At 38.3% G+C, this 117,430-nt stretch overlaps 7 protein-coding genes across 9 annotated transcripts; 4 read left to right on the top strand and 3 right to left on the bottom strand.

Annotated features, from left to right (window-relative positions):
* Nucleotides 1-7,554: 7,554 nt before the first annotated feature.
* Nucleotides 7,555-35,054, top strand: LOC139125658 (uncharacterized). Its single transcript, XM_070691756.1, has 5 exons — nt 7,555-7,694; nt 10,656-10,783; nt 14,102-14,199; nt 17,729-23,456; nt 32,162-35,054. The coding sequence occupies exon 4, from the start codon at nt 17,815-17,817 to the stop codon at nt 22,906-22,908; it is 5,094 nt and encodes a 1,697-aa protein (XP_070547857.1). The 5' UTR covers nt 7,555-7,694; nt 10,656-10,783; nt 14,102-14,199; nt 17,729-17,814; the 3' UTR covers nt 22,909-23,456; nt 32,162-35,054.
* Nucleotides 35,055-37,964: 2,910 nt separating this feature from the next.
* LOC139125292 (trehalase-like) lies at nt 37,965-54,587 on the top strand. 2 transcript variants are annotated; one of them, XM_070691391.1, is made up of 12 exons: nt 37,965-38,318; nt 42,784-42,896; nt 43,487-43,616; nt 47,933-48,121; nt 49,220-49,312; nt 49,866-50,093; nt 50,923-50,975; nt 51,363-51,545; nt 52,129-52,352; nt 52,618-52,848; nt 53,217-53,267; nt 53,768-54,407. In XM_070691391.1, the coding sequence occupies exons 1-12, from the start codon at nt 38,215-38,217 to the stop codon at nt 53,927-53,929; spliced, it is 1,761 nt and encodes a 586-aa protein (XP_070547492.1). In that variant the 5' UTR covers nt 37,965-38,214; the 3' UTR covers nt 53,930-54,407. The 2 variants fall into 2 exon arrangements, with proteins under 2 accessions (XP_070547492.1, XP_070547491.1); XM_070691390.1 differs by lacking the exon at nt 37,965-38,318 and adding an exon at nt 41,181-41,971 and having other exon boundaries at nt 53,768-54,587.
* A 296-nt stretch (nt 54,588-54,883) lies between these two features.
* On the bottom strand, nt 54,884-63,614 carry LOC139125291 (uncharacterized). Its single transcript, XM_070691389.1, has 2 exons — nt 63,508-63,614; nt 54,884-59,644 (listed from the first exon to the last, which is right to left on the bottom strand). The coding sequence occupies exons 1-2, from the start codon at nt 63,572-63,574 to the stop codon at nt 56,358-56,360; spliced, it is 3,354 nt and encodes a 1,117-aa protein (XP_070547490.1). The 5' UTR covers nt 63,575-63,614; the 3' UTR covers nt 54,884-56,357.
* A 4,379-nt stretch (nt 63,615-67,993) lies between these two features.
* LOC139125410 (low-density lipoprotein receptor-related protein 1B-like) lies at nt 67,994-70,789 on the top strand. The gene is made up of 5 exons (XM_070691496.1): nt 67,994-68,161; nt 68,975-69,053; nt 69,289-69,483; nt 69,962-69,979; nt 70,503-70,789. Exons 1-5 carry the CDS (start codon nt 68,066-68,068, stop codon nt 70,787-70,789), a joined length of 675 nt encoding a protein of 224 aa, XP_070547597.1. The 5' UTR covers nt 67,994-68,065.
* An 873-nt stretch (nt 70,790-71,662) lies between these two features.
* LOC139125330 (uncharacterized) lies at nt 71,663-74,077 on the top strand. Its single transcript, XM_070691425.1, has 3 exons — nt 71,663-71,957; nt 72,376-72,453; nt 72,952-74,077. Exons 1-3 carry the CDS (start codon nt 71,750-71,752, stop codon nt 73,110-73,112), a joined length of 447 nt encoding a protein of 148 aa, XP_070547526.1. The 5' UTR covers nt 71,663-71,749; the 3' UTR covers nt 73,113-74,077.
* A 5,381-nt stretch (nt 74,078-79,458) lies between these two features.
* LOC139125338 (alpha-2,8-sialyltransferase 8E-like) lies at nt 79,459-96,586 on the bottom strand. Of its 2 annotated transcripts, none has more exons than XM_070691432.1 (8): nt 96,269-96,586; nt 90,050-90,144; nt 87,303-87,760; nt 84,805-84,949; nt 84,026-84,138; nt 83,676-83,765; nt 82,220-82,461; nt 79,459-81,942 (listed from the first exon to the last, which is right to left on the bottom strand). In XM_070691432.1, exons 2-8 carry the CDS (start codon nt 90,056-90,058, stop codon nt 81,701-81,703), a joined length of 1,299 nt encoding a protein of 432 aa, XP_070547533.1. In that variant the 5' UTR covers nt 90,059-90,144; nt 96,269-96,586; the 3' UTR covers nt 79,459-81,700. The 2 variants fall into 2 exon arrangements, with proteins under 2 accessions (XP_070547533.1, XP_070547534.1); XM_070691433.1 differs by lacking the exon at nt 96,269-96,586 and adding an exon at nt 93,545-93,686 and having other exon boundaries at nt 80,074-81,942.
* A 103-nt stretch (nt 96,587-96,689) lies between these two features.
* LOC139125339 (CMP-N-acetylneuraminate-poly-alpha-2,8-sialyltransferase-like) lies at nt 96,690-110,875 on the bottom strand. Its single transcript, XM_070691434.1, has 7 exons — nt 110,606-110,875; nt 105,485-105,832; nt 102,845-102,989; nt 102,142-102,254; nt 101,428-101,517; nt 100,325-100,566; nt 96,690-97,993 (listed from the first exon to the last, which is right to left on the bottom strand). Exons 2-7 carry the CDS (start codon nt 105,808-105,810, stop codon nt 97,755-97,757), a joined length of 1,155 nt encoding a protein of 384 aa, XP_070547535.1. The 5' UTR covers nt 105,811-105,832; nt 110,606-110,875; the 3' UTR covers nt 96,690-97,754.
* Between the last annotated feature and the right edge of the window lie 6,555 nt (nt 110,876-117,430).

The following is a 117,430-nucleotide window of genomic DNA, read 5'->3' as shown; positions in this document are numbered from 1 at the left end:
TATTTGAGCACAATTTTAAAGAAATCAACTAGGGTTAAATTCACTGCTCTGGATGTTTTTCTGGCATAAAAAATGTTTCAGAAGGTTTAAAAAATTTTGAGACACACTTTGGAAGATCCTTCAGACAGCTTTCACTCACACAAATTTCAGCCACATATCTCAGAGCATTGAAACAAAACATAGGCAAAACCGATTTTTGAAAGGTTATGCAAATTAGCTGCTATGTAAAACATGGTGACACTGGGGTAACCAAAATGTTCCTCTATATCTAGGCTTTCCAAAAATATATAATTTACGGGGTTTTGAGCATATTAAACACTAGGGAATTGTTAGCTTAAAAAGGTTGATTTCCTGTCTTGGAACCTTAAAAAACACTATAAAATGATCATTATGTAGAAAAACACAAAAATTCTTTATCACACACACACCAAACCAACTTCTTATCTGTACATGGAAATGACCGCACATTGCTTCTGCTGTCAGGCTGGCGCAACACAGTCGACAATATACCATAGAAAATGCCAGTGAATAAGAGCTACAATTGCAGCCAACACCACACAACCTGCACAACAGAGAAATCTAGTGCACGACTACCGTACTTTACCACAGCAACGAACAAACAAAAAAGAGACAGGTAACATTGGCACTGGATTGAAGAGTTCAGTGATACATGCAAGACTGACAACGCCATAGTGTCCCGCACATACGAGCCATTAAATGAACCTATCCAAACACTTTGCCTGTGCTTCCATTGTTCGGGAAAATAATTGGCAAGAAGTATGGCGTCAGAGGAAATAGCTATGACTTGTAGCATAATAGGGTACTTTGGCTACATACCTTAAGAAGGCCAAATAATAGATCTTGGATCTACATATATCAATTCAGATCATGTGATTGAATCTACCGATGCATGAGTATATGTTTTCATGAGATCTCCCTTCTACACGTCACATTTAATGGACGGTGATGGAAGTAGTTCAGCAATGCCGCCATATTAACCTTCTTATGCAGGGCAAACTATCCTGAAACACGCCTGTTGAATAGAAGTCATTCCAAGGAGAATTAAAAATAATATAGCAGATGACTTGACAAGCTCCACATTATAATGATTTTTTCAAGGTGACATATATTCAGTCACTGTCTTATGAGAATAATATCTTTTAACAAATATTTTGAACAATGTTCTAATAGCACTAAAATTACTTTCGGCAAACTTCACGAACGAGGTTGATTTGTCCTCAAGTGACCCCAAAATATTTGCATAACAGTACCGCTGTACTATTAAACCCTTCACTGACTTTTTTATGCAAGTCCGATGACAATTTGCCAATATTCCTACTGCAACCAGTTATTACATTGGATTGCATAACTTGCATATGACGTACTTCAATAGTTCACATTTGTAATTTTCTGCCTTTAGCATATATACCCACATAGTGTAGTTTGTCTGGTTTTCCTCCTATCAGTAAGTTGTTTGTGACAGCTTTGATTTAGAGATCTGTATTGTTTTCTATAGACGTTTGCACATTTTGGCCCAAGGCCATAAGCATTCATAAAGACCATTGGTGTTTCTTACCATGGTCTGTCTCTTTGTCCACAGGTTTTGAATGGGGCAGGACTCATAGCTGCGCAGTGATGTAGCCTATGCATAGAAATTTTTTTCAGTAAGTTTTTCAGTGTGGCAGACTTGATAATGCAGGGGAGGGCGGGTTGGGTATAAGACAGAGCCTGAGGTTGGTTATTTTCAGGGACCGGTTGAGGTACTACCCATTTGTATACATTATTTTTTTGACCCTACCTTTTTCGCTATACGTGGCATCGACACCTTTGATCCATTAATTTGTTGAAATGTAGACTTTTAGTTTTATGATCAGTATTGGCCATAAATATTTGATCCCTCTCTTTACAGATTTTGCGATTTGTGCTCTGTAGTTTGTGCACCTGTAGTGCTCCCGCCATTGATCTGAATATTGAAGAAAGAATTTTAATTTGCCTTTTTAGTTGAAATATCCATGGTAACCTTGTATGAAAATCAGAGCAGAGTGTTCCTATCAACCTGACAGGTCTCATCCATCAAGTTATATTGTGCAAGTGGTAAAATATTCTCAATGGTAGGAATTGTTTGATTTCACATTTCACAATAGAAGAGGCTAACGTCACCATAAAGTATAATTTGTGACACATTGCCATGTCAAAATGTTATCTGGATTCAGAGGCTGAATTTCCAAGGACACTTAGAGATTTCCTTGAAAGTAGTAATTTTCTTCACAAATGAGTTTGAAATATCTGCACAACATTAACAGGATGAAGATCACATGTCCATGTTAAGCCGCCTTTACTTTCCGTTGAGTTTACTGTTATGCCATCAACTAGCAGTTGTTGATGTATGGACACAAATTAGAAATGCCATTCAACATCTTTCCAATGTTCGTCCTCAGAGCCTCCTCCCCCCCCCCCCTCTCTCTCTCTCTCTCTCTCTCTCTCTCTCTAAAGGTTGCTGGAGAAATGTTTTTACAATTTCATCCCTGCAACATTGCTTTGTTAGCCTTGTCAGAAGACTAAAATGGTGTGAATATGCTAAGGGGTACATGTATATATAGCTTTTTACGCACATGGTGAAATGTTTGTTGTCAATTGATTGTATTGACCAGTTGAACCACAGACATTGTATGTGTATATATATATATATATATATATATATAATATATATATATATATATATATATATATATACAGACATCGTTTGTGTGTGTATATGTGTGTGTGTATATATACATATGTATATACATACACACACATACACATATACACACACACTGCAGTATGACTATGCAATGCTATATGCAGCCCTCACTGACCTTTTTTTTCATTTTCATGGAGTGTGATTGAGGATGGTTCTCATCTACACATGTAGATATGCCTTCATCTGATCGTGAACTCTGTGGGCCAAGACTTGCAATGCCAACTGGTAAACCTGTATGGGTACGTGTGTTAAAGAGACAGAATTGGTGTGTGTTTAAGATAAAAACAAAAAATTTGGTCACATATCAGAAAAAAGGTGATTATAGGTGTATATATTGTAATATAAAGGTTACATCAACAGTAGGTGCCAATGAAAATCCTCTAAGCTTTATTTAAAGCGCCACCAGTGTTTGATAATGTGGTAGTATTGTAAGTTTGTCTAGTTCCCTGCTCTATTTCTACCACAGACTGAACTGAGCAGTCTGGCATAAGAAAGCCATTGTGTCAAAATCCTGGTTACCTTACATCAAACTGTCTGTCGAATCATAGGACAAAATTGCACATGCATTCGGAGGATCCTATCATGAGATTAATACAGCTTGTTGCTGGTAGTTTGGTTCTCTGCTCAATTTCTCAATATTTAACTTTGATTCTTTACACATTCAAAACAGAACAAAAATTAGCATCATCATTGAACACTCAACTCTAGTAAATAATCAGCAATCAGACTGCTCAACAACGCTGGGCAATGGCATCCATGGATGTGGACAAAACATCACCTACTGGATCAATGTAATGGACAGAGCAAGCCAGTAGCAGATATGGTGCAAAGAAGCAGACTACAGCACAAGCTTTAGAGCGCCCCCAGTGTTCAAGTGATCGCTGACCATTCCTTACATTACTGGCAATATACCGGTATACAGAAGACTGTGTGTACATTTATCTCCACCAATGCCATTTGTTTTAAGGGAACATTTAGTTTTTAAGGCTGCAGATGTGCCATCAAATTCTTTCCTTGCCCCTGCAAATATTAGAGCAAACCCCAGACTCTAAAAATTTGATGATCCCACTTGAAAATTTATAAAAAAAATTTTAATACCCCTAGTCTTTTAGCTTTTTTTCCCAAGACCCTACTCTTCTGACTAGAGACAACCCTAGTGAATGAATTCAGAAAGAAAAAGATGTATGAAGAATCACCTCTATTGCCTGGGAAATATTTATACACTGAAACAAGGCTTTTTGACTGGGTAAATATTTTGGAAAATCAAATGACTTCAATACATTGTGCCCTGGAAGAAACATAACATACGGTACCCATGTGGTTTTTCAATCAACAAGATGTTCCCCTCCTCTATATTTGGCAATTCTACTACAAGCACTTACACATTAAAGTGAACGCGGGTTGAGATTGGTTTTGTTAAATGACAAAACAATATCCACAGTAGAATGCCCTTCACAGACAGATACTTGTTGTCCTACATGTACCACCTATGAAGACTCATTTTGAAGTGCATGGAGTAAAAAGTTTTATTTTGCAAAAATCAAACCTTTTAATTTTTCCCATTGCGATCACACAGGGATTTTGGTCTTTGGCAATTTAAATGTCAGTAAATAATTTTGCACAGTGGCCTCTGATTTTTATTTTCATTAGGGAAGACTGCATTAACTTGTATGGTACCTGAAACCGAGTCCTTGCCCGAGCAACTCGGGTGACAAACAGAAGACTTTTAATCCTCAAGGTGTGAATGTTCCATTGTTATGTTTATCTAATCCAGCTGGTGCCATTGTAGTGCCATTGTAGGAAAGGCAGGTCTGTGAAATTGATCGTCTAGGGAAGTGAGTATTCCTAAGTTAATGGAGCCTTCCCGTAATGTTAATTTCTGAAGGGAATTTAAAGTTTCTTCACAGAAAGTTTGAGTCTTCCAATTGCAACTTGCATTCTGTTTTATTGAGGAATGACAACCTTTTGTTAAATAATGGCTGTTGGATTTAGCTTTAATCATATCTAGTACAGTTGTTGCTGGCTTACCAGTCCTACCTCTCCGATGAGATCTTCTGTCAGTGATCTGATTGAAACTCTTTGCCCGAAGTATGCACCGTTATTACTCTATGACAGTACTTCATGAGATGACCTGTGAAAGGAAACCAAAATTATAGTGTAAAGTGCAAACGTTGTTGCCATAGTAACAAGTGAGGAGTTGAGGGAGAAATACCCTAACAAAAGTGTGATCTCAAGAAGTCATGAGGAGTTTAGTTCACAATACATGACATCACAGGATACAATAGATTCCAATCCCTGCATTCCATATGACTCATCAGTTGGTATTATACAGAGATAACTTTGAAGTAACTCAGAACATAACTCATCTTGGCAGCCATAGGAAGGGTGTATGATTGGTGTGACAAGTTGGCATCCTGTTGAGTTCTAATTACATCACAATTCAATGGAGGCTCTTTAGCATGTGCCAACTTGACAAGTTTTCTTTCATGTCATAGAAAAACGAAACAACACCCCCAACAGCAGAGGAAACAGTTTGTTGAAATCACAATCAATTTTATATCCTACCATTGTAGTTATTATTTGTTTCTTGGCTATTGTCTCTCTCCAAACATCAATGTCAAGGTCAAAATAGCCTTTGTCTGCTCTTGGAAGATAAAGTTTATGATCAATGTTATGTCCTCTGTAACAGTGTGAGTATTCATCATACACCAACATAGAACACTACTGGTACTATCCCTTTAAGGTAGTGTGCACCTCGAAAGTGATAGACTATTGCTCAAACTTTCCTAAATGAAAATTTAACAGAACTCTTACCAAATCAAAAATAAAAATCGGGGGTCACCATGCAAAGTTTGGCACTAGCGAAACAAATTTCCCAACAATTTGTAATATTTAAAATACAAAATGGCCACCATCTCTGTGTTAAATCTATGGAGAAAATTAAAATTTTCGATTTTCGAAAAACTAAGCTGGTAAAAGTTTTTCTCACACCAAGAGCTTTAAAGTGAACCCCACACGTGGTATATCAGAAAAGAATTGTAAAAGTTTGAGAGTCCTACTATCTGTCCCTCAGGCACGTCTGAAATTATCCATGAATACAATATGTTGACTTGGTGTTGAGTATGGACCTCATCAACTGTGTTTTGTTTATCTCCTGATTATTTCTGGTTGTACATGGGTACAAGTGACAATCTCTATACTGCTAGAAGTCCAGCTGTCAGCTGAGAATCATGGGAAATATGTAAACTCTTACAAGTAATCTCCTAATCCCAATTGACCCTTTAGAGGTCATAATCAAGTTATTCCAACTGTGTGAGACAAAAGTATGATAATGAGAAAATCACAGTCCATATCAAGTAACTGTCAATGGTTGTCACATTACCAGCACAAAATGTGCGACATGCATTTCAAAGTAAAGTTTGTGAATGAACATGAAATGCCTTTCTCAATTTAAAAATTGTAGTGTTCAGCTGTGTTAATGTTAGTGTTAATGTTGTCACTAATCTAGGTATGCCCATGAAAACAACTTCAGTTAATTTCTCGCCATGGGTAACAGGGTAAGCCTGATCACTGAAATTGGATAAATTTCTCTGTGCTTTTCTTCCAAGATTTAACATAAGGGGCTGTGTTTTCCTTTAATTACACCACCTTGTGACTCTGGTGTTCCATTTATACCGGTATATTGATGTGCAATTTTTCCAAAGTCTGCACATACGTGTTTCACATTTTCATGATGTATTATGATCAAGATAGACTCTAAGACATGTTGAGACATTTTTATTTTTTTTTCATTATCACCAATCAGGGATTGAGTGAATATAATTCGCTATTCATATGATGATAAAGCTGTCACTTGCAGATGAATGATGCGAATTTCCCCTTTCCTTCGTATCCGTAGGACTGTGGAAGAAGAGCATAGTGCATTCCTTCGTATCCCTAGGACCGTGGAAGAGCAGAGTGCGGTATATTACTTCTCTACTGCAGGGAAGTGAAAGCTCGCGCGAAGCGATGCTGTCAGTTCTTGACATCCATGATGCATGGAGGTACAAAAACAGACCTGCAGGTAGGTCTCCAAGACTCCATGCATGATGGAAGCAGAACCCACAGGCGCTCCTGAGCTGGGTAGTCTGCTAAGTAGATCGATTTTCCGATCGATCTATTGATCCCGTAGTCGATATGCCCGCCACTGTAACCTAAGTTGCAGTGGCGGGCATATCGACTACGGGATCAATAGATCGATCCGAAAATCGATCTACTTAGCAGACTACCCAGCTCAGGAGCGCCTGTGGCAGAACCGTACTGGTGGAGGGTTACGTTTTCCACGGGTCCGTGGAGTTGCCGTGTGGGTACATTCTCTCTATGCATCATGCATGTGATGTACACCGGCAACTCGTTTTCCAGCATCGCTCCGTTCAACGGCAAAAACTTACCTTTAATAGTTCACAGCGTCAGCAATAGAAAGCGAGGGTCGTGCAACATCACAAAATACGAGATGTAAGTGACTGGCTCACTGCTCAGCTAAGCTTCGTGCCGGTCACCCAGCTGGCTCGCCTTAGCGATGATAGTGTAGAGCGCCCCCTAGACCTATACAGAAGAGAGCAATCTTGCTGCACAGGTTGTTTGTCAACTTACACTTGTCATTTCATTGTTGCTCTTCCATTTAAATCACTTTTGTTCTCTGTGCACATTTATCACAGCATAGCCTTCCAAACGAGTAGAATGTAAGACATGGGACCGTCGCGATGCACGTGTCGGCGACAAACGCTGTCTGTGATAGAAACCCTGCAGTCTTAGGTAGTGATTGGCGTATTTAGACCAAGCTAAAAGGCCCTGTGTAACATGATTTGCATATCACTTGGTGAAGCGGAACTGCACAACATATGACAAGACTCAGGAAATAATTTCCTGCCACCCGGTGTACAGCTTCAAACAGCGCAAAATGCGTGGAAAGGTAAATTGTAAATTCCTGCTTTTAGCTGTGTAATGCAATGCTTCATGCACAACCAGCAATTCTGAAAATATATCGCATTTTACAACATAGATATCAGCGATCAGACCAAGGTTCTGAACGAGGCAGCTGGTTCATCGCCTACGATGTAGACTCTCACTACAACTTTACCAGTTCTGGGAGTTCGGCGGAAATTTCAAATGTTGAAAGACAGTCAAGCAGAAAAAAATTATACAGGGCAAGGTGATCCTACCGTCTGCGTCGAGGACAAATTGTAACGATTTCTACAGTTGTGAAGGATCTTTTCAGAATTTTGCTCGGCACAGCCCGCCAGTGCAATATCAGGGCGATTCCAATTATGTTAGTTGTGGGGAGGTACCCATGTTAGTTTTGTTGCTGTGGTAAATTGGGTATTTTTGCTGTATATTATGTAGAAAGTTGATCTAAATGGGTTAACGAAAGGCCATGAAGTTTTCACCATTTGTGTTTAGCAGAAACTTTCGAAAAAATTCGTAATTGTGAGAACGGTGAATGTTCCGTGAGGGGAGCATGGTGCAACATCCCCCGCGCAAGTACTGGTATAACCCAACATTTTCTTTTATCCAAGATGGCGGATATCCCCGCTTTCGTATTTCGACAAGTCCACTCTTTTTGACGCAACGTTTCAAATTGCTTGTAACTTACTACGTGTTTAGAAGTTTTGATAGGTTGTCAGCAATTGCATTTGAGAGTTAGGGTCTGGGGTCGGTCCGAGTACCCAATGTGCTCCCTGCAAGCCATGGTTGGCCTCGTCAGTACCATGGCATGTTCCAATATTGAAGAGGGATGGTCGGCCTGATCGAATGAGGGACCATTGCTACAGTAGTTACAGAAGTGACGCCTTCAGCACAGGCTCACAAAGGCTTGTTTACATTAATAATATTAAAAATTTAATATTTCAGACATGAAGCTGAACACTCAATTTTAATTTTTGGTCATATCCCTTCAAAGTTATGTGTACTTTCAATGTAATAGCCATAAAAATTAAATACAAATCCCATATTCAAAAAGAATATCAGGTTTTCTTAAAAGTGGCAACTTTTTTCCTGATGGTTGCACACCCTTCATTTTACTAGTATAGACCTAACAGACATCCTAGAATGACACTGTTCTTGTCCTGGTCTATAAGTTAATGTGGCTAAAAATGTTTTGACAGCTAGTGAAAGTGTGTTGCCAAGTCAATAGAACCCTCAGTTTTTGATATCTTTCATATCCTCATGAAGTTGTACCACTGTCAGTAATAGATTTGATGAGTCTTTTTGTTTCCATGGAAATAGCATCAAATATCCCTGAAATAACCTTCATTTTCAGGTAAGAGTGCCTAAAAGGCCCCACCCCAATTTCTTTTCCTACAACACTTTTAAGTATGCTAACCCTAAAAAGATCCCTAATCCTAATGGTCTAAACCCCTCCAATAATTGTATTTGATGTGCTTCTTCCAAGGAAAGTCAGTGATTAAAGTGATTTCCAGGAATATGAGTGCGTCTACAGGAACTCTTGCCCATTTTCCCAGTGGACACACAAATGCTTGGTAAAATTTACATTTAAGTAAGTTCATAGTGAAGAACTTCATTTCAAAATTTATTTCTGGTGTCCTATTTGCATTCTTGTGTCATTCGTCTTAACCTGTTCTCCCCCATTCCCTGTGGACAGGGCCACATTAATGGTTGGTATCAATGGGTTTGGGCCAAACCATAGTGGTGAAAGGGTTAACAACTAAAAATTACACACAGTATTGGTATATTTAATTGTCTTTCAATGTGAATTCATGATATGCGTCAAGGTGTGTTTTGCAGAAAGTAGGCACTCTAACAAGTAAAGCAGAAGTGGACACAGACTTTGACCTTCTTCATTCAAAATTGAATTTTATGAAGGTCTTCTGTCTCCAACACTGCGGTTTTAACCAATCCCAGTGTTTTCTATAGTAGAGTTGATCATCTAGAAAGGGAAATGGAGGTGAAAGTGTTAAACTGGACTGTAGATATCCATCACTTTTCGTTTATGGTTTCACTATTGTTTTGAAATTTTTGGAGATGAAGAAATGGTATTGTGTGGTGACTTTCTACATACAAAGAATGAAATGTTGTAAGATGACAAAGTTGTTTCTGTTTTACATAATTTTTATTATTTTAAAAATGTAAGTTTTTGCAGTAAAACTTTTCAGTTGTGACTTTCAGAGTTCTTGTATTTTTTGAAAACTCAAAAAATATATTTGATTTGCATATTTATGCTACCAATTTTGACACTCTATACATACATGTAGTATGATGTACATGTGTTATAAACTAAAAACAAAGTACTAGTATACATACAGCATGTCAAAAATTCACCTTGTAATACATGTAGTCTCTACTAAGATTTGAACTGTGCCAAGGTTGTGTTTTTAGATTAATTAATACATTTCCAGACAAAAGATACCAAAATTAAGTCAATACAATTTATTTCAGTTCTCTCTGTATACTAGGCTTCTTACTAATCAAATGTAAGTTTAAAACTTTCCACCAACACATTTTGGTCAAAACTCATTGTACAAATGAATTTGTAAACCTGTTGATGGGGAAAAGGGGAAGATTGGGCTGAGAAAATATGATTTTCTGTCATGGTACATGTGTATGGAAAGCATCAAAGGCAGTGACTTTTTAGTTTGAAATCATTCCATAGTAATCATTTGTGATCTTTTGTGAAGAGCTGTACGTATGTAAACTTATCCAGGGTTTTCCAGTCATGTTTCAAGGGTTTGTCACTGGTATGTTGGTGCAATCACATTACCAGATCACAGAAATATGACCAAAAAATGTTCCCAAGTTGTATTTCCCATTATTTCCAAATATTTGCAAAAAAACCTGATATTGGTTCAGCTCATGACATCAAAATCCTTGTAAGTTGCAGTGTTTAAATGATATTAATTTGTTTTCCTATATATAGGTCTAGTGGCTCATAAGCAGTACACTGTATTTAATGGACTGCAAACAACTCTGAGATGATACTTGAGCACAAGGGATTTTTGTCAGTGTGAAGCTATGCACTAACAGTTTTTATCAACACTGTATCAGGTGAGTTATTTGTCAAAGAGAAATACTCATTCCTATCAATGCACCCTACATGGAGATTTTGGCTCAATGCTATTTAGTCCCCACGGACACCGTCCGGGGGACTTATAGGTTTGGTCATGTCCGTGTGTGTGTGCGTCCGTCCGTTCACGCAGATATCTCAGAGATGCCTGGAGTGATTTCATCCAAACTTGGTACAAGGATCACTTCATATGTCATACATATTTTTGGGGGAGGGGGATGTGGTTCCAAGAAAACTAGCAACTTTTATATCTTTTTTCCCTATTTTGGTGCCATATTTTTCGATTCATCAAGGCATGTTGAGATACACAGTATTCAGCTTGTCAACACAGCCTGTACATGTGTAGACTACATTGTTATTGTTGACAAATGACTACTGCATTTTACACGAATAGATACATTGCTGACAAGCTAAATACTGGTTCTTTGGGCAGTGAAACATTGAAGAACTAGCAATCACCATACAGAATGTAAATAATGAAATATCATCAAAGTTACTGCTACTAGCCCTGTCAGTAATGGTTGACCTTTAGGTGAATTTCATTTTGATCCTTTTGAGGCCAACTTTGAAAAACAACATAAAGTTTAATCCATAGAACAATTTGCAATAGATGGCATCGGGTGAAGTCAGTAAAAATCAATGTTTAGGTGTATCCTCTGCAAGACTAATCAAATAATGTGACTTTGTATACTGCAAAAAATGAAGGAGAAACGAAAATAGTACAACTTAAGGGACTATACATGTAACTTTGACAAGATATTCGTTATTTTTATTTGAAAAAAAAATATATTTCGTATCCCCGTCTCCCCAGAGCATGCAGCCTACAAACCATGTTGTGTACAGTATAATATGTAGTGCTGCTGTTGACCAGTTTAGTTTTTGTCCACACCTCAAATTTCAGTCTTCAACAATGATGCTAGACAATCACACACACCAACAAGGTTCACAGAGGCAAATTTGGCCAGTGCCAAATAGATCTGACGTAGCATTTGACTAAGGATTAAATTTAGTTTTCATTCAGACATGATTTAAATGAAAAAAATATGCAACCATAACTTCAATTACTTTTGACCTCTGACCTTTCAAAGTTCAAAATGGTGAGACAACATCACAACATTTGTATTGTTCATACTTTTTGTACACATTTGCTGAAGTAGGGCTTAATATGACTGCCACTGACTATTTTAACCATTGAGACAACCTCAGTATATCTTTCCTGACTGTACTGGCCAGAATTGGGTCACATGTGTGCCTCTCAGTTGTAACTTGTACAAGCACTGTGAAACGAGGGACATTGACTTGTTTGTGAAGTGGAGGTTGATGAGAAAATGTTGTTCTGACTTTGTTGGGATGATAAGGACTGGATTTAAAATCTGTAGTAAATATAAACTTGACATCCACACTTAGTAATTATCTCGGATCAAGTGTCCACACACACAAATCTGGGCTGACTCATATTTTGACTCTCTTCTTGATTGGGACCAAATTGGTCTGCTGCTGGGCCAATGTGTTCAATATTGCTCTAAGCAACGCAATGTTGTCTTTGTGAATTAGCGGAGAAGAGCACCTGTATTGTACAGAGAGAACAAAAATTCTTGAAATACTGGTAAACATAACAGTATATGTTACATTATGTACAAACACCATGGATGCAAAGCAGAGTCTTACATGAACCCCTTGGCCTCTGGTACATACACATGTAACTATACTACCATACTCCCAAATGTTGTCATCAGGTATTGCTCTAATGGAAATATTAGGTTACAATGAAGCTAACATTACAAAGAAACTCATATCATTGACACATCAAAAAGTTGCCAAATTTATCATTCATACATGTAGTTGATAAAAAACCTGGATATGATGTCTCACCTTTTTAGTCCCCACGGACACCGTCCGGGGGGACTTATAGGTTTGGTCGTGTCCGTGCGTGTGTGCGTGCGTGCGTCTGTGCGTCCGTGCGTGCGTCCGTCCGTTCACGCAGATATCTCAGAGATGCCCGAAGCGATTTCATTCAAACTTGGTACAAGGATTACTTCATATGTCATACAGATGCACGTCGATTTGTTTTGTGATACGATCCAATATGGCTGCCAGGCGGCCATTTTATTACGATTTTTTCATGTACAGAGCCATAATTCAGGCATGTTTCAACTGATTTTATTCAAAGTTGGTACAAGGACATTGACCAATGTCATAGCTATGCACGTCAATTCTTTTTGTGATACGATCCAATATGGCCGCCGTGCGGCCATTTTGTTACGATTTGTTCATGTACAGAGCCATAACTCAGGCATATCTCAACCGATTATATTCAAACTTGGTACAAGGACATTGACCTATGTCATACATATGCACATCAATTTGTTTTGTGATACGATCCAATATGGCCGCCAGGCGGCCATTTTATTACGATTTTTTCATGTACAGAGCCATAACTCAGGCATGTTTCTACAGATTTTATTCAAAGTTGGTACAAGGACATTGACCAATGTCATAGCTATGCACATCAATTTTTTTTGTGATACGATCCAATATGGCCGCCGTGCGGCCATTTTGTTACGATTTTTTCATGTACAGAGCCATAACTCAGGCATATCTCAACCAATTTTATTCAAAGTTGGTACAAGGACATCAACCTATGTCATACACATGCACATTGACTTGTTTTGTGATACGATCCAATATGGCCGCCGTGTGGCCATTTTATTACGTTTTTTCATGTCCAGAACCATAACTCAAACATGTATCAAGCAAATTTATTCAAAGTTGGTACAAGGAGATTGACCAATGTCATACATATGCATGTTAATTTGTTTTGTGATACAATCCAATATGGCTGCTGTGCGGCCATTTTGTTATGATTTTTTCATGTACAAAGCCATAACTCAGGCATATTTCAACCAATTTTAATCAAAGTTGGTACAAGGACATTGACCTACCGCATGTCATACATATGCACATTGATTTGTTTTGTGATTCGATCCATTATGGCCACCATGTGGCCATTTTATTACGATTTTTTCATGTCCTGAACTACAACTCAGACATGTATCAATCGAATTTATTCAAAAGTATTTTTATCACAGACCTAATGAAGAGGACTCTATCCTCTCTGAGGACCTGTAATCAAAGCACCCATTAACAAGTGGGGACTGTGTCATCAACGATGACTTGTTGTCAAATATTAAACATTCCCATCATGCAGTTAGAGATTTACAGCCAACAGGGTTACTGTTTGTCATGGTGTACTTTTCAAAGCAGTGATACATAAGTTTTTTGTTCTCTTTTTTTTTCAGGATCACTAGTGGAGTAAGAAGTCGAATTAACTTCAGACATATCACCAAGATGTTGCGATGAAATTCAGTATTTCTGTATTTACTCCAAGTATCCTCAGGTCAGTCAAATTTTTTGAATTGTTCTCCAGTGTCAGGGTTCGCGCTAACGTTCGCCACAGTCGCAAATTGCGAATAAATGTCCGTTGTGGCGAAAAAAAATTGCTACGCCTTCGCCACGCGTGGCGAAAGCTCGTGAACGGGTGCTGTGTTGGGATCATTGACCCAAGACGTTGTCTTCGAAAGTCGCGTCAGTCCGTGATCCCAGACCGACTGTTTTCCCGAAGGACCAAGAATTTCGACGTGCGGGTGTTTATGGTAATCGATCCAAAATATGTACTGGATTATTTATGTAGCCTACTATACTAACAACTAGTCGTTTTTACAATACGTGTACGTTATTTTCCGCTATCCAAATTTTTTAGCATAAACGCTGCAAGCATCGTACGAAACATTTAACCACGTACATCACGTACGTGTACGTCGCGTCAGGGTGCAAGCGTGAAGGGTAGTATTGAGTTCACACCAGCATAGCAGCACAACGCGTATTCAAAACAGCGTGCATCATCGTTAATCACGCCGGTTCTGTCACTTTTAACGAATCAAAATAACCCTTAGATCAGTCAAATTATCGAAATATTCAGTCATTCAAATATCTAGCCTTTGAACAAAATAATTCGTTGCTCTGTTGTACGTCGACGACCGATGATCGACGGCAGAGTTCTTGAGCATGAGACTGAAGTGATGGCGTTGGACTTTGCCCAGGGCGAAAATGAGCATGCGCAAAAAAGTTTCGAGATCCCCAGTTTGTATACCCTGGGTCCATGTACGGTTTGGGTAGTTTCGAGACACCCAAACAATGCAAATGTGTTACGAATGCACGGTACGATGCGATGCGGCTTGCGGGCAGCTACGGTTGCAAACTACAAAGAGTTTATTGATTGTTCTCAGCTGGGAAAGTAACTAGGTTTAAAATAGCTTCTAATTTACAAAAAATAAGGAAATAAGAAAACCACCATGAAAAGAACAAAGACAGACGAACCACGGTCCTAGACCATGGTCGAACAAATTACAGCAAGGTTTTTGTCTGTGCATGGAAGTATAAATGTGAGACTACAGATGAGTCGGTTGATCATAGATTTGTCGTACTGTCGAACTGCTCTTTTGATTTTTCACTGACTTTGCGAATTTCATTTATTTTCAAAACCTTAAGTCTTAAAACCTAACCAAGTTTTTAATACCAATAGCTTTCTTTGATACTTTTTGGAAAATGCTTTCCATAGTCAGGCAATCACTGTAATTTTGTGAAGATCACCAGATAACGGCATATACAGCAGTTTTTACATCATGTAAGAAATAAAAAAGAGGAACAATTACATGTATGGCCAATGACAATTATGACTTCGATGATTTTTTCATGACATGTTGTGCAACTTTTGTTCCAAGAACTCTAGTAGACCTATTTGTTGTTTGTGTCATAATAAAAGTTAACAAAAGTTTGTTTGTCCCTGTCTATAAAAAGAGGGGTCAATTTATTCACCAGCATTCATAAAATATAGATCTGAAAGGAAGTTACGACCAATTTTTGTTTAATACATATTTTTTTTAATTGAAGGACAGACAACTTTCACAAAGGACCTGGAGTTTTACTGTGCTCCTGGTCACTATTATCTGCAACTATAAAATTGGCAGAAAATGTGCTCAGCAGTTTATCTGTCGAGGAATTAAAGTGTATGTACAACAGCCCTGGCCCAACATTTCAATAATAAAGTACAAACGTTATTGTAAATAGGGTTTGTGCAATTTGTATGTGAAATTGATTTGTTGGGTGTGGCTAATAAAAATTGCTTGTGGCTAAAAAAATTTGATCATTTTAGCCACACTAACAGACTGTGGCTACAATGAAAAAATTCCTAGCGCCAACACTGTGTGTTCCTTCTAAACTACAACAGTTTACTGTCATACTCCTTGCAATCACTACTACAACAGTTTACTGTCATACTCCTTGCAATCACTACTACAACAGTTTACTGTCATACTCCTTGCAATCACTACTACAACAGTTTACTGTCATACTCCTTGCAATCACTACTACAACAGTTTACTGTCATACTCCTTGCAATCACTACTACAACAGTTTACTGTCTTACTCCTTGCAATCACTACTACAACAGTTTACTGTCATACTCCTTGCAATCACTACTACAACAGTTTACTGTCATACTCCTTGCAATCACTACTACAACAGTTTACTGTCTTACTCCTTGCAATCACTACTACAACAGTTTACTGTCATACTCCTTGCAATCACTACTACAACAGTTTACTGTCATACTCCTTGCAATCACTACTACAACAGTTTACTGTCATACTCCTTGCAATCACTACTACAACAGTTACTGTCATACTCCTTGCAATCACTACTACAACAGTTTACTGTCATACTCCTTGCAATCACTACTACAACAGTTTACTGTCATATTCCTTGCAATCACTACTACAACAGTTTACTGTCATATTCCTTGCAATCACTACTACAACAGTTTACTGTCATACTCCTTGCAATCACTACTACAACAGTTTACTGTCATATTCCTTGCAATCACTACTACAACAGTTTACTGTCATATTCCTTGCAATCACTACTACAACAGTTTACTGTCTTACTCCTTGCAATCACTACTACAACAGTTACTGTCATACTCCTTGCAATCACTACTACAACAGTTTACTGTCATACACCTTGCAATCACTACTACAACAGTTTACTGTCATACTCCTTGCAATCACTACTACAACAGTTTACTGTCATACTCCTTGCAATCACTACTACAACAGTTTACTGTCATACTCCTTGCAATCACTACTACAACAGTTTACTGTCATATTCCTTGCAATCACTACTACAACAGTTTACTGTCATACTCCTTGCAATCACTACTACAACAGTTTACTGTCATACTCCATGCAATCACTACTACAACAGTTTACTGTCATACTCCTTGCAATCACTACTACAACAGTTTACTGTCATATTCCTTGCAATGTCAACACTTTCAAGCATTGCAATCTAGTCTTTTTTCTTCAGGTAAAATTTTAATTTTGAGATCAAGTTGGTTAAAACTGGTTTAGCAAATGATTATTAATTTGTTGCATTTTATCAAAGCATTGAATGTTTGTTCGCCCCTGAAAACAGAGACACTTGAGCATTACTTTATTGTTGTAAACTGATGTAACACACTAAACCATGTTGGTGAAATACAAATGGATTTTGCTGTAAAACTGCTTTTTACTGACTTTGCAGTTTGCAGATGGGGATGTGTGGCACTGTCTGAGAGGAAAAGGGTTAATCGCCAAATTCACATTGACTCTTACAAATATAGGATATACAAGTTCTGCCACTGCAAATCTTTTTCCTGTAAACGGCTTGAATTCAACATTTATTTCCCAAAGTCTATTACATGCTGACTTTGACATCGCCATTCCCTTGTATTGAGATCCAATGTCATCATAGGAAACAATATGACAGGACCACACCATTGCCACAAAATAGCTGAGTAAAAACATCTTTGATTTCATTGCTGTCTGTAGGTGGAATTTGTACAATCACTTCAGATGTAGAGGGACTGCAACTGTCTTGAAGACAACGTGCACTGAAATCTCTGCAGTACCAGAGCATGTCTGAGGGAAAGAAAACTCCTGAAGATTGCCAAGACAAGGAAAAACAGGAACAAGGAACTAAGTCTGGAAATTCTCAGAAGGGTGGGTCTGGAATCAGTGGAAAGTCTACAAGGGATGAAAGAAGAATCACTGTGCGATTGGAAAAGAATGCGGTAAGAAGCAAGAAGATTCTCAGTAGACTTGGTGTTAGGAAGATTGGAAAGCCAAGAAAATCAAAACAGAAAGCTCTACTTGGAACAAGCAAAAAGAAGGGTCACTTCAATTTTAAACCATTTGTGTGTGCACTGTGCAATGCTGGATTCAAATACGAACAGGTTCTTGTGTATCATGTCCGTGGCCATACTGGAGAGAAACCCTATGAGTGTGACCAGTGTGATTTTGCATCTATCCAACCAGCTGGACTCGAAGTGCACAGACGCATCGTACACAATCTGAACAGCTGCAAGTGCTCCCAGTGTGGTGAAGCTTTCAGAAACGAGGCAACTTTGAAGTTACACAGCAGGATGCACTCTTCAAAAGCAGGAAGCAGCGCAAAACCAGTCTCAGAGACTGAGAGTGAGCAGAAAGGAAAAGAAAAATCTGCAAAGGAGGAGAGGAATTCACGTTCAGAAGACACTGACACTAAAAAAGAAAGCAAAGAGAAAGTCACAGATGGTGACTTGTTGGACGATAAAGCTAACAATAAGGCTATGAATGATACAGAGGATGAAAATAGAGACACTATGTATCTGTGTGAATCGTGTTCATTTACATGCAGCAAGGAAGATGTGTACAAGAATCACATGATTCAAGAACATAATGTAGATGTGGATAATCAGGAAGACGTCTCCAAACAGGAAGGGATATCAAACAGTTTGAAAGAAACTCCTCCTACACAGAAAAAAGCAACTGAACCAGTTTCATCAATTTCAAAAGTAGATCAGGCAGCAGCGGAGAGAGAAAGTCAGTTTGCGGATTATTTAAAACCACGAACTGATGAACACGGCAACAAGTTCTGGACTTGTCTTAAGTGTACGTTTGTCAGATTTACTCAGAAGTCTGCTTTTATGCATCATATTGTGAGTTGTCAGCGCCGTTTGGTCTACGACTGTGACAGCTGTGATTTTCTAGCTGTCAAAGTAGCAGAGCTGCAGGAACACAAGGTAAAGATGCACCAGCCTGCCTCTCTGCCAGCACCACAGCATTCACAGTTACAGTTTGTGTGTGGCTGTGAGGTGTGTGGATATGCCACTACTTCAATCAACGCGCTGGCGGAACATCGATTCCAGAAGCACGGCTTACCAAAATCCACTTGCACAGAGTTTGGCTTTCAGGAGAAAGCAGTGTACATCTGTGAGCTCTGCAAATACATCACTACATCAAGCCATGACTATTTGTCACACAAACAGACTGCTCATGCCAGCATGCTTGGCCGATTCATCGGACCAAAGTTGACCCAGCAGGCTCGTCAGCAAACTTATTTCAACCCAGTGGTGGAGGTAAGGAGATTGCAGATACCTGAGAAAACAGTTGAAAACAAGAAACAGAAAAAGGCTCCGGCGAAAAGCACTGTGGTTTCTGAGAAGACTAAGACAAGTACAAGCATGGAGAAGGAAGTAAATAAAGTACAGAGTGCATCATCAGCAAAAAGTGCCAATGAAGTCCAGTATGTGGAAACGGTACACTATTGGAAAATGAAATGTGAGAATTGCCAAATGCAGTTGAATTCTGCCTTTGAAATAGCACATCACCGGAAAGAGGTGAAAGACAATTGGTATAACTGCAGGTGCCATGTGTGCAAATATGCTGCGACATCACTCTGCGATCTTGAGTGTCACAAACAACAATACCACCGCCATATCTGTAAGATGTGTGATGCTACCTGTACGTCTGAGGCAGATTTAATCAACCACACCAGGCTGGTACATCCTTTGATATACAAGCACAGGTACGGAGATTTCGCCGCTGGGCCGGGACGCATTGAACAAACCAGCCATACATCAAGTTTGCAGTCAGCCAGTATCAATGTAAAGCAGACACGACGCAAGGTTCTGACAGTCAGCAGGGTCTGCAGAGCGTGTAAACTAGTTTGCAGTTCAGAGACTGAGCTGGTAACTCACATACGTGAGAAACATCCAGTGATGTACAGGAGGAAGTATGGCATACAAAGCAACAATCCTACTATCATCAACCAGCGACCATACCAACCTCCGGTACAATTAACTGTCAAGGCAAAGAAACCCACTAATCAGCCTGATCACGGCACTGTTGCTCCAAAGTTGCCAAAGGACACCAATAATACTCCTCGCTCCGTGGAGAAAACCACAGACCCTATCAACAGAGTGTGTGAGAAAACTCACGAAAAGTTAATTGACCTGAGAAATCCCCTGAAGGCAGTGCCTAAAATGAAACCAGTGTACAGTAAACAAAAAAGCAAAGAGGACAAATTACTGGACAGAGAATCAGAGACAGACATATCGGATGATGATACTGATGAGGAGGAGGAAGAGAAACTCATTGAAATGTTGGAAGAAAACGATGAAAGCACTTCATCAGATGATGACGACGATGATGATGATGATGAGGAAGATGAGGAAGATGGTGAAAATGAAAGAGATTCTTTTAAAGAAACAAATAAGATTTTTAGCCAACCACAGATGAATTCCAAATTGTCATTAAGCACACCTGTGACTCCGGCTCCGTTACCTAGGACCCCACAGTTACATCCAAACACTGAACCGCCAAAACTGAGGCTTGCCTTTATTCACGGAATGCACCTCTACAGCTCCCTGGGTTTGTATCTTTTCCCTGAAGACGGCAAGTCATTTCAAGAAAGACAGAAGGAACCATTCGCGCTGATGCCTGTCGAAGACATACAGAGCCTGAACAAAGATTTCATTACAAGAACGCACGCTGCAACACTTTCCTTTTTCATCGATAGAGCAATGTTATTGCACACTAGATCTGTTTTGAAAAGGCGAAAGCGATGGACATACTACAGTCTACCAGACATACGGAAGGATACTAGCAGTACTCAAGTGTCCACAAGCAACCAGGCTGACAACAGGAAGAGAGGACGGCCATCAATGAAGAAACAAGCGCAGGTAAAGCCAAGTGAAGCGACTGAGGTCAGTGACATCTTAGAGTTGAAAAGTCAAGCTGAGAAGCAGTTGGCCATGCTTACAAACACATCACAGCCATCATCATCTTCCAGCGCCAAGCCACAGAAGGCTAATATCCCAACTGACAAAAACATGCTGGATCGTTCCATCGGCGTAACCCTCGATATGATCCGGAAAATACAGCAGCTTGTCCGTGAGGGTACGCTCACTCAGCAACTCAGCCGAGAGATAGCACCACACTGTCAGGTTATATGTAATCCATATGCAAGCCTGCAAGACAAGTTACGTCATGTTGAAATCATCAACTTTGTGATCACAAAGAGAACAGGAATAGGCCTTAATGAACTCGCCAGTGCACAGCAAACATTGCCACTATCCCGCCCTGGTAATAAGACACATGGAGAGACTTTACATCAAAGTGGTGTAATCCAGCAGAAAAATTCATCATCTATTCCTACTGGGCAGGTCAGAGCTAGTGACAACCAGACTGGTGACTCTAAGCAAGCTAATATGCAGGCTAAAGCTAGCAATTCTCAAACTACACAACCTTCCCGAAGGTTAACACAACAGACTCCAAAAACTGGAACAGGTGTGTCCGTTGATTCCTCAGCGTCAAAGGGCAGTGATAAAACTAAAAAACAACAGAATGTGGAAACCGGAAAGGTAGTGAGAGGTCATGCAGCAAACTCAGATAAACACAGTAGTTCTCAATGCAAAGTGACAGCAGTAGCTAGTAAGCAAAGACAGAAACATCTTCAGACTAAAAGCAATGAGATGAAGAATGGTGAAGGCAGCAGTAAAAAGGCGGAAGATAACAATGCTGCTAAGTCTGAAGAGGACAGGAGGAATTTATCTTTGTATGTTTACCAGGAAAGAAAATCCAAGAGAGCTGCGGAGGAGAAAATGAAAGCTGGAGTCAAGGCGCAGAAAGCAACCAGTCAAAAGAGTGAATCCAGTGCCAAGCTAAGAAGACTTCATGAAAGGAAATTACAGGCTAGAAAGAGAGACAGGAATTTGAAAAAGAAGGAATACAGATCACGGAGAAGAAATGTTAGAAATCAAGCAAATGAGAGTAGCAGCAGTGATGAGGAGGATCATGGGAAGGACTTGGTTTCCAGGAGAAGAGTGAGAAGTCAGAGTAGCAAAGTAAAGAAGACCAGTGATGTACACAAAGAAAGCACAAGAAGTTTGCACACAGCTAGAAGCCACAGAAGTGTGAGGAGGGCAAGCAGGGTGGATGAAAAGACAGACAGTGATGACAGTGATGGCTGGGCAGAGGTCAGGATTACAAGGAGTGGCATGAAAGTCATCCATAAAAGTGAACAAAGTCGGAGATCATGGGAAGCAAACAGAAAGAGAGAACCAGACAGCAGCAGTGGTGATGAAAGTGAGTCTGAGGAAATGCAGCCTAGACTCAGAAAGACAAGACAGAGGGCGCTGTCAGGGACAAAGAGAGATAGAGACACTGAGAATGATGGGAAGAAATATGAAAAGAAGACAGAGAAGGACAAGAAAGCCGTTGATACAACTTCTAGAATGAGAAAGACAAGCAGGCATGGAAAGAATGGTGAAAGTTCATCCAGTGATGAAGAAATACGTAGCAGAGTTACTCCAGAAAGCAGAAAGTTGTTTCTTAAATCCAATGTGAATGAAGAAGATTCATCTGATGGCAGTAGTGACAACACACCAGTGAGCAGATCAACACGCAGTGGTGTACATGTAGTCCAGAAAGTGAAGACAGATACAGGAAAGGAAATGAAAGGAAAAAGAAAATCTGAAATGACAGCAGAAGACAATCCAGAGAGTGACGACAGTGATGGTAATTCTAAGAGGAGAACAACCAGGCATGGTACTGTACATACTGAGAATAGGGCAAGACGGAAAAGCCCCAGAATTTGTGACCATACTCCTCAGACTAGGTTAGAGAAGGGTATGCCACAGAGGGAAAGACCCAGTGATTCTGATGTCACAAAGAGCAAAACCGACTAGAGGAAAGTTGGATGAGGAAAACACAAAAGGGAAAAGTACGTCAAATATTGCAGAAAGTGGAAGAAGACATAAAGATGGGGATATTGAGCATACGCTGGATGCTGCATTTGTGAAAAAACGCAATGTAATCGAAAATCAAGTCCAACCCAGGGAGCTTCGAAGAAGATCAAATAGTACGGACACAGCTACTAGACAACCAATCAAAAAGAGCACAGCTGCCAAACAACCAATCAGGGAGAGCACAGCTTCCAGACAACCAATCAGAGAGAGCTCAGACAAGAATGAAATGAACAAATCTAGATTACAGAGAACAAGAAACGATTCCAACTCCCCAGTGACAGAAAGAAAGAAGAAACCACAACAACAGCAAGCAGGAGAGACAGACAGGAAAGAGTGTTCACAAAACGTGAAGTTAGCCAATCAACAGAGAAGAAAGGATCTCCATGGCAACAGAGGAAAAGGAGTTGTGTGAGGGATGACAATCAAGATGATATTTCATCAAAAAGACCAAGATCAAGCAGAAGTAATGTATCCTACAAAATATGAAGGTTAGTTGTTATCTGTAGCATATTGCTTTGTTGTTCTGTCCACTGCATCTTCCAAAGTTTGACAAATTCACTTCAAAACAATGGGCAAATGCTGAGGGTTATAAAAGATTGAAAAGTAGCTATTCATATTCAGGGGTTGGTATTGACTGATAACACTAAATCAAATTATACTTTAACCCTTTCACCACCATGGTTTGTCCCAAATCCATTGTTTTCTATGGTAAAATTGGACCAGTCCTGTATACAGGGAACTGGGGGTGAAAGGGTTAAGAAGATAATTTAAATGCTATGGAGAGAGATGGCTCAACAATGGTTCTACTTCAAAATAAGAAAAGGATATGACATGTTCTACATACTCAAGAGATCTCTGGATTGTGGTACACGTAAACCTACTTGTACAAATGCGTATCGAAATACACTCTATGAGAGTTTGTGCACTGTGTTTGTTTTACAATGCTCAGTTTGAATTCTGAATTCAATCTGTTACAATCTATGTTTGTCATTACATACAGTACAGTCCACGCAGAACCTGTCATTGTGCTCGCATTTTGCGAGCACAATGCCAGCACTCTAAGCGCATTATGCCAGCACAATTGGGTGTGAAGTGCCAGCATTTTACGAGCACTGTGCGAGCACTTTACGGGCACTGTGCCCGCACTGGACAAAATGTGCCCGCACGATGCGGGTATTGAACTCAAAAAATGTGTGCCCAGAGGTAGTTGTCGGTGACAACATTGCTACACTTGCCTAACTGAAATAGCGGCGGCTGGGAGTAACTGAATAATCTTGAGTCCTAAAACCAGCTCCAAACTCTCTTTGTCTGCCTAGGGCAACTCTAAAATCCATAAAAAAAATCTTAGTCGTAGACAGGTCACAGTAAGATATTATCACATGCGTACAGTATGCGTACAGCTCTGAAGAAATCTACCTCAAACTCTGCTGGACCTCGACACTAGACCTCTCACGGATGTGGTCTAAGGTTGGAACACGGACGTGTAGACCGTGGTTGGACGTGCTTTGTGAAAAATTGCAACAAGTGAACATTATTGTGGCCATTTACAATAAATAAAGTTCATGATACGTATTAGTAATATCACAGGCACAGACCACATTGTTATGCAATATGCCAGGGGAATTTTCTGAATGAATTCGTTCGTCATTTGCCGTATAGTAGACATCGTACATGAACTAAAGCATGATTGCGAAACCTGATACATAGAAGAACCAGATTGTAAACCATTTTATATCAGGGAGGGTGAAGAATAACAAGCTTTGAATTGTTGCCCGGTCAATTTGTTGTATTTGAAACAACGCATCCTTTTTACACAGGTAAGGAAACGAGAGCGCCCAGGAAATAACAACCAGCATCGAAATAAAATTTGTTTTGAAATCAACAGCTTGTATTTTTGTCCTGAACTTTTTACGATTACACGAACGACTTTGCTCTGGATCCGACTGTCTATAGTAGACACTGCAGTTAGCAATATAGAGTCACTATCATACTGAAGTAAAGTCAGCGGTGATGGCGTAGGAAAATGCAAGTGTTTTCATTGGCTTACTGATTTTTCGTGCTAATTCTGCCGTGTTTGTCGCAAAAAAATCGAACTGAAGTTTCGAAGTTAGCCGAATCGGCGAACCATTTTGCTGAGATGCCAAGTCCGAGTTTTGTAGAGGGACCGTGGTCCATGGATGTCACGTACAAAACTACATCCGCGGTCTGTCCGGTGCTTTGTCCCTTTTCAAAAATATCTGAGCCATCACGCATGCACTGTGTTGAAAGAGGGTCAGTAGTACACTCTACGACTAAACCAGGCACTGAGATGCCAGAATGTGAAACGAGAAAACCCAGTTCCAAAATGACCAATAAGTCGCGAAAGTATCCAGACTGCAAAGTGCATGCCCTGTCCGATTGGGCATTTCAAAGCAAATATGGCTACCGCTAAGCCCGAATGTAGTCGTCGTGTAAAATACAATTCTAGGCTTCGGTGAATTAAAGCATGCGGCTTTATCCGACCGGGAAACATGACGACAGAAGTTCTAAACATTTATACAGGTCCTGTACTGTATTACGATGTACCGTCCCTCCAGTTTAGTGTAGAAAGTTAAAAGCATAACATTTTTTTTTTAAAGTTATATGCGATACATACTATTAAATCTGAGACTCTTTCTGTCAGTTTTGGGCTGCTGGTCTTCACAGCAACTTGCGTCTATCGGCTTTAAAAAACATTCAAAATTTTCGGGGTAGACTTGAGTCGATAGTGTCCCCTGCGTGAATGTCCTTGGACCAGAACTGCGACCTTTGTTTCGTGACGAGTCAAACATACATTGAAATGTAAATGTACCAAAATTTACAAATTGAAGTGACTTGACTGAAGTACTTTCGTGGTCAACATGTATTTGACGTTCAGAAGTGACAGATAAAAAACGTGAATAATTCCAATTTGTCGAATTGAAAGCCCTCTGTGGGACCGTGGCGTGTCCGATAAAGTCCCATGGGAGCATAATGCTTCGAGGAATTCGCCTGCTATTCTTGGAAACTGCTAGTTTCCATAGCGACCATGCGACGTATAGACCATTGACTGTTGACCGATGCGGTCTCGTTCAATAAAACATTTTACATGCCGAACTTTCACTTTGAACCAAAGATTCGAGTCATATAAAATGATGGAAATAGCAAAATTACCTCAAAAGTTGTCATTGTCTGAGTAAAAACGCACCATACATATCAAGGCTATATACTGTCAACGTAATTCAATTCTGCAAACTCAAAGACGACGAACATGTTCTTCAATAAATCGCATAACCCGTGGAGAATGTGTCATAAACAATACATTTCCAGAAGTTCTCTGAATGGTGAAAATTGGTGTCATACATCTCCGCGTTAGCGCCCCGACCAAAACTTTTCATGGCAGTTTTAATCAGGTGTAATATTCAGACAATCGCCGGTTCAGATTTTTTAATTTTTAGGGGTGGAAATAAAAACATTATCTTTGAAATCCTTGTGTGAGTCTCATTTATTCCAAACTTTTACTCGTAATTCCTTCTTCAAATGTGGTGGCCCTTAAAAGGCCAACATGTTATGTGGCACATTGACTTATTTTTTTTAGTTTTTGAATAGTCAAATGCATTGTCGACATTTAAAACTGCGTCAAACAACGATTTAATCGCAAGTATTTTTAATCGTACCGACTGTAACACGAACCTCGGAAAGTTAGAGAATTTTTTGGTGCTGATGTATCCGTGGATCAAGGCTGATACCAGCATGCATTATCAAAGAACATCCAGTACGTTAGTGTTTCTACAAGTAGTGATACGTCTGCTTTACTTCAACACTAAAATGTCGCGTTCTTTGACACGTTGATGCCAGAAGCGACATCGTTCTTTCGTTACGACTACCCATTGCACTGAAGTTATGACTGAAGTTGGCAGTGGGGAAAATGCCGCCAATGGTAAGAGTACCCATGTTTCAGCGTGATTGAGTTCATCTAAACAATATTCTTGCAGATTCGAAACGTTAAGTTCGTGGATTTATGATTTCTTCAAAAAATTACGAAATTATTTTTGTAAAAAAAAAATATTTATTCCTTTAAAAGTGTTTCCGAACTTGATAGTATACACCAGCAATGTGATCGCAATTATTTAAACAATCATGCCGACGCGAATCTTTACTGTAAATTGTTGCATACTTCGATGACCTTTGTGACCCATCGCCTGATCATGCTGATTAGTGCGAAGACGCTGTTCAGTCTGAAAGGAGGGTACTTCATTTGCATGCATAATTAGGGATTTAGTTCAAATTCGAACAGCGCCCTCTAGCCAGTGAGTGACGGTTATGGTATTTTTCGCCAGAATTTTATCCGCAGATATCTCAGCCTTCGTTTAGCATCCGTCCTGTTTCCAGTTAGCGGCTGAATTGTACTCTTAGTTAGTGTTCGCCGATGATTTTTTATGGGGTTTTATCGATTCGTTTTTTCGTTAGCCTTATTTTCATGGTTTTCGAGCGACCGAAAATGCCGTTCACTAAACACTGCCGCAAAAGCATATCCAAAGTCAAATTTCCATGAGAAGTAGGGAGGGGACGTATCTTGAGTAGGTCCATACGATCTGAAAAAATCTCAGTGGCTTAAGCCTCCGTTTTTGAAATAAGTCTCGTTGAAGTTGACTATGCAGCGACGTTCATGTGTTAAATCTAACATGGCGACCTACAGCGCAGCGTGAGTGTACACGTAAACTCTTTCAGCTCTTTCTCGGTCCTCACCGGCTAACTTGGCAGATTTTTTCGGTTCTGTTTATGTTTTCAATGATTGTGACGAGGAAGCAAGACTGCAAGCTTGTGTTACCTCACTGGCCAACACAATCTGCCTGGCTGGCTTCTCGGTAAAGTCGTGGACAGTGCAAATGGAAAAAAAAACACTACGGTGACAGAAGGGCTACGTTTATCACTGTCTGCGGCCGTACACGTAGTATAGTGGTAGACACCCGTCGTACTGACTAGCAGTGCTGTTTCGTTTATGAGTGATTTTTTCCGTTTTCGCATTCTAGTAGCTAGCAAGCATACAAAAACTGTAGGAAATAACATCGACTGCAAAAAATCTCCGTGGATAAATACGGCTACTCTGTATCCCGCACACGAGTACGTGAATATAGATGCGGCTAGAATGATAGCCGGTAAACAGCTGCGCGTTGCGGCCATCCCTGCTAGCATTACCGTGCGTGCTCGAACTAGACTGGCACATTTTATAACTCATGTAACTAGCAAAAATTTTTTTTAAGTATTGATGGTCATAATGTGACATTAATTAAATACTTTATTTATATATAACATCAGTGACCCGAGATTATAGGAGTAAACTTTGAAAAAAATGAAAGATTAATCGTGTAACACCCGCGCCGTGTGAACTACAAGTGGTTTGGTCGCGGTAAACAGCGTGGAGTGTACGTAGCGTAACGGGTGTTCGTATACTCATAGACCCTCGAGATCTACGTATACAGCGATATGGTAACTGCATGCCAACATTCAACACTGCCGCAAATACATGTCCATGGTCGCACGGTCATGAAAATTTCACCAAATGTTGATAATAGTTAAATGAATATTTTCTGAAATTTTCGGCTTGGCTTAAGACCTCTAAGGTCATTATCGAGCTGTTTTACGAAAAAGGTGAAGTTTACTTCCGCATTTGGCGGGTCGACCTCGCCACCCACTTTGTAGCGATTTAAATAAAATCTTCTCAACTTTTGTGAGTTTACCCAAGGAAAACAGATCATTAGTATGTATGCTACAACTGAAAGCAAAAATTATAGTTCTAGCTATTGTACGTTTTGCTGCACGTCGATATTTAAAGACCACCCTTTCGCCGTATTTTATCCCTCACTGCAGTGGCGGTCAGCGTAACGAAAACGAGGCTCTCTAACACGAACTTTTATGCAAATTTCATAGGCTCCTTTCAGTGATTGAATAGTGCGTAGACAATGTCTGCTCTGGGTGGCGATTGCAACCCACGTCAAGTCTTCAAGGTCATCTGGACGACAGTGTAGCAAAATTTGACGTGTTTCCCGGGCAACTCTTCCGTTTCGGCCCCAAGCTTTTGTTCACAATGTCGTTCTTCTGGTACCTCAATGTATTATTCGATGTGGAGGGAATGTCGTCGCCCGAACGACTGTCTGTCACAAAATAAAACGACACTGAAGACCTGTGGTGACGTAATAGACTTCACTGTGATATACTAATAACGTTCAGAGTCGGAGTACGATTTAGAACACACTGCACCACGCGTATTTTACAGAGTTTGATTTGATCAACGTAACACGACATGAAAAAGACATATTTTTCTGCAGCAAATAGTTGGGGGCGGGAAACATTTGAAATTCGGTTCGTCAGGTGTCGACTCGAACGGAAAATACTATCAGAAACTGGCACAGTGTTTTAGTTTTCGTCACTAAAATGTTTGGGTTGGAACAGTTTTTGAATATCGGACTTTTTTGGCATGGTATTGTCTGACATTATCACAAAAAGACGTGATATTTTTTCAAGATTTTTGGCCCCGATTTCGTTCGGAGTGCATGGGAACAATTTGACAAATGACCTTATCGGGTATTAGCTCATATGTAAAATATAAGCAGAAGCCGTATTTTTTTGTAGTTTTTTTTTTTCAGATGGTCGTAATGACCCGGGAAACAAATTTTAATGTTGGACTTTATCGTGAAGCACCGGTGGCGATGAAAAATTACGCGGCGTCACCGTAGTTTGTATGATTGCGTTGGCAGTATGATGATCATGACTTTCTCTACATCGACTACCATGTTGTCCATTTAATATTTTTCGTACGGAATATCCGAGGAACGTATCAAAACTTCATTGAGATTTCGGCATGATCGGCAAGAAAACAAGTCGAGCGCTGTCGCCCAAAACGAATATTTTGTTTTCATGTCTGTGGAGAAAATTCAAGTTTTACTTACGAACATGGTCAGTTTACTCCACTCACATTAATCATTTTATTTGTGCCACTAATAGTGATAGTTGGCTAGAAAAAATGCTGATAGAGACGTTCGGCTTGTGAAATCATTGAAATTTACGAGGACAGGTTTACGAAGCAGAACCTCAATCGCGATTTTTGTGCTTCTCAGTTCAATCGTTCCGTACATCGAAAGGAAAAACCAAACCATATAAGAGTATGCGTCTTGTAGAATTTTGGTCTTTCCAGGCGTAACACAAAACCACCTCACCTGCATGTACATACCGGTAATATCATTGTGATAGAGGGACCGCGATTACTGTATATCGAGAAAGTATGACGCGCTACAGGGGAGTAAGCAACGAAACGTAATTTCTGACCTCCTTTCATTTAATTGTATGGCATAAACATGATAATGTGAACCGAAAATGAGTGTCACGATTACGATTAGGCATGAAAAAGAGGAAGAAAGCCGTGAAACTGTCACAGAAGTTCAGCATTTTTAGTTCTAAATCGTCTTTTTTGACAATTGAAAAAAAGAATATGAGCTCGTATAGACTAGAGTGATTCAAGTTCACAGGCATTCACTTCTGCCATGATAAATCGTCTTCCTGTTATAAAGTACACATTTTGAAAAATAGAAAACAGATCAGAATTTTTATTGTTGTGTTGACTTGTCTTCTACGATGCGTTACGGTTATGGCAACAACTTACATGTACCTATCGTCACCATCACAGCCTCACTCAGTTTCTTCAACACCACGTCTCACGACCAGTGATGTCATCTTTATTTGAGAAATTCGATAATTTTCGATCGGACTCGATCTTCGTCACAGCGCACCAAGTCAGAGTAACAATTTCACAGTAACAGATCATGCATTGTACGTAAAGAGTTTTCACCTTACCCCCGGCCTAAAATCGTACTAGCATTTGTAAATGACACTAAACGTCGCAACTCCCACCCAATCAGCAATGGGTCAAAGTTCGGCTGAGCCGATGACAAAACCCAGCACTACAGTAGCCACTTGTACGTCCACTTGTTGCAATTTTTGTCCACAGAATGAAACTCTTACAACTCATGCAACAGCGTTCAACTCAGCCATACATTCAAGGTCAAGGTGTGAATGTGCCTCACATTGCAACAATGCCCGCACAGTGACGATGCGCGAATCGTGCCCGCACACTGCGGGCACACTGCACTTTATCTGCCCGCATACTGCTGGCAATGATGCTCGTTTCGTGCGCGCACAATGCACTTTTTATGCGGGCATTGTTCCCACACCAGTGACGGGTTCTACGTGGACTTACTGTAAAAACCTGTGTCTGACCAAGTGATTTTAAAACTCTACTTTAAATTCAAGATAAGCTAGAATACCACAGTTGCATGCACTTAATGACACACGCATCATTACTATCAGGCTGATGTGCAGCGTCTCTGTAGCTGATATCCAATTGGGTGGCTGAATCTTACCGTTATGATTAAATAATACAAAAAGACCCCTAAGTTGCTGTGAATAGTGACCATTGACCAATCAGACACCACCTCCCCAGGACGGTGCATATCAGCCGTGACTATCAGGCCATATCTGTGATCATCACCATCTTTATGTATTTGTAAGATAGAACCCCTAAGAATGTTTGAAACACAGTGTTAAGATTTTCAACTCAGCCTGTACATGTATAGACCATGTTATTGTTGATATGTGAATTCTTGTCTGGACTAGAATTCAAATATGAACAACAATGGTGTCATTTACACATAGACACTGTATTGACATGCAAATGAGTCTGTGTTTCAACGTGTTTTCAGCAGTACAACAAGAACTTGCAATTGACAGAAATCACAAATATATTAGTAAAAAAATTCATCAAACATCACAACTACTGGCCCCTTATGTCTGTTGAAAAAAGAAAGAGCCATTTTCTACTTTAACCCTTTTCCCGCCAGACAGTATCACTTCCCCATCAGCCAAGTCAGTAAAAAGCGGTATTGAGCCAAAACATGAAGTATTTTCACCCACTTGGCTTGGTATGTTATAGCATCTTTAGTAAAAAAAAATCAAGTTTACAGTATTTATTTTTTCAATAGCCTTCAAATGTACAGTATTATGTTAAAATACACCATATGGAATATGTTGTGTTTCATTAATTTTAGCCATCTTGACCTGATGGTGAAATATGGACTTGGCAGGAAAAGGTTAATATTCTTATCTACCACATGTAATCAAGGATATTTTCGTCTTGACACAGACTCAAGGAGCCTATGACATGCACAGCAACGAAGGCCATCTGAGGACAAGCATTGAAGCTGAGGAAGTTGAGACCATGAACAAGCCATGGAAAGGGAAGTCATGTGATGAGAGAGAATGTCTGCATAGAGCCTGAAGAATTATGGATTGAAAACAACTGTCAACAGTGTTTAGTATCGGATGAATTAATGGACTTATGAACATTTTACTGAAACAAAATTTCATTTCTGTTTTTCTGGTTTATAAGTGCATATCTTGACTGTGATATGGGGCCATCCATTATATAATAATCTGTGTGTGTTTCCGTCTGATACCCTATGGTGTATTACGTATAGCCATAGCATAAATAAACAGCATGGTATAGTGAAAGAATTACTCTTGAACAAATTGTTTCAGAAAAAAATTTTCTCTTTCTTAGGCCGCATGTTTTCCAAATGTCTAAGATGTCTGATGTAAACTGTATAAGAAATGAAACTGTCAGTTCACTGTCTAAAGTGATACACAGGCAGTTTAATATTTGCACTGTTAATATCAACATTCTTCTCAAACTAAGTTTTAGATAAAAAATTGGAAAGTAAATAAAATTTAAATTTCGAATTTCTAGTTTGTTGATAAGTTTACTCCAGCTACCCTGGACAAATAGAGGGTATTTTTCTTGGCAGTTTGTTAGTGTTTAATTTTAATATGACAAGTTTTAATATTATTGATACACCAGTAATCTTCAATTCTTGGCCAAAGTCCTTTAATTCAGTAATGTCTTCTGAACAAGTTGAAGGGAAAAATATCAGAAGATTCTCTCATTGATACCGGAGTTGAGGGATCCTTGGAATAGAGGAATGAGCACAAACCAGTCATTCCTGGAGTAAAATGAAAATGAGTGAGTGCTTACAGATTGAACAGAATTCAATGGTTCCTTCATTGAAGAGGTCATAATGGCTGCAGTTTCTTATCTTTTATTGAAACAGTAAATACTACTACTGGTAACTATCTGTACCTTCCAACATCAAGTCTCATCTCAATCCAAGGAATACTGGTGTCATTTATCCACAGCTTAATTAACCATCAGAATGATAATGCCTTGCATCAAAGGCAACACCTCTACTTCAAACTCAGATTATTTTAGAGAAAACTTATATGAGTTAAATACTTTCTAAGCTGAGATACTTTATCATCCACAAGACTAAGGTGATGATGCCAGTAAGTGTGGATTAGCCAAATTGAATATGAATTTTGTAAAGAGATTTTAACAAGACCAGGGGAGTGTTGTGGGTGTCCCCTATTGTCAATCAGCTATCTTCCTGCCAAGTTAGCAGACAGTGCATTGACCTATAGGATGTGGACAATCTGACATTGAGGGGGCATTATTCTGCTGCCAAGTCAGTGAAAATGAGCAATGTCTGTACCTGACAGTCAGTAGAGTTCAGTGAAAATGAGCAATGTCTGTACCTGACAGTCAGTAGAGTTCAGTGAAAATGAGCAATGTCTGTACCTGACAGTCAGTAGAGTTCAGTGAAAATGAGCAATGTCTGTACCTGACAGTCAGTAGAGTTCAGTGAAAATGAGCAATGTCTGTACCTGACAGTCAGTAGAGTTCAGTGAAAATGAGCAATGTCTGTACCTGACAGTCAGTAGAGTTCAGTGAAAATGAGCAATGTCTGTACCTGACAGTCAGTAGAGTTCAGTGAAAATGAGCAATGTCTGTACCTGACAGTCAGTAGAGTTCAGTGACACACACCATGTTTACATGGATAGCAGTCAGCTCAATCTGTCAAGCCGTGTACAGCAACCTTTCATTCTTGAATTTGAGAGAAGTCAAGTTGATGAAAACAGATTCTGGTTATTTTCTACTTTTGACTCTCTTTGCAGGACATCTGGTTGATGGGCTTAGCAGCAATAGCAATATTTAATGTGGACGTGATCAGAAAAAGGGGAAAATGTAAGATTCATGATTTCAGGAAACAAATATTTAATTTCTGTCTAAAGAGAAGACATACTTTGTGTATCTTACGGAGAAAATGAAATTTTAGGTATGTGTGATTTTATTTGCTGAGTATTTCGCTAGAGAAATGAAATATTAGTATATTAGTTTTTCAAATACCATCTTGAGAAAAATGACAGAGTGGCAATGTGCAGCATCTTGGAAGGTTACTTGTGATTGGTGGATTGTAGTTATTTACTCTAACTTAAGGAGACTGAAACTAAGGTGATAGTGCAACTGATTTGTAGATATGAAATGACTACTTATTGTCAATGATATCCAACCAATCAGTAATCTACAGAGATACTGCATATTTTCAGGTGTCATGCTACTCTTTGTCATTAAGATATTATAAAGAAAATCTGTCAGTGTTAATGGTACAAAGTTTTCATGAATTGTACAGATGTTTGGACAATATTGGAATGTATAGTTCAGCGTTCACACACTTTACGGTAGAATACAAGTGTGAATTTGTACATTTCCAGCAAAATGTAAATACTTTTCATTTTCACCCTCTTGAGTAATGTAACCAAAACCAAGTTTTGTCATTCTGTATTTTTAAATTGTTTTCCAATATTTTGGCCAGGGTGGATAAGCTGTGGTATGCAAAATATGTACATGTGAATCCAGACTGAAATTCAGTGGCTAGGCCATCTATGTTCGTTCGCTCATGTCGGAAGTCTGTTTTAGGTTTTTATACAAATTTTTTTGAGGTTGTTACGTAAAAGAAATAATGTGTGTATGTCTGTGTTATGGTTTCATTAAATTTGAGTTAGCTGTATATTTTAGTATTTCTTTGATTGTCAGTGTTTTTGCTTTGTAAAATTTGCAACATGTCAGGTAGTATGTCTTACTATGATTTGCATTGTAATACAATCTAATCCTGAATACAGTGTCTCTAAATCTTTGTGTTCAATCGTCTTGTCACAGTCTGATTATTGTCCTGAAGCAACTGTAACTTTTGATAATTATTTCAGTATATTTTGTTCCATTTATGAATTACAGTTTCTTGGTCTGCTTCCTGCAGCATTTTAAAAATACCCAGTATTTCATTCATCAATGTGTCGGGTCACTGTCTGATATGCATTGTCATTGTTGACAGTTGAATTATGAAGGCTTGACCTCAATTTGATAATCAACACTAACACTGCAGGACACACATGTACAGTCAGTGTTAGGGTAGTATGCGCCTCGAAAGTGAAAGACTTAAATTTTTGTTCAAATTTTCCTCAAGGAATTTTTTAACCTTTCACTTTCAAAATCAAGAATAAAAATTGGGTGTTCACCATTCAAATTTTAGTACAAGAGAAACAAATCAACCTAGATTAACCGATATTTGAAATTCAAAATGACGGCTTTTCCTGTGTTAACTCTACTAGGGAAAATATATTTTCTATTTTCAAACAAAACTAAGACGGGGAAAGTTTCTTATTCAAAGGGTTTCAAAATGAGCCCCACTGGTTGTAGATCAGAAAATAATGGGTAAAGTTTGAGAGTCCAAGTATCTTTGCCCAGGGCGCATTCTAACTTAATAAGCTTTTGTGCATGCACATTATATGCCGAGAAACAGTGGCTGACGACACAATGCAACAGAATTCAGAAGTTACAGTCACTTGGCCTTTAAAGTGGCAGTCCCCAATTCCAAGTTGCAGTATCAGTTTTTGTTCGCATTTAAAATGTACATGGTATTCCATAGTTCTTTGTTTTCATTGGAAAACTCTGTCAGTGAATTGTACAGAGATAAAACTGAAACCCATCCCACATCTTCACTTGTTTCAGTTCCTACTCTGACACATTCACCCATTATATATCAAAGCATAACATGGCCTGTGAAAGCAAATCTGGCATTTACAATATTCAATTGAAAACTCTCCTCTTTTGTTATTTTGTGTCAACTTTGTCTTAAACTTGCCAATGGTATATCATACAATATAACCTAGCAAGGCTACGCTCAATATGTGTTGCTAGGAAACTACCAGTAGAATAGTGATCAGGGTGTTTGATACTTTGATTCAGAAATGTTTCGTCTCATTCTTCTAGTTATCTGTTGAAGATGTGCAAATAACATCAAAATTGCTAGTCACATAACATATCTTGATAGTCAAAATTGCTAGTCACATAACATATCTTGATAGTCAAAATTCCACATGACATAATTATATGTATAGTCAAAATTGCTTTCTTGCCAAAAGTTCGTGTGCAGGAGTGCATAAAGCTATGAAGTAATTTTCTGCTCTCACTCTTTGTGCAGAAGTGCTTCACTATGCCGTAGAGGGCGTATGTCGTTACAGGAGTATGTTATATGGCCAATAGGGGCGCACTTCCATACCGATTTGCAGAGAAGGGCATTAGTCGGTGTTGTTACATTTTCGTAACACATTTCTTGTTGATAGCTTCTCAGAATATTGATGATATTTTAGTTTATTCAGTCAAAGTGCAGTATTCAAGCTTCACAAAAGCGGTGAAAGGATGCGATACCGCTTCCCATAGCGATGGTAGATTTCACCTCCCCAACCCTTCGACTATCTGAATCACCCTCGTTTGTGGCAAGGGGGGCTTCCTCTTCCCTACTGCCATAGCACTCTGGATGAAACGCTGGCCCTCCGATGTCTCCCAGGGATAGCACGCCAACTGTACATATTTGGTACCGGAGCTAGTAACTGAACTTACAAGGTTGACTCCAATTGAAAATATTTTGTTGTCCGTTTCACCGTGTTTACTTGCGTCACGTTTGTTGTGACGTCATTGAAATAACTATCGCGTAGACAATTCAACTTGCGTTTGAAAAGGTAGAAATTAGTAAAGCCATGGAACGTTCAAGTTTGACGTTTTTGAACATTTTCCTCCTAAATCATCATTGCTTTAATAATTTGAAGACATATCTACCATTTGTAAACTAAAATCAAGTGAAAAAGCCATGAACTGTCTTGACAAGCAGAATGTAATGGACTTCGGATTTAAGAGGAAACTGTAACCAATAGAATGAACACAGTGAACCATTATCAATAAATGCATTTGCCGTAACTATCTGTAAGATACTGTCCGACACTCATCAACGTCATCATGTATCGTCAATGAATCTTTCCTTGCTAATGACGATCTATCCAATATTGTCAGCAGAAGACTGCAGACCTACTAAAATAGCTGAATACATTCTCAGTCTGACTTCTTATTTGAAATGTCACCCAGCTGATCGAATTACTGCATGACGTCACAGGATTTTACCTTTAATTTGTCAGTAGTATGCCATGACAGAATTCATTTAGACTGGCAATATACAAATTAACAAGTTTACTCATGCACACTGCTTACGTGCATGTCTTAATCTGCAAACATTTTACACATGTTTTTAGTTCACAGTGACAACGGAACGGTCAGGACGCATCATTTATTTCTAGATTATCTATTGATCGGATTATGCAAAGCTCTTGAACATTAAGAACCACTTCGATGGTTGCCCTCTAGGCTGTGCTGACTTCTTTCTTTGTTCTAATTAATTATTGTCAAAATGTCAAACTAGTAGGATGAAAAGATTATGGTGTTGTATGTTAACTGCCATGCTCGTCGGGGGGGGAGGGGGAGAGAGAGGGAGGGACAGACAGACAGACGGGTTCAAATTAGAGGTTTCAAAGTTATTTTAGTCAGTTTATATATGTTTATGTAGTGTTAGCAGTACAGCAATTATTTACTAGATGGGATTGTGTTTCAACGTCGAACAAGCCAGTGGACTTTGTATTGATAACGTATTATAACTGATAATTCTACTCCACTCGACCTTTTATCTTCTCTAATCTTATATTAACGACTCTTTCACCTCTATCGGCATTTTTCTACTTCGCGAAGGCGTAGCCTGTGGCCTATGTTCTGACGTCAAGTTATTATTGGCGACATTGTAAAAAGTTACCCTACGAACCCAGTATGCAGTAATCTATCACTTACAACGTCGTCGTATAAATGTGTGTAATGGTGCTTTAATGGAGGCTCACCTACATTGTAAGAGGTGTTTGACAGTGTTAAACATTAACCAATGATATACATGATTATGATACAGAATAGGCGATTTCTTAACGTTCACAATGGCGTCATTCAAGTTTGTCTTTCTTCATTTCATTGTTGCACTGGGCTGTAGTATCCAACAGATCGGGTGTCAAGATTTGAAGGATATGCCGCCATGTTACGGGTGAGTTTCTTTCACGTATTTTTAGCACAGCCCTTCCTGACTTGCGATGCTATTCTTCCGCAGTTTAAACGTCTCGGTGAATCTGCAGTGATCGCACTCTGTGACATTTATATATCCTTCTTGTGGTCGAAGTCAGCACACTGCTATGTTGCACTGAAAGAGTGTTTAATAAACTGGCTCTTGTTAATATTTGGATATTTGAAGCCACGTTTTCAAAGGCTGTCTAAGTGTTCTTCGATGCACTTCCTCACTGTCGCAAGCGGTATTTTTCAGATCAAAGGATTTGATGGTGGTGAGTTCTAAGATTAGATGATTCAGATTATGATAAATTCACAGGCGCTCCGTAGCTGGGTAGTCTGCTAAGTAGATGATTTTCGGATCGATTTATTGATCCCGTGGTCGATCTGCCCGCCACTGCAACCTATACGTATTTAGGTTGCAGTGGCGGGCATATTGTCCCCACGTCGGTCGAATAAAAATGTTATCAGCTATGTACTCAGACAGACAGGTTACGTCCTTGAAACAATACAAATATCCAAATTTAATTTCCAAATGTAAAGTATGATATCGCATTCATAACATATGACGTCTTATTATTGTCTACCATGCCTTATGGTAACTTAGAGATAAAAAAATCGATCGACCTAAACGGGTCACAGACTTGCCTCTTTGAGATAAAATATTTTGTACTGCGAGTTTGCAAGTAGCTGCAGGTTGCTAAGTTGGCAAGTGGTTTTGCAGCATAGGTGCTGTTTATCAGCCCTAGCTGTTGAGTTGTTTACAAAACACACAAACTACTGTCGAATAATACAGCTCGGGTCGTCTGTAACTGCCGTCAGTGACCACCACCACGCGACTATTGCGTCTGTGCGTGTAACTTTACCCAGTAGAAGTCAATCACATGTATAGAATATTAGATTTCCAGTAGACTAAAGTCAATCTGTTTTCGATTCATTTCGATTACCAACTGATTGATCCATGACGGCAGACTGATAGAGCTTTGTCGTTAATACCTTGCAAGCTTCATGTTACCACACCTTATGACCTCAAATTTGGTTTTCTGTATTTTGTTATTGTGACCATTCTCGAAATTGCATGTTTTAGTGACAATGTCGCACTTGTATTTTATATAAAGCCCCTTTTCCTGTCAGGTTTATCGTCACAGACTGCAGTTAGGTGTCAACAGATATAAGGCCAGGTCACGTCAACCTTTCAACTGTATTGTACGCAGTCGGTACTAGTGTCCCCAACATGATAGGCCGTACTGTGTGTGGAGGAATGTTGATTGTACTATATATGACGAACGTTGGTTATAGTCAATCAGTGACATCTGTTGTAATGTAACGTCGGGTGGCAGAAAGTCTTGGTTTTTCAAACATATTTACTTCTAATATATATGATCATACAGATATATCTTTTACCCATGGCCATAATTCATATAGTCATAAAGATGGAAAGACTGAACCCACGTAATATATATGCCACTTAAACTCCACATTTTATACTCTTTCATAGCTGTAATTTCTTTGAAAACTCTTTTCTTGCTCTCCGTGTTTCAATAAACATCGTCAAAGGAACTTCAAGGTAAATCGACCGAAACTTGTAACATTTGAAGCATGGCCTGCAAGGTCAAGTGCTTTGTGGAAGTGAAGTACATACAGTGTCAAGAGAGTAGTCAAATTGGACAAGCTCTTTAAAAGACACTGTAGAGTGTATTTATAGGAGTCCATGTGTAAGTCTCTGAGAGAGTCAGAGGAAAAGGAAAGGGGGAGAGGAAGAGAGGAGCCGTGCATCATTGCCGTGTCCATGTAAGGATTGTGGAAGCAGATCATAAATGTGTATGTCACGATGGTGAACCACAGTGGTCTTTCACTTCCCTGTCTATGTGGGAACACATCGGTGTAAAAATGTCAGTTTTATCAATATCTAGTATCGCACCAGTCAGCCATCTCTTATCGCATCTATTGTGTGTTGATTTTAATGACACGGTGGTTTGCACAAGCTTTAGAACCACAACCTCGTTTGTAATCCATTGCCCGTTGACTGAGCTAAGGAGACAGCACTAAGAAAATCACTTGAAATGGTGGACCATATTCAAAACAGGGCTTTACAGCGTCTACAGATTTTCTACCTTTAATTCTGTTCGTGAATTTTCTGAAAATGTACTAAAACGCTAGCATACTTGTAAGATGTTATATTACAGCATAAAGTAAGTTACTGCTATGATTTTTAAATGGGCACTCATATTACATGGAAACAATCAAGTCAATATAAAAATTGCATGTGCTTTATTTGGAATCGCTCGCTTGCTCGCCTGTCATAATTTTTAAGTGGATGCATGGCAAAGTATTTAATTACTATGGCTTAATGTGGTATTCTGCAATGCTGGCGGCCGCGGGTTGACAGTCCCTGTGGCAATGTTTGTTCACGTGTACCTATCTAACTACAAGCACCTGTATCGTTTCTATCAAGAGAGCATCGGAAAGAAGCCTTTTGGAAGAATAACATGGGACTGTAAATATTTGGGCAATTATGTGGATATACTAGTGCCGCATGAGGGGTACTGCTAAGTAAATGTGTTAACGGAACTAGGGTTGCGCTCATACGACCTGTTGCTTTCACTAGCACAATGAGCTTTATTTTGTTGATACACTGTCATGCTAGACCCGTACCCGAATTGTAGTAGCCTGATAACATTGCCCGGTAAAGCATCCATGATAAACCTTATACTTATCCGTTATCAATCGCCCACAGATTAACGATCGTAGAAATTCCTTAATTTGCGAGCAACAGACACAAGTCCCGGGGGTGTTACCCTCCGCTTGGCTGCTGTCACCACAATCACACGGAGCATCTCATTTTAGCCTGACGTCACTTCCGTTCAGGACACACGACAGTGCGCCGAGTTGTTGTCATACCGAGCAAGAAAAATCGATCGTGATTCCGTCGTACGATCCACACAGGTATCTTTACTGTTTTTGAAGTGTTCACGGCAAACTGCTGACCGTGGATATCAAAACCCAATCCATTGATGTGAACTCAAGAATGCGTAACCAGCAAACTCCGCAATGCATGTAGGCTAATTTTGACGCTATCGCAGTCCGGATCCATTAAGCAACTGTAACTTCCACTGACGGCCATTTCCTTGTTGTGTAAATCGTTCAGAAGTAGAAATGCGTCGGCAAGTCATGACTCAGCGATATCAAATTGAAATGCTAACACTGATGTACTAACCTTGCCGAAGAGAATCGTGTGACTATATAGTCCACTGTTACCACAGAGTGCTACAAGGTCGAATCCGATCCATGGAAAGTGCAAGAGGTTTTCACGAACAAAAGACTCCATATTGTCGTATGTCGAACGGCTTTGTCGCAGTTAAACATGTAGGACACAATGTCGTCATTTTATTTTCGTTACTCGCTAATATTTGCAAGTACGGTTTTGCTGACAAGGAGCGTAACTCCTCTCTCATCAAAAGATGATGAGTTCGGTGAACACCAACGCGTAGACGCGTACACTCAGCAAGACTTGTGTAATCAGAAAACTTCTAACAGCGACAGAAAGTGTGCGAGGACCAGTTTCTCCAAACAGAAAGATGGCAGCACTAAGTTGACTCTGTCGAAAGGGATATTTTCATCAGCATGTTTAGGAAGGTAAATGCACAGAATATGCTGTCACTGGGTTCAAGGATTGTATCGCGTGCAATTTGATAAAGTGCTAGGGGACCAAGGCCTGAAGGGCTCCGCTCAGCAGTGTTGTCTAACAGTTGTATTGTTTCCGAGAGGAATTTTCCTCACAGCTGAAAACTGGAATCCTATCATACGCATAGATAGATACATACATAGATACGTAGATACACACAAACAATACATACATACATACATACATACATACATACATACATACATATCTCTCCATTCATCCATCCATCCATCCATCCATCCACCCATCTATCTATCTATCTATCTATCTATCTATCTATCTATCTATCTATCTCTCTATCTATCTACCTATAACACGATTGGAACTAATTGGGATAATTGGATATTCATATTTTTCAAATTTCTCAAAAATGTTAGGTGCCCTATAGCTGAATGTTGCGATATTACAAATTACTCATAAAAACAAGTGTATAAGTTAAAAAGAAGAAAGCAGATGAGCTTACATTTGCAGATTAAACAGACATTACTTCACCATCCAATTATCCGAAATTAGTTCCAATCGTGTTCTATCTATCTATCTATCTATCTATCTATCTATCTATCTATCTATCTATCTATCTATCTATCTATCTATCTATCTATCTATCTATCTATCTATCTATCTATCGATCTATCTATCTATCTATCTATCTATCTATCTATCTATCTATCTATCTATCTATCTATCTATCTATCTATATATCTATCTATCTATCTATCTGTGTATATGTATCTATGTATTAGCCTAAATTCCTGTCTTTCAGATGGCCACAAGACAAGATTTATTGCTATGGAGATCTCCTACATGACGCTCAGATGGCTAACATCCACACTGATTCCAAATCGTACGTCGATATGAATTTGAAAGATGACCCAGGTATTGTATACCTATAATCATCACACCCAGTGTCTTCTGCGCATTTGCCACTCCTGGTTTTGCTAATGTTCGATAAATTTATCAGATTTTGACATCACTGTAGGGATAAGTTGATAGGCGCAATTCACGTTATCGGGATTTACAAAAGAGTATCACATTTCCTGTAAAACATATCGTGAACTCGCAAATAGTGTAGAACACATAAACAGGTGGTTATATCATCTTTATTCAGCGTATTGTAAAGAGTCCAAAAGAAACGGGAAGATGAAATGCGTAGCATGTCTTCTTTACTCTTCTGTCTTTAGTTCCGGACAACTTCTAAGCCACCAACTTAATATCTTTTCTCCTAAAAGATGATTCAGAGTCATTTTTCTTGAAAATTGGTCCATGTTTTACCAAAATGTTGTTAAAAATTTGCAAAAAAAGAAAGCACAATAGAAATTTTAAAACGCTTAAGGTCGTAGTGGCATGTCTACAATGTACATTTTTTTATAATTCAACACTAAGCTTCAAAATTTACTGTACTCGATAATAACACTTACAAATTTGAGATCTCTGGGTGACTTAAACTTTACCTGTCTATTCAACAGAGACTGTGGTATCGGCCTACGAAGCCCTGACAGATCCCTCAAACGAAGAAATGAAAGATTTTGTAGATGAATATTACGATGGACCTGGAGAGGAATTTGAAGACTGGGACCCCCAAGATTGGAAAGAAAAGTACGTGATCAAAGCAGATACATATGTCTTCAAACTTTTTCAATTTACTGTGATGTTAATGATTACCAAATTGTTGAATACGGAAGAACTTTACTTCAAACTAGACAAGAAAAAAACTGCTATACACATCCATTTTGTTTCTTCGAGTGTTTCCTTCTCTCCACGGAATGTTCTTCCAATCTTGCCATTCAGAGTGAACTGGTCAAATCAGAGTGATGTCGAGATATGTACATTGTATAATTTTGTGGTAGTATGAAATGATTATCATCTTCTTTAACCTTGATTAATTTTTTGCGTACAATTTGTACCATCATTCTGTGCAGCTAATATGTTTATACGCACGTACGCCTGTTCCTCTTTGAGGTTCTGTTTCAGATGTCGTTTATTTGTAAGTTGTAGAAGATAAATCTGGAATTCCTTTCTCATAAACATACTAAAGGAGGTACGCTACCATTCCAAAAAATGTTGGGACATTCTTGAAGTTGACTTTTCTGAAATAATCTTTATGTGTACATTGCAAAGATATGAAAAAAATATGGGGTACCCATGCAAAACTTTTGAAAAAACACATGCCAAGATTGACAGAAAACCACTAAATCTCCCATTTTGCGAAATTTGCACTTACCAGCAGAATCTTTATTTTATCGCAAACGATTAACAGATCCCAGTGTGCATACCACATTTTTGCATCACCAGCACAGCAGAATTAGGACAATCAACTAAAATTTGTGATGTCTTGTCTGAAAAATTAAATATTAGACCCTAAATTTATCATTTAAATTTAAAATTAGTCTTTTTTAAAAATATAAACTTCATATAAATGCACAAAATAATTTTCAAAATGTTAAAAAGTACAGCAACATCTATCAAACAGACAGTGTTCTTTGATTTAGAAGCAAAAAAAAATTGGGGTCAATATGCAAATTTTCTTGCTTAACAGCAAAAAGTGACGAAAAAAGGTAAATTTTGTTAGACCTGATATTTGACCCTCTAGCTTACTGATATTATGTCAGAGCTACAATTGTTAATTATTCTCTACTGATCTTTCAAAATAAAAATAACTGTTGATTTTTCAGTACAAAAACATAATTTCGGTTCTTTTGATTCATAAAAACTCCTGAAAGAAATATTATAAGGTCACTAGCATGATGTTTTGCCATTTTGTCCTGTGTTTCACGCTCACCAGGTTAGGTAGTCTAAAAGGAACATGTACATCTTCTGGACAAAAGAGGGCGCTCTCCTATATGGAATGGTAGCGTACTACCTTAAATTTATATTTGCATCGTAGAAAACTAATTCATGGTCGTAGCCATGCACTTACCATTTATGGGACATTGCGATTACATACAATAATGCATCATTATTTTAACGTCTCAACCAATGAGATCGCTGTATTTTTGCCATCAATATAGTGATGTAACAAAAGCATTGATTGGATCAAATGCTGTTTTTCTAATGTCAAGATTAGCGCGCGAATGAAAGCCATCTGTATACACAGGAAAAGAAGTCAACTTCACAGATCGGCTCTGACATTGTCAATTACACGATATGATTAGTATTTGCGCCATTTTATGCTCACGTGTGAACATGAGCATATGTCGCAGCGATGTCTGTCTGTCTGTCTGTCTGTCTGTCTGTCTGTCTGTCTGTTGGTCCATTTTCTCAAAAACGGCTGAACGTATTTCAGTCAAATTTGGTAGACATCTTCAGAATTCAAATGGCTAGAACTGAAAAGGTTTTGGTGGGCGTGGCTTGGATATTAATGAAGTTATGAAAGTTTTAATTTTTCTGTTACGCCGCGTATGACAAGTGAAAACAATCGACTGTTTGAGGGCGCTGTGAAATGTGCTTGTCCAGGTTGGCTACAGCTGGATAGCACTGGTTTCAACCACGGTCCCTCCGTGTTTCAACCTCGTATTGAACATTAAAAATATGATATTTTATTACTCATTCAACTCACTATTCAAGATAAAATATCGTTTAGCAAATTAGCTTTATCCTTGGTAATGATTGTTTCCCTCGCTGTTCGATCGCCAGAAATGAGTACATACGTTCTCTACCTAGCCTCATGGCATGGAAGTGCTGATGAATAATAACTTTGGGTCAAAGGTATTGAAGTGTCCAATCAGGTTCGTGCACAGAGTCCAAGGCCATGACCTACTTCATGTACTTCTGCACTGTTTTGAATTTGCTTCGCCAAGAAACGTGTTCGTCATTGTCCATAGAAGTATGTTGCTCTCCTTTGAGGTTGTTTGTGAAACAAATTCCGGGATAGGCCTTGGAATGCATACGATCGGCATCGCGGCAGTGCATGTAGCTAGCCCTACGAGTATGACGAGAGTGTCCGGCTTTGGCTACGCCGCCTCCCACCTCCGGTAGGCGGCGTAGCCAAAGCCGGACACTGTCGCCATACTCGTAGGGCTATGCATGTAGCGTACCATGCTTGTGTAACTGCCGAGCTCAACGTTGCATTCGCGGTTGATACTCGTGTACAATCATGATGTGTTCAATTCTGATGAAGATTCATAAGTCTTACTTTTGCAGTCTTTTTTCCGTACGATAATCCCGACAATACGTGTTACTGTTAGACGAGGTGGCCATTTTATGATAAGTTTCAATACTGCACAGCTACATAGCGTCACTATCGTGTGATCGAGGTACAGCGTTGTTGAACGGGATACAGAAACTCTGCAGAGGAGAAGAAACGATCGTTGACATGAAATTCAGCACGTAGTCCGCAGATAGCGGATCGAGAAAATAAACGTTGTCCCAGTAAATAACGGAATATTTATGTACATTAACTCGATATTAATCAAATTTCCAGCTCATCGCAAAAAAATGTATTGCAAAGATTAATTTGTCACTGACAAATACTGCACTGTATGGAAAAAAAAAACAACTTCAAGTGGTATTACCCGAGACAAACACTTGTGTTGTCAATTTTGATTTCATTTCATAAACTTCATACTTCATCGAGTATCGTGTATTTCAGCCTTTGTGAAGCCATTTTATTGATATTTTCAATTTTTGTCTTGGCTTTGTTTTGGAACATGTTGAATCGTCTCCGTGGACATGTAGGCAAAAGTGTGACGGGGTCGAAGTGACTTGGGTACCTGGGGCCGACCAAAACCAGTGTGAATTACTGGGGTCAAAGCGGACAGCGGCCGGGATGACGTGTTCCCCAAGCGAGCTACCTTCAGAAGTCTGTTTCATCGCAAAAAACGTCAACTTTTAAAACCCGTCATTTATTTACTGATGTTATTCTCAGCATCACAAACATATACGCCTCTGCTATGTATCACAGCAAATAGTTATATTTGAGCGCCCCGTAAATGGGATCCTCGTTTTTTTGCGAACCCGGAAGTGTGTCTTGCTCAATGCATTTCCTACCCAAGCGAGGGAAACTGCCCGCGTTCCCATGCTCCCATGCACCCTTTTCAATGCCAGTGCAACGCCATCTGTGCAAAATTTGTGGTGGTATGCTCCCGTGTGATGGAAAACCTCTCTTATTCTAACAATGACGAAGTTGACTTTGGACTTCGATTTCGTAAATGTGATATCCATGCAGTGAGTTTGGGTTGGCGCGCTTATAATGCAATCTTCGCCCGCCTGCGGTCCGATATCCCGCATTTATTAGCGATATTTATCTGTTTTGACTTGACCAAAGTTGGCAAAACTTGCTATGTACATTAATGATACTATGATACAAGATTATTGAAAGTCATTTGACATTTTTTTCAGCCAATTCCCAATATGCATATTTAATGAACCTTCCAAATAAGGGATATATACTGGCATTTACTTGATAAAATTTGGCGAAACATGCTGTGTACATTGATCATTATACCAGGTTATAACAGTATTGAAAGTCATTTTGCATTTTCATGTCAGCTAATTCATAATTTGCATAAATAGCTAACAAGCTTTCACGGTTTGGCATATAGAGCTTGAAGGACTTGACCAAAGGTAATTACACATGCTATATTGTGATACAATGACAGTACTCAAAGAAATTAATTATTTTTATTTCAGCTAATTACATATTTGAATACTTAATGACCTTTAGAATTGATCTGTGGTGAAATTCATTGTGTTGATCATAACACTTTAAATGTAGCAAAGCATGTAGCAAAGGTTCAAACTTGCACATAAATGCAATATATAATGAAACACGTGAGCATTTTCAGTTCATATCTGGTATACGACAAGTAGTTGGACCCATGCAGATGTCAAAAGAAGTAAAGTAAATTATTAGCACTAGGTTATTTGGCAGCTATTTAAGGATTTTAACACGGTAAAACGAATTTTTGCTGCAGCCCAGCATTTCTCAGCGACATTGCAGACGACGATTACCGGGAATTCGCGTCTGATCTGAACGCACTCTGGAAAGAACTGGGACGACAAATAAAGATCGATGTCAATAACTCCCAAGAAAGATACTCGCTCATCTACGTAGACGAACCATTCATTGTGCCTGGTGGACGATTTCGGGAGTTCTACTACTGGTGAGAAATTAACATATCATTTCATTTTAATGCTCAAGACAGCATCCTGTGAATAGCCACGCGTTTTGCGTCATGACGAGCTGTAAATATGCCTATCTATCTATCTATCTATCTATCTATCTATCTATCTATCTATCTATCTATCTGTCCGTTAATCTGTATATCAATATTACTGTTTGTATAGGTTCCTGACCAAAAATATATTTAATAGTGACATACTTTGCTTTGTTTGCTCGATCATGTTTCTCACATTAAGGATTTGGGTATCATTTTTTATTCAAAACTCACTTTTGTTCATCACATTGACGCTATTGTAAGTAAAGTCAATCGCATAATTGGTCTCATTAAACGCAATTTTAGTTTGATTACTCAAGTTTCTGTCCTTCGACACCTGTTTATTACTAAGGTGCGTCCAATTTTAGAATATAATACAGTCATTTTCAATTCAATTTCTGAGAGTCAGGCAAATCGTATTGAGTCTATTCAGAAACGTTTTCTTAGATATTTACATCATAAACAGGGATGTCACAGTGACTCTTCATCTTGGTGTAATTGTGACTATAACTTGCTATGTAATCTTTTTAAAATTCAACCTTTGTTCTTCCATAGGAAACTATTTGATTGTATGTTTGTGCGTAAATGCCTTTAATCTTCTTATGACTCTACAGATTGTACAGGTTTTATGGTCTATGCGTACCTAACCTAGATACTCTGCTAGACATAGACCTCTATTACATATCCCTTATTGTAGAGTTGATGTTACAAAAAATGGCCTGATTGGACGTACGTCACGACTTTTTAATGATCTGATTTATACGGTTTGCGATGTCGATGTTTTTGAAGAATCTCATTCAACTTTTAAAAGACATGTTAATTTGTTTTTGTCATTGTTTGATTTTTAGAGTGCTTTTATGCTTGTTTAAATTTTAGTGTATTCTATCCTTCTTTTTTTATTTTCTTGTCTGTAAGTGGCTGCCTGATGGCGCTGTTGATGAGCAAATAAAATAAAATAAATAAAAATACTTCATTCTTAGACGGTGATGGAAGCCTTGTGTTATATTCATGTTACGGACTAATAATGACCATTTTTCGTTACAGGGATTCTTATTGGGTAATTAATGGATTGTTGATATCTGAGATGTACACCACTGTCAAGGGGATGCTGAAAAACTTTGTCCAAATGGTTGATACGTGAGTATCACATGGTTTAAGAGAGAGAGAGAGAGAGAGAGAGAGAGAGAGAGAGAGAGAGAGAGAGAGAGAGAGAGAGAGAGAGAGAGAGTTATAGCATTATTGTGTAACAACACACTTCGGGAAGTGTGATATAAGAGCAAGTTACAAAATCAAACGTTACACACAATCAGGTGAGGCTGATGCTGGAAGAGATTTGGTAGTGTTAGAAATATATCTTAAGATAGGTACCTTATCTTCAAAACTTATAATTAAAGGAATTCCTCTCTATCACTCAAATGTTCAAAATTATGTAAATGTGACTCCATGGAGGAGAACAATGACAGTTCTGTATACACCATATTTACTACTGTAACACTTAATGATATGATATAATGAAATTCATCTTATTCAAGAGACTTACAAAAGTAACAAAGTCTGTCATCAGATACATTTTGGGGGACTTACCTTTCCCCTCCTCTGTCTGTAACTTATGATCAGAAATGCGAAATTTTGTAATCCGTGGTTATCCTCGCACTATCAGCATTTTTCCTTTTATTTCCTTCGCTTGCAGCGTTGGCTTCGTCCCCAACGGTGGCAGAATCTACTACACCCGACGTAGCCAGCCAGCTTTGTTGATACCGATGGTAAAGAGATACCTGGACGTCACCGGTGACACGGAGTTTGTAGAAAGCATTCTCCCATCGCTGGAGAAAGAATACCATTTCTGGATGGACAACAGAACTGTGACCATTGATGGTCACAGTTTGAGCCAGTACAATGTATGGATGGGAATGCCTAGGTAGGATTGTTGCCATGACTACTAGCGGATGACTGTTGTATAAAGAGTGTCATTATCTATGCAGGGACACAATTCAAATATCGACAAAGCTCCATCGAGGATGCAACCTTTGTATAGATATATCGTCGTTGATGTCTGTACAGAGGGTACACTGTTGACTCAATGTTCGAGATCGCCGCTATGATATCAGATCTCCACTTGAGTGGACCGGCCGTTGTGAAGCTACAAAAATCGTTGTATTGGTTGTACGACGTCAGGCATTCTTCACAAACGTCAGTTAACTTTTTGAGGACGAGTAAACAATACCCACCGTACGGACAGACTGGCGCCATATGTGTACAAACTTGTTGACCTATGCCTACCCAGTACGGTGCTACTTTGAAAAGCCCTACCCTTGTAACATTTTTCCTTGGGTGGTTGTCAAACATTATTTTGGTTTTTTAGTCTAGCAGAATAGAGCATCGTCGTAAACGACACACTCCTTTACGGCAACAGCTGAATTTGCGTGCGTCCGCTAAGCAGAAATCATGTTCTGGCTCGCGAGAGTGGGACAAAATTCAAATTCAAATTACACGTGTAATCAACGTTTTCGCTAGCGGGTCGTTCATTAGGTTTAGTGCAGAGGATACTAAGTGCTGAGGTTGTCAGTTTTGTTGCGATTTGCAAGTTACCCTGATTAAATTCAATAGTTCACCAATGAAAAATTATATCGTGATATTATCAACTTGGTGACCAGAGGAAACAAAATAACATTTCGATGTACGGTATTGTAAAGACTTTCTATTTATGTTTCTTTGTTTTTTTTTGTCTATTTACTCTTGTGTTGCAGACCAGAGTCATACAGAGAGGATGTGGAAACTGCCTCGGAAGTCACTGATCCGGGTAATTAATATTTTCAATTATTTCTCGCCGTTCTTTACATTTTTTCGGAAGTTCGACCGTCTCCATTTGCTTTCCTTACGTCATCACGCAATAAATCGAGTCATTTTGTGATCAGCAATGTAGCTCCGCCTAACTTGTACCTTCTTTTAAACACGGCCCGCGCCGATTTTTAAATTACGGCAAGTACATACCTATGAGGCAGTTTCTACCGTGTCCATGATGACACCTCTACTCGTACGAAGGCAGGGTGCAGCCTGATAAACCAACACTCAACATTATAGCTGTGACGTAATGTTTACGTAACGGATCCTCACGACGTTTCAAGAAACGAAAGTAATCTCAATTTCCGTTCATCATACAACTGTATACATTCCCTTGGTGACACAGACGAGAAAGCCCAAGTATATTCCGACATCGCATCGGCAGCTGAGAGTGGCTGGGATTTCTCGTCCCGTTGGTTTGAGGGCGCAACTCTTGACACAATAAGAACCACGGAGATCATACCAATAGACCTGAACAGCATCCTGTGCATGAACGAACGTATCTTGTCGGAGCTCTATGAATTGACAGGTTAGTGGTTTTGATATTGTCTGTTGAATCCGATGCATTTCGTAATTGTAGTGGGATTTTTGTACAAGAGACGGCTTCCCATATTACTATTTGCATCAACATTAATATTAAATCTTCATGTGATGATGCGATGATTTGCATCCTTTAGATCAAGGTAATTGGTTGGCTAAAATATTGATCTTGCCTAGATCCAGAGACGAATAGTGGATACAGCACCATTACAACAAGACACAAAATCATAAAGCAAAAGCAAAGAAGTAACATTGACAGAAGTAGTCTGCACAAGACAAACGTTGAAACCGTTATACTGTGTGAACCAAACGTCACGTTTGGTGTGACACGACATGTGACGTCAGCTATAACTATAAATGCTACCACCAATGTTCATCAGTCGGTTCTGACAAGAAATATCCAAACTTTTCATCTCAAATATTCTAGAGTTATTGAATTTATTTCCGTTTTGTCCCAGACGAAGATTTCATAAGCTTGAAAGTAAAGCCCAACAGCACAGCCTGTACTCATGTGCCATTATTAGTGATAATCCCCATTAATAATACAATTACACATATCCATCACCATCCAGACGATACAGCAAAGTCTGAGCAATACAAGACTGCCTATGACGATAGAGTTAGGGCGATCAACGAGGTCATGTGGGACAATAACAAGGGGGCGTGGTTCGACTATGACCTGACGGCGCGGTCTCGGAAAACGGACAAATTTTATCTGTCGTCGGTTGCGCCCTTGTGGGCGGGATGCTACGATGGTGACGCCGAAAAGGAACAGAAGGTTTTGGATTATCTACAGGTATGACGAACATTTGAAAGTAACTGCCGGTATTATGGAAATCTGTGGTAGAAAATACTTGATAGTAAATGTTATTCCATTTTATTGAGAAGGTTTGTCAACCTATCGAGAGCATAAATGTCGTCATAAGATGAACAAAATAAAAAAAAGTGTGAATATCATAATCAAATTGTTCCCCATTTTAATTCTTCGGAGGGCCATCATGCATTGCGAGCACAGTCGCCATTTGACTTCCGATCTTTTCTTTTCTTATTGCGCATGACAGGACGAAGAAGTCCTCAACTACTACTGTGGTGTACCGACATCCAAGACAGAGAGTGGAGAGCAGTGGGATTACCCCAATGCCTGGCCACCCCTGCAAGAAATGGTCATTACCGGGCTCGCACAGTCCTCCCTCTCAGAGGCACAGGACATGGCCCTCACACTAGCACATAACTGGACATACTGTAATTGGAAGACCTATGAAGACTCCGAAGATGATTACATGTATGAAAAGGTAACCTTAGCAACATGCATCATGGCAGATACACGTTGAGATTTATTAGGCTGTATTTACTGACACATAGAATAAACACGTAGCATTGAAGAAAACTTGCAGAAACACAGAAGCGCCTTATTTACTCGGAATATTGCCAAGTTACGTCACACACCATCATTCTGCTTTTATCAATAGATACCTTGGCAACTTCCATCATTTGGAAAACAAGTTTTGAGACTGCTCTTTTTCTTCGAGGATAATTTCAGAGATAATTAATTTTTTGTCGAATGTAGCGATGTTTAGGTTTTGTGAACCAATCAGTAGTTCATGTACCCTCATTTCAATTGTATAAATTCGTAATTTCTACTTGCCACACCCTTTTGCAGTATGACGTCAGACATGGTGCCCCTGGAGGAGGTGGCGAATACGATGTACAGGTGTGTGTCTAAATATTTGTACAGCTTGATTCCATTGAACGTTGTGCACATCCATACATTGATATACACATACACAGGATGTATACATATATGGATGTATATATACAGCCATGCACAGATAGACTGATAGATAGACGAGCACATACATACATACATACATACATACATACATACATACATACATACATACATACATACATACATACATACATACATACATACATACATACATATGATAGATAGATTGATAGACACTAACATATATATATATTTAATGAGCAAAGACTCCGCTATTTGCACGTTATCTCGTCATTGTCTCAATTCACCGCGGTTTAAATAGAAAATGAGAAGTCACCTTGTATCTTTCTGAAGTCATCCGGGACTTTAACTTTCTCTCTCTCTCTCTCTCTCTCTCTCTCTCTCTCTCTCTCTCTCTCTCTCTCTCTCTCTCTCTCTCTCTCTCTCTCAATCAATCAATCAATCAATCAATTCACCCTCAGCTTGGATTCGGTTGGACCAATGGTGTCATCATACAACTACTGAAGGAATACGGCGACGTCCTAAAATCCGATCCTGTTAGTTCTGCAACCATGGAAACAGCGTCCATTCTAATGCTAGCATGTACCATGATGTTACAAGCAGTGCACTTCTTTGCCATGTAGTCTGTTCACAAAGACAATCAAGTAGTTATTCGCACTCCAGTATTGGCAGCTTAAACCTACGTGCAATCGTAGCTGTAGAGTAGATCATTTACAATTGACTTAACCCGTAATTCGAATGGACAATGGTACAAGCAAACCACGTCCATAAACGCGCACAGAAATGTCGTGTACTTTTTATTCCTGAGTAGAACCATTATCTGATAGTTTTATTCGTCTTGTTGAACACGTAGTTAGTTTGGTTTTCACTGTGCTAGGTGTGTAGCTCCAGTATATACTAGGAAGCTTCTAAGACAATATTCACTACAACAATGACGTGTTGCCCTCGTCATCTGTTCAAGATTACACTAGAGGAACACCGAAAGACGATAGAAAATTCTTTTTCATGTGGTGAATCGACTGGGTAAATGTGAAACATTTTTCAGGAAACGCTTGTGTGAATATTGAAACACAGAATAAATATACATATTTCAGACAATCTATGTATTAGTTTGTCATTTGTTGTTACGCCCAAAGTACAAGGATTTGCAACTGAGGTGGCGCTTTTCGCATGCGAGAAGATATTCTTTCGTTTCGTTGTCGAACCCTCTCTCACCAATCGAAAATCTTAACGTTATAAATAGATTCTATGATATTAGTGAATGAAGACATCTCTGGTTTTAACAAACAAGTTTCGCTAGTTGTTTTATTTGAACCATACAAACTGACTGATTTTTTTATTTTGAACATGAATTTCAGTCAATATACTATCAACATTTTCATGTAAACGTACGGATAATAGACTGAGATTTAACCCCCAATCTTTGCTATGAACGAAAACATTTCTTTTCCTACAGTCGGGAAGTATACTGCCTCACAATGCAATTAATTTGTCTTGATTGGATAATGCGTTGAATGCAAAACTCTCCCTGCAAGGTGAATAGTTGCACATACTACAACACAATTAGACACCGTGAGTTTGGTTAAACCTATTGTTTATTGGCAGTGGAAAGTAAGACTCCAAAACAGGACACGCTTGGTGTGATGTAAACCACATCGCGTGGAAAAACACTACAAAATTCTATACAACGACGGTCTTTGTGATCACAAACTATCGGAAAGTTGAGTTGTGTTCGTTGTTCTCGAACTGCCATCAATTGCGATGATATGCATACACTAAATGCCAAAAGTCCATCTGTTATCTTGCTACTTCTTGAAACTTTTAAAAAAGAATCGACATAAGCCATTCTGAAAAACCATTTGACAATGCACTTGAATTTGATACGAAGATTTCAGTAATAAGTCTTTCTATCGAACAAAGAATGAGGTAAAAATGGCAACATTTTTCGTGACGCCATTGACAACTTGAAATTATCTCTATGCATCTTCATTGAATGGTTCAGAACCTACTTGTTCTGAACTCACACGTTTCAAAAGCTAGCTATACAGACCCGAACTAAAAGGAAACGACAGTGATCCAGCTTGACCCTTCCTTGAAGAATGAAATTTGTCATATGAGCTACATAAAATCAAGCGATGTGTATTTTGATATTGTCTTTTGTACGTTTGACCGTTGGCCACAAGCACTAAAATAAATGCATTTATATATGAATAGATAGGATGTATTTATGTGCAATATATCGATACAAATAATAACAAATGACATCATATCAAAATGACCATACCCTTACAATGACGTACTTTTTACACCTTGTGTTACGAGTTTTTACAGAAATCCGGACATTGATATTTCCCATCACTAAACCCGGACAAATCATCTATACAAGTGACAAAGCTTTAAGATATTATTATTAGATTTCAATAAAAGACTTGAAACAACATTGGTCTTGATATCATGACACAGTTAACGAAATTTCATATGCTTTTTTAAAATCATTTTAAGATTTCTAAGGAATAAAGAGTATATGAAATATACTTAACTGACGTCGGGTGTCACAATAAATCAATATTGGTGGGCGGCTCATGTTCAGTTTGACATTTTCCAAAGCGATGCGATATCAGAGCATTCGTTTGTTTATACGTTTTACATCTATTGTGTGTCTAAGTTCTTTATTATAATGGAGTGAGTAAAGTGTCGCCTACACAACTACGTAAAATTTGTGTCTGAAGCGATATTCCTTGACGCTGTTCTCCTGATCTGTGTCTTTCCTGGCACTAGTCTTTCTAATCACGAGTGCGTGTTTTAACAAATCTAGCGAATCGTGTGCAAGTAAGTAAATTCCTATCTACTATGGAAATCATTAAAACATGAATCGTCTCTAAAAGGCCAATTCGTTAAAACAATCGTGATCTATCTTAACCATCTTATGCATCCAGTATCAGTATCTCTGACGTGATGATAATATCTCCGAGATAGTCAAGAATCTTGAGATGATATGAGTGTCTTGAAATCATTAAAGACGTGCCACATTGTCTTCAATCTATGCATCCATTAGTTTGGCGTGTTTGGAGGATTGATTTCGCTGATTTCCTCTTCTCTAAGGACCTGTCGGCGATGGCATACTTTCCCGCTCAGATGACGCACGGCTTTATAGACCAACATGGAGAGTCTGACAACCACTGCCAGTACTATGCTGGACAGAAGTAACAAGGGAATCCCTGTAATTAAGACAGTCTCTATCCAGTCGTAGACTTTCAGGGAGTTTACAACGGGGCCTTGTGGCAGTGATGCATTGGAAACCAAACCAGCCTTGACAGCGTTCATGATTGCAATGAAGCTGAGCACAAAGAGACTGGCGCACTCTGTGAAGTTCATCGCCCTTTTAGCGTAGGGAAAAATAAGTAGATGGATAACGGCTAAGAGTACGCAGACGATAGCAAGAATTGACGCAGATGCAAATTTGTAAGGAATGAATGTTGCCAGAGCAACGAGGATAAGCTTGCGAGCGATGAGCACTCCTTCCCAGTGGAGCGATTCATATCCTTTCACCTTGGCATTGGTGGACTTTTTGAATGGCGATTCTAAGTGGTCTATGACGGCTTTTCCCACGTCGGTCAAGGGCGCCCCCTCAGGGTCATCATATCTACGACATTTGCGGATCAGTCTGATGAAGGCCCAAAAGCTAAGACACGGCAGAGGCAGAAAACAAGCAAAATAGAATGCTTTTGCAGAGATTTGTCCTTTCTTGAGTAATATCTTCCCGAATATCAAGACAAGGAAGAAAGGAAAAGATACCATTGTCGCGTACAGTGCAGGGGCGATTCTCCAAAACTGATCACAGGGGACAGTGCCGTCAATCCACAACACTTTCTGCCCGTTGATCTCAACGCAGTGCAGTAGTGCGAAGACACACTTGGTCATGGAGATATAGGTCAGGATCAATAGAGTCAGCAGACATTCTCCGAGTCTAATCCGGAAGTGAATACCCGGCTGGAATCTTTGGATAAACCTCGAAATGATGCGTTTGTGGGCGAGGTATACCAGAAACAGGGAGGCGAAATACACCGGTATGAGAGAATTTTGGAAAAGTTTCTTAGATATCGGAGTCAGACCAGGGAAGGGACAGAGAGAGTAATAGAGGGTTTCGACACGAAAGTAGACCAACCCAAAAACTGCCTTTCCCAAAATATCTTCCAACATGTGTGTATCTTCCCCAACAACGTAGATTTGTAGAAGCAGAGCGATTTGATGATAGTAGTAAAATATGTCCATGTAGACACCGTTAGAATGGTTTGATTCATCTGTGGCATCTTCCACACTGTCTGTTGATCTCGATCGCGTCCGCTTGAAGCATGGGAAAAGAACCGAGCGGACAAAGTGCACAACTTCCGAGTGATAGAGAAGAAATAGAAAGTAGAGAATGGCATAGACGACAGTAAGTGGCCAAAACCAGCCACTTGCACAATCATTATCTCGGACACATTTCGCAGAGAAGAGAGACTCCGAATAATTATCACGACATCGACCACAGAGTCGACCCTCTCTGTTGTCACTGCAAGAATCGAATGATATGCAGCTGGTTTCATTATCACAGCAGTATCCCTTGGGACACTTGATGGTTTTCACTGATTTCCCGCCATTGTCGTCACTACGGTAGCCCCAGAAACCCGGTACTGCAGTGGCAATGCCAGGACAAGCCAGACCGTATACGCACTCCTGGCATGTATCGTTGTGAGGCTGTGTGTCTGGGCTGCGATAGGCGTTATCAATGGAATACTCACCGTGAGAGCAGGGAAGGCATTGAAAATGGACATGGTGAAGCGCCCTCACTTCATCGTTGCTGACTTGAAATCCAGGGGGACAGATGATCGTGAGATTGGTGAAACCGTAATGTCCGTTGCTTTCATAAATCACCGTCCGCGGTGGCGACTCTGCTTCGATGTCGATAAACACATGTTTCATCGCAGTAACTGAATCAGTAAAATAAAAGACGTCACCTGTTTGTGATCCTCGCATTCTGAGTGAGTTCATCACTCTTATGCCACTTGCATTCATGAACGTGTCAACACCATAGATGCTGCCACCGTATTCACTGGCGTAGTTATTCTCGAATGAGACGTTTACGAGTGAAGCGAATACCCCGATGAATGTGATAGCGCCACCATTAGCTGGAAAGTCGATGCCATGTTCTGGTAAGTAGACGAAGTGTCGAGAGAATTTCACATTTGTCAGAAAAACGACTGCCTTTTCCTTAGAGCTACTTCTAACGTAGAGGCCGCTATCAGTGTTGTTTTCAAACAAACAGTTGAAAATATTTACTCTAATTTTTGCATCGGGTACCGACAGCAAATCGCTGTAAGTGTCTACGGCCAGGGCACTTTTAACATTTTCGCGGAACGAGACTGAATTAACGGTTACAGTTGCGCGAAGCATTCCGTATTCTATCTCCGCACAACCATACAGTGTTTCGAATCCAAAGGATATTAGCTCCGAATTGCGAATGCTGATTACAACTGTTACATCATGTGGCAAGTTCGGATATAAGCCGACGATAAGTCGAGACTTCTCCGGCGTGCTCTCGTTAACTTTCACACCATCGGCATGATAAAATACGCTGTGTGAAGTGTTCGACCAGCAGAGGGCGTCGTACGGGCAGGAGAAGTCGCCTTCTTCAGTTTCGAAAGCATCAATGAGAAGCAGCCTAAGTGTAGAATCATCAAATGTCACTTGAGAAGTATTGACAAATACGTGCAGGCAGGAATCAACGTGAATTGCTTTGGTGTTTCTGAAAACACCATTCTTGACCGAAATGTGGACATAGTAACAGTCCCATGATTGTGGAGGTCTCTCGTAGCGACTGGCTGGAAGCCAACAGACATAGCGCTTCTGCACAAAGGTATCAGCATGTACGAAAACGGAATATTCGTTGTCTACAAATGATACGTCGTTCAAGATCAAGGTCGAATCACGCAATCTAACTACTGCAATGAAGCCAATGAAGGTAATTTGTGATATGGTCACTGTCAAAGGACCATACTTTCGACCGTCCACACTGAACAAGAAACTGGCTCGCTGGAACCTGCAGTTGATGGTAACACCGGGAGTGACGCCCTCAATCTTCACAGATCTCGACAGTTCTATGGGATCATCATCGCATGCGTCGACCCAGTTTCTGTTCGGATCGTGAATCAGACGCACTGTGGCATCATTTTCGCTAATTCTAGTTTGTAAGGCGTACCTTAGCGTCTTGCAAGGCGTTGCGTAGATGGAACCACAGTATGGACTATCGAGAGACTTGTCACTGTTCTTCACATAGATAATATCATTTGCCGTGATTCCTGTGAATAAAAGTGTAATATCATATTAACTTAGTAGACGATTTCAGTCAGGTATACTTAACGTAGCATATTGGAATGAAGAAGTGTAGGAACGAAGTCTCTTTAGCATTATATATTTGTCACACTCTCTTTAATTTGGGAATCATACATTTTGGGTAGAATTTTTTGAACACGACGAACAAAACACGTTTAAAACGCTGCCTAGAGACAAGACTGAATGAAGAACGCATTCTGTAATGAGTGCAGTTGAGTTTTTCGAGCGTAGTAAATCTAGAGACCAAAATTCCACCGTAATCTTCTGTTTCAAAAGACGTTTTGAAAGAAAACGTGCCACCTCTTTCCCATGAAAAGGAAACACACTTTTGCAAACTTCATTTCTAAGTCATGCCTAAGTTTCCATCATTCGCACTGAATGTCTTTCAATCGTAGCTGTGATGAAACGAAAATTATCCTAGCTGTTACAAGTTTTATCTAATGAATGAACAAGACAAAATATATTGACAGGGAACCCACATTTACGTTTTAATTGAACACTGAGTGAATTGTTGTGGTCTTCAAGATTGAAGAAGCTCACTACAAGGGGCACATTACCCGGAATGCATTGATCAAGTGTAAAATCATGAACAGCACATATTACCCATATACATTCGACTTTAAATTTTGTGACAAAACGCCGAAGTTATTTCTGCGTTATACGCAGCTTAAGTTGTCTGCGCATGCGTACGTTGCACCCACTTTGGCGCGTCAACTCTGACGATAGCGTTGACACCTTAACGTAGTTAAAAAGTGAAGAAGTGATTTGCGTCATTTTCCGGAATATAGGCGTACCAATGACCTTTCATAACCCGTGAACTTGAGATTAAATCAGGGCTGATTTATTGTCAACGCTATTCCTGTCTCCATATTCTGCGATCATCTTTGAATATAGTGTATACACCAAGAAATGCTATCATCTTTGAGTGTAGTGAATACACCAAGAAAAATATTAAGGTAGGGATAAAGTGCATGACCTAAATGATTTTTAATAGACCTGGATAGTAGTCACTTCGCGTCATTTCAACAATTCAGTAGGTATATTACGTTGTAAATGGCTAACTTTTAGGAAGAGAATGCATACATGGAAGTTCCCCAGGAAATTAGGAAGAGTTGAAATAGGCTAGAATAAGAATCTTTTAACCGAAAAATCTAGTTCACAACAAACTTTGGCTGGCGACCTTTTTTCACCACTGCGGTTTCCGCAAAATAATTATCTTCACCCCAACCCCTGCTAGGATAAATAATCTGCTCTCCAACCACGGAACCATTTGCATCTTTAACATCGTCTTCTCCAGGCCTGACTGATAAAAGGCAGACATAAGCTTACAAACACGCCAGCGACGCAGTCAGAGACGCACAGACACGAGACACATGGACCCATGTTTATCACCCCCTATGTGGACTACGCCCACATGTAGGGCAAATGTTAGCGACGTACGTTGCTTTATCAGTGGAACTTGTCTGTTGGTCCAGAGTGAGAAAATCCTTATCAAAATGAGGAAGCTATTAAATAACCATTTGTAAGTGTCATCAACGAATTAACATAACCCTGCATCTATATTCAGATGTTGACTTTGAGTCTCTCCTGAACCATCTGGTACGCAGTCTAATTAACATTATGTAGCAGCAAAATGCCCTTGGTGCTGAAACTAATAGGCGATTTTACCATAGCACAGGTGTCTTCCTTGCCTAATCTTGTGGGCGGGTAAATCAATTAACCAAAGACAACTTCGAAAAGTAGCACAAGGGGCGACAAGTAGATTCCTCGTATCGTACTTTTGTACCTCACTTAGTCTACCTTGTGGAAATCAGTTACCCCATGACCTACTCAACACTAATGGTAAACATTTTAGTTTGTAAATATCAACAACAAATTCATCAAAAGTTTGTTAAGATAGAATGCGCCCCGGGGACAGATATTTGGACTCTTAACCTTTTTCAATTCTTTTCTGATCTACCACTTGTGGGGGCTCATTCTAAAGATCTTGGTATCAGAAAAAATTTTACCGTCTTAGTTTTTCGAAAATCGAAAAATTTATTTATCTCTGTAGAGTTAATATAAAGATGGCGACCGTTTTGAATTTCAAATATCGGAACATCTTGGGTAATTTGTTTTTCTGGTACCACAATTTGCACTGTGACTGCCAATTTCTATTCTTGATTATGAAAGAGAATGATTCTTTGAGGAAAGTTTGAGCAAAAGTTTTAGTTTTCGAGACGCATAACCCTAACATCAAACTTTATATCGGTTGGTTGTTTAGGTTTAAAAAGATGTTTGTAAAATTAGGGTTTAGAAATTCGACATAATATTGTCGAAATAGGAATGCGCCCGTTAGTACTTCCCTTCTCACAACCCCTCTATAATTATTTCTAGTCAATTTTCATTGAACCTTGCGAGTTTAATTTCTGAAATCAGCAGCCTAGAAACTTCAGTGTGATAAATATTCTGTTAGGCACTGAAAATTACACCACCGACTTTTCCATCACGATAAAATATGATAGTTTCCATTCGTGTAGATAGCAAGATCCTAGTATCTTATCAGTTTTTGTGGATATTGTAGCAGTATCCGGTATCCATCCTGTCAAAGATTTCAAAAGATTTAACTCCCTAAATGGTTCTCATAAAAATAGGGAAGTTTACTGTTTCTGACTGACTTTATCGTGACAGGTGTGTCAATAATGTGACGTTGATTTATGTGTATGGTACATATGGTACTGCAGAACTGTCGAAACCTGAAAAAGCTGCCTCTCAGCTATACAAGCGACTCTATAGCGCTGATAGTTTGTGTTGCCATGTCAAAATTCTATGTATAGAGAAAGGTTGTTGTCAATACGTCGAGACCAATGACCCGTGTCGTTGCCTATTCATACTACCTACAAAATACAGGTGCCGGAAGCTTGTTTTGCTGCCGGGTACATTTTCTTAAACAACACAACATCTACACGGAAATTTAGCTCCCGTTTTAATCTAGCAATTGGCGGCCACCACTTGAACCAATACTAGCAATAAACACACTAACTTGAATGTACGAGCAACTCATTTATCGAGTTCTCTTATTAGATTCTCTCGATCGTTAACTCAATTGAAGTTCATAAAGGGAGAATAGTTGTAAATTTTGATGACATTTTCAAATTGTTTGTTCTCCTTCCTTTTAAAGTTCATTTAAATACAAAGTCTGACTACTTTGGAAACATTAAATTGTTTTAATTTTGATGTATCATTTTTTGAGAAATTAATTATTCAAATCGGGACTAACATTTTTTGTCAGTAGTATAACGTAACCCAGGTACATGACAGAGAAAGAGTGAGCTCTATTGGCAGGGTGAGGCACATGAATTTCGGCATGATTTGAAAACTAGCTCAGCAAGGAACTGCATTTCAAACATTGATCAAGAATTATTGTTAAAACGCCTGAGATAGAAAAGTTTTAAGTACACATGACAATTACTCATAAGTTACTTTACCTTGATGATAATTTTGCATATGTAACAAGGCATATCGGTTTTATCAGTGCTTAAAACCACCAGACTCGATATAATAAATTTTCAAATCCAACCGTTTATAACTGCATGATTTTACAAGTGATTTCTGTGATGTCATTGTCGACATTTCATTGCTCGACCCCGCTTACATTTACAACAGTAGTTGTAACCCATTCCCCTCTCTTGTTCCTCCCCTATCTGTTTGTCTGTCTGTCTCCGTCCCGCCTCTCTGCTTCATTCCTCTCTGCATCATTGCCACCCATCGTGGTACAACATCGTTAGCACTGAATCGCAAAGTATCGGCAAAAATATAATGAAAGACAAACATTCACCAATTAGCGTACCTGTACATGATAGTGTAGCCAGCAACAGAATCTTGAACAGGCTAGGCAGTGACGTCATGGACTCCATGGCTATCCCTCACACTGCAGGGCTAGGAGTTCAAATGACATGTGAACTCGTGTAAGGTAAAGTAAATGACTACAGCTCTGACAAAATTCAAACATATTTCTACTTATTAACTGTCGACTTTTGTATACATTGATTTATTGGTGTGAAACTGTCAAAATGTCTGTGCGTGGGCGTGTGTGAGGTAAATTTTGCGTGGGGTTAATGCAACTTTAGTCACGAAAATTTATCAGGTGTAGTCTGCAGTTTGTAGTTGCAGTGGGAAATCGGGTCAGAGCTCATGTAGTGTCGTGGCGACGAGATAAATGCCCAGAATTAGTTCAGACTTCACCAGGATTAGAACTGCTGTGACGAAACAAACACCGTAGTTATCTCTTGTTATTTGTGTGCATCAAATAACAGATAGGAAGTTTGAGACCAATAATTGCAAAGTTTGTTATTCAGTCACTTTTTGAGTGTATGATGTCTGGATAATCGATAACTATTTGTAAATCACAGGCATACAGGTCTGCTGGTTCTCAGTAGAGAATTTTGTACTCACCAGCTACCAAGCGTCAGTACTGCAAGGCTATTGTGCTTTAAAGCAAGACAGAAATTCTCAAAAGTATAAGGATCCTTACTTTGACAAATTAACCATGATTAGTAAATTGAAAACATTGCAATTACAATGGCATGGTTGATACAGTTATCAGCATTGTAAGTTTCAATAATCTGGTCTTTAAAAGTCAGTTATAAATTTTTTACAAGTCTAAATTATATGTAGATCACTAACTCTCTCCCAGATATTTGTAAGTTGCAGGCAATCCCATAACATATGTTTCTGCGTTTCTACAATACCACAAAGTCTACACAAAGCCTACACAAAGCCTACACAATAGAAAGACTGGACTACCCCTACGCACTGATGGTCACTTTTCAGGTCACACAACAAATGTACTCAACAGGAAGCGGGGTTAATCCTTTCAACTTCAAATATGGAGGGGGTGGGAGACATAAAGGTTTAGCGACGTGCACTTTCATAATGACGTAAGTATGTTTTGCCATACCATTCTTGTACCTAGGTGCACATTTGTAATGCTGTCAGTATTCAGACACAGGGTAAATATACTTAACTTGCATAGACGTTTGATGCCGAAACAAAGTACTTTTAGATCCGGCTTTCGATTCTGCTTGGTCCCTTTTTAAGATTCTCACACGGCAACCAGGTTTTCGTGACGTAACGGAGATTGTGTTGTAAAGTAAAACGATCAATCTGATACGCGATTCGGTCATTGAGAGTTTATCCCTCTACGGTGTCTCTTTTTCTCCGACACCACAGCTGTATATTTGAGCGCATCAAACAAAAAAGTGCGGTCTTTTTCAAGTTTTTTTCTTCCTTCAACAATTACATCTTCTAGGGAACCACAATGAGAGCAAAGACATTGAAAGGCATGGTTGGCAATGGACGACAAGTTAATGAATAAGTTGTCATGGCAATATCTGAAGTCATGTTACTGGTATTGCTTTGTGAGGTTTAAGTAATCACAAACACACATTGGTCATTCCAATAAAGGCAACACCTTAATCGACAAGAAAAGAGCAGAAATTAAAACCAAAAGTACAAATTGAATGTTTATTATCGCGATAGCCACAACGGTAAGCTGTGAGACTGAAGACCGAGAAGCTATATATTTTGATGAATGTAAAGCCGCAACCTTTGGAAACGAATATGATGATTTTTGTCGGAAAATCCGAATTGGTCAATTACTGTTTGAAATAAGTAGACAGTGTGACAAATGTCCATGGTCAGTTTCCCAATCCCATTTTAGTGAATCACCAGATAGATAATATAAATAAATCATAATCTGGAATCGCCGCTTCTACCCTACCACCTTCTAGTTTCCTTGTAATTCCATAAAACAGCTTCAAATACATACGCAGTTTTTACATCAGTTTATTTTGGCCAAAATTTATTTAGCGTTTTACCCATCAGTCACCATCAGTCACCAGGAATTATATATTAAGTGTTGTTGTACGACAAGCTATAACTTGCATGATGGCAGTAGGTCAAATTATTTCTGTGTAATCACTCTATCCTTTGAAGTGTATGGCATTTCTATTGTACAGAGCAAGATCAGGTTGTTTGTCAGACGACACCATACAATGTGGAATGCGTGGACATACTGGTAATGTGTCAAAACGTGGAACTGAAGTGGAATTTAAAAAGTTCACGTAGATACCAATCTTTGGAATGGTTGAGGGGCAACACATTCCACGGCTTTTCCATCAACTCTGAAATGCATATTTTATCGCTCCGCATTAACTTTGCGGAAAGACTGACTGAAAGAGTACGTCATCACCATATTTTGATAAAATTTGAAGGCGAAAATGAATGACTGTTATTTTCACCAATGGCGGAAAGGGGGTTGTCGAGGGGAAGCAAAGGAGTCGACAGTTGGAAGTGGAGTTCATTTTGAACGAGGAAATAAAAAGAGCCAACGGGAAGTTTCATGAAAGAGATTTTAGAGTGGAGTATCTCCATGTAGTAAACTGAGGAACAATTTCAAACAGTACACGGGGTGATAATGGCAAATTCCAATTCACATTCTCTCAACTCTCTTAAGTTCAGTAGGCTTGGAGGTGTATAGCTGCCTTGTCGTACGGTAATTTTTCAAAATAAACTACCTGTAGCAAACAGCAAGGGTAGCTAAGAAATCTGTCCGCAGAAAGATGTTTACGAGCGCTTTCTTCAAGTTTGTGGATGAGCGGTCAAGTTTATCTCAAGAGTAAATGCTCGAGGGGTTAGAGCGGACATTTTAAAACATTCCTGCGAACGAGGCTATTGTTCATATAATTTGGTATGTACGTCGCGCAATCTAGGTCAACGCCCCAAATGGCGGTCAGATGCGTTCTGAATTTTATATTACGAAATGTCTTATGTTTAACGTATCAATACAGAACATATAATATAACTACAACCGTCATTATTTTGACAACAAAGTGTTAATCCAGATCAGAATTGACTTGGCTGCATAAAATTGCCCGTGCACACAATATTTTAAGTTTATGGGGTTCATTTTGAGAGACGAAGAAGACGATACTAATTGCATAGAAGACAACTGACCAAACGCTGATAATAATGAGACAAATTTAAAACAGAATGATTAGGGAACTAGAAAAAACTATTAAACATCGATGAAAGAAACATCAACTTGGCGAAACTGGAGGTAATAAGACAGTTTGCCAAAACTGAAAATGAGACTGCTAAAGTTATGACTCATAAGCAGTGACGTCACGAGAGCGATAACTGATGGAGGAGATAGATGGATATACCTCAGAGACATGAGGATAAATACTGCTGCTCTCTGAAAGAAAGCAAAATGTTACTCCGTTATGGAATGCAACATACCAAACAGTGATAATAATGAAACAAAAAGGAATAATTGGTGAACTAGAAAAGAGACGATGAAAGGTGCATGACTGTTCAGACTCTAAAGATAGGAAATAAAATGTAATGTTTCAAAACCGAAACAAAGCACAAAGAAGAAGTTTGCAAAAATAATGACAAGAAAACCCGAACACTTTATATCCTACTGCATATGTTGTACACAAAAGATAGTCAATGCCGAACTGCCTATGAAGGAGACGCGTCTAAATATTAACAGTACCAGCCAAGAGTCTTCTCAATACTGACCGAACCCTCTCTCATTCCCAGGAGTACGGTGCCCATGACGAGCTAGATGTCAGCAAAAAATCAGAGTGTGCGCAAATATGGCAGAATCCTAAAAATAATATGACATTGGCTAGAGTTTGGGGTTTGCTCATTTCTTGCTAGTTCATATTATTTATGTTTGTTTACAAACGAGTTTTGTAGAAGGAAGGAAGGAAGGAAGGAAGGAAGGTTGAGTACAAGTTTAAGTCTTTCAATTTCGAGGCGTATACTAGCTAAGCAACCATGGCAACCCCCGACGCTATCTATGCAGCAATCGCCAGCCATCATTAAGTCTGGTGTTGCCGCTTCTTTTGCTATTTACACCCCGCTACCATCGTAAGTTCAGTTTTCTTCGCAAGGGATCGTCTCAAATTGTCACATCCTTTCAAAATGCAGCATCGTTTGTATGGGTGGTTGTCTAGGAAGAAAGAAAATCTCATTTAGATTGACATAGCTTGGTAAACTGATTATTAAAAACTGGAACCTTGAATCGCACAACTTTAAATGGAAATGAACTTTAAACATAAATGAGCGAGCATCATGATGCTGCGGGAGAGTAGATGGTGGTCTTTGGTTTTGCTCAAATGAAAATTGAAAATTGTAATGAATGCTAAATAGTAGACACACGGAAGCAACTTGATGCTAAGGATCTTTAAGTCTTCAGCCAAGGTGGAAGGATATGGATTTCTTAAGTTAAATCACCAGCTGAGATGCTCCCTAACTGATGGGATTTAGATGGGTCATATTGACACGACCAGTGTGTCAGTGTGCTTGATAAAATCCAGAGCAACAGAAACGCGACAATGTTCGCACAATTTCTTCTGCTCGCGTTACTGTCCGCCTTGCAAGTCATTGGTGCTGTCGGCATACCACGGACTGACAACCACTTGATCAAACCAGTAAGTTTTGAGATTCTTTGCAGTTTTAACATACCAGAATCGTGATTTGGAAAGAAACACCTTATCGAGACGGAATTATGTAACAGGTCATTCAGGTATTCTATTCAGTACAGCTATCCACAGTCCCCGCATACACTGTCCTTAGACAGCGCTCTGTCCAGCGTATCAGCATCGTATCTCAACTTTACAACTTTATTTGTCTTTCACAAATCTTTCAATTCAAGCTTCCAATGTTTGCTCGGTATCTTATGACAACTTGTATTTTCAAGGGCAACTTTATTTTTGCTTTAGATTGGAATTTCTTTTGTCTTCCGATACACCGCATTTCTTTCGAGCAATTCAAGCTTGAACGAGACGGTATGATGTAACTGACTAGGTATTGTGAATAATGTCCATTGAAAGCATTGTGACAAGACATTGCACACTGCTGGTGTCTCCATTCTATTTTTAACTTCTAAATCTTTTTGTATTTTACCTTTAAATTGCAAGTTGGACCTCACGAAAGATACAACTTTTTTCTACTGCACTGGAAATATTCATTTTTAAAGAAACATTTGTTTAAGCATTGATATTGTATTCCCTGTATATTTGCATATGTATCGTTATTACCGTAAGTCTGTCTGTCTGTCTGTCCGTCCTTCCGTCCGTATGTATGTATGTATGTATGTATGTATGTATGTATGTATGTATGTATGTATGTATGTATGTATGTATGTATGTATGTATGTATGTATGTATGTATGAAAAGGTATCTAAACCACGAAAACTTTATTTCAACTGTTAGTTTGTTGACACTTTCGTTTCACTTCACAGTTTATTGAAAAAGTTGATCCACAGGCAAGAACCAACCATCAGAATGACATCGGTCTCAAGGTAGATTTTCTTCGACAAGGTAATTTCATAATATTGTACGTGTACTTGTAATTGTAATCTGAGGTAAGAAAGATAAGGATCGTTAACATCGAAAACGTACCTTGAAGAATTGATATCCGATATGACCTTCCATACAGGTCACTACACAGTAAGAGGACGAAAGCACCGAACGAACATTTCGTTGGAAAATTTTTCTTTGAAGCAAAGACACATTTTCTGTCTATCACAAAAGGCGTTGTTGTTGTTTTCGTCAGGGATTGTGAAGAGAGAAGTGAGCAATGGAATAGAAAAAGACGCCCTCTGCGGTATCGTCTACCCGGACTATCCTTACATCTGTGCTGATCGCTCATGGTGCCTGGCCGTGAGTCAGATTTGTGATGACGTCATCAGTTGTTACGATGGCAGCGACGAAGAGGGTTGCCAAGATGACGCAGACATACGCATGGCAGGTAATCAGTTTATGTATCACCCAGGTCATCTAAAATTATGTAAATATTTATCCACGTGGAGTTTGTCAAGTAGGGAAATTGCAGTGAATATAAATATGATTAAATATCTTAAAACTCGGGACACTTGATAAAATCTGATTAAAATGAGATGTAGAGATGGCGATGTTTTCACATTTAATTATTCTTTGCTGTTCTCATTGGCCGATAGTGAAACGACAATATGAGCATCTGCAGGAAGAGCAAAGAACACGCAACGGTTGAAACGTCACAGTCTCTACATCACATTCTAATCAGACTTCACTGAACCGAGACTCAGCAACTTCATTTGCTCCATTATTACAACTGTAGCGGGAAAACATCTTTTTGAATTTTGTGTTTGACCAGATATATCATCAAATAGACCCGATACAATATACCATCCTATTTCATCTACACATTCTTTAGAAAATATAATAGCTTAAATTGTTTTCTCTGTCAGGTGGTGAAACGCAACAAGGTAAGTGTATCCCCATCATTTAAATAACGTAGGACGCCAATGAGATTCATCAAAGGCCATCTTGCCTCTCGTAGAATGCATTGTATTTTCTGAAGTTGACCTAGTCACAAAGACAAGAAAAACAACAACAAGTGGTGCAGCGAAAAGACGATCGCAAGAATATTGCTTTTGAAACATCGATCTCGTTCGGGTATCAGGGTTTTGATAGTTTTTCAAATTTCGATTTTTTCAACATGCCAAGAAAAGTTAGTGGTCCTGAAGTCTATTTAAGCACGGTTAAACTGTTTGGAATATGTAATGAAATCCCAATAGGACTTTGTAAGGAACTTATTCTTTTTAACGTGGATTGACTGATTCCATATACTCTACGGCCGACGCGACAAGTTAATGAGGCTCCATTTTGGTCGACTAGAAAACATCGCTCTCGACAAAATCTCAATAAGTATATCCTGTAGAATTAATATGCATGAGTGGAAAGTTCTGTACGCACGTAACCAGACAACAATATCTCATCTTTACTCAGTCAGGAAGGCGTTCCATGACGACAATGGATGTGCCAGGTCCTTTCCACTATTCCCACTCCGCTGTGCAAGAAACTCCAACATGTGTATCAGCAGGGAACAAATCTGTGACGGTTTGGGTCAATGCCCTGACTACAACGACGAAGTTGAATGCGGTGAGTTGGCAGTCAATTCCAGACCCCGTGTCACGTGGTCATTCGTTCAGTTCAAATCTTTGCACCGATACCATTCAAAGAATGTCAGTTGTCAATTTTCAATAATTCAGCAACGTTTTACTGCACAATTATGACTTGGGTGATTGTGCACGAGTAGTTTACCTGCAGATATTATCAAGCTAATTGTTAGAAAGTTTTCCAAAATGTCACATGTGTGATAAAACACAGCTACTGCAATATGTTGCGTGCATGACAGTCACGTGACCTTTTATCATCATTGAGATGTACACAGTCGAAATTGATCATTATCGACTCAGAGAAATTGACAAAGTTTTGCCTGGAAGAGACTGAGTGGCTATTGCTACGCAGTTCAAAATTTCAGTATCGGTGTCTGTGTGTCGCCGAATTTGAAATCAAATTATGGAGGCATATCCAAAATTACAAGGATGCAAGATCACGTGGTGATCCTTAAATTTGATACTTTGAGAAATATAGGTAAAAAAACAGTATCTAACATGCCTTCATGTATAGTTTCCATGTATATTTCGAAAGCTTGGATTGGACATAAAGCTATAGTACTGAACTCACGATTTCATACTTAAGATATTATGCGCCTCAAAAATGAAAGACAAACTTTTGCTAATTTTTTCCTCAAGGAATTTTTCAACCATCGTCTTTCATAATCATGATTAATAATTGGGGGCCACCGTGCAAATGTTTGCCCTAGTGAAAGTATTTACCAAAGATTTACAGATATTTAGAATTAAAATGGCCGCCATTTATGTGATAATGTTATGAAGAAACATACAGTTTTCGATTTTCGAAAAACTAAGACGGTGAAAAGTTTTCTCACACCAAGAGCTTTAAAATGAACCCCCACAGGTGGTATATCAGAAAAGAATTGTACAAGTTTTAGAGTCAAGATATCTGTCCCCGATTCAAGGTGCATACAATTTGGTAAACCTTCATCTATCGGTGTTATTCTTTCACATTCTAGTTCGATTATTTTAACTTTTAACTCAGAATATGGTTTTGGAGAAACCGACTTCTGCAAATTACCAATCAAGAATGGCCAAGTTGGTTGCAGGGGAAGTATGGACTTGTCCTTCCAAGTCATGGACGCTCAGAACTACTTCCGGTGTATGCACGGCGTGGGCCCTTTAGGATGGGACCAGCACCTAGCAACAGTTGCCGAGGAGACGGCTAGAAGAAACGCAAACAACGGTAGAATAAGGCACAGTAGACGAGGCTACGGAGAAAACTTGGCCGAGATTGAAATACTAGATATCCACCACGCATCGGGTAAGACGCAGCAAAAATACTCAAATCAAAACACTTATTAAAATGAAGAACAGGACAGCTGAGACCAAGACATCGACCCTGGAACGCTGAGAACGAGACAACGTCAAAACTGACGATATCGACGACATGTTCTGGATTTTCTCATAAAAGAGGCACTGGTTAAGATACCATTGAATTCACACAGACTCGGCAACAGAGAGTGGATCATAGGATTGATAAAACATATTCTAAAACATACTTTAAGGCCATTCATTGTTATGTGGAGAGGACAGGAAAATATCACATTGTAAGGAGACCATAGATGGAATTTTTTCAGGATGGGAGAGTTATAGATGAACACCAGAATTGGAATCAATTGCTTGACTGACATTGTTTATCGTAAATATTGTTCCCTTTCTCATTGAACACATTACTTCAGGTTTTGGTGTAGCCAAGCTATGGTACGATGAAATTGAACTGTACGATTTCAACAGACCAAGATTTACTTACAAGACAGGTCAGTATAATGCATTTACTCATTACTCACTCACTCACTCACTCACTATATCTATCTATCTATCTATCTATCTATCTATCTATCTATCTATCTATCTATCTATCTATCTAGCTATCTATCTATCTCTCGGTCTATCTAGCTATTTGTCTGCCTATGTGTCTATCTATTTCTCTCTCTCTCTCTCTCTCTCTCTCTCTCTCTCTCTCTCTCTCTCTATATATATATATATATATATATATTGCCTATCTGTCTATCAGTTTGTCTGTCTAACGTCAGTTGATGGATATAAGAATATCTGCCCGTATATACAACCATCTATCTGAGCACTTATACCAATCCACTTTTCTTTTTGTCTGTATGTCTTCAATGGCGTCGTCTTTATCTCATATCATCATTATATTTGCCATACTGTTATTCAACGCCCCTTTCTCTCGTCTGATTCGTAGTTCGGATTTTTCGTCTTCCTATATACTAAATTTGTCTGTACGATTCTAACAGGTCACGTGACTCAGCTGTTGTGGGCAGACACGATCAGAGTTGGTTGTGGAGTTGAGTACAATCACGGTGCAATCTTTGTGGCGTGTGAATACAGTCCGCCGGGTAACGTTTATGGTCAATATGAGAGAAACGTCTACCCTCCATTGTACAGACGACCGTAGTCACAGCCAGTGACATTTCATATGATAGTTGCATAGAAGTTAATGATAATTTTGTTTCAATACTTTTCCGAGTCTTCGTAGAATACTTTGACGTGATGTCTTGGTTTAACATTGTAGTTAAAACTATCAAAACTCGATAACTTGTCCTGTGTTTAATGCTGCAAATTAATTTATATTTTTTACATTTGAACTTGAACACCATAAACCCGTAAGGTGATCCGAAAGCGAGTACATGTGTCATCGGTTGAAATCTACTTTAGTTCCTGGTTATGCAGTTGTGATTTTAATTCGATGGATTGAATAAGTGCAACTTTTGTCCGCCTTTAAGGAAACGATGTATGACATTAAAGTTTTGTTTGGATACAAAATCATAAATCTGCTCACTGACGTAATGATTGTTTAAAATCAGACCAATACTGGAAACAACAGGCATGCAAATTGAATAAGCCTCAAATACATCACTGCAACCATAGCAACCTGTGCCGCAATTACCGTGGTTACCTATCAAGAACAAACTGGAAGATTTTGTTACATGATGCAAAATATCACATGCAATAGTTTCTGAGTAAAAACTCTACAAAGTGTGTCAGGGGATTAGATTGGTCTAATTTGGAGAATCCGATCTGTATTTTTTTCATAATTTACAGAAATAAACAAAACACAAAAAAAATCATGTATTTGAGCACAAGTCTGTCATAATAGCTTATGTGCTTTGTTTTTAGTCCATCGCTGAAATGACATTTTATTTTATTTTATTTTATTAAACCTTGTTTAACGAGGGTAGCCTGGTAAGCTTCAGTAAAGATGCTTATCTTCCCCAGGGCCCTCAAATGAACATACAAACTGATACAAAGCAGAACAACATGAAACATGACAAACAAAGCTAGAACAATACAATGCACAGAAAAAAGTGGCCAGGAGTCACCACCTGCACACAGGAGGAAAAAAAATGCACAATCACACTAGAAAACAAAAACAATTTTACAAAAAAACTAAAACTTACAAACACAAAAAATTATACCCAATAAGCTTTCAGGTAGGAAGTTTAAAACTGCTTAATGAGTTACTAGATCTTATATTTAAATCGACATTATCCACTGATTGGCACTATTTACAGTAAAGCCTTTTCGATAAAAATCCTTATTTGTTGCAGGAACCACTAACAATTTTTGCATCTTGGATCTTGTAACTCTTTTATGATCAATTTCGGTAAAAAAACTTGTCATATATTGCGGTGCAAGATTATTTAAACATTTAAAAACCATACAAACATTCTTATAAACTATTCTATCTGGTAATGGCATTATATGCATTGTTTTAAAAAAATGCTCGGTCGAAGCATTATACCTTGCATCACACATCACTCTGATAGCACGTTTCTGAATCTTATGCAACCTTTTCATAAACGGTGATGCTCCCCATAAATGACAACAGTAATCCAAGTGTGGTAAAATATAGACCCAGACTTATACGTATTGGGGATTTGGTCTCAGAAATGTAAGTTTTGGTCGAATGATAAGTTAAACCTGTTCTGTGGTTTACATGATGGTAGCTCTAGCTGACATGCTATAATAATCCCTGATTGTCTCGATTAACAATAATACCGTTACTGTTTAACATTATAGTTTCCAATCAAGCATAGTCTGCCCTTCCTATCTGTTCATTGCTTCCCCTTTTCACTGGTCATATTTTGACTTGAATAGTCTCAAAAGGAACAATTAATTCGCTGTGTAATGGTAAACCACAACAAGGTCTAAAGTCAATAGTTTGAAACTATGATATAAGTGTTGCAGTTTAGGAAATGAATTCAATCATAGCGATATGCAATATTTGGCAGTGCGAGTCACATTAGCTTTTATCATCATGGAAAGTTGAATTTTGACTTGTATTGCAGCATAGACATTTTAAATGGCCTACAATGACCTACATTGGCAAAATATTATTATTCAACTTCGAATGCATCGGCAATACACTGTCTGCGTTTTAAACAAGATTATAAAATTGCTCCCTCCTAATGTTACCATGGAAACTATTCGTAAAGCAGCTTAGTCACGTGACATGATGTCCTATTCGAAGATAGTAAAGGATGAAACTTCTCAATCCATCAAAATTGTCAATACATGCGATGTCCTGTATCTCATGTCCTTTATCTCATGTCCTGTATCTTGAGTGCGTATTTTGTGTCCTGTATCTTGTACTGGTGTAGTGCAGGTGATGATATTGAGAATCTCAATGTTGACAAATCAGTAACAATTCACGTGATAATACTGAGATTTTGTTTCATAATAACGTATTTAAAAACAGAATGTTTGATCATATAATTTTTAAGTGGTTTAGGGTGTCAAAATGTTTATGTCAATTATTTTATTGATATAGTGTTTCAATAGAAAACAGCCCGGATCTCTTTGCCTTGTATATTTTACACATCTGTCACAGTGATAAGTAGTCATTTATTTGGTTTCATTGAGATAGATTAAAAATTAACGCATACGAAAATCGATAAAACAGGACACATTCAATTGCTCAGAGTTTATTTAATTGCACTTGTAATGAGCGACCACTCACTCAGTAGTATTATACGAACTTACATTAAAGACACTGTACATGTAACTCTAACTCTTTGAAAGTTGTTGACCTGAAAAGGGCTTTTCATTTATTTTTTTTATATAGTCTTTTACTAATGAAAAATTAGATTAGTAAATTTAAATTTTAAGCATTCTTTTGATTTCCCGCAATTTTAAAAAATGGTAATATTACAAAGAAAACAAAGCATATGATGTCCCAGTGGAAAACATTCAGCACTATGCATTATATTAGACTACTCTGTTGTTACTGTGAGGATTCCAATGCATATATGCACAACGTATAGTGTTTTTGCTTTGAGGGCGCTACTTTACGTTTGGGCAAACGTTTATTATTTATCTTGATCAAAATTGCATATGTAGTCCCAGTGGACAGTTTATTCTACTTGTATAAACACCCTCCAATGAGTACATTCCCACGAACTTGTTTTAGTTTGGCAGTAAAGTCACACTAATAAAACCAAAAATAATATCTTATTACAATGGCTGGTAATGGTATGCCTATTGCATATCCACAACTTACATGTCAGCTGACACAAACTCATAAAAGCTAAAACCCTATGTGTTCATTTTCTTTTACAAACAAGGTGAGTCAGAGAAATACTGGGTCAATTAAAAAAGGACCACCCCGGCAATTATTTGGCCATCTTATAAGCTCCACAACTATTGTCTGTGAAAAGCTTCCCAAGACAAGCGATATGTGACCCAACGTTTTGCTAGTTTGCCTTTACTGCATTCATCGATCAACGATATGACACCGTATTTCCCACAACGATCTCTAAAGTTAAACATTTCTACTTCGAATAAGCATATTAGAAAAAAACTCTATCTGCCCTTTATGAAACAATTGTATAAGTGTAACCGTAAGATTTTAGTTATGATACTTGTCATGTCACCAGTGTAACAGTCACGTGACCAGAGCATAACATCACGTGAATAATGCAATGAGTCATGTGACTAGTGCAACAGATGATCGAAAATAAATACGATAATCGAAATGTCTTCGGCCGTTCCGCTGACTGTTATAGTTTGCTTTCTTTTACATATTTCAAAAACATTCTAAGAAAAGTGATCAAAAGAAATGAAAACTGTATCAAAGAAATCGGCCGATGTAATTCGAGGATACGAGCTACAATATTCCTCTCGTAGAGAAATTAATGTTTCTTAAAACTTACACGAATTTCGCATGCTTCGGAGAAAATAATATAATAAAATTATTGGGAACGCACAATTAAACAAAAAAATTCACGCCTGAGCACGGATACGCTTACGTCATTGCGCGCCGGTAGACGTATGCGTAATTACGTGTATTAAACTAACTCTCTAAATTGTGAGAGCCCTCACTTCAAGCCCTCACATTTGCTCGCACTTCGATTATGAGAGCCCTCACTTTGGCCCTGCACCCTTACAATTGGAGGTGAATATTTGTCCAAAAGGATACGCTTTTCTTTTACAAATTCAATGCTTTTTTAAAAAATAATGTAAGGTACAATCTGCGATTGGTCCTGGAGTGGCCTCTAACATGCAACATTTATCATTGTCACAATTTCATCTGTTCAGGGGCAGTGTCTTTGTTTTGATACAAACGTCAGTGATCTTTAATGACGATTAAATGGTGATGTAAACTTCAACGGAGTAGTCATTACGGGACAACAGAATACCGGAGAAGTTTATGTGTCATTCGCGCATGCGCACATTTTAGAACACGCACACTTTAGATCACATACAAGATCGCGTCGTCTGCCACCGTGGCGAGTCATGATATAGCAGAACCTCTCTATTTTCTGGTGAGAAAAATTGAGGTTAGTTATGAAACAAACTGACTGGGCATCGTCGGGTAAGTCGACCAAAACTGTCCATTTTCCTCGTTCTACGGCCGATCATAAATTTTAGTTCCCAGCTCTGCGTGGCTGTTTTACCGGCTGTACGGTAACACACAGCCCTGCCACGCAGAGCTATTTAGCTACATGATAACACAGACTTCAGGGTCTCAGTCGCTACAGAGCCCTCCGGCAACACGTATGCTGTTACCCTCACCAAGGTCATGACCAGGCAATATGTTCATCTTGTTCCCTGAGGCTGTTGGTTCGTTTTGGAGGGACAGTCACAGTTGCTCGATTATTCTCTAGCTCTCACACCCTCAAACTCGAACTACAGGTACAAGTGATGTCTACATCGACTGTGAGTTGTTTAGGCCTTAGGCCAGCACAGTATGCAGGACTATTTTAGGTCTATGCCCGGCGGTGGCAGTCCCCGGGTTGGTGGTACCCATGCTTGTTACCCAAATTTGAAAAGTACCCCCTTTCCTAGAATACTTCTGAGAAAAACACCCCCTATTTGTGGCAAATATGGGAGAAATTAGCTGTAAAAAACATACCCTTATTTTCGAAATCTAGGAGGTTAGTATGTTGACTTCCAGGGTTGACTTTGTATACATGTACATACATCACAAATGTTTGTCCTCACCTGATTTTAGTCACATTCATACACAATCTGTACTGTTTTTCATTTTCTTTGTGAGTGAGACTGGACCAGATTTAGTGTCCTAGGGAGATTATAAAGGACTACCCTAATCTCGGAGGTTACTCTGAAAAAGTACCCCTTTTTCTCGATTTCACGGACCTAGAATCTCCGAGATGACTGAAGAAAACACCCCCTTTTCCGTGAATTTGGTAACTGCATGGGTACCCACCAACCCGGGGACTGCCACCACCGGGGGTCTATGATAGATTAGCAGAGGGTCCACAGCTACTAAGCCAGTATAGCTTTGATGTTTTCCGATGGGATTCCTGCCTTTTAGGCCTAAGGGCTGATTTTAATTTTACAACTTGTAACACCTCGACCAAAAAGTCGTAAAAGTCAAACCAGTCCGTAAAGGGCATGAATGCCGTCTGAAAACACCACGCGGCAATGGACCAGCAGCTGATATGCAGCGTGCCGTTAGCTCCAATGTGCAAAGCGGCGCATACATCATGTGATGCATGACGACATAGTTGACGTAGCAGCAACCCAGAGAAGTGGTGTTTGCTGTCCCGATCTCAGAAATAATAATATATTCGTTCTCGCAAATCTGTTATAAAAAAAATCACAGTAGTACAGCAAAACGCTGCAGGTATTTTGCCAAACTTTAGTAAAGTGTATCAAAGTTTATTGGATACGCAATGATGAGTGGGTACGTGTAGAGAACCATTTCACTTCTTATATGGGTGGCCCAATTGATTTCGGGGCGGGGTCTTTGAGGATTTTAGAAAAACAAATTGTTGCTGGCCAAATGCTGGAAAAAATTCTCTGCAGAAGTGAAGAAAAAAATTCTTCTAGAAAAGCGGCAAAAAATAATTTGCTGTGCTGCACCCATGGGTGGTAGACCAGTATTCAGTTGTCTTGGGCGCTGACACCTATGGCGGCATTTTTGAACAAAAGTCTTTGAAAACAGAATTATATTGTCTTTGGAGCTGCCGCCTACGGCAGCATTTTGAATGGGGAATATATAAAATCAGATACCTCTTCTCAGTAGCACCATGGACGTAAAACAGATGTTAGGTCCATGGTAGCGTGAATCAGGATCACTCTGTGTGGAGTGACCTAGATTCTCTCACAGCCCCTCGTCCGCTACTCAGCTCTATCCTCAACCATATGGTGATGCGCCCTCAACGGTCTTTCTTGCAAGCGAGGCTCACCAAATGCTGGTCCTATAGCTACCTAAATATTTTCTGAAATTCTCAGACAGTTTTTGGGTTGAATTACATGTTACAAGCAAACTCTTTCCTTGCTTGCTTGACAAACAAAATTTATGTAAGTTCAAATTAATACTTTCATAAGTTAAACTTCACTTAGTGGGATGATCAGAATTTCAAGTAAGATTTGACAGGCTGTATAATGCTAACTTTTGATAATTTTTGTACAATTTTTGTTTCTAATGTCAACCATAATTTATTTTTCTACTCCCCAAAGTTTATTGAAACACACAGTATTCAGCTTGTCAACTCGGTCTGTACATGCGTAAACTGCATTGTTATTGTTAACAAGTGAATTCTGGTCCGGACTCGAATTCCAATGTCAACAATAACAATAGTTGCAATGTTGATGAGCTAAACAGTTGGCGTTGCAACATTTTTTGGGGGAGTATTGGTAGAATAAGAACTTGCAACTGACATATAAAATATAAATAATGAAAAAATCATTAAAAGTTAGCATGTGGCCCTTTAAAGTGAAGGCCAAAAATATCATTTGTTTCTATATGTACACATGTCATATCTATTCCCTCTGTTTGTACATTAAACAAAATGCTCATCATAGTATTCTGAAACAAACTGACAGATATGTACATCAAATACGGACATCATAGGGAAAAAATAAATACACAGAACAGGAGTTTAACTAGTAATGGTAGTACGCACTTCAAATTTATACTTTCTTAGACTTTTTTCATAATTCCACCATTGATTAAATTTAATATGATAAAGCTGTTTGTAGAAGAAAAATGAGGTCAGCCATCAAACGTTTTGACAGCAGCCCCATCTATTGACCCAATACCTTGCTACAGACCATTTTATCCATGCCTGAAGAACGATTGTCGAGTTTTGGATTCTTGAAGAGTGAAACTTATATAGGCTGTGATTATCTCTTACTGAATGAATTTCTTACCCTCAAAACACGCTATTGTATTTTTGAAATAAAATTCTGACCATTATTAGACGATATTGTGCATTCTTTTTCCTATCAAAATTAACATTTTTGGCATTTTTGACCATTTCTAATTTAAACTGTGCCTAAAACTTGCTTTAATAATAGTATGCAACATGTTGATCATGACCATGTAAAAATGAGGGGTCATCATGGATATTGAGAAATTTGGCGATAAAAATGGGGTCAACATAAACTTTCTGGCGACAGCGCCCTCTACAGTCCAAATATTTTTTTTACAAAGCAAATACAAATACATCTTGAATAAAGGTATTGTCTCGATATACATGATCTGTTTGATTTGCTGGCATGAAATAAAAATATAGTTCAATGAAATCTCATGGTATTCTCAGTTGAGCGGTGGGTCATGGCAATGAATATGGTAGTCTATTTTAGTTACGTCATTGCGTCATTGAATATTAATTTCTAAGAGTGTCCTAGTGCCTTGATGAACGATTTTCATCGAGACGCAGAATATCAAAATATTTTTCATTGACAGCTAGTATAAAAGTGTTTGTCTTCATAAATTTGTCAGACTTTCTATTTTGTCGATATCTATAGGATGGGGACTTTAGTCGGCAGCAAAGACAATCGGTGGCCATAACATGGCCCCTTAATTCAAACAGTGGTGGCGCTTTGCTAGAAGCTTATATCACTACAACAATTTGCAATGACGTGGAGTAACTTCGGGCGTGTTACACAGCGTTTAATCTTTAATCAAATACATTAAAAATACATTAAAGACGAAAAATTAAAAAATTAAAAATGCAAAATGGTTGGTCATTTGTAATGTGTTCGTCATGTTTTTCACTTTTAGCTCTCGACACCTAGCGTGTCTTTTAGTCACTGAGAAAGGCTTGCACCCGGAATGCCTGTTTTTAATCCTCCCCACCTAGTCTTTTTATCTGCAGTATTCCCAGTATTGTAATTTTATCTATAGACATAACCAACTGTCTTAAATTGAAAGGAGCAATTGTGGCATGAGGCAGCTCGTCACCAAGGTGCGTGTCGTCACGCATCAACCGCAACAGTAGTGTTTGTTTTTACTCTAGTGCTACCAGCGTTAGGGATGTGACCTGCGACATCCCTGCCGGTTGCAAAGTACAGCACAACTGTGGGCGGTACATTAAGGATGGAAAATCTGCATTAAGCTTCGTAGCTATCGAGAGTTCTTTTAGAGATTCTTAAACTATGAAAGATTTACTTTGCAATCAGCTTTAGTCAAGTAAAAATAATAACTTACGTTGTAAAATATTGCCGTGTAAAAAGATCACTTTCGAATAGAAAAAAATAGTTGTTTTCAGCAAAAAATGAAACACTGTGTCATGCACATGGATCGACATGCAGCTTAATGATGCCCTGGTTGTGTAGCTTTATCAACCACGTCAGCTCTGAAGGCATGTTGTGATAGGCTCCCTGGAATTTGGACGTCTTATGAACTCGAGTCGGTGGATCAAAGTAATGATACTGGATTGGATTGCCAGTGGGATCCTCCAAGAATGGCCAAAACGCGTAAAGGTGAACTTCTTGACAAAAATGTAATATTGCAGTAAACAGAAGTAAGCCTGAAAGATAGTCAAGAAGATATTTTTCTTATTATCTAAACAAAAACAGAATAACCTGTAATATAATTTATCTGTTCACTTTTTACAAATTGTGGTAAATTTTTGACGGATGACACAACATGTCTATTTATCCAGCTCAAAATGTAGCTTGTAATAGACTATAAGTTTGTCGATTAGTTACACCGGACCTAGTCTGTATACGCCATTTTCAAAAAGTGAGACTGTCCGATTTTTGTATGTCTACCAATGACAGTCAATTCATAAAGTTCATATTTACCACTTGACAAATGCAGACCCTTCACACCCCTACGTTTCCAAAATGTTTTGGCCAAGGTCATGTGACTAGGGTGACTGAACACAACGTCCATATCTGTCGATTTCAGGGCATCTTGAGCTCGGAATGCAAATTTAGTACAAAAACGGTGAGTGAATGCCGAGATAAATACGGTGGCGTTGTGATATGATGCAACCATCTCTTCCCTAAACTTCTTGGCCTTTCGTCCAACAAGACCGGAATATCTAAATAGCATAAAAAATTTTAATAACCCAGCAAAATCAACAACAACAAAAGCAGCGACAGTGATGTCATTATTGTTTCTTACAAATATTATCATTGTAATGTTACATAATTGTAATCAAAAATAAGTAGGATTCGGCAACAATAATATCTTTGTTTGGTTACGGATTATTTTTTTGCCAAAACACGTCATAGTCATTGCCATCTACCGGCGCGCTGCACGTAACACAGCGTTATTTTACTCAAAGTCATTTTATTGTCAAGATTCATATAAGTTTTTGTAGTTTGTTAACCCAAGATTAAAATATTGGTTTGGTTCAACTTCAAGCTTATCAAGCAGTCGTAAGTTTGAAGAGAAAGAAGTAAATATATGCAAATATATGCAAGTCGCCCGATTTCATTGCATATCTTCTCTCCCAATTTCAAGATTTCTAAAGATTTTTACTCCCCTCTGGCTGTCAAATTTTCTGAAATTTTTCGCATTATATTCTTTATGTACTATTTAACAAACCGACTATTTTGTTTTGTAATAAAGTTCTTACATTGTGAATAAGAGGCTTTTGCTTATCATAATTTTAATCACGTTTTTAAGTGTCAGTCTTTCAAACTCTGTCATTGTGAAGATAGATAATGCAAAATAAAATAACGTTTTTTTACTTATACCCTTGTTTTCAAGTGAAAAATTGCATTTCAGAAAATAGTATTGTTTTACTTAAATCAATTTTTATCATTAATACCAAAATTGAGGGTTTTTACCAGAAATATATATCCTTCATTCTTCGAGTAAACTATTGCTACCATACTAAACTTTAGATTCTCTGTTTTTTGAAAATATAGTATGGTTCCTTGTCACTTTGGATGATAAATATTAAATTCAAAAAATGTGTTGCTAACGTGCAGCTCCACCTTCATGTGATGTTTATGTTTATTCCTGTGATTCGATGGGAAAAATGCGACGACGTTTCACGTGACCCAAGGTCATGGCAAGGTCATGGCCGGCATGATTTTTCAGGTCTATCTCTCCTGTTTATCCCGGAAGATTAAAATTGAAAAATAATTGGATTGTAAGCTCTATTGTGATCTTCGATTGATGACTTTCTCATGCTGTGTTGACCTTCACAACCCATGTTGACCTCGACAACCCATGTTGACCTTGACAACCCACGTTGTTTGACATTTGTTCGATATAATGTAATAACATTACATTTCCACTAACCTGTTGACAAGAATACTTGGGTTGCATGTAATGAAGTTCGTCTTTGATCCCGTGTCTTCGGAAAATTTGTGAACATCGGCCATGTTGAATCTGACGATGGACAGTGTGAAGACGCAAAGCATTACTCTCTGTGTCATTTGTACGGTATTATTAGACTGTTTTCATCCTGACATGGTGCAACACAGACACGACACTGTTTGGCATGACAGTTGTACTGTCTCACTACTTTAACCCATTTAGTATTTCTCGACTTTCGCAGACATTATTGGAACTGTATACCCTGTTTTAAAATACAGATGTCTGTACGTACAAGAATTACTGAGACTGACCGTTGGTTAGGAATTTCTCACCTGACAACAAAATCGGACGAGTCTATAGATTCCCCACATTTGCTTCCCACTATTATACCGCTATTTGCCACGATGCTGCACTTCTTGAACGAATTTTTTCTGTAAGGGAGTTCCTGAAATGGATAAGATTAGGATATGGGGTTTGTGAGGCAAAAAGTAAGCTATTTTCGGCTCAGATGTTTAAAAATAAATAAATAAATAAATAAATATACAATAATAACAACAACTATTACAACGACTGTTACAACAACACCATTAACAACAACACCAACAACAACAATAATAATAATAATTATTATTATTAAATTGTTGTATGTCTAATAAATATTGTATTGCAATTATATAATAATATTACATTTATAAACTGCATTTATTATTATTATTATTATTATTATTATTATTATTATTATTATTATTATTATTGTTATTGTTGCTGTTGTTGTTGTTGTTGTTGGTGGTGGTGTTGTTGTTGTTGGTGTTGCTGTTGTTGTTGTTGCTGTTGTTGTTGCTGTTGTTGTTGTTATTGTACTAGACTGGGTCGTGAATTCAAGGTTATATGATGTGTTGATATCAACGAGTCAAATATAATTTTTTGTAAATTTAATGACACTGAGTCAGACTCTAGACTTCAAGGTGACACCAAATGACAATGGTTCATGGCTGAAGATGCCCAACCATTTTATGGATTTCAAACAAACTCATTTTTTCATCTGTCCAAAATCATCAGTATTGTTGACCTGCATATTCTCATGATATTTACTGGTCAATCAGAGTCTTACCTTTGGAAAGCGATTATGGATTTCTGGCGTAATATTCAACAGGGAACGTCTTTCAGCCTCGTACTGCAAACTCTCATTTATTTTAACAGAATCTTGAGTTGTGAGAAACATTTCTGAAGTTTTGCATTCTTTCTCCAAACGAACCCTTTTAATACACAAAGAATAAATAAAGATGGTTCTGTATTTAGAGAATTTTATGATATTTGCATGTCATCTTATTGTATATGCTGTTCTTGTTGTTGCAACTGTCGATGCGACGGCTTATAACTGTGTGAATATTTGATGATGTTAACTTTCAACAATATTTGACGGCAGCGAATTGAGACGCCAAATTTTCGCGTCATCACACAGCTTGATAGTCGTCTACTGATTAGTGGTAATAATAGACACAAATGTTTACACTGTATGCAGTCGTTATGGTAACGGATAAAATCTAGTCGATCTGAATAAAATTAAATATCACTGAGTGTACAATCATAGATGACAACTAGATGACTCAGTCATTCCGAGTCAAAGGTGTGGTTTCAAGAATACGAAATGTATGACACACCATATGTCAGCTAATTGTCTACTGGCGTTTTCATTTTGAAGGGCGGATTGTATGCAGTAGTATTAAAGCTTTTCTATTCGTCATGCAATGAAATTATCAAACCCATCACCATAGACATTGACAAGTGACCGAGTTTTCCACACCTTGGCATTCACTACCTAGCAACACGTCATGACTATGCCAATATCAATAACCAAGTTCTTCAATTTATATTCATCATGCTGCCTAATGGATGGCCTGTTTTGACTTAAGATGACGTTATCACAGAGGGGATATGATTAATTTAATAAATTGCGATTTAAGGATTCTCTCACTCTGCAAGACAGTGAATGTATCTTATTTACAGGACGTAGTAATCGATGTCGTGGCAATGGTATCGTTCAAATTATTTCATTTCTTTCATAAATGAACAGTTTGCCTTAAAAGTAATGACACAAAATGATAAGCCGTTAGCACAGGCCTGCCGTTAGCATAGACAGACTACTGATTAAAAATCATGCGCATGCATTGTCATAGCCATGGGCCGCGGCAATGGCGCACTGACTTGCAGTTGTGTCAAGAAAACGGTCCTAATATCAGGAATCTTATATATGAACAAATATTTTGCGAAGTTTTACCATAACCGCATTGCAACGACATCGTTTTGTCAACAGATTACTTCTTTCTACATTCCATCCAAACAAGACATTGGAAATAGACTCAGCTATTTGATATTCAGGTGAAATTTTACATTTACATCAATGTACGTTGAATCAAAATCTAAAGCGATTACTCTTGCTAACATCATGGAATGAAAGAAACTTTGAAATATTTGGCCCGGGAAGGCAGGAATGCACACGAATGTAATGGCGCGAATTTAGAAATCTACGCTTATAGGAACACAAAGAATAATCGAATTATGAATATGATATTGTGTCATACAGTTTTCACGTTTCTCTAATACATCGTCTGCCAGGTTTGTATTGCTTGCTATTTTAAGCATCTCAATATAAGTAGGGTTTTTTTTAGCGATTTCATAATGACTTAGTCTGGCGAAAATTGAGGGTACGAGTTGGTTCAGCATTTTTTAGATTTTAGGAAGCTTAACTCAACTAATGATAAAATGGCCAGAAAATAACATCGTAACATTTAAATGTTGATGCTTATTCTAAATAACCATGATGATGATGACGACGACGACGACGAAGACGACGACGATGATGATGATCGATGTTGGCGATGTTATCGACACAGACATTACAATACTTGGAGCATACTGTTGGTTATTTTAGACTCGACGCATTTATTTCATATTTCTTAAAATGTATGTTCAATGCGTGTTTAAATAACACGTTATTATGGCGTGTTCGCTGTCTATGGCTAAATTTATTGTCATGCGCATGCGTGGGTTTGTCACCATTTCGTTTGAGGAGAATACATCAAACGCTTAATACGTATATACAGACGCCGAGTAATTGTGCCGCTGTTAGGTAGAACGAGTAGCAATGCATGTATGACCAGAACCGAAGTGAATATTAACATCAATTAATAAACAGACATTCAAACATTCAATTTAAAGGTAGAACGCGTCTCGGGGACAGAAATTCTCAATATCAAATTTCTACAATTTTTTTTCGGATCTACCTCTTGTGCCGGATCTTCTTGCAGAAACAAAAAAACTTCCACCGTCTTAGTTTCTTGAAATTAAAAAAAACCATTTTTTTTCCATTGAGTTAACACTGGGATGGATGCCATTTTGAATTTTAATTATAGCAAAATATTTCAATTTTTGTTTCACTGGTTCCAAACGTTTGCTCGATTACTCCAGATTTTTATTGTTGATTCGGTAAGAGATTGGTTGAAAATTTCACCAAGGAAAGTTTGAGCAAAAGTTTAAGTCTTTCACTTTCGAGGCACATAGTACCTTAAGCTGTATCGGCAAAATAAATTTATAGGTATATACACGTACCTGAATTCTTCCGCTGCCGTCGTGTTAAATGTCCAGTTTGTTTTAATGCTTCGATATACTTTAATCACTAATGCTGATTGGTTCTTCTGAGATGTTCTGGACGTGTTCTTGTCAATCAGTTGATTTTTTAGATCTTGTGAATTTGTATTGTTGCGTGTGTTTCCGCCATTTTGCTTATTTGATTTTGATGTCTTTATGAAAACCTTATTTTGATTCCGGACAGATGTATTGGTGGTTATCTGGTCTTGAGTTTCGTTGCAGTGGGAATGACAAGAAAAATCCCGGCTTGAAGATCGTTTGATGTTTTTGTCATCCATGTTTCTGATGGGTAATGTTCTGCCGTATATTGCCATCACTACTAACACAGTGCAATAACAACAAAGTATGAAAGCCATAAAGCGTGGGACAGGTCCCACGTCATGGCGAGGCCACCAACGACAAGGAAAGCGGCACAGACACTGCAATGAAGCAAAACAGGGATAATTAGTATCTTAGACACTTCCGAGTTGTTGTCGCATTTAGCTAAGCTGCAGTAGATCTTGTAAGGCCCTGAAAAGTATTATTACGTCTTGGTTCTTACGCCTCAAGGCCCCGTCTTTGGGAAGGGCGTTCACCGTATGACCGAGGGCACTAAAATACTAATCAGGGGCGTAAAGCTTTCGATAAACACAAGTCATATAAGGGAAAATTTCAATAGGTAATTGATATGATATTGTTTGCATACTTGGAACACTGAACTAACATTATAAAAGTACCTTTTACTGTTTATGGTATCGAGTGAATCTTTCTGTTCTTTTCGTTTCTCTTTTTCCCTTGCCACTCTACCTTGAGAATAACTGTCGATATTCTCACTGAAGCCAGTCTAATTCTGAATTTTGGCCCCTTCAGCGTTTAGATGTGTGTGAATGTACGTGACAGGTCAATGGACGCCGTCTACTAATCTTGATTTAGCCATTTATGCGAGAATTCTCGGGAACAGGACGAGTATATTAAGGCCAAAAGACGCGACGCGGAAGTCTCGGCGCGGAGCAGTGGGCTGTGGCCGGCATAAATTATATTTGCGGTTATTGCCTGAAATTAGCAGAGGCGCCTGTTAATACATAGGGTCCCAAATCTCCGATGATATTGATGACGATGATGATTAAATATTTTAAAATGGAGAAAAATAAAAATACATTGGACTCTGTAAATTAGTTGTTGTTGTTGTTGTTTTTATTATTATTGTTGTTATTGTTGATAGTATTTGCAGAAAAGAACAAAGTATGCGCTGCGAAATTCAATACGGCCTAACTATACTATGCGCTGCAAAATTCAATACAGCCTAACTTTACCCAAGAGATGTCACTTCTTTGCCACTTTTTAATCCATCGCCAAAATTGCACCTAGCATGCATCGAAATCGGTAAATTCGACGTAGGGTCAAAGCACATTAGTCCTTCTCAATGTTTGAGTATGATTGAGAAGGACCAATGTGCTTTTCTCCATTTTTAAATATTTAATCATCATCATCATCATCATCAATATTATCGGAGATTGAGGACCCTATGGTTAATACCGCAATCACTCTGTTATACCCCCTACAAACTTTCATTTGCCCTGTCACATTATGTGCCTCAATTAAGCTGTAATCAAATTTTACATGTCATGCATGACACACGAGTTATCTATAACATTCTCTTCCATTGTGTTCTACTCATCAAGCAGTCATGGATCGTTACCTCACTAGAATGGTTGCTATCGACGTGAATGTGTGCAAATCCCGAAGAGGCACACTAAAAACACGATGAAAGAAAGCACTGTTTTGTATCCATTGTTTCGTGTAGGATTCGACCATTAAGTCTTGAGGGGGATAATGACGGGAGCTGATAGCTGATCAGCAACATATACATAAAATAATTTGCAGCCCTAATGGTTTTGCAAAGTGACGCTCATATGATTGGAAACTGAGTTTTGTGTTGCTCTTCTAAAGATTTGCACACTTCGCCAGCTTTGCAAAAATATCAAACTTTAAGAGCGGGAAATATTGACTGTATAGATTCTCCTCCCTAAGATTTAATGATCTGTCCCTTTATTCACTCTTACGTGGCTATTTGTTCACTCGGTACCATCTCAAGGGAAATAAGTTCTTTTAATGACGGTTCATCAATCAATATTACATGTACAACGATATAATAATAAAACGAACATTTCCACAAACAAAGAAACCAAGAAGAAAACAGTAATTTTGTAAAACGCCAACACCATTTACCCTCTGGAGGAATATCCTGATGTGGGAAATGAATTTTCCAATTTCAAAAAAGGGAAAACAGTGTACAAGCTCAAGACGTTTAAATGATCAAATTGATACAAAATATAAGAAGAATGAAGTACACGACAGACATTCAAACTTTAGAGTCTCTGCGGCATGTATTTGTTGACAATGTTCATCTAGAAGCAGTGTCGCTGAGGTAATTGAAAATAAAAGCTTGATATTGTATTATATATTGCAATTATAAGCAAACCATGCGGAGCGACATAAGATTCGATTCATAAATGTCTTTCTTAATCCAGCGTTTTTAAAATGGCCCGTAATAAACTTCTGTAAAATATATTTCTTCTATTTTGACAATATCGACTGTTAGGTTAATTAAACGTTGTGAAAATATTTCTTAACCACATTGATTTTTTTTGCCGTAATTAGATGTCATGCCAATAATGTGTAAATAAATAAATAAATAAATAGATAAATAACGTTGTTTGCATACATACCCTTTTCATTGTCTCAAATTAACTGTGCAAGTCGCTCAGATATCCATACCTAGCGTTAGACGTCTTGAGACTTGGTATATGTGTCTTCTACAAACCTGCAAATTCATGAAAATTTTTTTAGTTCAGTCGATATCTGACCGACATTAAGATCGTGTAAGTTCTGTCATCGCCGACAAATATTTCCCTGCTAATCACTGAGCAATAAATTGTACAACCACGATAAGAGGCTATTAAATTCAATAAGATACACAGGTCTTGTTAGTATTTTTTCAAAGCACATCTTGTACAGCTACACCCTCCCCCCGGGCACCGATGAAGTATTGCACAGTCTCAGTATCGATGAAAATAGGTTTACAACATACTTCTTTGATTTTTTGAAGTGGATGAATTGTATTCAAAAAATCGAAAGTCCTTTATGGCCTCCACAACATGAATGTTGGAAACCTTCCAACAAAATAAGTAGACGACAACTTATGGATTTTCAACGCAAAACGATAATGATTGGACATGAAAACAATGCTGATTGGTCGTACAGGAGATGCATCCAACTATTTCACGTGTTAAGATGCTGTTATTGAGCATTATGCTCAAGCGTGACGTCACCACGATGACGTTACATACATACATACACGCATACATAGATACATATAAAGGTAGATACATACATACATACATACATACATACATACATACATACATACATACATACATACATACATACATACATACATACATACATACATACATACATACATACATACATACATACATACATACATACAAACATACATACATACATACATACATACATACATACATACATACTCGAAATTACAAAATTACTGTTTCATAATTATCCATGTAATGGCGTACATTTGCAGACAAATAGCTATCTCCATTTTACATTAGGGTGGCCAAAGTTTAGCTAAAATGTTGCGACATTATATGCAACTCACGCACACTGAAAGTGAAATTTGATTTTCGTGAAATTTTAAACGCCATTTTTTCTGAAAATAAGTAGCTCAGTTATCGAAAAAATGGATATTTCCAACTAAAATCGATGTATGAGGCAGGTTTCATTAAAAAACTGAAGAAAAAACGATAGAAAAATAGTGTTTTTCCTCTCCAAAATTGCCACTTCGTACTGACCGGCCACAGCGCTCGAGCGGTCGCCGCTCATGGCACGCACTGCTGAATCCAGTCAATACCTATTTCGCAACGGAACTGCTTTCGGGCCCTGTGCACGCTGTCATAGAACTGTGAAACTTGGCCAGGAAGTGGCAGACCATCCCATTTACATGTAGTGGTGAGTTTTTGTTATATTCTGGGAATTTTAGCCAGCAAACACGAGGTAATGTGAGTACGGTAAATTCGGTGTAGATTTTTCCCATTTAGGCTAGATACATATTTTTGCCATAAAACTTGTAGCATGCTCTTTTTTTACATCATTCCAACATTTCTGTGAAATATGACGAAAATCTGTCCACGAGCACAAGTACGAATCATAAAAACAAAATCGTGTTCATTCATAGACCTCAGTACAGTGTGACTCAAGATGGCGGCGGAAGGCAGTCACACTGACACACCATTGACAGCCTGCCTGAGGCTGAAGTTAGGGACAGCTATTTCTTACAATTTCATGGCTGAAAATGAGCTGCATTAAAAGACAATTGGCAGTTTAAATTGATTTGTTAGAATTGAGTGTTATTAAATAACATTGTGACAAAATTTCATTGTATTGTGAGCTCTAGTTTTTAAGTTATGTGAATTCAAAATTCATAAAAACATAAAAATCCATCCATTTTTCGATGTACGGTGCCGCCGCAATTTTGACTAAGTCAGACAAAATATTTGCAATTTTCAACACTCACAGTTTCAAAATCCAAGACTGTGCATCAGTCAAATCTTGATTTTTCCGTAATATTGGGTAAATCTGTGCACAAGACACATAGTTTAATGATTCCATGTGAAGTAAATAAAAAATTATTGGTTGCCAAACTTGAAGGAATCGGCATACTTTGAAATAATTTTAAAATTTGCCGAAAATTGTCCGCGAAAAATGGCACTTTTATTGCTTTAAAAATTCATAACTTTTAATTGGATACAGCTATTTGCATAATTTTTTTTTTATTTTTCTTCTTTTACCCCATTCTTGCTAAAAATCCATTTAAACTGTGTGTATAAACAAGAGAAAAAAATGGCTTGGCCACCCTATTACAATCCTGACCAGAAAATAATTGTACTACTTTAATTTTTTGTTCATCATATTAATCTCAAGGTTGAACAGATGTGACTAGATTGAGGTTGCCAAAGGCTATTTTTTATGAGTTCTGTCTTGTATCCCATTATGTCATCTCTATTTTTGTATTCTTTCCAAATACTGTATGACTTTGTGAGTGTCTGCTTATTACAGATTAACATATCCGAAGTCTTCGTCGGCAACATTTGACATTGCCATGGCATGCAAATGGAAGACTTGAACAGATCGGTGTGGGATCTGGATGTTTTGTGAATATTGAAGTCCTATTAGTCATCGAAGATAGGAAATCATGAATTTCCCCTGACAGTGCAGATACGTCACAGGACAGCTGATTTGGCAATACAAATAAGATACATATAAGATACAATTTCTCTCTCTCTCTCTCTCTCTCTCTCTCTCTCTCTCTCTCTCTCTCTCTCTCTCTCTCTCTCGTGTATTTTATAGGTACCATACGAACTAAAAATTTATGTCACGCTCCTTAATATTTGCATATTTCTCGCTTTCCAGTTAATTGAGTACATTGAATGTAAATGAGCCACCAGACCGATCGACGTGTATGGCATTTTTATGAAGGGCATTGGTTAGTACACTAGTATGGCGATGGCATCGACCTCTAACAAAAGCAAAACCCTTTACAACAGTCATTGCAACGCTTGTACAGATGATCTTGAATTTCATTCAGCTCGTTTCCAAGGAAATGTGACGTCAGAAAACGATTTGAATACTGCAACTGAGAACGTTTGTGGCGTTAGCGCCCGTTGCGCGCACTCTGTGCCTTTTCTAAAACGACATGTTATTAAATTTGAACGAATGCATTGAGGCTTTGGCAGCGGACTGTGATGAAAAATCTATTACGCTTTGGGGGGATAATAAACGTCAATAAACCAATGGAAGGGTGAGGTTCTCACACGATTCGAATGAAATGCACTGCTCTATCCAGACACAGCAGAAGTGCAACGAATATCGTAAACCAGTGTAGTTGTCTCAGCGTAGAATCATTGGTCGGGTATGGTTCGTGCCTGTACGATCAATATTCTTTTCACATTTACCTAAATCTCAGGAAACATTAACTGGCTTTGCTCACGAAGTGCGACAAATATGCAACAACGATGTGCCATCTCACACCAAACTAATCGAATGTTTGAATTGTATTGAGTGACAGTCGGTGAACAGCTCATGATAAGCCTGTAAGACTCGGAAAGAAATACAGAAACACAGAAATATGATTAACGTACCGACAACGAGTTGGTGACGAACAATACCACTCAAGATTTGTATCACCAGATAAGGTACGCTGTTCTTCTATATCACTCCAATCTTATTTGACAGACAAACGATGCCGTCTACCTTCGTGACAATTATTTTAAAATACAACCCAACATCAGGAACCGCTCGCGGCGCGACATCTTGCGGTTGTCATAGTGATAGAGGCATACGAGGTCAATATTTCTGTCTTGTGCACCTGTCGACTTTCATCCTGATCACGGAAAACTATCATTGAATGTTAAGAGCTCGTAGGACAATAGATATTGGATGCCCCGAAGTCTTCAAATTTGAATTTAATAAATCATCAACATGTGATCTCCTCATTCTATAAATTTAGAACCGTTTTTACCGCTGAAGCTTGCCAAGCTAATCACCAAGGGTCTGACCATCTTGGGAATTAGGTCATCAACTTGAGTTATAAGTAAGGTTCGCCGCAACGCATGCGTGGATGGAGGAAATATCGAACATTACTCTCTGCGTACTGAATCACAATGACAGCGTAGAAAGGGGAAAAACCGTCTTACCTTAGGCCCTGTTACAACCGATAACGTAGTAACTAACCGATAACGTATCAAACCCGATAACGTAGTAAAAATTTACCGATAACGTAGTAAATCAACCGATAACGTAGTAACGAACCGATAACGTAGTAATTTTTTCTAACCGATAACGTAGTAAAAATTTACCGATAACGTAGTAATTTCTCCTAACCGATAACGTATCAACAAATTTACCGATAACGTATCAAATTGAAGTATACTGTTTTCTTGATATTACTCAGACATCACGAATCGAATTTCATCAATTTTGGAAATGTGAACCAATTTATAAGTATTCCTGCAGAATGAATTAAAGATACAACACATATGAGAGTGTCTTTATCGACACACTTTCTAAGTTGGGAGGACTTGGAAAAAGTTTTCAATATGACCGATTAATAAATTTCGTTACTTTATATACAACGTCAGTATATCAAAATGACAATAAGCCTTTACAAAATAATCGTAACCATACCCATCCGTAATCTGATAACACTAGGTAAAAATTCGTAATACACTAGTTATAAACATAGACACAAAACAGAACAGACAGTAAAGCACAAGTACACACTCATGTAACTCTCATTCTGGGACTGAACAGGTAAATCTGGACTCATTGCTCAATTGAATTCCTTATAATCAAAATTCATTAATTTTGCAAATTACTCCTGTAAGCAAGCCGAGTCAACAGATTTTGTAGACAACGTATTGCTTTTTCTTTCCTTTTTATCCTTTCTGTTGTTATTCACGTCGATTCACATCTTATTACGAAGACATCTCAAAATTATTGAGTAGTCATACATAGTATAGTGCTGATAGAAAAAAACCGCTTAGGCCAAGAAAAATAAAAAGTTTGTTTCTCATCCTCGCGCGTGTCAATTGAGACCCGCTACGTCAACCTTTTTTTCTGCTCATGAGGAATATGTATAAAACAGAACTGTAAACAAAATAACTGACACTAACATTCCATTCAGAAAAGTACACATATGTCACTGTTATATTAAGCTGACAAAACTGTGCATTGCTGCACTAAAAGTCAAACCGCAGAACTGTTGCTATACAAACATACTAAACAACACTACCGTGCATTTATCTCTGCGTGCATTCGTATGTCGTTTTCATGTTTTTCGCGCATTCTTGTTGGTTGAAGAGTAAAAGAAATGAGAAGAAAAAAACCGCGTCACCGCATCAGTTTTGCAATATGTCTAGGATGAGAAACAAATATATTTATAACAATTTACGCTAAACGGACAAAATTAATAGAAGAAATATAAATTGAGTAAGAGACAATGTGATGACAAATCGATCTATAGATCTATCTATAACTGTTCACCTATCTATTGACCATTTAATCGAATTGATCGATCGATCTATCGATAAATTGATATATCTTTCTATTGAATTGATAGATCCTTCGTTCTATCGATCGATCTGCCCATCAATTTATCTATCAATCGATTGATCGATCGATCGACCGACCATCTATCAAACATCGATAGATAGATCGGTCGATCTATCGATTGAGTGATTGATTTATCTATTGATACATTGATCGACCTATCTATCTATCTATCTATCTATCTATCTATCTATCTATCTATCTATCTATCTATCTATCTATCTATCTATCTATCTATCTATCTATCTATCTATCGATCGATCTATTGCTCCCCATGATTCGCTTAATCAGATATTATCAACTAATTGATACGTTATTGGTCGTTTTGATGTGGTATTGGTTGACTACTCTATATTGTCAGTTGGTTTAATCCGTTATTGTTCATTGATACGTTATCGGTAAATTTTTGATACGTTATCGGTTAGGAAAAATTACTACGTTATCGGTTAATTTTTACTACGTTATCGGTTAGAAAAAATTACTACGTTATCGGTTCGTTACTACGTTATCGGTTGATTTACTACGTTATCGGTAAATTTTTACTACATTATCGGGTTTGATACATTATCGGTTAGTTACTACGTTATCGGTTGTAACAGGCCCTCCCTTTCAAGTGAATATCGCCACTGATCCCTTGGTCAAAATTCTAGTATAATACGAACACACTTGCGTGTTGTCAATACACAGAATACACATTACTCTCTGAGTAATAAATCAGAATTTCAACGAAAAAAGGGAAAAAAATTATGTCTTACCTTCCGTTCCAACAAACATCGACACTGACTCCTTGGTCAATGGTCGTGTATGATGCCAACACACGTGCGTGTTGGCAATGCTCCTTCAAATGAATGTGAAAGTAATTAATTTAAGCCGTTCTGTGAGGGATTCTACCGTCTCATCAGTAACTCACTGTACTCGGTAAATGTCAAGTGTTCATTATACTTCGCGTAGTAATCCCACAGACCGTAAAACACAAGATTACCATCCATGGTTGGTCATTCTGCTTAAATCTCAGATTCAAACGCAGAGCATCGACGGGCTATGCATGTCACTTTGTGCTCGCCTCTTCTACCGTAGGTGGCGCTAGGATTGCTTCACAGATTGTTGATAGTCTTTGTTGAACAATGTGCAATTATTAGCAAATGGTAAAAGACGACGACACAAAGTGTTTGTTTTCATACATTTTACTACAAATCATTAACAGTTTAAGAAACACATTTACAAAACGACTGAAATATGTACAAACGCACAAACATAATGATACGTTGAGAAGAAAAGTAAAGCGAGTGGAATAAATTAATTAAAACAGTTTATAAACATATTTTAAATGAAAAGGTACTAGCTCTGATTACCTTGATAGGACTTTGAGTCCCATTTCAAATAAAGGTGTATCAGGTAAGACTTTCCCCTCAATATAATATGTCATAAATAAGTGTTACACAAGGCAAAGTTCTGTGACTGTCGGATCTAATAATTATATTATTTGTTGCAGTTTCTTATTGAATCAAGCTCGCTATGTAAACGGCGACTACATTGATATGTAATGAAGGACGGTTCAGTTTCACTTCCAGAGAAACTATAAAAGTACTGTTTACTGTGTTTGTCATGTGGCACAGGCCATCAAATACTAGCGTTGTACTCTTTATGAATGTCTCCCTGCTCTCGGAATTTTCCTCAGACATTTTGTTCTACTGTGACTTTCGTCTTTCCTCTGTCACCGGAGTTGAGGTTTCATTCCTGTAGTGCGACCGACGTTCTAAACTTACAATGTACGACAAGTTTACAGGTTTCACCATAATTATGGATTTCCCGGGTGAATATTTACAGACTTTGACAAAAACTGGGCAGTTCGCTTGTACCACTGATAAGAATTGAAATATTGATAACTTCACAAAACATTCATTGAGCATTCAGTTTTTAGAGTTCCTTCGAAAATATTTACAACATGAAAGGAAACATCAGCTATATCCAAACGATGGCATGCATCAACTATGTCTTCATAGCTTCACTTGCTTCCATTGTGTCTAAAAATATTTCCGGTCGAAATTTGCATGAACCATTGACAACAAAGTTGACTCGAACGGTGTTTCCTTCGTATTCACTGGTAACAATTACAGGTGTTAGACTGGGAATCAATCAAACACTGTAATAAATGTCGCGACAGGGGAAAAATCTAAAACTTCTAACAGAAATCGCAGACTATATAGACACATTAGCTTTTGAACACAAAACTATGGTCATTCAACAATGACCGTAATGAAGTCGGATTATTCCCCTATTATGCAAATTTATCATAGACATCAATTCCGTCGGCATGTTATGATACTTGCCCTGCAGTCTCTCAATGGGATGAACGGCGTCAGGTGTGTCAAAATAGTGATAGTAAAGCGAAGTCCCGTATGCATCTTCTATGAAAGGCCAGTATCCATAGAGATGGATCTCTTGACAGAGTGAGAGAACAGTGGTGAATAGAAACATTCCTGAGAGAGAGAGAGAGAGAGAGAGAGAGAGAGAGAGAGGAGAGAGAGAGAGAGAGAGAGAGAGAGAGAGAGAGAGAGAGAGAGAGAGAGAGAGAGAGAGAGAGAGACAGACAGACAGACAGACAGACAGACAGACAGACAGAGACAGACAGAGGCAGACAGGCGGAGACAAACAGACAGACAGATATTAATTATATGAAAAACGATTCATATATTAAATCATTGACGCCAGGTAAACGCAACACCATGAACTTTGAATACATTCATGTGTGTGTATCATTTGCAGACTCACAACACGACAAACAATGCAAGTCAGGTAGCAAAGGAAAATTTAATAAAAACACGACAAATTGTGTGAAAGGTATGGTTGAGAAAGTATATACCAAAGTGTGTGCGTATATATATATATATATATATATATATATATATATATATATATATATATATATATATATATATGTGTGTGTGTGTGTGTGCATATATATATATATATATATATATATATATATATATATATATATATATATATATATATATATATATATATATATATATATTCGGCTCGAAGTTGTACGGCTCCGCGAAAACGTCATCGTATACGAGTGGTTTTCGCGGAGCCGTACAACTTCGAGCCGAAGGCGAGAAGCTGTGCGGCTCCGCGAAAAACACAAGTTTGATTATATATTTGTCACGTGGGATTATATATGCATCACATGAACAGTCCTCTTATTTTTCTTTTGACGTAGATGGATCAAAATTATCGTAACAAACTGCATGAATTTCGTCGCGATTGTGTTTTACTTACGCGGATTACTTTCATTTAAAGAGTAAGCGGCCCGTCACCAAGAAGATACTTTCATTCATAAATCCCATCAAGCTGAAATTTTGATACATCGAATTGTATCTCCACCAACCAGACTTATGGATTCGGTCACATGAATGTGTCAATCGTTGTCTCGAGCTTAACCGATGCTAAGGCAAGTCAGCCATCGGTGGACATAACTTTCACCGTGCTGGCGACGGATAGCCACTATAGTATTCAGAGCTACTTAGAATATTTACAAATAGATTTATGAAGTAAATGCAACCACACGATCGAAACAGTAATTCTTATTCTCAGAGATGCCGTGGCTTTTCAAAATATCACACAAGTTTACGACCTTGGTGAGCGCGAAAGATCCGTTCGATTACACACAGGGTGTGTACCTCATTGCATGTCTGTGCCCACAAGTATAACGCTGCCGTCACCGGTCTCTGTCGGTGTCAACTCGTCAATCCCGATCTCGGTCGTCAATGTTTTCGTCTTACGGACTTTGATGTTTGCAGTGACACATATCTCGCCCGTGGATACACCCTAATTTTGTTACTTGACGGAAACTCTGTTTTGAGTGTTGTCTGAGTCAACTTTGAAAGTACATCGGATTCTACAGCGCTGCACACAGCTCGACAGCTTATGTCTTCGCTACAGCCTTACGCCGCGCTGCAAGTTTGATTCCGAGCAAGGATTTACGGAATTTTTGTGCGATGAAGGAAATTTATCGTTGTTAGTCGAATGACTTTATGCTTGTGCCTCTTATATCGCTTTCCCGAAGATTATACTGTACTCATTCGTTCAGTTGAACTTACGTCGAGGTGTAGGTTGGCGGTTCTATCGCCAACCGGGATCGCCAGGTACGACGTCCACGACTCGACTGGAGCCGAGACGTTACTGAGCCATTAAAATAAAACGATCGACCGTATCTCCATTCGATTCTCGGGAAAGGCTACAGTTTAAGCGACTTGAAATTTCGTTGGACAAATATGCCTTCTATGCCTTCATGTTTCCATGTCTGGATTTATCGGGTCACCTTTTGGTAAAAATGTCGTAAGAGCTAGCACGGCATCGATCACAACAAATCTGTCTGTGTCGCGACGCATATATATATATATATATATATATATATATATATATATATATATATATATATATATATATATATATATATATATATATATATATATATATATATATATATCACAACAAATCTGTTTGTGTCGCGACGCATATATATATATATATATATATATATATATATATATATATATATATATATATATATATACACCGACCCACCCACATACATACATACATACATACATACATACATGCATGCATACATACATACATACATACATACATACATACATACATACATACATACATACATACATACATACATACATACATACATACATACATACATACATACATACATACATACATACACACACACACACACACACATACATACATACATACACAGAGTAACAAACGTTGACATTGTTATATACCGGACGAAGGATGCAAACCGCCTACTCCCCGAAGTTTCCAGAACGTTTTCACTGATATCATATTGAGTGGATGAGGAAATATTATTCGTAAATTTGTAGAATTCAAAACGTCTTGGGCCCGAAACGCAAGCTCAGTGCCAAAGCTGTGAGTGAAGGCTGGTATGTAGATTGTTGTGTTTCCATATTCTGTCAGTATGTCTTTTTTGAACTGTTCAGTCATATTTTCGGCCAGTCCATAATACCTGTCAATACAGAAATACAATTTGATAATTCACATAAGCCGATATTACACATTCGATGGCTATTCTTTAAATTGAAGTTGTCTCTCCTAACATCCTGAGGTTGAAGCTGTGGTTCGTACGTTCTGTTTTAAGTATCGAATTCGGATAACGTAATACAAAGAAACAGCCATTCACTCTCTTCAGTGACGTTGAAGTAGAAATTAACATGTTTGAACAGAGAAGTGTTATTTAATGCGCAGCTCGGTAAGGTATGTGACCCTACACATACTGAAAGTATGAGGGCGCTGCTCTCCCTCTTCCTCGTAAAAGACGTTGGGAAATGTGCCGAATGGTATATTGCAAGGCGTCATGGATCGTAAAGACCTTGCCAGCCATTTCAATCCTTATATTAGTACACGGTCCAGGGACCGTGATTAGTACGTACCACATTAAAGTGAAATGGTTCAAATGAAGGACCTATAGCTGTAACTTTTTGTTGATTGTTGTCACTATTTTATGTAAGTTGACGATAGTAAATTCTGGTTCTACTCGCTAAAGCACATATACTATTCAGTTTGCCAACACAGCATCTAAACGTGTAAAGTGCACTTTATTGTTTACTTTTGAATTGTAGTTCGGATCAATATTCACTTGTCAACACGAACAACGCAGGTTGTATGTATACATGCAGGGTTGACAAGCGGAATACGGTTTAAAATCTCCAGATGACCTCATAACAAAAGTATTGAAAAACTAGATCTTGAAGCTGTATATACTGGCACTTTAATGGAAGGTTCTCTGAATATTCACGAGTGCTCTATATAATGGCACGCTGATTCTAATGAGGGGCAAAGCTTGCGTAATTCCATATTAAACACTCACTTCTTTTCCACAATACTTGGATTACAAGTAATGAGACTTGTCTTCAATCCAACGTCATTTTCAAAGTTTCTAGTTTTCGCCAAGTTAAACCTGGAGACAAAAGTCGCCAAAACGTTACTGCTATGTTGTTACATCAGCCAATGAGATGGCTATTTTCACTGCCAAGTTACTAGTATGACGTGATTATTGCATGTGTCCTGTGTAAACCCAAAGACACTGACATGACGGTGGCAGTTTACTTAAGGGTGAATCGCATTGTCTATATCCAGTACATTGGTTTGATACCACACTAATACGCAGTTAAATATACTGGAAACACAGCAAATCATGTATTTGCATATTTCATTCAATATTTCATTTGACCTCAGAGAAACACAGACAGATGTTCCTCTGTGATTTGACGTTTACTATGCATCGAGGTTGACGTATTTGCCAAAAATGCAATCTAAAAAATTCTACTGTTTCTAACATAGGTAGTCTTTTATACGAATTATGTTTATAATTTCAATCGTTTTCCATCGTAGATCAATCACATGTTGTCGAAAGGGTCAATGGGAAGAACGGTATTTTGGGGTTTTTTGGAACATTTTTATTCACTGATATGAAAGAACGGTGCAGGAAGAAACGCGAGACAAGAGATACAAAAGACTGACAAATCACCGAGAACACAATAAAACCCGGGATAGCGCTTACAAAAATTGAACTTGTTCTTACCTAACTACAAAATCTGCAGAATCGATCTCTTTTCCACATTGGCTTCCCAAAAGTATCCCACTACTGCCAACAATACTGCATTTCTTGAACGAATTCCATTTGTACGGAGATTCCTGAAAGAAAACACAGATAAAATAAAACAAAAACTCGGTATCATAAAGTGACAAGATTAAGTACATACTAATGTTGCTTTTTAATGCGTCTAGCCTGCAACATCTCATTTAAACATATGTTTAAATTTGTCATAAAATAATTGTTTGCAGAATAACTGATTTTTACATGTCGAAAGGGAGCTCACAGAGTGTCCTCAAAGCATATGTTGGAAAATCAGTGTGGGCATGAATTTAAGGAAGAGAAAACCCATCGGATCAAAGTCAAATCATACCTTACTTAATGCCATATTGTAATGTCATTGTGCGATCAAGTCTGAAGAAAACCGGGTCATTAACGAAGGCCAGGGTATCTCTATTGCAAAACAGATCTACCAATAGGTGCAATTTGAGGTTAATGGGACACAAACCAATGTAAACGTTAACACTCCCAGCATCCGTGAATCAACTCAGGCTTACAGCTGTGAAAGTATGAAAAAATTTGCTATAATTGATCGGTCAACATCTACAGAAAGACCAAAGCAGTAGTTTCAACAAGACTGGTTAAGGTAAAGACAATATGCACTATTTGAATTCAAATCCAATCAAATTACCTCGGGGACACGATCAAGTACTTCGGATGTTACATTTAACTGACTACGTCTTTCAGCTTCATATCGCAAAGTGTCGTTGATTTTGATAGTGCGTTTGGTCACCAAAAATGTCTCCGATGTGTTGAATTCTTTCTCTACGAGGAGCCTGACAAAAAAAAAACACAAATGAGAACTATGAACTGAATTGAATTGAGTTCTGTCTGTCTGATGATCGTAGGATGCATAAAACTTAAGAAACAGAATGTTATGCATCCTGCAATGATCAGACACACAGAATTCAATTCAGTTCACAGTTCTGTCAGAATGATTACAGGTATACAGAATCCAAACGTACATTACGTTGTAATTTAAGTTATAGTATGTATGTATGTATGTATGTATGTATGTATGTATGTATGTATGTATGTATGTATGCTTGCGTGTGTATGTACGTAGGTACGTCCGTATGTGTGTCTCCATCTCTCTCTACTTTGTCTTTCTATCTGTTTATTTATCTATCGAACTGTCTATCTATCCAACTATCTATCTATCTATTTATCTATCTACCTACCAACCTATCTGTAATGTATTGGGATATATTACGTAGGGTTCATGGTCCCTGGTGATGGTCGCTAGGGTTACCGCACTCCGCGTGTTAGTCTGGTCCCCTATCCCTTTCCACCGCTGGCTGCGCCGTGCTAACAAAAAGGGTCAGGCATGCGCCAGCCATTTTGTCCAGATTTTGGGCAAAATGGCGGACGTCAGTGGACGGTGATGCCAGGCTAGAATGTTTGAAATGACTGCGCCCTTGGCAGTAACTCAGTAACAGGGCAGGGAGGGCAGTCACCAAGAACATAATACAAGTCTTCAAACAATCAGTCTGTTTTAGAATGCAAAACATCGTATGAGGTGAATTATGTTTTGGAAGATCGAATTTCACAAGAATGACAAAATCGAGTTTGATTTTGTTTGCTTTTTAAATTTGAATCAACATATAACACTGCAGCGGACGCAGCAGACGCAGGCGCTCCCCTTAGCCAATCAACATGTTCCATAGTGTGGTCCAATCATAGCCGTGGATCAAATTGCGCATACCTGACCCTTTTCGTAGAAAGGGGCAGGGAACCAGAATATTAGCATGTCTGTTTGTGTAAGAACTATGCAGTTCATTATTCAACTGAAGAAAATGACCAAAAGACGTCGAACTATTTCAGCAAATGAATGAGCTTACTTCATGAAAGCAGTCTGACCGAAATTTTGCTACCATCATATACAACTCTCCCTTTTGAATAAAACAAAAGACTACTAAAATTAACTATGACTACATGATCTGGGGCATTTGCTCGCCTGACCTGTTTTACGATGCTGAAGAGAAAGTAATTGCCTAAAAACGTAGTAAACCAGGGGTAGAGCTGTAGGCAAACGCTGTTTTGAATTATTTGAAGCAGTCTTTGCATTGAAGTGGACGGATCGTTGTCAGTGTTTTTGTTACTCTGACCCTTCGGCTTTTAGATCACCTCCATATGAATGATAAGACAAACATGATTCTTGTCCTTTGAATTGATCAAGGGTTCGGTTGTGTTTGTTTTTCAGAGTTCTGCTATCAAACGTTATTTTTATGTTTGTCGATTCGGCAGTGTGAAATTTTTGCCCGTTATGTGTTGCCACGATACGTTCCCAATATTTTCACCGACATTCATTAAAATCAACCCTTCCACGCTCGAGCATGAACAGCCACTGGTAGGGCGATCATGAAAATTGAAATCAGGGAATTGAGTTCTCGTGTTTCCCTACCGGCTGTTACATTACACCTTGAGATGGGTTTGATATAAACTCTAAAGCATAAAAACGCCTGTAAAATGCCTTTACCCTCTCTACTCTTTCGAAAGAATTGTCAATATATATATATATATATATATATATATATATATATATATATATATTATTATTATTATTATTATTATTATTATTATTATTATTATATATATATTTAAAATGAGTTGAAACCGTGAAATTGCGAAAGGATGGGGAGGGTGTTGTTTGACTACTTCAAAAAATCTATGAATTTCGGAAAGCGTAACAAAGTCATATGATCTCCTCCGTCTGACTATCCTGCTTCAAAGATCAGACGATCAGGTCCTATACATCGATGCCTGAGGCACAGACCCAGATGTCTCTAACTTCCAACCGCGCATTCTCTGCAGATGCTTTCAAAACAGCCTGAAGGTCTTGTATGTTGAATTCAGCATTTTCATTCACGTTGATATTAAATACTTAGATACATCTGTTAGACTGATGGATTGACTGGGATAAACAGTGGGTTTGAGAGTTGGAATTCTGCAACGCGACAACAAGTAAAATTGTTTGTGTAGCAATTCTAAACCCCCAGCACTGAATTGCTCGTCTCTCGTACAATGCGTGACCTTGCATATGTGAAAGCATGCATGTTCTCCGCATGCTTTGCATGAACTATTTCTGAAGCGAGAAACCGGCGGCATGTCGGTTCTTTTATTTTAAAGAATGCGCAAATTTGACGAGATTTGTGAAAGGCATTACACGAAGGTTTCTCTGTTTCGAATTGATTCGGATTCAGATTACTCGAATTGGAAAATAGGGCTTGATATATCAATCAGGGAATTAAATTTATTAATTAAAACATACCTAAATTCCTCTGCAGCGGTAGCGTTAAAAGTCCAATTTCGATGAATACTTTTAAAAACCTTAAGGACATCAACTGTTCCGTTATTGAGCACAGATTCCATAATATTGGGCTTCTTCCTTCGAATTGTAGGCTTGAATTTTGTTCCATTGACTGTGCCTGGACCGCGTGGTACCTTGCGGTGTTGCCGCTGATGGTGTCTTTTCTTAAAAGTACTGTGTGACTTTTGTTTTCCAAGTAATAGAGACAAGGTGAAGTACACTAAGAGCATCGCAATCAAGTAACAGTACAGATGTCTTCGTCTACGATAAATGGACCTACAGCTCATTATTCTGGCAATAATGTTGTACCTTTGAAAGAAAAAATCAATGACACGAGATTTAATGTCCCGTTTCTTCATCTTTTTTGCTAGTATTGTGGTACGTATATTGTACTAGTTTTGTGGTACCTATATTTTGTCAAATCTCGGAGATGATGATGCATACTTTAAGGATGAATCTGGTAGCAAAGTATGAACGTTGTGTGCATTAGTAACTGGGGATTTCATTGGGGAGCTTAGAGGATTAGAAGAGTTTAAGTTTTTTGTTCCTGAACAACTAATGAAATATTAAATTATTTTGCGAAGATAATACGAATTTATTGAAAAGGGAATCGTGTGACGTAACTTTTGTTACATCTGACAAGTAGTTAATTCAAATCAATAACCCGGATGGATAGGTTTCCAAATTTGAAGACTTCTTTGACACCGCTTGTTGAAAAAGATGATATCAAGAAATCGATGAAATGATTAATGAAAACATACTTTCTGTATGATATTTTTGATTTGTTTCGCAATGTCCCATTTCTTTTCTTCTTTCTCTATCTTGCAATGTTATAATACTCAGCACTTAGTTTTGCTTCTTGCACCTGCTCTGTTAATGTTCATTTTTCAAAACCGTCTTCAGCCCACCACAGAACCCCTCATTTAGGGCGGTGTCTGGTACCGGCACTTTGATTGCAGTGACCTTGGGCAATGAGAATCATTCGTAGTGCTAACGATTACGGAAGGAGATGTTCTAATTTTAATAATCTCAGTTAATCTTTGTTTCCTATGTTTGAAATTGTTGTCAAAGTTTCTGCAAGTTATTTTAATCTCGATTATCGGAAATACTTGTGTGATAATGTGTCAACCGTATTTACATTATGCGCATTAACCCCCCCCCCCCTCTCCCTCCGAAAAAGTGGTTTAAACAGTGTCAGCTTGAAACCGGTGGCAGCACATCGTAGCCGTGCTCGATAGCACTACACAGCGTTATACGCACTGAATGAAATCTACATATACTTCATTGTCTTTGAAATGAATGAAAAAACACACACGCTGTTGAAAGCGATTGCCTACTTCATAATAAGCAGCACAAGAAGAAAACACTCAGCGACAGCTGGAAACCCGTGTAATCATCAAGGCTGGTGGTACAATACAGCAAAGATGACTTGGGTAGCACTACTGTAAACGGGAATTGACTAAAATCCTTCAAAAATCTAAGCGTTTCAACATATGCTGTTCAATATGGTTGTCTACTTGACAATTCAATTGAAAAACACGTCAAAATACTCAATGGGTCTTGGATCAGAGTGCACGGGTGGTGCGTCACCGTTTGGAATGTTAAACCAACGGCAATCGCCAAAGTGTGTCATATAACATTATTATTGAGCGTCTGTCGTTGACATGTGAGAATTGTTAGTGATATGTACATGTAAGATTGTGTTGACACGCCGAGTTGAGCGAGTTGTTTATTACTATTCAACGCTTTCATCCGCGCGTGTTTACTCTCCCCGGTTACTCTCGTTCCGTGGAGAATGCCATATTCAGGCCAAATTACCCATGATGCAATAGTATCGGGAACAAAGGTTACCGTGGCAGACGGTTCAGCCTTTGGTTTCCCCTAAGGTTTGTAATATTAAGTCAAGCTGTTGACTTTTAATGGTTTGTTTTTAGATAAGCTGTTAGAGAGCCTTCACCTTCAAGCTATAATATCGTATGGCACAGCTTAGGAACTCATCGACACGTCACTGTATTTGAAATCACGGTGCAGTCAATGGGAAGTTTTTCACTATCGTGCGATACAATAAATAAAAATTGCCAGGTTAAAAGTCTACTTATCGGTCTGACAAACAAAAACAAGGGAAAATAAACATTTCAGAGTTGCAAGCAAAGCAAACATGTCGGCAGTCATAAACCAAACACAGTTTTAAGGCAGTCGTAAATCAAATTGTTTTGTCAGTCGTAAATGGTCGCATAAACCAAATCTGTTTGTCAACCTCGCTAAAATATATAGTTTCCAGCTGTATATATGAGAGAGAGGTAGTTTTGACGCCATTTCGACCAGCCGTCATGTCATTCTTAATTTTCTGGTTTAAATATTTCTTGTTGTTTTTCTGGTTGTATTGTGCAGAAATTGTCATAACATCAACGTGTAATTTTCCTGCACTGAACAGATAGAAATAACACTTATTGTTGATCTTTAACCAACGTAATGGGCCTTAGTCATTAGGCAGATGTTACGGATAGACTATACAAAGAGCCGAATACTTCAGCTACAGATATTATGTGGGATAGACAATTCCTTGCAAGAATTCAAGAGAGAGAGAGAGAGAGAGAGAGAGAGAGAGAGAGAGTTAATAGATGCCGGAGTGCGGATTATGATAAACGTTGCCTTTGGCGGGAAAACATTTATTTTAGTTCAACATATTTTCAAACACAAAGGCGAAGTAGATTTCATGTCCCTCATATAACTTCATGTGAAATCTTACTTTTTTACAAGAGGTAAAATAGTAAGTTTTTATGACTGTTCATTCAGACAAAGGATGGTTAAGTTCATTTATTCCGCCGTAATCTTATTATCATATCATACAGACAGTCCTTAATCCCTGGTTCTCGCATCAGTGTTTGCCTTTGGAGTAAACCAGAAACTGTAGTCAATACACAGAACAAAAATGTACTGAAATATTAGCGAAAAGGTTCAGATCCCTTGTATACAATAATGTTAATTATGTTCAGTTTTCCTGACAGGTGAGGGAAGTCATCCTGTTTCCAAATCTCCTTTTGTGGTTACTTGTTTTGCAATATGGAGTTTTCCAAACAAATCTGTCCACGTCAAAATCAAGCCAGTTTTATTTTAGGGACTGGACGGAAATTACAGGGGAGCGGCTGGTGAGTTTTTTTTTTTAAATTACACTGCAAGAAACTAGTGACTCTTCAAAAGTGTCCCTCCTCAATTTTCATATGTAAAAAACTACTTAGGAATGCACAGACTTAGTTTGATGTTTAAAAAAATATCATTCATAGCTTTATCATTGACTGCCATATATAGTGAATCAACATTTTCGATGCAATCCAAAGATCAACTTTCGTGTACACGTGTGCTCTTGTAATCATCCTATTCTAATTAAGTACATTTATATAATTCAATTATCAAATGTCTATAAATGCACAGTCAAATATTTCTAGCTTTCTAGTTGAAATACAGTAAATATTCATAATTTTCTGATAGACCACCACGTATAATGAATCAAATTTTTTATGAAATCAAAAAATCAAATTTCTTGTACACATGCACATTTTACTTCCCACTTCAAGCAAAGTACATTTACATAAATAACAAAACATGTACAAATGTAGAGCTGTAGCTTGTTTATTATGGGAAAAATTTAATAATTTGCCAAATAGATTCCCATGTATTATCATTTGATATTTTTTGGACGAAAGAACTATATCGGCCACATCTTGGCTCATAATAGTTGCGTAATAAACTGATGACCCTCCAAAAAGGCATACGTGAAATTTCATTACCCTTCAAAAATGCGTGCGAAAAAAACTGCAACCCACCTGCGAAAAAAAACACTGGTCTCTTCCCCCCCCCCCCCCCGTGATTTCTGTCAAGACCCATGAGGGAGATTTAACAAAATAGTAGCAAGTCATTTTGAGTTTGTTACGGGGACATTTAAAGAAATCAGAGAATTTTTAATGGATTCTTCTGAACCCTCCCCCCGTCCAGCAGTGTTTGTGAATGCAACCAGTGTACTACATGGCTTTGACAGCAAAGAACCTGTCTATACATTGCCAAAACAAACATACATGCGGATTTCTTGTACAATGGCATTATATAGTATCATGCCAATTATCGCGCGCCCTTGGTTTGGTAAATTCACTACATAGTGAAATCTTGATAGAGATTTTCAATGGACGAATTCACTGTATCTCCTTGTAATACCACTTGCATTGTCCGATATTGTTCTAGTCGATAAGCTGACACAAATAAGTGAAGCTTCTCACAAATATGACGAAAGCTGCGATAATGCTACGGCACTCTGTACATTTTGCTTACAGCTAACACGCCGAGTAAAGCACTGAAATCGTGGCTTCAACCAAGTCTGTTAACGTACAATTACAAACTTGTAAAATGAGTCAAAGGATTCGAAAGCGTAAATGTCTCGAACAAGCTGAAATATGATATCTTGTATAAGGTCAATTTCCTCTTCGTTTCCAATTTTATGAGAATTAATTTGAGTAGAAACATGAAAACCTATCCCCTCAAGAGACATGTTTCATTCAATATACCAGAGAAAGTTTTATCTGTTTATTCACACGTGTAATTATCTAATGACTTTTACAGTATATATTTACGTTTGTATTAGTAGTAGTATTGAGTGGATTACAGTTCCACACAATTTAGGGAGGAAAGCCGCCGTGATCTGGCTGTCAATGTCATGGAATGTGACCTGACGACAAAGGTCATGAGAGTAGGGACATAGTTGCTCAAATTCGAATTTACCTTGAACACGATTGGAACTAATTTGTGATAATTGGATGGTGGAGTCAGGTCGGTTTAATCTGCAAATGTAAGCTCATCTACTTTTCTTTTAAATTTATACACTTGTTTTTATGTGTAATTTGTGATATTGAAACATTCATCTAGTATAGGGCACCTAGCACTTTGAAAAAATTAAAAAATATGAAGATCCAATCATCCCAAATTAGTTCCAATCGCTTGGCAAAATGTGGACCCATACTAGCTAGCAATTGTGTGCAATACTCGAGTTATTCTCTAATTCGTTCAGCAGAGCAGTAAAAACAGTGAACTCACCTATGGTACGAAACGCTGTCAGTGAGTCGCCTAGGCTTCTCCAATGGAACTGAAAATCAACAACAAACAACTTAACCCTTCTAGTCTGGTGTACCAGCCAAATGCTGTCACGGTCAGCGGCAATAATGGATCAATCACCGGACACGATGAATGTGACTGCCTCGACCTGACATCAACTTCTTCGAATTGTCTCCGTTCGACTAAACAAGAGGTCTGCTTGTCAGAATGGCATTGGATTGTGCCTTTGGCTATATTGTTTGACACGGTACCGAGGCATGTTCATTTGCATATCTTGTGTGTAGCGTGCACGTAGCCGTTTTACATCAGGGGATGAACTCTATCGACAATTTAAACAAGTGAATTCATCAGATTCGATTCAACATAAAGTTTATAATTGTCAACGGATATGACTCTAAGGCTTGGATGAAGCCTTGTATAACGGTTTTCATGCTTAGTCGGCTGCATTTATGAAAAAAACACCCTATCCTAAAACAATTGCTACAAAAGGTTTCTCAACGGTTTTCTATAGAGTCAAATGTGCTTAATAACATAGTAAAAGTCTACCAAAATCTGACCACCGGAAACGTGTCATTTTCAAGATGGCGTCCAAGATGGCCGCATACTGAAAATGGCCATAACTACTTAAATATTAAACCTAGACTAGTGATGTCTGTGTCTACCACCATGTTTTAGTGGTTTAGGAATCCACGTACCATATCTTGATTATAGGCAAGTGATCATAAGTCCCATAATATGCATATTTATACATTTATTTAAAATATCACTGTCACATTCTTCGCCCGGAACATGTTGCTCATGTGGATTTTCACAATTTCCGAGGTTAGGTAGTAAAGGGAAAGCAACTCCACACATCGTTCATATTTGGGTTGTTTGCGTTTTGTATATGAAATTGTGTATAATATAAGTGTATATCATGTTTGGCTGTTTTATGTAAAATGTTGCTCAGCCATGGCGAGACGTACCCGTAATCTACGTCTCTTGATATTACTCCGCACTGGAGCGAAGAGACTAGTGTGACACTGCGATCCTTTGGCGCTACGTTTCGAAAACAGAATTTCTTCATCATTCGCTTAAAATTCATTCTTGATTGGTGAGATGTGTTGAATGGTTGATTGTTTTTATTTGCTTGCATGTTGTTCCACTTACGTTTGTTGTTCAAGTAGGGAAGCTGGAATGTCTATGTTATTAAGCACATTTGACTCTATAGAAAACCGTTGAGAAACCTTTTGTAGCAATTTTTTTGGGGTCAAACCATATTTTCAGCCGACTAGCTCTGCTGTGTCCTAATCCTTGAAGTAAAAAAGTGTAACATGAGTGGGAGTGGGGTGAACTGGTCGCGTGACCTTAAAATCTGGGAGAAACTGCTTTATACATATTCGTCTCTTTGCGCAGACTCCACTCTTACATTTATTTGTACATCTTGAAATGTAATGGCAATGGAGGTAAAGACATATCTCCACGGCATAGCAATTCGTACCTGTTATTTTTCTCCAAAGTCAATGTATTTCATTTTTGCGATGAACATCTTGAAATGAAGAAAGATCTACTATCAGCTTTTTAGTACTTTGTGCCCTGTGGGCACAAGGTACTAATGCGATGGTGCGGCCCAATATGCCCAACATAGTGGGCCGTATGCCATGGACGCAGGTATCTCAGAAACGCTTCAGTAACTTTTTCTGAAATTTGGTCTGGTGGTCACTTGGGCATGTATCTCAAACAGTCTTTTTTCCTTGAATCATTTTAAAGTCACTTTTTTAGCTTTTTTGTGAAAACCACTATTTTCAATTTTTCCTCAAGACCATTGATTTGATTATTGTGATGTTTGGCATGGGTGTTCGTATAGTTGAAATGTCGTCAGAAATGTCAAAATTTGGTGATACATGCCTTGTATTATTTTCAAACAATATTTTTATCAATTTTTATTTTGTATTTAGTAGATTTTGACTCACTTTCGCTAAAGCTACCGTCTGCGCATGCGCACAACTGAAGGACAAAATCTGAGTTGAAGAATCGAAACGGACGCCATCTTGTTTCTCGGTCTGGGCACATTTTTACGGTGTAAACGTTTCACTGTGTATTTCAATATGTTCTATAGTTATGAAGTTGACAGTGATGCTCTTTTGCGGCTGTCGTGTATTTTTTGGTACGAAGGGCGCCTTTGATCGACTGAAGGATGATGGCCTCCGTAGGCGATAAACACCGGTACCGGCAGGCATATCAGTTCTACTGAGAAAGCAATCCACTGGCCCGTATAGGTCATGTCAGGGGCTCACTTAGGGGAGAACCACTTGATTTCTTGGGGGGGTATGGAGGATTTTGAGAAAAAAAAAATTGTCACCAGGTGAAATAAAAGAAAAAAATTAAGCCTGTAATGGCTTGAGAAAAAAAAATTCTCATAACAGACGGAAATAAAAAAGGAATTGTCACAATGCAGTTGAAATGAGCAAAATTTTGGAAACTTCATTCTCATGTATTCTTTGCTGGCATGCTGCCATAGGCAGCGCAAATGTTTTTTACCACAAGCAATTCTTATGGGGGTTTTTTTTCCAGCACTTATGATATAAGCATTCACTACTTTACACCTCAGTGCACTCGATGTTTTCCTTCCCTTTTCTGACCAAAGAAATCATATTTCAGGATTTCTGTTGCAATATCTCAATGGTAAAGGCAATATCTAGATGGGACTATTTGACTTCTGTAAATTGTGAAAATTTAAAACACAAGACAGGAGTCAATAAACTAGTGTTAAAACCAATACATTATTCTCTCAATATAAATACGTTAGAAAGATTACAAGTTGACAATGAAAAATTGAGGAACAACAAATATAATGAAATACAATGTGTGAGCCTTGTTTCTCTGACCACAAAAGATAACATCTCCCCTGAGAAAAGGAATTGACTGTTTTAAAGAAAAGCAGGTATAGTACTGGTCACAGTTTATTTGCCAAAAAAGTGTTCTATAATTTAAAGTTGTATATATACTAGACTTTCCATTTTGTTTTCATTTGTTGGAACGTAAAATGAATATATAAAACCATCCTGTGATATGTGAAACACTGGCTTAAATTTGAAAAATTGCACTGCTACTCCATTTGAAAAAAAAAAAAATTGATGCAGGTCTGACAGTAGAAATAAAAAAATGATGTCTCTCTGACAAAAAAAAAGTTCCCATACCCACTTCCTGCATACCCCCCCCCCGAAATAAAATGGGTCTCCTCTTAGTATGGGCATGCGCATATAACAAGTTAGCGTTGTTTTGCAAGGACTTTGAAAAATCAAACAGACGCCATCTTGTTTCTCGATATGGTGCGAATTTTGGTGTTTTAAAGTTTTTAGCGTGTATATTTGATGATGTTTTGTAAATATGAAGTTCACAGTGATGGTACTTTTGTTGCTGTCATGTATTTTTTGGCACGAAACGCTCCTTCGATAGACTGAAGAATGATGGCCTCCGTACCCCAGCACCGGCGAATCCATCATTACTTTAGCGAGGCAATCCCACCGGCGGCCCGTACTAATAGCTGGGTGAGAGCGAGGGAACGCTCTGTCCTTCTACCTCCATGTCATAACAAACTAGCGTCGTTTTATGTTGATGTACTGTCCTTTCGACACAGCGATAACTTTTAGTTTTCTGTTGCTTATTTTGGGTAATTTCGACAGTTGTGCATTGATTTTGACATCATTGTTGACTTCGATCGCTAAAGACAGTGTGTGCTTATGTTGACCGATTTACTAAGGAAGTACGTGCACTTCAGAATCACGGCATAATCCGACATGGTAATTTGGCATGATCATCAGATCATACATGATCCGAGATTGCACTTTAGCAAGGTCACGATAACTAATGTTGTTTGTTTCACTGCTATATTTCCACTAAAGACCATTAAAATTTCCTCCTGGCTACTTTGAAATCGTGCACTGGCATGCATGTAGTTGTCAACATCACTATGCTTGAATGTAGTAGATCCTTACTATGAATATATCGACCGTCACTGTATATTGCATATGCGTGCAAGTCACTCCATATCATATCAAAAAATGTAGTATTGCGACGTTTGAGCTGCCAGAAGCCTGAATTTACAGTTTACGAGAAAGTTATCTTACATGTAAAACTCAACTCTACTGTGAATAAAAGGCAAGCTATGTTGTATAACTATCGTGGATAGCATAATATTTTGTACCTCTCACCGCGTCTGAAAATCAGAAGGAAACAACCAGTCAGACAAACTGTGGTCAGGATGATACTGTCCAATTTGAATATTTGTCTCTCGGCACACACCAGATACTCATGACTGTAAAACAACATTTCCATATAATTGTATATTCAGTTTTTATATTTTGTTTGCTTTCCACCATATTGTATGCCCTTCCCTGCACATACATAATTCAAAATTAAATATTGTTTTTGGCCTATACATACTTGAGGGGTAAGCTTATTTAGTCTCATACATTAAAGATGCACTGTTGACCAACAGAGTCCAAACTTTTTATCATTGTATTGTAGATAGGTGTACACTCCAAATACTAAGTACAAGTGTGGTGAGTGTAACAAGCCAATGTTTTTTAGTCAATGGCCCTAATTTATTTTCTATTTGATGGACAATAAATACATGTGTAATCAATACCAACAATCCAGTTTAAGTAATTTGGTTTAGATTAGCCATTGTCCATTATATTACAATAGTTTGTGGCTAAATTTTCTCCCCTTCTGTATTATATAAGTTCACCGTTTCCTGTTTTAGATATTGTTGATCCTATTGAGTCCCATCTTTTATTCTTAATTCACTTTCATACATATCAAGGTTGTTGATACTTAGAATCCACACTTGAACTTACGCTGGAGCAGTAACCAACCAGTTCAAATAACTTTAATTTGTGTCCAAACAATTTGACTTTTTGCCAAATTTCACATTTATGGCAAATAATAAACAGTAAGGAGGTACAAAGGACGTCGGTGCCCCCGGGCCCCATGTTAAAAAGTTAAAATCTATTCATCGACTTGAATAGGAAGACTATGTATATTAAGTTTCTTCTTAAGGTAGTATGCGCCTCTAAAATGGAAGACTTGCATTTACTCAAACTTTCCTCAAGGAATCCTACAACTATCTTTCAAAATCAAGAATGAAAATCAGGGGTCACCGCGCAAATTGTAGTACTAGAGAAACAAATTACCCAAGATTTACCGATATTTAAAATTCAAATTGGTCACCACCCCTGTGTTAACTCTATTGGCAAAAATAAAATTTGGAATTTTCAAAAAAATAAGTTTTTCTTTCTCAAGGGCTTCAAAATGAAACCCTACAAGTGGTATATCAGAAAAGAATTTGAAAAGTTTGAGATTCCAAATATCTGTCCCCGAGGTGCAGTCTACATTTTATTCGCTAGTTGGCTTCGATGACCTTCAAATGGTAACCTAAAGCCGTGGCACAACCGATAGCCATGTTACTTCTTGTCTCCAATTTTGTTGACCTCGTTAACCTGGTTAACGTGGAGAAGCCAAACGTCATGTTTTTTAATTTTGCTATTTGTTGAAATATGTCAGTTTCTTTAATTCAATGAGACTCTTCTCTACGTAAGCAGAGACTTATGAACTTGATGATGAAATGTACTCAGTGGAGATTGATATATTCAAGGGTTGCTGTGATTTGTGTCCATGTCAGCTAATGCTCTTGGTAATTATATTGAAGTTTGTTTTGATGTGTGTCTGTGTGATAACTGGGGCAGAAACTTGACTTACCTGGCTCGATTTAACACCATTTTTTTGTTTTTTTCAAGCCAGCCTATTAACGAAACGTAGAGAATGCATTCATCAATATTGTCAGTTGTCAGTTTCAGTTTGTATATCACGCAGAGTGTTTCTTAATAATCACAGGGATTGCACTGATTCAAACAGAAATGCCAAAATTTAGCAACCGTGTTTCAAAGGTACAATGAGAATTTATCACAAATATTAAGATATACTTCGACACTGACCATAATATAAAGCCAAAGTCGTTTGAATTGTTTTGAATTATTTCAGCTTTTCACTGAGATATGATTACATGAAAGTTTGCAGTCATTAATTCCAATGTCCCAAAGGGAAGACAAAGCTCTCATAGTTGGAGTATTCATCCGATATATCGTCGTTATTGAAAACATAATATATTGTATATTTCAATGATGAAAACGAGAAGTGAAAGGCTCTTATTTTGAGTTACAGCGGCTAGAACCAAGCCTCTCCTGGTTGTTTCGTAAATAAAACTTCAGCTACGGTACGTGTAAGCCGTAAGGTTCAACCTGGTCCGTCACTTGAATGCATTGTTTGATTACCATTCAGAGGTGAATCATCCGTGTCGTTGGTTACAAAGGCAGCTGCCACGCACGTAGTTCAACATGGGGTTCTTAGTTTCTTTCACCAGTGAATGAGCTAACAAGACTATATTGCATTCTATGCCACGTCACTTGATAAAACACCAAACAAAGGGTCTTGTTGTATTACCTTGACCTTCTGCAGTACTGTAGTATTCAATGACAAGGTAGTGTTTGGTTTGTGGCAATGCAAGACTAGTTCTTTCACTGCATTTGAATAGAATCCGCCGAGTGGTTTTTGTCCTCTTTTGCAAGTTTCCCTTAACATTGACTACATGTTAACCGAGATGTTGTCTCGATTGAAGACATTGAGAACATTTTGGAGGAACGTAAATTGCCATCTTCAGAGAAATCATTTGAATGTCAGAAAGTTTCAATGCTTTGATAGTGGAACGTGGCCGTTACAGTCTGCTTGCCATGCATAACACTCTCTGCTCATGACATCATCAGTTCT

The sequence above is a fragment of the Ptychodera flava genome (assembly GCF_041260155.1).
Source record: "Ptychodera flava strain L36383 chromosome 3 unlocalized genomic scaffold, AS_Pfla_20210202 Scaffold_25__1_contigs__length_14229661_pilon, whole genome shotgun sequence".
Taxonomy (NCBI): Eukaryota; Metazoa; Hemichordata; class Enteropneusta; family Ptychoderidae; genus Ptychodera; species Ptychodera flava.
This window is presented reverse-complemented; position numbering and strand designations above follow the sequence as displayed.

Bases quoted from the DNA above. Each gene is read 5' to 3' on its own strand.
- LOC139125338 (XM_070691432.1), bottom strand. The intron at 84,950-87,302 runs GTACGTGTATAT...GTGTATTAAAAG, and splicing joins ACGGCAGCGGAAGAATTCAG to GGTTCGTTTGGAGAAAGAAT. The intron at 81,943-82,219 runs GTAAATATGAAC...ACTATCTTTCAG, and splicing joins GGGTCTGCATTTGTCAAGTG to GCTTACTTCTGTTTACTGCA.
- LOC139125339 (XM_070691434.1), bottom strand. From the start codon at position 105,810: ATGAGCTGTAGGTCCATTTATCGTAGACGAAGACATCTGTACTGTTAC. The intron at 102,255-102,844 runs GTAATTTGATTG...GTTTTCTTTCAG, and splicing joins TACTTGATCGTGTCCCCGAG to GAATCTCCGTACAAATGGAA. The intron at 101,518-102,141 runs GTAAGAACAAGT...TTTTGTCTCCAG, and splicing joins TCTGCAGATTTTGTAGTTAG to GTTTAACTTGGCGAAAACTA.
- LOC139125658 (XM_070691756.1), top strand. From the start codon at position 17,815: ATGTCTGAGGGAAAGAAAACTCCTGAAGATTGCCAAGACAAGGAAAAA.
- LOC139125330 (XM_070691425.1), top strand. From the start codon at position 71,750: ATGGACTTGTCCTTCCAAGTCATGGACGCTCAGAACTACTTCCGGTGT. The intron at 71,958-72,375 runs GTAAGACGCAGC...ACATTACTTCAG, and splicing joins AGATATCCACCACGCATCGG to GTTTTGGTGTAGCCAAGCTA. The intron at 72,454-72,951 runs GTCAGTATAATG...CGATTCTAACAG, and splicing joins AAGATTTACTTACAAGACAG to GTCACGTGACTCAGCTGTTG.
- LOC139125292 (XM_070691390.1), top strand. From the start codon at position 41,712: ATGTCGTCATTTTATTTTCGTTACTCGCTAATATTTGCAAGTACGGTT. The intron at 41,972-42,783 runs GTAAATGCACAG...CCTGTCTTTCAG, and splicing joins TCATCAGCATGTTTAGGAAG to ATGGCCACAAGACAAGATTT. The intron at 43,617-47,932 runs GTACGTGATCAA...TTTTTGCTGCAG, and splicing joins CCCCAAGATTGGAAAGAAAA to CCCAGCATTTCTCAGCGACA.
- LOC139125291 (XM_070691389.1), bottom strand. From the start codon at position 63,574: ATGGAGTCCATGACGTCACTGCCTAGCCTGTTCAAGATTCTGTTGCTG. The intron at 59,645-63,507 runs GTACGCTAATTG...TTTTATTCACAG, and splicing joins GGCTACACTATCATGTACAG to GAATCACGGCAAATGATATT.
- LOC139125410 (XM_070691496.1), top strand. From the start codon at position 68,066: ATGTTCGCACAATTTCTTCTGCTCGCGTTACTGTCCGCCTTGCAAGTC. The intron at 68,162-68,974 runs GTAAGTTTTGAG...TTCACTTCACAG, and splicing joins ACAACCACTTGATCAAACCA to TTTATTGAAAAAGTTGATCC. The intron at 69,054-69,288 runs GTAATTTCATAA...TGTTTTCGTCAG, and splicing joins GGTAGATTTTCTTCGACAAG to GGATTGTGAAGAGAGAAGTG.